General features: G+C 42.4%; 5 protein-coding genes across 11 annotated transcripts; 2 read left to right on the forward strand and 3 right to left on the reverse strand.

Annotated features, from left to right (window-relative positions):
* Positions 1-4,268: 4,268 nt before the first annotated feature.
* LOC118399364 (BCL2/adenovirus E1B 19 kDa protein-interacting protein 2-like) lies at positions 4,269-20,376 on the reverse strand. Of its 2 annotated transcripts, XM_035795392.2 has the most exons (11): positions 19,763-20,376; positions 19,390-19,454; positions 19,092-19,219; positions 18,870-18,943; positions 18,533-18,772; positions 18,001-18,207; positions 17,695-17,797; positions 17,458-17,589; positions 7,068-7,154; positions 6,716-6,814; positions 4,269-6,178 (listed from the first exon to the last, which is right to left on the reverse strand). In XM_035795392.2, exons 3-11 carry the CDS (start codon positions 19,151-19,153, stop codon positions 6,154-6,156), a joined length of 1,029 nt encoding a protein of 342 aa, XP_035651285.1. In that variant the 5' UTR covers positions 19,154-19,219; positions 19,390-19,454; positions 19,763-20,376; the 3' UTR covers positions 4,269-6,153. The 2 variants fall into 2 exon arrangements, with proteins under 2 accessions (XP_035651285.1, XP_035651284.1); XM_035795391.2 differs by lacking the exon at positions 19,390-19,454.
* Positions 7,830-19,536, forward strand: LOC118399365 (guanine nucleotide-binding protein G(s) subunit alpha-like). The gene has a single exon (XM_035795394.2). The coding sequence runs from the start codon at positions 16,270-16,272 to the stop codon at positions 17,113-17,115; it is 846 nt and encodes a 281-aa protein (XP_035651287.1). The 5' UTR covers positions 7,830-16,269; the 3' UTR covers positions 17,116-19,536.
* Positions 20,377-21,982: 1,606 nt separating the features above from the next.
* LOC118399367 (exopolyphosphatase PRUNE1-like) lies at positions 21,983-59,391 on the reverse strand. 3 transcript variants are annotated; one of them, XM_035795399.2, is made up of 8 exons: positions 58,993-59,391; positions 36,864-36,968; positions 34,574-34,779; positions 33,259-33,443; positions 32,866-33,024; positions 28,356-28,450; positions 26,341-26,499; positions 21,983-25,761 (listed from the first exon to the last, which is right to left on the reverse strand). In XM_035795399.2, the coding sequence occupies exons 1-8, from the start codon at positions 59,062-59,064 to the stop codon at positions 25,276-25,278; spliced, it is 1,467 nt and encodes a 488-aa protein (XP_035651292.1). In that variant the 5' UTR covers positions 59,065-59,391; the 3' UTR covers positions 21,983-25,275. The 3 variants fall into 3 exon arrangements, with proteins under 3 accessions (XP_035651292.1, XP_035651293.1, XP_035651291.1); XM_035795400.2 differs by lacking the exon at positions 58,993-59,391 and adding an exon at positions 44,995-45,435 and having other exon boundaries at positions 36,864-36,963; XM_035795398.2 differs by lacking the exon at positions 58,993-59,391 and adding an exon at positions 44,995-45,433.
* On the forward strand, positions 51,412-65,029 carry LOC118399366 (ubiquitin carboxyl-terminal hydrolase MINDY-1-like). 3 transcript variants are annotated; one of them, XM_035795396.2, is made up of 11 exons: positions 51,429-51,590; positions 51,917-52,229; positions 52,329-53,320; positions 53,959-54,016; positions 55,894-55,958; positions 60,432-60,590; positions 60,698-60,800; positions 61,209-61,351; positions 61,573-61,770; positions 62,077-62,232; positions 62,785-65,029. In XM_035795396.2, the coding sequence occupies exons 3-11, from the start codon at positions 52,625-52,627 to the stop codon at positions 62,863-62,865; spliced, it is 1,659 nt and encodes a 552-aa protein (XP_035651289.1). In that variant the 5' UTR covers positions 51,429-51,590; positions 51,917-52,229; positions 52,329-52,624; the 3' UTR covers positions 62,866-65,029. The 3 variants fall into 3 exon arrangements, with proteins under 3 accessions (XP_035651288.1, XP_035651289.1, XP_035651290.1); XM_035795395.2 differs by having other exon boundaries at positions 51,412-51,590; positions 51,917-53,320; XM_035795397.2 differs by lacking the exon at positions 51,917-52,229.
* Positions 65,030-68,564: 3,535 nt separating this feature from the next.
* Positions 68,565-102,217, reverse strand: LOC118399369 (phosphatidylinositol 4-kinase beta). Of its 2 annotated transcripts, XM_035795401.2 has the most exons (12): positions 102,059-102,217; positions 93,229-94,559; positions 75,078-75,305; positions 74,639-74,872; positions 74,405-74,514; positions 72,828-72,932; positions 72,526-72,649; positions 72,295-72,408; positions 71,927-72,078; positions 71,578-71,710; positions 71,222-71,342; positions 68,565-71,083 (listed from the first exon to the last, which is right to left on the reverse strand). In XM_035795401.2, the coding sequence occupies exons 2-12, from the start codon at positions 94,543-94,545 to the stop codon at positions 70,902-70,904; spliced, it is 2,820 nt and encodes a 939-aa protein (XP_035651294.1). In that variant the 5' UTR covers positions 94,546-94,559; positions 102,059-102,217; the 3' UTR covers positions 68,565-70,901. The 2 variants fall into 2 exon arrangements, with proteins under 2 accessions (XP_035651294.1, XP_035651295.1); XM_035795402.1 differs by lacking the exons at positions 93,229-94,559; positions 102,059-102,217 and adding an exon at positions 76,092-76,258.
* Positions 102,218-103,367: the final 1,150 nt, after the last annotated feature.

Consider the following 103,367-nt stretch of genomic DNA (forward strand, 5'->3'; position numbering starts at 1 on the left):
GTGCTGTGTGGAAGGGGAGGAAGCTGGTAGAGGCCAAACACCCTCCCACTGTACCCAACAGAGCTCCTAAAAACAACACATTCACTCCTGTACTGGATAACAAGTCTCAGTGTATAATGGGTTCTATTGAGTGCTAGCTCAAGAATTAAGTTGAACATGAGACATTGGGGTTTATTCATAAATGTGTTGATCACATAGAGTAGTTTCCTACTTCAAGGACAATACAGCAGACGTTTCCAGAATCCGATGTGGTAAATCTTGGTGTTTTAAGAAATCATCATCTAAGTTCCATAGATGTACTTCCAATGGAATTGATGAGGGATTTACAAGCATGTTGTTTTCTCTCGGTAGACAAACATTTGAGAAAGTTACGTTATTAGGACAAAGATTTAAATAAAAGGATGAAATGAAATTACCCCCAGGTGATGCTTCCATCATAGGCAGTCAGCTACAGTGAACAAAAATATAAACGCAGCAAGTTTTGTTCCTATCTTTCATGAGCTGAAATAAAATATCCCAGAAATGTTCCATATTGTCATATGCCAAATTTGTTTACATCCTTATTAGTGAGCATTTCACCTTTGCCAAGATAATCCATCCATCTGACAAGTGTGGTATATCAACAAGCTGATTAAACAGCATGATCATTACATAAGTGCACCTTGTGCAGTGGACAAAAGGCCACTAAAAGGTGCAGTTTTGTCACAGAATACAATGCCACAGATGTCAAGTTTTGAGGGAGTGTGCAATTAGCATGCTGACAGCAGGAATATCCACCAGAGCTTTTGCCAGAGAATTAAATGTTCATTTCTCAACCATAAGCTGCCTCCAACATTGTTTTAGAGAATTTGGCAGTATGTCCAACCGGCCTCACAACCGAAGACCATGTGTAACCATGCCAGCCCAGGACCTCCACATCTGGCTTCTTCACCTGCAGGATCGTCTGAGACCAGCCACCCAGACAGCTGATGAAACTGGTTTTGCACAACTAAAGAATTTCTGCACATACTGTCAAAACCTGTCTCAAAGAAGCTCATCTGTGTGCTCGTCGTCCTCACCAGGATCTTGACCTGACTGGAGTTTACTGGGCAAATGCTCACCTTTGATAGCCACTGTCACGCTGGAGAAGTGTGCTCTTCAAAGATTAACCCTGGTTTCAACTGTACCGGGCAGATGGCTGATGTCAATGTTGTGAACAGTGCCCCATGGTGGTGGTGGGCATAAACTACGGACAATGAACAGAATTACAATTTGGCAATTGGAATGCACAGAGATACCGTGATGAGATCCTGAGGCCCATTGTTGTGCCATTCATCCACCGCCATCAACTCATGTTTCAGCATGATAATGCACAGCCCCATGTTGCAGGGATCTGTACACAATTCCTGGAAGCTGAACATGTCCCAGTTCTTCCTTTCCCTGCATACTCACCAGACATGTCACTATTTGAGCATGTTTGGGGTGCTCTGGGTCGACGTGTACAACTGCGTGTTCCAGTTCCCGCCAATATCCATCAACTTCGCACAGCAATTGTAGAAGATTGGGACAACATTCAACAGCCCACAATTAACAGCCTGATCAACTCTATGCAAAGGAGATTTTGTGCCGCATGAGGCAAATAGTGGTCACCAGATACTGTCTGGTTTTCTGATCCATGTCCCTACTTTCTTTTAAGGTGTCTGTGACCAACAGATGCAGATCTGTATTCCCAGTCATGTGAAAACCATAGATTAGGGCCTAATGAATTTATTATTTCCTTATATAAACTATAACTATAAACTGTAGCTCAGTCAAATCTTTTAAATGGTTGCATGTTGCGTTTATATGTTTGTTCAGTGTAATTTAAGCAATAATAGTTAATGATGATTAATATAAAACCGGTTGCTTCCCAGCTAGCACACTTGGTTCCTTGGAAGTTGTGGGAACGCAAGTCTTTGGTTTCTCATTGGTTCTGGGAACAAATCCATAAGTTTTCTGACCAGTTTTTTTAAACACTTTTTGACTGTACTGGGAGGTTGCAATTAGGTTCTGAGAATGTTTTATTATGGTTCCGTGAAGGTTTTCCTGGGTGGTTTTAACGATCTGAGAATAGAAATTCTAGGTTATTTGCAAGTAATTAAATAACATTCTGAGAATGTTTCAATCATATTTAATAACACAGCTTAGGTTAACTATTTTGAACTCCAATAACAGATTGGATGCTGAAGTACACGGCTATTAATTTGCTTAACCATGCAAACGCATATTTTGTATTGTGGCACGGCATCCGTGAGATTCTGTTCTTTATCCATGGAATTACTCCACTGCACCAGCAGGATGCAGCTAGCATGCCACGTTCATTTTAGTCTGTTCAGACAAACCCTATTTCAAAGGAAACAAGCACTCATGAAGATCAGGTTGGGACAATTTAGTGGGCGCAGTCAACACACCTGAACATACTTAACAATGTACACTGAGCATACCAAACATTAAGGACACCTTCCTAATATTGATTTGCACCCCCTCCCCAATTTGGCCTCAGAACAGCCTCAATTCGTCGGGACATGGACTTTACAAGGTGTCGAAAGCGTTCCACGGGGATGCTGGTCCATGTTGGCTCCAATGCTTCCCACAGTTGTGTCGAGTTGGCTGGATGTGCTTCGGGTGGTGGCCCATTGTTGATACACACAAACTGTTGAGTGTGAAAAACCCAGCAGTGTTGCAGTTCTTGACACAAACCAGCGCGCCTAGCACCTACTACCATACCCCGTTTAAAGGCGCGAAAATATTTTATCTTGCCCATTCACCCTCTGAATGGCACACATACACAATCCATGTCGCAATTGTCTCAAGTGTTAAAAATCCTTCTTTAACCCGTCTCCTCCCCTTCATCTACGCTGATTGAAGTGGATTTAACGAGTGACATCAATAAGGGATCATAGCTGTCACCTGGGTTCACCTGGTCAGTCTATGTCATGGAATGTTTTGTGTACTCAGTGTGTATGTTTTTAAGTAATATTCTTAGAAAGTTCTTTGAACAATACTAACATGTTGTGTTTTTTTATGGAACGTTTTCTTAATATTCTGAGAGCATGACTTTAAATAAAACCACGAGGAAACCTACAGAAAAGGTTGTGCTGAAATACTGAAATTCCCACGGAAGAACGTTGTTTCTTAACGTTCCCTGAGCAATTTGAGAACATGACTTTAAATAGAACCACGAGGAAACCTGTCGGAAAGGTTATGCTGAAGTACTGAAATTCCCACTTAAGAAGCATATGGTTCACAGAACTTGATGTGCTGCTGGGTTATCTATTCATCCCTGATACACCAGCTTTGTAGGCAGTTTGTCTGATACACCCTTTATCTCAGTTAATTTCGTTTTGTTGCAAATGGATGAATCAATAAAGACATCATCAGTCAATGATGTCATCACCTGTTATTTAAACACACACCCTTATCAGCACTGACAGAGCATTACAATAAAATATATTTTAGATAGTGTATTACAATAATGAACTTCATAGTCTAAATGAACAGTCATCTGGATATGGAAGAGGAAAAAAACAAACACAAAGAATTATCCAATAATGTCATATGAGCAGGGGTGCAACTTTCAGTGGGGATATGTCCCCCGAATATTCTGAAATTGTATTTTTGCCCCCCAGTTTTATTATTGGAATGTGATACAAAACAAGGAAACGTTGTTCTTTAGGACCATGCGGAATCCTCTGAGCGTTAAGGTAGGCTGGCCTTCTAGGGAGAGTTGCTGGCCTTCTAGGGAGAGTTGCTGGCCTCCTAGGCAGAGTTGCAAAGAAAAAGGCATATCTCAGACTGGCCAATAAAAATATAAGATTAAGATGGGCAAAAGAACACAGAAACTGGACAGAGGAACTCTGCCTAGAAGGCCAGCAATCCCGGAGTCGCCTCTTCACTGTTGACGTTGAGACTGGTTGTTTTGCGGGTACTATTTAATGAAGCTGCCAGTTGAGGACTTGTGAGGTGTCGGTTTCTCAAACTAGACACTCTAATGTACTTGTCCTCTTGCTCAGTTGTGCACCGGGGTTACTAGTTAGAGCCAGTTTGCTCTGTTCTGTGAAGGGAGTTGTACACAGCATTGTACAAGATCTTCAGTTTCTTGGCAATTTCTCATATGGAATAGCCTTCATTTCTCAGAACAAGAATAGACCGACCAGTTTCAAAAGAAAGTTATTTGTTTCTGGCCATTTTGAGCCTGTAATCAAACCCACAAATGCTGATGCTACAGATACTCAACTACTCTAAAGAAGGACAGTTGTATTGCTTCTTTAATCAGAACAACAGTTTTCAGCTGTGCTAACATAATTGCAAAGGGGTTTTCTAATGATCAATTAGCCTTTTAAAATGATAAACTTGGATTATAGCTAACACAACATGCCATTGGAATACAGGAGTGATGGTTGTTGACAATGGGCCTCAGTACGCCGATGTAGATATTCCATAAAGAAATCTGCTGTTTCCAGCTACAATAGTCATTTACAACATTAACAATGTCTACACTGAATTTTTGATCAATAAAGATGTTATTTTAAAGGACAAAAAAAAAAAGCTTTTCTTTCAAAAACAAGGTAATTTCTAAGTGTCCCCAAACTTTTGAATGGTAGTGTAAGTGAATTTGTCCCAATACTTTGGTCCCCTAATATGGGGGGACTATGTACAGAAAGTGATGTAGTTTCTAAACGGTTCACCCGATATGTATGAAAATGCCCTCAAATTAAAGCTGACAGTCTGCACTTTAATAGTCATTGTATCCATATCAAATCCAAATGCTGGAGTGGAGAGGCAAAACAACAAAACGTGTCACTCGCTAGGTTCCCATCCAACTGGCTACAGATTTTCATGCTAATACTCTAGAATCGGCATATAGAAAATGTGTGCAATTTCCCACCAGTGGTGTGTTTCCACCAAATTGACAGTGCGCGATCACGTAGTGCACACAAAATGTACATATTAAATATGTTTCCAGCGCATTTTCAACTCTGATGATAGTTTTGTCACAAAAACTGTTGCATTTAATAGAAAATGTGCCCACTCTGGTCTTGGTACGTGCTCTCTAGCCAACAGCTTGCAGATACAGTGTGGGTAGGTTGTGCTGGGTCTAAAGGCTCTGCATGGTCAATCCGTCATCTGCAGTGGCAGTACAGCATTTACTGCTATATGGTCTCTGCGGAAGTCAGGACATTCATACTTCTTGCGCTTTGCGGAAATGTTGTGAAGGGAGTTGTCAAGGACGTGAGTTTGTGTTAATACAGGACCCCATCCCGCCCCCATCTACTGTCAACCAATCATGTCTATACGGAGCCCTCTGCACTGTCACAAATTTTGGGAGGCTCACGGCGATGCGGTACGGAGATCGGTTTGGCCTCCACAAGCCTTCAGAGGCTCTGCAATTGCTTCACATCCTCTGTAAGAATCACATATGCAGAGCCAGCATAAATTGGCTTTAAATCTACATGATGAGATTATTATGGATAAGAGGTGAGAATATTTTTATTGGTCAAAAATGGCAGTCAAGCACTGATCATCATGTCACCAGAATAAGACCCTCAATATTTATTGGAAAGGGGCATAAAGATCACATTGCACTTTCACCACCCTGTAAAATCCATCACTTCATCTGTAGCCTAATAATCTGCATGGTTTCCTGAGTTGTAGCGAGAGAACCACGCCCCATTACATCGCGTGACTCCAAGTTACCTTCGATATGGTGGTTATTATATCATGAAGGCGTTTCCACTGCCATTTCTCACATTGTTCATTTTACTGACACAAAAATATCCCGACATGTCGACCGAACAAATGATCTGTCTGCATTTATAACATTGTAGCGAAACTTCCTGTTTCCATCAGCTGTTGTTTTTTAATGTTTTCTATATGGTATGATTTTACTGCATAAAAACTGTGGATGGAAATGTGGTTACAGTCTCGATACCTTTGGAGCTCAGTGTTTCTTCTTGTGGTCCTTCAGTAGATGCTTTGGTTAAAGTTGTCTCATAGGACAACTGACGTGAGATTGAGCAGCCAGGTTCATCCTCCGTGTCAAGTAATTGGTTGACAGATTTGAGCCTTTTTTTAGTCCACTGTTTTGTCTTCATGTCCCTTTGCACTGTGGTCCAGATCAACCTTTTCAGCATATCACCTGTCCATATTCTCGTCAAACCTGTGTGAATATAAATATATTGAACCGGACTGAAAAACAATAAATACATAAACGCAGCCAACACATGTTCACGAATCATCATAATAGAAGGATCTCACTGTTTGTTTTCTTTCTGTTTGAAATTAATACTTTTATTCGCTTGGTAGCCCAAGAGTGATGAAGAAAAACTAGATATTCGTCACACAATAAACATATGAGGTGATGGGCTTTCCCATTTATGGGTTCATTAATGTAGCTTATTGTGAATGTGTGATGGTGCTTTCAAGAGTACTGGGAACTCTGGGGGAAAAAAACAAGGTCAAATAATGACGTCAGTGATCTTAAGGTCGGAAAGTAGGAGCTGTAGAAAGAGACCTTAGTTCCCGACTTGGAATTCTGAGTTGACCACTCAAAAATATTTTTCCCAGTCGGAGCAACGTTTTTTTTTTTTTTTACAAGTTCACAGTTGTCTTAAACGCACTTAGGTCGGAAGTCAGAGTTTTCCGAGTTCCCAAGTGCTTTGAACGTGGCATGAGAGAGTCTGATGGTGTCACTCACTGTCTGACGCAGTCGGGGATCTGCACACGCTCAATAGGGATGTGCTGGGACAGCTCCCGAAGGCTGTCGATAAACTGAAGCTTGCGACTGAATTTGGAGCTGTGAGGAGGAAGGGATCGTAAGCCATTTGTTTTGTGTGACGACACAGAGCCAACATGTAAATAAAATAAATATACAATTAAGATTTGTACTATTACAGCTACAAGATCAGGGCGGCTGCTCAAACAGTGCGGCTGCTCAAGGCCATTGTTCTATAGATGTCCCTTTTGCTTTATGGAGTAACATGACTCAACAACAACAACAGCAACCCTGACCGACTGGACTTGGTGTCTCAGGGGATGGTGGCCCTCACCTGATGAAGGGCTTGATGATGGTGATCAGGGCCTTGATGTACCAGGTTGGGTGTACAATGTACAGACCTTTCAGATTCTTCCTCAACCTATGAGAGAAACAGAATCAAGTTTAAGAGTAAAGGTAACAGTTGTTCATTCAATCTGTCAGTATATCTTCTGTAGATTTACACTACCACTCTCACATCACCATGATTAAAGCTTGCCATAAAACATGTATGTCTACCAAAGGTTACTTTAGTGCCTCCAAAAGGTTATTTGGGGCCCAGTCTGTGTGACTCCCCAGGCAGGCGCAAACTGTTAAGTAAGGGGTCTACCTCACTCACCAGTCAAAAGTTTGGACACAGTTACTCATTCCAGGGTTTTTCTTTATTTGGACTATTTTCGAGATTGTAGAAAAATAGTGAAGACATCAAAACTATGAAATAACACATATAGAATCATGTAGTAACCTGTCACGTTCTGAACTTTATTTCCTTTGTTTTGAATTTATTTAGTATGGTCAGGGCGTGAGTTGGGTGGGCAGTCTATGTTTGTTTTTCTAGGTTTTGGGTATTTCTATGTTTCGGCCTAGTATGGTTCTCAATCAGAGGCAGGTGTCATTAGTTGTCTCTGATTGAGAATCATACTTAGGTAGCCTGGGTTTCACTGTGTGTTTGTGGGTAATTGTTCCTGTCTCTGTGTTTGCACCAGATAGGACTGTTTAGGTTTTTGCACATGTATTGTTTTGTTAGTTATTTCATGTCTAGTTCCTTTATTAAAGAACATGAATAACCACCACGCTGCATTTTGGTCCACTTCTCCTTCACCACAAGAAAACCCCTACATAACCAAAAAAGTGTTAAACATATACAAATATATGTTATACTTTAGATTCTTAAAAATTAGCCACCCTATGCCTTGATGACAGCTTTGCACACTCTTGGCATTCTCAACCAGCTTCATTGGCTACAGAAGATAGCCATATTTGGTAAAAGACCAAGTCCATATTACAGCTTAAATAAGCAAAGATAAACGACAGTCCATCATTACTATAAGACATCAAGGTCAATCAATTCGGGAAATTTCAAGAACTTTTAAAGTTTCTTCAAGTGCAGTCGCAAAAACCATCAAAATCTATGATGAAACTGGCTCTCATGAGGACCGCCACAGGAAAGGAAGACCCAGAGTTACCTCTTCTGCAGAGGATAAGTTCAATGGAGTTAACTGCAACTCAGATAAATGATTCACAGAGTTCAAGTAACAGACACATCTCAACATCAACTGTTCAGAGGAGACTACGTGAATCAGGCCTTAACGGTCGAATTGCTGCAACAACTATTAAAGGACACCAATAAGAAGAGACTTGCTTGGCTTGGGCCAAGAAACTCGAACAATGGACATTAGACCTGTGGAAATCTGTCCTTTGGTCTGATGAGTCCAAAATTGGGATTTTTGGTTCCAACCCTGTGTCTTTGTGAGACGCAGAAGAGGTGAACGGATCTCTGCATGTGTGGTTCTCACCATGAAGCATGGAGGAGGAGGTGTGATGGTGCTTTGCTGGTGATACTGCCAGTGATTTATTTTGAATTCAAGGCACACTTAACCAGCATGGCTAGCACAGCATTCTGAAGCGATACGCAATCCCATCTGGTTTGCGCTTAGTGGGACTATCATTTGTTTTTCAACAGGACAATGACACCAAACACATTCAGGCTGTGTAAGGGCTATTTGACCAAGAAGGAGAGTGATAGAGTTCTGCATCAGAAGACCTGTTCACCACAATTCCCCGACCTCAACCCAATTGAGATGGTTTGGGATGAGTTGGACCGCAGAGTGATGGAAAAGCAGCCAACAAGTGCTCCACATATGTGGGAACTTATTCAAGACTGTTGGAAAAGCATTCCTCATGAAGCTGGTTGAGAGAATGCCAAGAGTGTGCAAAGCTGTCATCAAGGCAAAGGCTGGCTACTTTGAAGAATCTCAAATATAAATATATTTTGATTTGTTTAACACTTTGGGTTACTAAATGATTCCATATGTGTTATTTCATAGTTTTGATGTAGAAAATAGTCAAAATAGTCATTTTCTACAATGTAGAAAATAGTCAAAATAAAGAAAAACCCTGGAATGAGTCGGTGTCCAAACTTTTGGCTGATACTGTACATGGGCCAAGTCAGACAACAGGAAGTGAGAGGGGAAGTTGGCTAGACACGGTCAGGTGTCAAAACACTAGCTCTATTGGAGCAAACATCACAAAGAATAATGCTGGTTTTCCAGACACAGGTGAGCCCTACTCCTGGACTGAAAAGCATGCTCAATGTAGAACTATTGAAAGAGCTTTTTCATCCACAAACACTTAATCTTGTCTGGAAACCCATCCAATCCTCACCACTCATCCCCTACCCAGATGGTCATACGCCATCGCAATCTTTGCTCTCTCTCTCTCCCACTACTATCTCCTCTTCTATCATATAATCTCTCCCTTTGATAAATAGTTCTCTGTCTTCTCTCCTGACTCTGCCTGTTCGACCCTACTATCCTCCCTTTCTGCATCCTATAACTCGAACTGTCCCCGTTTCTCCTGGCCGGCTCGGCCCTCCCCTCCTGCTCTGTGGCTGAGTGACTCATTGCGAGCTTACAGAACAGGCCTGTGTGCAGCTGAGCAAAAATTGAGGAAAACTAAACTTCTGGAGGACCTATCATCCTGTCACTCCCTCCTCTCTACATGCTCTTCCTCTGTATCCATTGCTAAAACCACTTTCTATCACTCTACATTTCAGCTTCTGCCTGTAACCCTAGGAAACTCTTTTCCACCTTCTCCCTCCTTAATCCTCAACCCCCTCCCTCCTCCCCCTCTGCGGACGACTTTGTCAACCACTTTGAAAAGAAGGTTGACAATACTGTATATGCTCCTCCTTCACTCAGGCTAGTGAGTCAACTGGTCCCACTCACACAGAACTACCCTACGCCTTGACAGCCTGCGACTAGTGTCCGGCCGCCCGACAACCTGCCCGCTCGACCACATCCCCTTCTCCCTTCTCCAGATCATCTCTGGCGACCTTCTCCCATTCCTCACTCCCCTCATCAACTCACTGGCTTCCCCCATCAATCCCTCTGACTTCAAATGGCCGGAGTCGCTCCACTCCGCAAGAAACCAACACTCAACCCCTATGACGTCAAAAACTACAGACCTGTATCCCTTCTTCCTTTTCTTTCCAAAACACTTGAGCCCACTGTCTCAGACCAACTCTCTTGCTATCTCTCTCAGAAAGATGTTCTTGACCCTGACCGGTCAGGCTTCAAGACGGGTCACTCAACCGAGACTGATCTTCTCTGTGTCATGGTGGCTCTCCGCACTGCCAAAGCTGACTCTCTCCTCTGTTCTCCTCTTTCTAGATCTATCCACTGCCTTCGACATCATGAACTATCATATCCTCCTCTCCACCCTCTCAGGGCTGGGTGTCTCAGGCTCTGCACACTCTTGGATTGCATCCTACTTGGAAGGTCGCTCCTCAGCTTGGATATCTCAGCTTGGAGGTCGGCCCACCATCTCAAGCTCAACCTCGACAAGACAGAGCTGCTCTTTCTCCAGGTGAAGGCCTGCCTGCTCCATGACCTCTCCATCACGGCTGACAACTCCACAGTGTGACCCTCCCAGAGTGCAAAGAAACTTGGTGTGACCCTGGACAACACCCTGTCGTTCTCTGCAAACATCAAAGCAGTGACCCGGTCCTGCAGGTTCATGCTCTACAACATCTGTAGAGTACGACCCTTTCTCACACAGGAAGCTGCACAGGTCCTAATCTAGGCACTAGGCAGCAAGACGAACTGCCCTTCCTTCCCTACCTTCAGGCTATGCTCAAACCCTAAACCCCAACCCGAGTTCTCCATTCTGCCATCTGTGCTCTTTTTGCCCTCTCACCCCTACGGGAGGGAAGCTCAGTCCAGTCCAAGCTCTTCTCTGTCCTGGCAACCCAATGGTGGAACCAGCTTCCCCCTGATATGTTGTTGTTGTCCCACCTAGCTATCTTAAGATGACTGCACTAACTGTAAGTCCCTCTGAATAAAGGCATCTGCTAAATGACTCAAATGTAAATGTTCAAAGAAAGGGTCCTAAACCATATCACAAAAAAAATGAGTGTCTGAACTATAGGCAACCTCTAGAAATCCCTGCAGGGTTTCTCTTGGATAATTCCTTACACATATTTGTATAAAGGGAAATAGGATATAATAATATAAATATAATAAATAAATAATATAATATAAAGGGAAATCAAGTTGAGACGTTCATTTCAACAACATACAAAGGTCAGTGTGATGGTCTTAGCAGCTTTTTCCTCCTGCAGTTCACTTGAGACCTTTACTGGATCCAAACATTTAGCTCAATTATTAGGATTAGACCCAGGTCAAGGTTTACAGCATCAAAGCTTTCTGGAAATACGAGGGATTATGTTAGTAGCCAAGCTGTTCACAAGCCTTTGGACACTGTTGTAACCATCCGGAAAAAAACAAGACTCTTTCCATTAGGACACTCAATGTACAACGTTTTAAAAACGTTTTCCAACGGGAAATGACAATGCGAGTGTTTTTTATTGGACAAGTCCATGTAGTCCGTTCTAGTTTCAGTCCATTTTCTTCCGTTTTGTGCCTAATGGAAAAAAAACTGGAATCTACTACCTCTTAGCCTGAGAACTGTAGGTTGGCTGTGCGGGAAGTAAGGAGGAAACTCAAAATTATACTTTGGTTTTGATGCCATCCTCTGGCTGAAGAAGGAGTGCCAAAGCAGGCTCTCGTAATCTTACTAAGGATGCTGAGGCCCAATGTTACACTATTATTGCCAGCTACTTGCTGTGGGTTACTTTCTATGCTGTATAAGTACATATGGTTGCTACACTGCACATTCAAACTCTCATACACTATTTTTTTAAGTACGCATGGTATTATTTGGGAATATTTACTGAAGGTTTAAATGTATTTTACTGTCTGCTGTTTTAAGTAATTTATTTATTAAATGTACTGGTACTGGTATAAAAGTAGCCTCCTGGTATAACTTTGATATAGTTAAATAGTAATTACATAGCAATTACCTAATGAGGTGCAGACCTGTATTAGATCAAGACGAGTCACAAACGTGATGGCTTGAGACTTGTCTTGGTAGCTTCTATTCTGTTTCACTACACGAGAGCGCAACGGTGGTGGCTGTCTCATCATTGTGGTGGCACTGTTGTGTCATCAGCAAACTTAATGATGATGTTGGAGTCACATTTTCTTGTTTGCTTATGGCCTTATATAGCTGGTTGAGTGCGGTCTTAGTACCAGCATTGGTTTGTGGTGGTAAATAGATGGCTACGAATAATATAGATGTCACACCCTGATCTATTTCACCTGTCCTTGCGATTGTCTCCACCCCCTCAAGGTGTCATTTATTTTCCCAAGTGTATTTATCCCTGTGTTTCCTGTCTCTCTGTGCCAGTTTGTCTTGTATGTTTGTCAAGTCAACCAGCGTGTTTTTTCCCGTACTCCTTTTTCTCTTCTTTGCTAGTCCTCCCGGTTTTGACCCTTGCCTGTTTTCTGGACTCCATTCCCGCCTGCCCTGACCTCGAGCTTGCCTGCCCTTTCGTACCTAATGGACTCTGAACTGGTTTTGACCTTTTGCCTGCACAATACCATTGTGTCTGCACCTGGGTCTCGCCTTGTGCCCTTATAACAGATGAGAACTCTCTTGGTAGATAGTGTGGTCTACAGCTTATCATAAGGCGTGCAATACCTCAAGACGTCTTTAATATTAGACATCATGCACCAGCTGTTATTGACAAATAGACACACACCCCCAGCCCTCATCTTACCAGACGTAGCTTCTCTGTCCTGCCCATGCATAGAAAATCCCATCAGCTCCTTATTATCCGTGTTGTCGTTCAGCCATCACTCGGTGATGGCTGAAGATATTACAGTTAGATATTACAGTTTTTAATGTCCCGTTGGTAGGATACTCTTGATTGTATAACATCCATTTTGTTTTCCAATGATTGCACGTTGGCCAATAGAATGGAGGGTAGTGGGGGTTTACTCACTTACCTACGAATTCTCAGAAGGCAGCCTGACCTCCTCTCCCTTTTCCTCCATCTTTTCTTCATGCAAATTATGGGATTTGGGCCCATTCCTGAGAAAGCAGTATATTCTTCCCGTCTAAATCATTAAATCATTTTTTTGTCCAGTTCGAGGTGAGTAATCACTGTTCTGATGTCCAGAAGTTATTTTCGGTCATAAGAGACAGTAGCAGCAACATTATGTATTGTAACATTATGAACGCAAAAAAACTAACACAATGTCACGTGTGCTCCCTCTCCGGCCTCTAGGTCACCAGGCTGCTCATTATGGCGCACACCTGTCACCATCTTTAAGCGCATCTGCGCATAATGACACTCACCTGGACTCCATCACCTCCTTGATTATCTGCCCTATATATGTCACTCGCTTCGGTTCCTTCCCCAGGCATCATTGTTTCCTGTCTGTGCGTTGTTCATGTTTCTTGTTTTGTATTATGTTTCGTTCATTCATTAAATTATTCACTCCCTGAACTTGCATCCCAACTCCTAGCGCACACGTTATAGAATGAAGCCTCATCAAAGCGAAGCATCAGGGAGTGTTTTTTGTTGCGTTGGAGGTGATGTTGGGTCTGTCTGTCAGAACCGAAGCTACCTGGGAGGCCTCAGCCGGTTTGTCGGATTCCCATGCCTCGGCGGGTTCAACGGGTTACCCTGCCTCAGCTGGCTCGACGGGTTTCCATACCTCAGCAGGACCAACAAGCTTCCATGCCTCAGCTGGCTCGACAGGTTCCCATGCCTCAGCTGGGTGAACAGGTTCCCGTGCCTCGACAGAGGCAACCGGGGAGGTCTCAGCCGGCTCATCAGGCTCTCACGCCTCAGCCGGTTCCTCAGGGTTCTGGACCTCAGCGGAGGTGACTGGTCCGCTCCTGATCCCTGAGATCGTCCCTGTGGTTGGTGTCCTGCGGCTGCAGTCACACGCCGGGGAGGGGGTACTGTCACGTATGTTCTCTCTCCGACGCTCTTGGTCGCCATGCTCCCGCGCCTCAGCCGGATCAACAGGTTCCCGTGCCATAGCAGAGGTGACCGGTCCGCTCCTGATCCCCGGGATCGCCATTTTGGTCTGCGTCCTACGGCTGGAGCCGTGAGTCGGGAGGGGGTACTGTCATGTGTGCGCCCTCTCCGGCCTCTATGTCACCAGGCTGCTCATAATAGCTCACACCTGTCACCATCATTACGCACATCTGTGCATAATGACACTCACCTGGACTCCATCACCTCTTTGATTATCTGCCCTATATTTGTCACTCCCTATGGTTCCTTCCCCAGGGGTCATTGTTTCTGTTTCAGTTTCCTGTCCGTGTTTCTTGATTTGTATTATGTTTCGTTCATTCATTAAATTATTCACTCCCTGAACTTGCTTCCCGACTCCCAGTGCACACGTTATACACAATAGCACAGTTGATTAGGAGACCGTAAAACGGCAGCCATCCCCTCCGGTGCCATTCTCTCCCTTTGCCTTGATGACAGCTTTGCACACACTTGGTATGCTCTCAACCAGCTTCATGAGGTAGTCACCTGGAATGCATTTCAATTAACAGGTGTGCCTTGTTAAACGTTAATTTGTGGAATTTTTTTCCTTCTTAATGCGTGTTTTTTTAATACATTTTTTTACCCTTTATTCCCGACTCTGAAGTCAGGAGGACTTGAAGAATTAGGCGTTAACCAGACGATTAGCAACTGGGCTGACTTGACTTTGAGTAGGGACGCTACTATATCATTAATAAAAACAAATTGCCTAGCGGAATAAAATAAAACATGATGTTATATAATGATGTTGAAGCACTTTGCCCTGGTGACATGAAGGTCCTCCAATGCCACAGTTGTTGTATATTTTTAATGTTTCTGCCAAAACCTCTGCTATGAGGTCCTGTTTGTTCAGTAAGGCCCACACAGGAAGGGTCCCAAGTGGCGCAGCAGTCTAAGCCCTGCATCTCAGTGCTAGAGGCTTCACCATAGACCCTGGTTCGATCCTGGGCTGTATCACAACCAGCTGTGATCAGGAGTCCCATAATAGGGTGGTGCAGTGCACAATTGCCCAGCATTGTCTGTTTTTTATTTTTTACATAAGGTAAATTGACTGAGAACACGTTCTCATTTACAGCAACAACATGGGGAATAGTTACAGGCCAGAGGAGGGGATGAATGAGCCAATCGTAAACTGGGGATTATTAGGTGACCGTGATGGTTTGAGGGCCAGATTGGGAATTTAGCCAGGACCCCGGGGTTACACCCCTACTCTTATGATAAATTCCATGGGATCTTTAATGACCTCAGAGTTAGTAGGGGGTTTGGCAGGGGAAGGCCATCATTGTAAAATAAGAATTTGTTCTTAACTGACTTGCCTAGTTAAATAAATTGGACCATAGAATACTACAAATCAACAGGTTTTAGGTGGAGTGTTTTCCCTCATTTGTGTACAGCCAGATCTTATCAGAGCAAGATGGACATTAATTAAGCACCACACCCTGGGTCTATTCATATTCAACACAATAATTCTGCTTCTACACAAACTCCTAACACAAACAAGACGTTTCCACAAGCAGAGTCATATTTCAACAGATGCTGCGTAGGGGAAATTACAAGGTTGGGAAATAAAGGATATAAATCTACAATTTGCGCAATGCTGCTACAGCAAGACATTCGAATCAGGGAGGAGCTTCGTGTAATGATCGCATTTTAGTGGAATTGTGTAAATATCGTTTCAGAAGTTTACTTTTTAATGATCTTTCTTCCACTTGCTTTACTATCGTTGTGGTGAAGGGAAGAGCATATAGCCATGGCTGCGCTTTGACAGAACTGCAAAGTTTTGAATTCTGGGCTACTCGTGAAAATCGGTCGGTTCTAGAAAATACCTGCTAAAGTTCAGTGTGGCTCCACAGTACGACATCGTGGGAATCTCGATTCGAAAACTCATTGCCTGCATTTAGACTTACTGCTGAATGTTTACATTTACACTACACTTGAGGACTTCATTGCGGATTCACATTGAAAACGTTCTAGGAATCAACCTTCTGAGAGTGGCAGAGGATACTTTCAGTGTCAGACCCCCACGAGTGACATTTTCTTAAGTTCTGTATTTCTTTCTTAGGCAAGCCTAGGAATCTAGTATTATTGAATGAATATGGGTTGCCTGTGCAGTAAAGATCAACGTATTGAGAAGGCACGTAAAGAATCAAACAAAAGGATTAATAAACAGCTGCAAGAAGACAAGCATAATAACCAAATGACTTGCCCGCGCCAGTTGCTGCTGTTAGGAGCTGATGAATCTGGGCAACGCACGATAGTAAATCAGATGCGCTGTTTACATGTGGAACCCACTGCACAGGAGAAAATGCATTACATACACAACAACAGTAAAAATGCTTCAGGGATGTCCGAGACATTTTTCGAGATGGATGGTATCCATTTTCATGTATCTAATGTTAGAGGTCAGAGGTACGAAAGCAGAAAGTGGATGCGGTGTTTTGCTGACGTGTGGGATGTTATTTTTGTGGTGGACAGCAGCAGCTATGACATGGTGATTCAGGAGGACAGCCAGACCAACGGGCTGCAGGAGGCCCTGAACCTCTTCAAGATCATCTGGAACAACAGGTGGCTAAGGACCCTTCCTGTCTGGGTCTTACTAAACAAACAGGACCTCCTAGCAGAGAAGATTTTGGAGGGGAAATCAAAAATGGAAGAGTATTTCCCAGAATTTGCACACTACACTATGCCGGAATGTTCTACACCAGTACCAGGGGAGGACCTTCGTGTCACCAGGGCAAAGCAATTCATACATGAGGAGTTTCTGAAGATCAGTACAGCAGGCCAGCTAGACGAAAGGGACTGTCATCTGGTTTTCACCTGTGCAGTTGACACGGAAAACATCCGGCTCTTCTTCCGTGTCTTGACAGATAGCCAGCTTGGTAGATTTTCGACACTGAGACACTTATTTTTCACCGACTGTGACAAATTTCAATGATTTGATTACTTGAGACTTAATTACCTTGGCATAAAATAAAAAAAACTTGAGATTTGACTTTGGTAGTGTTCCAGGCCAACTACGTTGCAGTTGCCAGATCTCACAATGCCTGAATAGGTGTTGAACATATCCACTAACCACATCATATAATATAGCACTCTGACTGCAATGTTGATGACTGCAATTTATTCGCCCTGGAACATGGCCTACGACTTGTAGACTCCGCTGACATGAGATACTTTTGAGTTAAAATATTTTTGTGCTGTTTTCTTACTCACTGTGGCATATAGTTTTCTGAAATAGGACCGCAAACCAAAGCCAATTTGAGTAAACAGAACTAACCTTCTGTCAACGGTGGTGTAACACTCTCTGAGCCAGCCAATGGTGGGGAGCTTGTCACGCTGGGCCATGGCACACAGGTACACAATGACGTAGTTCTCCGCAACCATCAGGTCCAACGTTCCCACAACGTACCTGCAATGTTTAGTGGTGCTGTGGTTAGGAATGTCGACCTGAAAAGTGGCCAATTCAGATAGTGTTTTACTAAGACTGTGGCTTCTCATCAATTAGCTCTCAGACCTGAACAGGTTGTCCATGACATGCTGGTAGTTCTCCATGTTGTTTTCAGGGAGATAGCAGGAAGAGAACACAATGATGTCATTAGACCCTTCTCCATAGTAACCTGGAAGGAAAACAACATTTGGATGAGGCAAAAATGAACATGCAAAAAAATAAGTGAAGATGCTCGTTCTGTCATCTGAGTTGATCGCACAACAAACGGTCACATTATCCGAATTCCATGAGCCTGAGGAAAGCTCACATTCTTGCATAATGTCGGTTAGGTAAGTGCGACAGATTAAGTGAGTGCTGGGGTTCTGGACTCACCCCCATGTGACAAGACTGGAAGGAAAGGTTCCAGTACACTCATGTTGACCAGACTCTCCTGAAGCGGATCTCCTGTGCGGAACCGGCGCCACCTAGTGCCCTGGCTGTCCACTTGATCTTGGTCAAGAGAGCCCACTCCCATCTGCTCTGGTACTGACCCACGGGCCTTATGGAAACGGGATGCCACTCCCAGACGAAGCAGGTCATCTGTGAATGGGAATAATGTTTCAAAGGTCAATTTCCCATACCGTACTGTAGATAACAAAATGCATCGATGGAGAGTGGTTGTGTACTGTCTATAATATATTATATCTACGGCGTCAAGATCACCTAATGCAAAGCATATATAAAGGGAATAGCTATATATTATGAATTGCCCAAAATAACCTATTTGTGTCTATCCCATGGGAACAATATAATCAAAGTGAAAGTTGTTCAATAAGTTCATTGGCTGATCTTGGACCTGTGAGTGAAGAAACGGACCAAAGATAAAGGCTGTTAGACTGTCCTGTCCACTGCACCCAGTTCTCACCCTCCAAATCCATGTCGTGCACTGGAAAATGGAGGGACTCGCTGTCCGAGGGCGTTTCCATGGCATCCAAGTCGATGTCCAGCCCCAGATCGTCATCATCAGGGGAGGGAGAGAGGGCAGCTGTGGCATAGTCGTCGGACACCGCCGAGTCACTGCGATCCAGCGTCAGACTTAGGGCGGGAGCCACCAGACGCTTCTTCCTGGGTCGGGGCCCTGTCAGAGCCAGGCTGCTGGGCGGGGCTACCATGACATTTAATCCTCATGATTTGCATTTATATGGAGCTTTATAACAGTGACTGTGATGTTACAACGTTGCCATTTTGAATTGAAGTGTTACCTGGCCTGTCATCAGCAGCTAATGTGGGGTTCCCCGAGACTGCATCTGTGCCATGAGCATTCCTGGGAGGTGACCTACAATGTTTAGAGAGGTCAACAATTACATTTCTATGGAATTCTTATTAGATATAGGTGTTTCATTGTGAAAAAAACACTTGTTTGGATATTTGGTATGTTGATAATATAACAAGAACAATTCAGTCTGATGACCATAACCTCTGACCTGGGAATGTAAATGTCCTCCTCCTCCTTCTCCATTTTTTGCTCTTCCTCTCTTGGCTCCATGTTGTTGCTGTGCAGGTTCTCAGTGCCAAGTTTCCTGATTGGATGTTGTCAAGAGTAACAGCAGACCTTTTGGCCCGGAGAAATGAAAAGTCCAAACCGCTATTACAACTCAGGAGCAACTTTAGCTGTGACTTCATATGTTTATTTGAGGAGAATAAAGAGTGTAAAAAAGAAAATGATGACGAATGTCATGGACATAGGGTAACAAGTAAACAAATAAATACTGTAGCACCTACAGGTTCGTGTCGGATCAGTTCTGCCAAATGATCGTATACTGAGGGATTTGTTCCTGTGCTGGCCTCTAGTGGAAAACGCACAGTGTTCATTTGTATTGAGTGCAATAAAAGTAGTGCGCTATATAAGCCAAGGCTTGTCAACAACCATTGTCTGTCACCATGTTGTACTTTCTTTTTCAAAGCTTGTGTCATAATGAAAAGGTAGAATCACTTGTAGAATGTAAGACCCTTACACCAGTGCGAACACATTCAATTGCACCAATATCACCAAGTTTGTCTTGGTTAGATCCATGTGAATACATGGTGAACAAAACTTGAGACAGGAACACATGTGCACAGACACAATACAAAAGCAACAAATGTGTAACGTTACCTTGTTGGTGGTGTTTGGTTGACAGGCCGACAAAACTTTTCAATGCCTTTGTTAAAAGTACAGCAACTGTACCATGAGTAACCTTTGAGTGAAAGAGGTAAACGTTATGGTTTTGCTGATCTCATGACGAAGCCTCAGATTGCACTGACACAATTGCCACACCTGAGAGTCAAGGTGTGGTGTATTTATTGCCAGTGCAAGCCCATCCCGGTAACCGAGGCAACGGGAATGAACTGCACAAGCTCTGCTTTAGGGTGAAAACATGCACGTACATGCAATGCTTGTTCAGAATTCATGCAGTGTAGGCTACTGGGCTGTATGACATCACAGAGAATCAAACAAAATAATCAGCACTGAAACTTGTGATAGATGATTGAGGATTTTTCTTTCATTGTTATTTATACTATAAAACACACACAGACATCCTAATACCTATTCTGAATCTCAAATGTATGGCCTACTGTAGATTTGAAAGGTCCATGACCTCCGAGATTTTGTACCCAAGTATGTTTTGTGCACCTGGTACTTCCTTGGCTATCTACACATTATTTGCTGGCTCAGCATTGCACCATGAGTACTTATCTTGTAATTTTGAGTAGTTAACATTTTTCATAGTAATCACATCCCTCTTCAACATTTCCTCATTCAGTCACCACAAACTGCCTATGTATCTCAAATATGTTTAGAAACAAGAGAAATTGCCAAGCGTTCATATACTGATAAACATAGGGGTTGACCTTTGGAGTTGACAAAGCCTGTTTGATAGCTTAGGTCTTTGCTTTCCATCTGCAATGTGTGATATAGTGCCTTCAGAAAGTATTCATACCCCTTGACTTATTCAACATTTTGTGTGTTACAGCCTGAATTCAAAATGGATTACATTGATTTGGTTTCTCACCCATTCCCCATAATGGCAAAGTGAAAACATGTTTTTAGACATTTTTGCAAATGTATTGAAAATAAGTATTCACACCTCTGAGTCAACACATTGTAGAGGCACCTTTGGCAGCGATTACAGCTGTGAGTCTTTCTGTGTAAGTCTTTAAGAGCTTTCCACACCTAGATTGTACAACATTTGCCCGTTATTAAAAAATTCTTCAAGCTCTGTCAAATTGGTTGTTGATCATTGCTAGACAACCCTTTTCAGTTCTTGCCATAGATGTTCAAGTAGACTTAAGTCAAAACTGTAACTCAGACACTCAGGAACATACAATGTCTTCTTCGTAAGCAACTCCAGTGTAGATTTGGCCTTGTGTTTAAGGTGAATTCATCTTCCAGTGTCTGGTAGAAATCAGACTGAACCAGGTTTTCCTCTAGGATTTTGCCTGTGCTTAGCTCTATTCCTTTTCTTTTTTATCCTGAGTGGTTGTCCTCATGGTGAAACTCCTGAGTGGTTTCCTTCCTCTCCGACAATGGAGTTAGGAAGGACGCCTGTATTTTTGTAGTGACTGGGTGTATTGATACACCATCCAAAGTGTAATTAATTACTGCACCATGCATAAAGGCATGTTCAGTGTCTACCAATAGGTGCCCTTCTTTGTGAGGCATTGGAAAAACTCTGGTCTTTGTGGTTGAATCCGTGTTTGAAATTCCCTGCTCGATTGGGGGACCTTACAGATAATTGTATGTGTGGGGTACAGAGATGAGGTAGACATCATGCTAAACACTATTCAATGCAACGTATTATGTGACTTGCTAAGCACATTTTTGCTCCTGAACCTATTTAGGCTTGCCATAACAAAGAGGTTGAATACTTATACTAATTTCAGCTTTCAATTTAAAGTACATTTGTAAAAAAAAAGTTTTATTTTAACATAATTCCACTTGACATTATGGGGTATTGTGTGTAGGCCAGTGACAAGAAATCTCCATTTAATCCATTTTAAATTCAGACTTTTAACACAACAAAATGTAGAAGAAGAAAAAAATCAGGTGGTGAGATGAATGCTTTCTGAAGGCACTGTCTATGAACACAATGACATGTTGAGGCATGACCAGGAATGGGTGGATGCACACACACACACACACACACAGCATACGGTGGGGAAATGGTGAGAACACAACCTAAGAGAAATTACACACTGCTGACTGGTGGAGTTCGAGATAGTTAGTGATAGGCACCAAATATTCCAATAGTGCCTTGTAGAAATGTTAGCTTTAGGTTATGATTTTGAATCAGACCAATAACCCAGAATCAGTCAGAAGCCTGAATTAAACCTGACGACAACACAAACTCTTCAAATCCATTTTTTTTTAATAGAAGTGCATAGTTGAACATTTTCTCTTATAATCTAGTCATACATGTGGTTTCGCATTCAGGAACCACATAGCAAACACTTTTTTCACATTGCGTACTTGAATAAAAGAGAAGTTGAATCCCGATTGTCCTGCATAAAATTCACAAAACTACTGAAAGGAACTGCATGTAGAGGGGTTGAGGAGGGCATCTTTGGATTAAAGCCGTGAGAAACTGGAAAAGGGAACCAGTTTGGGTTAAAGAAACAACATTGTCAATTACTTGTCATTCAACCTGTTTAGAAGCTAAACAAGTCCAGCAAGCTAACATTTCCAACCTTAATTAAAGGCCTGGGAAAATTAGAACACCACAGTGACAAGAGTGTTTACTAAAACATGTAATCATGACAAATGGTGTGGGAGAAACAAACTCGTTTTAGTGTTCACATGAAACTGCAGAGTCACTGAGCCATTACACTGTCCACCACATAAGCTACATTTCCCATGAAACATTTCAACAAAAAGTATATTTTGAGATAAAGAAGAAGGACAAAACATAATTAGCACAATGGATCTTTTTTTGGCTCACGCATGTTTAGCTGGCAAAAAAAAAAAAAACACAACCACAAGCCAAGAATTGCCAAATCCTTAATACCTGAGGCTCAATATAATAATCTTTCAGAGTATGTTTAATAGAAAACTCACTATCAATACCATTCTAGCCTAGACACAACATATTCATTTACTATAAACAACGTGACAGAACACACCTTCTCGCTGTGATGTAGAGAATAAATCAATGAAACTAGATGGTTGATTTATATAATCAAGTGGCATAATCAACTATACTATCTACATTTAATATCTTCATTAAATGGTTCAGCACAGGGCTAGTCAACATTCTCAGATGTTTTCTGCTGTCAAAGACATATTAAATCAAATCTGGGATTTCTAACAAAGCTGAAGTTCCAGCTAGACTAGCAGGATTCCAATTTAGTCCATGCCGCCCTCCATAGTTCTCAGAGTTTGAAGTTCCACGATGCAAAAGGACTGGATAGGTATGGTAGAACCTTCACATACCCTATCGAATGAGGTAGGAACCATCATCTTATCACTTACTTAGACCTATCGAATCCTTGTGATCTGGGAACACTGAAATGGTAGAGCTAAAGGAAGAGACTAGTGACTGAAATGGAATCGGGCCACTGTCTAATGTGTTTGTGTCTATGCATTCATCTGTATGTGGGTTTTCCTAGGGGTGTATGCACATCTCTGTGGTACAGTAAGTTCAAACCTACTCCTCAGGCCCAACTACAGACAGCTAATGAAGCAGACATCTGCACTAATGCAGTAATGTTTCCTCAAAAATGTACCGCCACAAGGCTCTCTGGGGTATGCGACACAGATTCCAGATCAGATACCATCATCAGAGCAATTCATCACTAGCCCAGATCTGTTGATGCTGTATAGTCAACTCTGATGATAGGAGTTGGCAAGAGCACAAGCAGATCTGGGAACAGGCAAATGTCTGGTAACTCAAAAATACAAAGGGGAGTATTAATAGAAACGTATCACCATTTTTTGTAATGCAGGAATAACATGCGGAACAAAATTCAGCGCAAAATTGTATGCATGAAGTCAACCTCTGCATCACTTCATTTGTTCTCAAAATGTTATGATTTCATTAGGATGACATAATCAATGGTAATCCCTAAATACATCTAGATGATAAACTAGACGATAAATTCCACATAAGATTTGTGTATATTTGGGCAGCTGAAGTAGCTTTGAGATCTAAATCTCAGAAAAACCTGCGAGAGAGAGAGAGAGAGACAGAGAGTATATTTAGCACAGGTAAACGTTTATTGGGATGAGTCTTGTCCTTGAGGCAAAACTATGTGATTTCCGGTAGATGGGCCAGCCTCACACTCAAAAATGTCTATATTGTACAAATTCATGAAAACAAAAAGGGTTTTCATCTTAATTTAAGTTTAGGGTTTATGCATTAGGGTTAGCAGTGTGATTAGGGTTAAGGTTAGGTATGACTTTGTGGCTGTGCCAGCTAGTGACCACTCTGCAGAGCTGCCTCCAGAACAAGATTCACGACTAAAAAGAAAAAAAAGGAAACCTGCAATTTTCGAGATCTGACTGGGGGCAGGCAGTTCATATGCATGAATGAACAGCAGAGTTGCATCCGGCATCTGGTATGTATCTCTCCACCTCTCTCTCTTCGTTCTTTTCCAGATGGATGCCGACAATGAGGAGAACTATGGACTGAAACAACCCTGATGATAATGTCATCATGACATCACGCTAACCAAGAACTCCAGACACACACACACACACACACACAGACAGACACGCGCTCGCACACACATGCCAGTAGATATCACGTGCTCAATCATCAGCACAATAACTCCCTACTGAAGCTGTACATAGATAAGTTGCACTAAAAAACATCAAACTCTGCAGTTTTCAATGACCAGGACTGCTGAAACACATGCTGCAAAAATTGATAAAGTCATTATCCAGGGCAATATTCTCCTCAAAATAAAGCTTCACTCAAATGCCTGTGACATTGAAATAGGCCTTTCAAAGATTCATTACATTAGTCCATCATGTATTCTCCAAATGTCCAATCTACTCCCCCTACACTTGGAGATGGCACTAACCAATGAGGCAGTCCCATGTACTCAGATGGGATACAGAGAGAAAACACATTTGAACCTTCATTGTTGTCTGGAGTCTTCGAAGGTACATGGCATGCTTTTTTCATTCGGTTTGCCAGTCATTTTTAGAAGGATGTCCTATCCTTTGTAATGGTGTTGTTAGTCCTGACTTGGGTAAAGCATCCATAAGAACTTGGTGATCAGTTTGATGGCTACGGCAGTCCAGGGTTGTGTTCATTTGGGCACACCGTAGCAAAACGTTTTGCAACAGAAAACAAAAACGAGCATTTCTTATTAGATAAATTAAGATGGTACCTCCCTGCTTCACTCCGTTTTGGGCGGTTTTGTTCCTCCTGAACACAACCCTGTTTCTAGTCAATCACCGGAGCTGCTGATAGAAAACCTTGGATTGCTATATAACCAGTGAGTGAGTTACTGTACATGGCCCCTTGGATTGTCATTATAATCCACTATGAGATGTCCCTTATGAAACATACAATTGATTGATATGCTTCTGAGTTTGAACACTCCTTATAGTCTTTTGGTTGGGTTGCAGTGCACGCGGACAGAGAGCCAGGGGCACTAGGATTTAAAGGCATCAACAGAAGGTTATTGATCACCTGGCCAGCTGACATCTTTATTACCCCCTGCTTCCCCTACCATGCAGCTGAACTTCTCCAAAATGGCTTCCGCGCTGATCTGAGGCAGGCCGGCGTCCAGTGGACAGCCCTCCACCAGACTGTTCATGGGTGTGGCCGGCACCTGGAAGTCTTCCTCCATCCCAGAGTCCTCGGCGCCCAACAGGCGGCGACGGTGGTGCCGAGAGGCCGAGAAGCAGTGGGGGCGGGAGTCTCCGTCGATTCCAGGCGACCCCGTGGGGTCAAAGTGGTTGTCCAGCTCCTCAAAGTCCTCCGTCTCCCCGCAATGCACTTGCTTCTTGTCCCACTCCTTCAGGAAGTCCTTGAGGATAGGTAGCACTTTCTTGCGGGAGGCCAGCGCATTGCCTTGGAGATAGGACTTGATGTCGTTGAAGGGGCTGCTCATTGGAGAGATGCACAGAGAGGGGTTCCGGGCCTTTTCTAATGCTTGGCTCACCTACAGCAGAATGTGAAACACACTTAAAAGTGTATTGCTATTTCATAGTTGCCGTTTTAACATGGACTAATAATCTCAAATTGTCATCCCTGCATATGCCTGAGAGGAAAAACACACTAATAAATAACAGAAACATGCAGCATTGAATACTTTGATTTATCTCACTTACAGACATGCTTCATATCACATAATAATACTATGTCTTTTCACACCAAGGAATAGTTTCTGAAGGCCAATATTAAACTAACAAGGTAGGTAGGTAGGTTGGCACACAAAGTAGACCAATTCGTTACGTATATTTAAGCAACAGGGAGGAAAGATTCACACCAATATTCAAATGGCCACTTTACAATACACTGAGCTTATATAAAGTACTTTTCAGGGTCAGGAACAGAAATGTGCCACACAAAATTGGTAAATTCTGCAAAGTCTATTAGAGGGCTAGGTGGAACTATTACCTATTATAAAACCTACCCCTATCAAATCTTTACTATTATATTACTAACCCTATAAATATAAAATCTCACATCGTAGGGGTCTAGGGATCAATATAAGTTGGCATGGCAGTGCAGTTCATACCTCCTCCCTATAGAGGGTGCTGGAGCTGTAGACCGCCAGCTGCCGATGGGGCTCGCTGCGTTCATTGAAAGAGATTGTCATGGCGACCACCGCGCCAAAACGATGTTTGTGACAGAACTCACAAAGCTCCCGTTGTAGGCTCTTCCGCTGTAGGAACATCTGTTGAACGCACGGGACGACGTACCACAGTAAACAACAAAACTATACCATATAGAAAACAAGCATGGGTTCAAATACTATTCAAAGTCTTTCAAATATTTTGAGCGTTTGCTTGGTTCCATTCTAAAAGGCAAGCTCAATCAAGTACATATACAGTATAAATTACTTCAAATAGTATTTGATCCCAGGTCGGTTATGGCATTTTGGGTCATATTTACTTGTCATGCAAATAGCCATGGTTATTGTCATAATTGTCATTTTTGCAACAACAAAAAAATGTGACCTTGTAATGCATCTTTTAAAATAAGCTACGACATACATAATGAATACAACAGCTTTGGTGACACACCTGTCTTAAAAACAAATGGTTTTGACCTCTTGGAACCTTTGCAAATTAAGTTTCTCCTCCTGACCAGTGGTGGCAAAAGTACCCAATTGCCATGAGTAAAAGTAAAGATACCTTAATAGAAAATGACACAAGTAAAAGGGAAAATCACCCAGTAAAATACCACTTGAGAAAAGTAGAAAAGTATTTGGCTTTAAATATATAAATATCTCAAAAGGCAATATAATTGCAAATCATTTACAAATGAAGTATGTGTTTAGTGAGTCTTCCAGATCAGAGGCAATAGGGATGACCAGGGATGTTCTCTTAATAAGTGTGTTAGTTCACGGTTATTATCCATAATTGTCGGTTACACAATTACACAATAACTGTGCCAGCTCTAATAGAAGGCATTTCTAAAAATTCATACATTTGCAGTGGGACGGAGGAACTGCACAGCAGTTAAACAGAGTTACTTATTCTATGTGCACTCACCAGGAGTCAACTGTCTGTATTCCCTACAGTAGACTCCCACTTTCAACTCCTCGTCTTCTGTGAGCAATGACGGCCACCCAAATATCAGGGAGTATTCTTAACTAACAGACATGACTCCTGTCACTATTGTTTAGCCTGGTCTGAAGCAACACTGTGCTACTGATCTCATTTGTTTATGCTAATCAGACGGTACAATATACGCTCTGAGCCATTAGTTGCATATAGCTGTCACTTTCGCTCCCAGATGTCTGCCACTGCATATAGTTGCACCTCTCCGAGGCAAAGGCTCCATTGTCAGAATGAAGAATATGGAAAAAGATAATCTCCCAGGATTAAAAGGCGAGTCTGATAGCTAAACCGGTGACATTGTAGAGTGACTGAAGAGTATGACTGAAAAGGAAAGATTCTAATAGTGGAATAGAATTCTCCCAAAGGAGTAGGAATTATGACTTGGGGAAATCATCTGCAAACCCAAATTTGTCAAAGAGTCGGTTACTCAAAGGCAAAGTCGGCCATTTAAACGCATCGCTGTTAATGGGGAAGAGTAAAGGTTCACACACACACACACACACACACACACACACACACACACACACACACACACACACACACACACACACACACACACACACACACACACACACACACACACACACACACACACACACACACACACACACACACACACACACACACACAATGATGCTGAGAGGGTGATGTTAAAGGTAGACTCAGCAATATTCATTTACCAAGAGGAGCACGGCAACGTCCGACACAAACAAAGACTGCGCGAAGCAAGAGGCTGCAATCGTCAGCATTTGTTGTCACGCAGTTATCACACTGCATTAGAGAGATGCAAACTCCTGTGCAGATGTTTAACAGTGTATGTGTTGGTGCTGACGAGTGCAGCCCCTTGCCTCACACTCTCTGGCTGCACCTGCTCTTATGGTGACCTAATATCGCTGAGTCTCAGTTTAAAGCAAGGTGGTGGAAGAGTGGATTAATTCAAGTATCGGCATGGTTAGACAGTACGTACATCTAGTGTCATGTACACAGAGCTGACTGCCAGTCTCAGGTCGCCTTCGGAGACAGCCTTCATGTCCTTCAGCAGGATCTGCTCTGTAGAAAGACCTGTAACACAAGCCAATGGGACACGCAGTATTACAATGGCAGCATGTAATTGGGTAATGACACTACTGTATGACAAGCACAACAGCAGATCATATACTGTACGTTTGGCCCTGTGTTTTGGTTAATCATGTCACATGCCCTGATTTATAACCTTTATTTGAGGCCTTTAAATCTTTAAAAAAAAATGCAGGTCATGTGACATGATTAACCAAAACACAGGGCCCTACATATACAGTGTGTTCACAAAGGATTCATACCCCTTGACTTACTCCACATTTTGTTGTCTTACTGACGGAATTCAAAATTGATTAAATATTTTTTTTTCTCTCACCCATCTACACACAATACCCCATCACAATGAAAAAGAGAAAACATGTTTTTAGACATTTTTTACAAATTCACTGAAAATGAAACAGTCGTGGCCAAAGGTTGAGAGTGACACAAATATTAATTTTCACAAAGTCTGCTGCCTCAGTTTGTATGATGGCAATTTGCATATTCTCCAGAATGTTATGAAGAGTGTTCAGATGAATTGCAATTAATTGCAAAGTCCCTCTTTTCCATGGAAATGAACTGAATCCCCCAAAAACATTTCCACTGCATTTCAGCCCTGCCACAAAAGGACCAGCTGACATCATGTCAGCGATTCTCTCGTTAACACAAGTGTGAGTGTTGACGAGGACAAGGCAGGAGATCACTCTGTCATGCTGATTGAGTTCGATAAACAGACTGAAACCTTCAAAAGGAGGGTGGTGCCGACATCATCAACACGTGCCGTCATCATTGCTTTGTACAAAAAGGGCTTCACAGGCAAGGATATTGCTGCTAAATCGGATCATCAAGAACTTCAAGGAGAGCGGTTCAATTGTTTTGAAGATGGTTTCAGGGCGCCCAGAAAGTCCAGCAAGTGCCAGAACCGTCTCCTAAAGTTGATTCAGCTGCGGGATTGGGGCACCACCAGTACAGAGCTTGCTCAGGAATGGCAGGAGGCAGGTGTGAGTGCATCTGCACACACAGTGAGGCGAAGACTTTTGGAGGATGGCCTGGTGTCAAAAAGGGCTGCAAAGAAGCCACTTCTCTCCAGGAAAAACAACAGGGACAGACTGATACTGGTACAGTATCAAAAGGTACAGGGATTGGACATCTGAGGACTGGGGTAAAGTCATTTTCTCTGATGAATCCCCTTTCCGATTGTTTGGGGCATCCGTAAAAAAGCTTGTCCGGAAAAGACAAGGTGAGCGCTACCATCAGTCCTGTGTCATGACAACAGTAAAGCATCCTGAGGCCATTCATGTGTGGGGTTGCTTCTCAGCCAAGGGAGTGGGCTCACTCACAATTTTGCCTAAGAACACAGCCATGAATAAAGAATGGTACCAACACATCCTCCGAGAGCAACTTCTCCCAACCATCAAGGAACAGTTTGGTGACGAACAATGCCTTTTCCAGCATAATGGAGCACCTTGCCATCAGGCAAAAGTAATAACTAAGTGGCTCAGGGAACAAAACATTGATATTTTGGGTCCATGGCCAGGAAACTCTCCAGACCTTAATCCCATTGAGAACTTGTGGTCAATCCTCAAGAGGCGGGACAAACAAAAATCCACAAATTCGGACAAATTTCAAGCATTGATTATGCAAGAATGGGCTGCCATCAGTCAGGATGTGGCCCAGAAGTTAACTGACAGCATGCCAGGGCGGATAGCAGAGGTCTTGAAAAAGAAGGGTCAACACTGCAAATATTGACTCTTCGCATCAACTTCATGTAATTGTCAATAAAAGCCTTTGACACTCATAAAATGCTTGTAATTAGACTTCAGTATTCCATAGTAACATCTGACAAAAAATATCTAAAGACACTGAAGCAACACACTTTGTGGAAATTCATATTTGTGTCATTCTCAAAACTTTTGGCCACGACTGTACATAAATACTCTTATTAACATAAGTATTTACACCCCAGAGTCAATACTTTGTAGAAGCACCTTTGGCAGCGATTACAGCTTTGAAACTTTCTGGGAAAGTCTCTAAGAGCTTTCCGCACCTGAAACATTTGCCCATTATTCTTTAAAAAATTCAGCAAACTCCGTCAAATTGGTTGTTGTTCATTGCTAGACAACCATTTCAGGTCTTGACATAGATTGACAAAGCAGACTGAAGCAGGTTTTCCTCTAGGATTTTGCCTGTGCTTAACTCTATTCCCTTTTCTTTTTTATCCTGATGCATATTTTGGAATATTCTGTACAGGTTTCCTTCTTTTCACTCTGTCAATTAGGTTAGTATTGTGGAGTAACTACAATGTTGTTGATCCATTCTCCGTTTTCTCCTATCATCGCCATTCAACTCTGCAACTGTTTTAGTCACCATTGAGGGGTTTCACCTAAGCGGTTTCCTTCCTCTCCGGTAACTGAGTTAGGAAGGATGCTTGTATCTTTGTAGTGACTGGGTATATTGATTTACCATCCAAAGTGTAATTAACAACTGCACCATCCTCAAAGGGATATTCAATGTCTGCTTTTCTTTACCAATCTACCAATAGGTGCCCTTCTTTGCGAGGCATTGGAAACCCTCACTGGTCTTTGTGGTTCAATCTGTGTTTGAAATTCACTGCTAGACTGAGGGACCTTACAGATACTTTTGAGGTAGTTATTAATTATCATGTTAAACACTATTATTGAGTGAGGCCGTGCAACTTATTATGTGACTTGTACTACTGAACTTATTTAGGCTTGCCATAACCAAGACGTTGAATACTTATTGACTTAAGACATTTCAGCTTTTAATTTTTAATGAATTAGTACAAATATTTAAAAAAAACATAATTCCACTTTGACATTATGGGGTATTGCGTGTAGGCCAGTGACAACATCTCAATCTAAATGTAATACATTTTAAATTCTGGCTGTAACACAACAAAATGTGGGGGGAAATGTCCAGGGAGGGGTGTGAATCCTTTCTGAAGGCAAACAGCCCTGAACCCTCCATGGTAGAAGTTAACCAGACACACACACACACACAGAGCCAGGCCTTACGTCAGACTGTGGTACAATTATCAACAACCTCGACTAACCTGCACCCCCTGCACACTGACTCAGTACCGGTACCCCCTGTATACAGCCTCGTTATTCTTATTGTGTTACTTTAAAAAAATTTTTTTAAAAACTTTAGTTTATTTGATAAATATTTTCTTAACTCTTCTTGAACTGCATTGTTGGTTAAGGGCTTGTAAGTAAGCATTTCACGGTAAGGTCTACTTGTATTCGGCACAAGTGACAAATAAAGTTAGATTTGATTTGGTTGTATAAGTGATAAACAACAACACTCTTATTTCTATGGTAAATTACCACAACGCGGGGTGTAAATGTAGTCAAATACAGTCAAGTATTGGATGTGGTCAAGTATTAGATTTTTAAAAATCTCTGACACAATGTATGTAATGGCGTCGAAATAAGGACTCATAAAAAAATAACCCAATACCTCCTTTAAAATATGGTGGTGGATCTTTGATGTTATGGGGCTATTTTGTTTCTACTGGTCCTGGGGCCCTTGTTAAGGTCAACGTCATCATGAACATTACCCAGTACCAGTATAACATAAAAGATAGTAAGATAAACCAGGAATGAGGTCAACACAAGGGAGAATGACTGTCCCCTTTCATTGAAGCCCTGGAAAGTCCAAGGCCGACCGAGGTACTGCAGGAATTGTTGGCAGAAAACAGGATCCCCCAATAAAGGTGAAAAACTGCAGGAATCTTTTGTTGGACAATCAGAAAACAGGATGGCCCCCAATAAAGTGAAGCTTGAAAAATGGCAACTCGGCCTTGTCTCGTCATGGTCAATCTTTGTGTGGGGCCACAGTGTCTCCTGACCCCTCCTGTCTCAAAACATTACTTAGAAGACAATCATGGTACCAATATCACGGTACGCCGGTTGGCCTTCAGCTTGAGAGGGGGCAACGCTGAGCTAGCCTGCAACATCTCTTCTTGGAACAGTAGCTCAAACTGCGCATGTTATGTCTCCATTAGACGCCATCTTAACCGACTTCATTTTGCCTGCATGCGCTATTGAGTCTGCACATAGGAATGAATGGTGTCACGTGATCGATGGCTTTGTCCAGTCATTGGGTCAAGAGAGCAGAGGTTCCTACCTAAAGGGTTTGACGTATTTTGATTTTTTTACTTCTAGATGGACACTCCACAACATTCTTTTGACGTTGTGTAAAATCTCACACTTACTCTACAACAGTCTTTAAAATACGGGTAACACTTTATTTGAATGGTATGTCCTAACAGTGTCATAATACTGACATAATAATGTCATATTGTCATGACAACCTATGTCCCTGAATGTCAAGTGACAAGGCAGTGTCATTTTGTCCACCTGTCAACACTTTTCCCATGGCGGGTTTTTCTTTGTTACCTGAGATGTCAAACTTGGCGCTCTGTAGGGACTGGAAGAGGGCACCCCTGGGTGGCAGGTCTGGGAAGCGCGACTCCAGTAGGCAGGCCAGAAGGCTGTCCTTTGGTGTGACCTTGCCCGCCTCTGGGGCCATGTTGACACAATCCAGCACAATGGCCCCTGTGTGGGCACACTGCCAAGTATAGGTGAACTGAGCTAATGGTTACCGCTGGCATTGACAAACAAGCGCAACTACAATTTTAGTCAAAATTCCTCCTGCCATGTTTCCACTGCCTAGTTCTGAGGTATGCATTGTTTAAAGACCTGGAGACACTGTGACCCTCAAGTACTGGAGTTTGGCACATGTTATACAGAATGCTGGACATGAGAGAATTATTGTTGTGGCAAACTTACCGTATAATAATTGGGCCACCTGTCTGTCTAGCACTTCAGGTGCCTTGTGGTGAATGTACTCTGTCACCAAGGTGGCACAGGAACCCACGGTTTCCATGGTGACCGAACAGGAAGTGGAGGGTGTCCTCTCGAGGTGGTGGTGATCAATGACTTCCACAACTGCCTCCTCCAAGTCAATGTCGGCACTATGGGGAAAAGTTAGAGTTGAGTGAATATTGTGAAATACATTGTCATATATCCTTAACTATGTATTTTCTGCCTCCCGAGTGGCGCAGCCGTCTAAGGCACTGCATCACAAAGCTTGAGGTGTCACTACAGACTCGGGTTCGATCCCAGCCTGTGTTACAGCCGGCTGTGACCAGGAGACCCATGAGGCGGCGCACAATTGGCCCAGCGTCGTCCGGGTTAGGGGAGGGTTTGGCCGGCCGGGATTTCCTTGTCCCCTCGTGCTCTAGTGACTCCTTGTGGTGAGCCGAGTGCCTGCAAGCTGACTCTGATCGACAGCTGGACGGTGTTTCCTCCGACACATTGGAGCGGCTGGCTTCCGGGTTAAGCAAGCAGTGTGTCAAGAAGCAGTGTGGCTTGGCTGGGTCGTGTTTCAAAGGACGCACAGCTCTCAACCTTCGCCTCTCCCGAGTCCATAGGGGAGTTGCAGCGAGGAGACAAGACTGTCATGAAATTGGGGAGAAAAATGGGTAAAAAGTATCACAAAAAAAACAAGTTTTCTTAATCTGGGTCTGGGAAACTGGCCCTCCACATATCAGGCACTTTCCCACAAAGTTCTCCTGTGTTGTCAATTCTATTTGATACTGTAGGTATCATTGGTAGAAAGTCTGAGTGAGAGAAAGGCAGAGATGGCAAGGGAGAGAATGTCAGAAAAGAGAGTGTGTGTAATGATTGACTTCCTCTTCTGATGAGGGATAAAATGGATCGGACCAATGCGCAGCATGGTAAGTGTTCATGTTATATTTATTAGAACAGAAACACTAAACAAAATAACAAAGAGAGTGAAACGAAAATGAAACAGTCCTGTAAGGTGCAGCAACACAAAACAGAAAACAACTACCCACAAATCATAGTGGGAAAACAGGCTGCCTAAGTATGGTTCTCAATCAGAGACAACGATAAACAGCTGCCTCTGATTGGGAACCATACCAGGCCAAACACAAAAATACAAAAACATAGAACAACAAATAGAATGCCCACCCCAACTCACGCCCTGACCAAACTAAAATAGAGACATAAAAAAGGAACTAAGGTCAGGACGTGACAGTGTGAGAAAATAAATAGGAAGAGTCATGTTGCAACCCCTGACCTAGGAAGCACGTTGTGGTCCACTAGGGAGAGAACCAGCCTCTTGGCTCTATGGAGCCCTGCCAGGTCCACCTCGTCACGGAACACCAGAGCCTCTGATGGAACCCCGCTCTCCTTCAGCAGGAACACGTTGTCTAAACGTAGGGGGAACTCGGCCCTCGGGATGTTCAGCACTGGCACCACAGTCTTACACGAGCTGCCAGACGCCTGGGAACAAAGGGGGATAGAAGAAGAGGAAGGGAAAAGGAGGAGAGGAGGAAAGGATGGAAGAGGGAGACCAGTTCAAAACAGACATCTGACACCAACACACCTTCCTGCTGAGATTAGCTGGGATTCCTCTGCAATGTTTTTGTCCACCTTCTCAGACCTTTTGCGTATCTTGAGTATCTGAGGCTGTGTGAATATTTCATGAGTAGCGGGGGCGTATAGGCTAGCGAGCAGCTCTAGCCAGGGGTTAGGGAGGGCAGATGGATCAATGCAGTGACGAAAGATAAGGAGAGACCGGTGGCTGGTGGCCAGGGCACAGACACTGTTTTTATGCTTGAGTATGATCCGAGTGACTCTGAAGGTTGTCTGGTCCTATTTTGGAGAATTCTGGGAATTTTGATTACGCTTGGTCAAGCTATTCATGGACCTCAGACCTAGAAATGAGTCACTCTGAGCCGGGGGTGCTTCAGGACTTGGCCCAGTTCTCTCAACACTATTAACAAGTTAAATTAGGAGATATATGAATTACTGCATAGCAGGACGTATTAATTTACAAATTTGATTTCAAACAACCACAACATAGAGTCTATGGGTCTTCATACTACAAGATTTCCAGAAGGTACACTACATCACCAAAGGTATGTGGACACCCCTTGCAATCTCCATAGACAAACATTTGCAGTGAAATGGCCTTACTGAAGAGCTCCATAACTTTCAACGTGGCACCGTCATAGGATGCCACCTTTCCAACAAGTCAGGTCGTAAAATTTCTGCCCTGCTAGAGCTGCACCGATCAACTGTAAGTGCTCTTATTGTGAAGTGGAAACATCTAAGAGCAATAACACTCACTACCAGGTTCCAAACTGCCTCTGGAAGCAACGTCAGCACAATAACTGTTTGTTGGGAGCTTCATGAAATGGGTTTCCAGAGCAGAGCAGCCACTCACAAGCCTAAGACCAGCATGGCAATGCCAAACATCGACTGGAGTGGTGTAAAGCTCTCAGCAATTGGACTCTAGAGCAGTGGAAACGCATTCTCTGGAGAGATGAATCACACTTCACCATCTGGCAGTCCAACGGATTAATCTAGGTTTGGCGGATGCCAGGAGAACGCTACCTGTCCAAATACATATTGCCAACTGTAAAGTTTGGTGGAGGAGGAATAATGGTTTGATGCTGTTTTTCATGGTTTGGGCAAGGCCCCTTAGTTCCAGTGAAGGGAAATCGTAACGCTACAGTATGCAATGACATTCTAGACGACTCTGTGCTTCCAACTTTGTGGCAACAGTTTGGGGAAGGTCCACGTGCTCAAAGTGAGGTCCATACAGAAATGGTTTGTCGAGATTGGTGTGGAAGAACTTGACTGGCCTGCCAAGAGCCCTGATCTCAACCCCATCGAACACCTTTGGGGTGAATTGGAACACCGACTGCGAGCCAGGCCTAATCGTCCAACATCAGTTCCTGACCTCACTAATGCTCTTTTGGCTGAATGGAAAAAAGTCCCACGCAGCAATGTTCCAACATCTAGTGGAAAGCCTTCCCAGAAGAGTGGAGGCTGTTATAGCAGCAAAGGGGGCACCAACTCCATATTAATTCCCATGATTTTGGAATGAGATGTTTGACGAGCAGACATACTTTTGGCCATGTAGTGAATGTATTTTTGGGTAACAATTTACTAAAAACCCCTGTTATATAAGGGCTACATAACACGGTCATAATCATGGCATAACTGGTGTCAGCTTATGATAACTGACGTTATGTCGTGATTATGAGTGTTATGTAGTCCTTATGACTCAAGTAAAGCAGGGGTGCCGAAACAAAATGAAATCTCAGTAGTGAGACACCCCAAAAATACATGGCTGATAATTGCATAAGATCATTCTGGAAGCCTCTTGCGAGGGCCAAGTTTGACTAGGACCCCACTTCCAGCGACCCTGAAGTAAAGTGTCAATTACTTGTTACCGTATAAAAAACCTAAACATACGAGAAGGGGAATAGATACTTCAGGTATGGTAACTCATTTTCGACCTGGGTTGAGGGATTCACTAATGAGAGGAGGCACAGGCTAGAAGCTAGCTGACTCACTGTGGACAGAAAGTAGGCGAAGGCGAGGGACGACACCATGGAGTCGAGGTCACAGGCCTCGTTGCCAAGGACAACGTGGATCCCAGAGCTGCCCTCCGAACTGCCCTAAGGAAGGAAGGAAGGAAGGAAGGAAGGAAGGAAGAGGAAGGAAGGAAGGAAGGAAGGAAGGAAGGAAGGAAGGAAGGAAGAGGGGGAAGTAAAGAGAGTGGGAAAATTCCTTGTCAGATTTATACATTGTAGATTTCTAAACCGTTTTTTTTTTACACAGCCAAGGCTACACTAGTCAAAATGTAAAAAGCATTGGCATTGGCAAACCATCGCCAGAATGCTAGATACCTGCCTGCAGTCAGTTAATGAATAGCCAAGAATAGCCTAGTGAAACAAATCCCATGTTGACAGACTGGAATGGTAGACCTATATTTAATTCCGGCTCACAGTAGTTAGTTAGCATCTAGTCTATGCTATCATTTTTGGACTGCTGCTTTTAATCTACTTAGGCTATGATAATCAAATAACATCACCTACTTTAAAGTGGCACTTCAGTCCACTTAACAACTTATTTACTTAACAATAGGCACATCTCAATAGGTGGTCCAGATAAGTCGTGACATAGCACAAGACATGCTCCTCTATTGCTCCTCAAGAAGGAGGGCCGATGAGATCACAGATTCCCATCAAACCAACTCTTTGAATGGCCCACTCCTTGAAGTTTGTTGTCGTGTCAAAAAAACACAACTATTTTGCTCAAAACGTATTTATTTACCCTTTAGTGTATGTACTGCATTGTATTTATACCTGGGACATAGCTTTTAAACAGTAAATGTTCAAAAAACGCTGCGGTACGTCTTTAATAACAATGAGTGAATGTGCAGCTACAACTATGACACAGCCTTGTTGGACTCAGCGAGATCATTTTGCCATCGACTGGTAGACCCACTGTGATAAGGAGTGTGATTAGTATCTCTTTATCTGGGACATAATGATAGAAACGATATTATGACTGACACCGGGGAGACGGCCTTGCTGTGACGGGATGATGGCAAAGCTGTGACAGCACTAATTACCCGTGTGTGTGTGACAGTATGGCAGGACACAAAAAGCTAAATCAACCGTCTGCCTTTAGCTAAGTTCTTCTGAAGCACTCATCGATTTTATTTTTTATTTGTTTTATTTCACCTTTATTTAACCAGGTAGGCAAGTTGAGAACAAGTTCTCATTTACAATTGCGACCTGGCCAAGATAAAGCAAAGCAGTTCGACAGATACAACGACACAGAGTTACACATGGAGTAAAACAAACATACAGTCACATACAGTCAATAATACAGTATAAACAAGTCTATATACAATGTGAGCAAATGAGGTGAGAAGGGAGGTAAAGGCAAAAAAGGCCATGGTGGCAAAGTAAATACAATATAGCAAGTAAAACATTGGAATGGTAGTTTTGCAATGGAACAATGTGCAAAGTAGAAATAAAAATAATGTGGTGCAAAGGAGCAAAATAAATAAATAAATTAAATACAGTTGGGAAAGAGGTAGTTGTTTGGGCTAAATTATAGGTGGGCTATGTACAGGTGCAGTAATCTGTGAGCTGCTCTGACAGTTGGTGCTTAAAGCTAGTGAGGGAGATAAGTGTTTCCAGTTAAAGAGATTTTTGTAGTTCGTTCCAGTCATTGGCAGCAGTGATGAACACTTTCATTCGCTAGTTCCGTTAGTTAATGGACCTAACTGCTGGAAACCTGTCATTTAACTGTAAACCAGGAGAATAAGTCCAAACACTAACTATTTGGTAGGGATTTATATGCTAACAACCACTTTGTCCTTTAGGGCCACCTTCCTGTTCGGGTGGCGCTCGGGGGTCGTCGTCACCGGCCTACTAGCTGCCACTGATCCTTTTTTCCCCCTTGTCTGTTTGTTAGATGTGCATCCTATTGACTTCAATGGTAAATCAAGAAATATGTCCAGGTCTGCCTTCTAGACAGTTTTTACTCTCCATCAGTATGGGCTGTAGCTTAGTGTGTGGATGGAGAGAGAGCCATTTCGCCCCATGTTAAGTGCCCAATGTAACGGGAAGCCAGTGTGAGTGTACGACATCATGGCGTCATGGCCGCCCAGCCTCCCCTTCCCTCTTCCCAGTGTGCGTGGCACCTCCCATCAGGCGTAGCAGTGGACAGACCCGAGCAGGCAAACAGGAGCCAAGGGAGGCTATATTTAACAACTGTGTGTGTGTGTGTGTGTGTGTGTGTGTGTGTGTGTGTGTGTGTGTGTGTGTGTGTGTGTGTGTGTGTGTGTGTGTGTGTGTGTGTGTGTGTGTGTGTGTGTGTGTGTGTGTGTGTGCAGAGCTCCTCAACCGTGAATCCACAACAGCCACATGGTAAACAGAACGATTCAGGGCGACGTCTACTACAGCTGTAGTAATCCACTATTGCAGTATCCATTCAAAGACGAGGCTAGAAATATAAACAAGGGTTAGATAAGAGGTGAACAACTTGGTTGGTGGGAAAACGTAGGCCTGACACAAATACGGAGGTGTAGAGGAGGAATGTTATGATAGTACCAGGATTATGACAGGATGCTCTGATTCTGGTCTTCATGCATGTCCTTGTGCACCTGTCTTGTGTGCCATTCGCAGATGGTGTTAATGGGAAACGCGAACTGTTTTGCAATGGGCTTCATATTCAACTCACTCTGATGCTGAGAAATGTCAATTACTGTTACATAATAGGGCAGTGCTGTTTTCTAACAGTTATCCCCATATCCCACGCTAATGTGAATTCGACCACGTTCACAGAGCAATCCATTTAGGCCTGCATTTGAGTGCAGCATTCAAGCCAGGGATCACTTTGAGCCAGGTTGCGAGCTTCATTGGGTTGATATTGATGAGCCAATAGTGTTCCATTACTGCTGAAACACAAATCAAATGCAGTAAGGCACGCTGGCTACTCTACCCGTTCCCCTTTCTGAGAGCCCCATCATAGCTCTCATTCCTTCTGGTTAATGTAAAACCGCACCACACTGAGGCGTTCTCTCTCCAATCCACTTAGCACAGGCCTCAGGGACTCAGAGAGATAAGGCTGAACCGTGGAATTGGTGGATGGAGTAGTAAGTTGTTTGGAGAGAGGGAAGAGAGACAAACCCCTAGTTTTCCTCATTCTATGCTTCTTTTCTCATCCTCATCATCAGTATAACTTTTCAGCTAAATAAATTCCACCTTGATTCCCCTTTTGTTGGGAATAGTGTTATTTTAGGTAGGTAATGGGTATGGTTTAACTTTAGGTAACGGTTATGAACTTGGGCAGGTTGACATTCCTTAGATAGGCAAAACAAAAAACATGTATAAACAAAATGCTAAACAGGGTGGTTCGAGCCCTGAATGCTTATTGGCTGACAGCTGTGGTATATCAGACCGTATACCACAGGTATGACAAAACATTTATTTTTACTGCTCTAATTACGTTGGTAACTAGTTTATAATAGCAATAAGGCACCTCACGGGTTTGTGGTATATGGCCAATATACCATGGCTAAGGGCTGTATCCAGGCACTCCGCGTTACGTTGTGCTTAAGAACAGCCCTTAGCCGTGGTATACTACCCATATACTACACCCCCTCGGGCCTTAATGCTTAAATAGACCATTTTGTTTAATCCGTCTGTCTGCATATTTCAAGACACGGCACATGAGGGTGCAGTGAGATACCCGATGGGTTGGACAATATTTTCTCGTCAATCATCTTTTAAAAAACGTAGACTTAAAAACTGCAAATCAACCAATCGTCTGTCATTAACGCAATGGAAAAGTAAAATGCTTTATTATCTAAAACTGTAAAGTTTGTGGGCCATGCAGAGAGTGCAATTTGAGGCCATGTGGCGGAAAGTGATACAGGCGCTGGAGATGGTGGTGTGTTCTAGTGGGTCTGGGCAGGTGTGATGTAGTTGATGTTTGTATGATGTTGTTGTTTGTATGTGTATGTTTTGTATTGTTTATAAAAGAACAATTAAATCACAACAGCAGAATTATGGCACACACAGTCAAGGAAGGAAATACCTGACAGATATGTACTGTAAAGGTTGACCGATTAATCGGAATGGCCGATAAACTGGGGCCGATATCAAGTTTTCATAACAATCGGTAATCAGCATTTTTGAACACCGATCATGGCCGATTACATTGCACTTCATGAGGAGACTGCGTGGCAGGCTGACCACCTGTTATGCGAGTGCAGCAAGGAGCCAAGGTAAGGTGCTAGCTAGAATTAAACTTATCTTATAAAAAACAATCAATCTAAACATAATCACTCGTTAACTACACATGGTTGATGATATTACTAGTTTATCTAGCTTGTTCTGCGTTGCATATAATCGATGCGGTGCCTGTTATCTTATCATTGAATCACAGCCTACTTCGCCAAATGGGTGATTTAACAAGCGCATTCGTGAAAAAAGCACTGTCGTTGCACCAATGTGTACCTAACCATAAACATCAACGCCTTTCTTAAAATCAATACAAAAGTATATATTTTTAAACCTGCATATTTAGTTAATATTGTCTGCTAACATGAATTTATTTTAACTAGGGAACTTGTGTCACTTCTCTTGCGTTCTGTGCAACAGAGTCAGGGTATATGCAGCAGTTTGGGCCGCCTGGCTCGTTGAGAACTGTCCTCAAAAAGACAGCCAACTTCGCCAAACAAGGGATGATTTAACAAAAGTGCATTTGCGAAAAAAGCACAATCGTTGCACGAATGCACAGGTACCTAACCATAAACATCAATGTCTTTCTTAAAATCAATACACAGAAGTATATATTTTTTAAACCTGCATATTTAGTTAAAAGAAATTGGGTCACTTGCATTTATTGCACGCAGAGTCAGGGTATATACAGTTTGGGCATCCTGGCTCATTGCGAACTACTTTTCCAGAATTTTACGTAATTATGACATAACATTGAATGTTGTGCAATGTAACAGCAATATTTAGACTTATGGATGCCACCCGTTAGATAAAATACAGAACGGTTCCGTATTTCACTGAAAGAACAAATGTTTTGTTTTCGAAATGATAGTTTCCTGAATCGACCATATTAATGACCTAAGGCTCGTATTTCTGTGTATTATTATATTATAATTAAGTCTAAGATTTTATTGAGCAGCCTGACTGAGTGGTGGTAGGCAGCAGCAGGCTCGTAAGCATTCATTCAAACAGCAGCTCTTCGCAATGCTTCAACCATTGCGCTGTTGATGACTTCAAGCTTGTCAACTCCCGAGATGAGGCTGGCAATACTAAAGTACCTATTAGAAAATTCAATAGTCAAAGGTATATGAAATACAAATGGTATAGAGAGAAATAGTCCTATAATAACTACAACCTAAAACTTCTTACCTGGGAATATTGAAGACTCATGTTAAAAGGAACCACCAGCTTTCATACTTTCTCATGCTCTGAGCAAGGAACTTAAACGTTAGCTTTTTTACATGGCACATATTGCACTTTTACTTTCTCCTCCAACTCTTTGTTTTTGCATTATTTAAACCAAATTGAACATGTTTCATTATTTATTTGAGACTAAATTGATTTTATTTATGTATTATATTAAGTTAAAATAAAAGTGTTCATTGTTCATTCAGTATTGTTGTAATTGTCATTATTACAAATATATATATAAAAATCGTCCGATTAATCTGTATCGGCTTTTCTTAGTCCTCCAATAATCGGTATCGAAAAATCCTAATCGGGTGACCTCTAATCTACTGTCTCGGTCTATTGAACACACCGGTAGCCTTGTCCCATCACTGAAAACGAAAGACTGCTGCAACCAATAACATTCAATTGTCTTCAAGTGTTTGATTATGGAAAAGATGAGCGTTAAGCTCCCCAGGTAGAGTAGTCAGGGATAACCCCAGACATAAACATCAACACTTAGTCTCCAGCCATGTGTGGAGGCCATAATGTGAAGTGACAGTGGCTAAACTAAGGCTGCCCAGTGCCCATCAGAACACAGAGACCTTCTGTGTGGCAGTATTCAGATATAACCTGGCCTAAGTGGTTGATGTGGACCAAACAGAAGCATCTGACCAGAGGGCAGGAACATTAAATCTAACAGACAACAAAGAGCCAGGAAGTATGCCACGGAGCTTTGATTACGCCCATTTAAAATGGGAACTGATACTTAGAGAAGGGGGGAGGATGCTGGGAAAGAATAACTTTTAAGTGAATGAATCAAAAGGCCACTACAAACTACAACTAGGCCACTACAAACTACAACTAAGCCACTACAAACTACAACTAGGACACTACAAACTACAACTAGGCCCCTACAAACCACAACTAGGCCCCAACAAACCACAACTAAGCCACTACAAACTACAACTAAGCCACTACATACTACAACTAGGCCACTACGGCGGCAGGGTAGCCTAGTGGTTAGAGCGTTGGACTAGTAACCGAAAGGTTGCAAGTTCAAATCCCTGAGCTGACAAGGTACAAATCTGTCGTTCTGCCCCTGAACAGGCAGTTAACCCACTGTTCCTAGGCCATCAATGAAAATAAGAATTTGTTCTTAACTGAAACTACAAGTAGGCCACTACAAACTACAACTAGGCCACTACAAACTACAACTAGGCCACTACAAACTACAACTAGGCCACTACAAACTCCAACTAGCCCACTACAAACTACAACTAGCCCACTACAAACTACAACTAAGCCTACATTCAGGCTGTATCACAACAGGCCGTGATTGGGAGTCCCATAGGGCGGCTCACAATTGGCCCAACGTCGTCTGGGTTTGGCTGGTGTAGGCTGTCACTGTAAATACGAATTTGTTCTAAACTGACTTGCCTAGTGAAATAAAGGTTAAATAAAAAATGTACAGTGTCTTACGGAGAGGGTTTTAAGAAGGGAATTAAATTCAGCCCATTACATGTTTTGATTAGTCTCACGTTATGTCTCGAATGTGTTCTCTGATTCTCTCTCGGGCCATATGATATCCCACCACAGCTGTTCTCTGACGGAAGGAGAGAAAAAAAACAAAGTAAAGCAGGTTAATGGTGACTCCTCAAGAGTAATCGCCGACCCCTTGAAATTAGACACCTTCTCTTTAAATCTTTGCTGTGCCTGACAGCCATAGACAGCAGCATTCCATACCAAGGCTGCAGGGGAAGGAGGGAGGGGGGATGAGATGTCTGCCATTCAGGCATAGTGACAGAGGTGTCACCTAATATCACTATTAATAATGTCACATGCACAACAGTTAAGCTGTTGGACCACAGGAATTTGGAAGTGAGAGCTTTAGCCCAGACTCCAGCCGGAGAAAGAGAGATGTGTGCGTGTGCCCACATAGCCTATATAAACAAGGGGTACCCACCACACATGGCACCTTTAGTCTTGAATGTACACACAGGCAATACAGTGTGCAGGAGATGCCAGGGTGGGACAAAAAAGGGAATAGCTTAAGAGGGTTTCCCCCACTATGTCAGGTTCTTTGCACTTGACTAAAATGTCATACAAATCATTAACCCTCTCATGGCATTGGTCATCTGACTCTACTGTGGCAACCCCTTGCAAAATATGCTGAAAACATACCAACGATGCAATATGTGACAATGGCTGTTAATGAAGTTTCAGTGGGCAGTATTCTACCTCCTCTTGCTCTCTGACAATTCTAGCTCTTCATCCACACACCACCTCCTTATGAGTCATGGCGCTCTGTGTTTTGTGTGTCAGACCTTTTACAAGAAAAGATTCATCATCTTCAGGAGAAAAATATTTTTGGAATCTTGAACCATACTGCAATTAGTCTCTTTTCAATTCAGCTATGTTGTAACTTGAGAGAATGAATCAGTAAACACTCAATTTTAGTTGACAGGTTGTTAGGATATCCATACATTATGAATAATATAATAGTAATAAAGTAGTAATAGGCTAGCTAATTCAATTGTAAAAGCAGCAAAGTCTTGGAAAAAAGTGACCAGCCTCTGTGACAGTAATTTAGACAAATGGAATATGTAAATTAATTGCATGACAGACAGCAGAGGGCACGCGATGAACAAGGCTAGTCATTAAACAGAGCAAATGAAACATTTGTAAAATATGCAATGCAATGTATAGTAAACGTATTCGTATGTGTGCCTACCTTTAATGCAGCGCTACATCTCTGTAGAAACCCCTCCATTTTCGCCAGCGTTGTGCACTCCCGGGATATTCTGCCAAACAGAATGTTTACAGACCCGTGTCCTCTGCATATACAATTTGACGAATATTCATACACCACGTTTTGAAAAGCAGAAGCTCCTGAAGGGTACAAAGTGTCAGTGATGGGTCGTTCGCGAACGAACGGCTCTTTTTGAACGGCTCTTTTAGGTGAACGTCGGGGAACGAATCGCATCTGTGAAAGAGCCGTTCATTTGGCTCCCTGATTTGAATAATGTTTATACTTCTTTTTGAGTTCCAGACAACGATTATCTGCGGATGATAGGTTATAAACACATGATCTGAAGATTGTAATTCATCACTGCAGAAACAATTGATAATGAGGAGAGAGACTTTTTCTGGCCCACACATTGTTGCATTGCGTTCCTTTTTTTCTTATATTTTTATGCAGGCCTTGTAATAATTTGGAAAGGTAAAAATGTAATTGGTCTCGCATGTCATGGACTGACATAATGGCAGGCAACGTTGTCGGCTTCACATTAGAGATTTTCAGAGGCGGGACCAAGTGACTATTATTTGAGTCACAAGCAAGTCTCAAGTCACAAGGTCCGAGTCTCAATTCGAGTCACAAGAATAACTGGTCAAGACTCAAGTAAAGTCGAATTCGTGCATTCTAAGAGCAAGTCGAGTAGTCATGTTTTCAAGTCAAGCCTCAAGTGAAGTTTGAAAAAAAAAAGACATGTATACATGCAAAGACTTGTTCAACTATAAAATATTTGTGTATTTATTGAGGCTAGCAGACAGCCCTTTTCATTATTTGGTCAACTTTCGACTAGCCTATGTAATTGTAAAATAGGGACCTTGTAGCCAGGTGCGGAGCCGGGGTGGCACTGGACACCCCTGACATCTGATTGGCCACCCCAATATTTAATTCCCTACTGGCAGTTTAATGCTGATTGACATCTCATTTCACCTCTTGTTGAAAGAAGCATTATTTTGACGTTTTTAAATCGAGGAGAATATTAACGTTGGTTGCGAGATACAAAATAATAAGAAGAATAAGAACATACAGAAGAAGAAGAGGGAATATTTCCACAGCTCCACGAGCTCTTTTCGCGATTGACGAAAGCATCATATTTGAAGTACATTTTAAGGTTTAGCATCGGGTTTAGGTTCTCAACAACTTTTACGAAAGTTGAGTCGCTGTGTAAGTTAACGGTAGACCTTTGGTTCCATTAACAGACAGTTAATCAGATAAGAGAGATCGGTTCCCAATTTAACCTAACATTATGTTTACATCTGTGCTAGTAATACACGCATATACAGTGCAGTGTCGTAAGTTACAGTATACAAATGTTTAGCTAATATGGGGTAACTAGTAGGCTACAGCTGTCAGTGTTCAGCAAGTTAGCATTCAGTCATTTGAAATCCATTAACTCAGTTAGATTTCCGTACTTGAACTCAAAACAAACATGTGTTATTGTCAATCTGTTAACGTTACTCAACAAAAGATGACCACAATCATCAGTTTGCTATCGTAAAGGTATAAGAAATTATAGCTAGCTAAGTTACTTACTGCAAAGTAGGGCTAGCCATGAACAAACTAGTAATTTGGGCAGGTGGTTGATTTTAAGGTACAGTTATGATAATGGGGATTTGTAATTAAGATTGAGATTGGACTAAAATGTGGATAATTGGATGCTTATGTAGCCGATGTGAAATGGCTAGCTAGTTAGCGGTGGTGCGCGCTCGTGGCGTTTCAATCGGTGACGTCACTTGCTCTGAGACCTTGAAGTAGTGGTTCCCCTTACTCTGCAAGGGCCGTGGCATTTGTGGGGCGATGGGGTCAATTAAACATGATAAGAAAGGGAGAGATATCAGATTTAAAGAAGCACAAACAGGCAGATCAGGTGCAAACAGACCCCATCCCTTGCATCACCACCAGACACGAGAGCAGCTCCCTACCTGAGGCTAGTCACAGTGGTCAGACTTCACAAGGACCCAGTCTACCACCACCAGGTCAGAGCATCTACCAGGCAGTCAGTCACATGCCCAGTTCAGAATTTATGTTTAGCTTCAGCTTGTAATAGATGATGTTGTCAGATTTAAGCCTCACTTTAAAATTTTGGTTGTTGATTCATGTGTGTTCTTGTTTTGATGGCTGTGACATTTTTATGTTGATTATACACTAATGGTTCTTGTGTTATTTTAATGTAATAGATGTATCAAGGGATGAGACAGAGACCTCTGGCTCTGAGCAGGACAGTGAGCCAGAGCTGTCAGGAGATGTCATCGAGCCCCTCCCAACTGCATCAAGCACCAGGTATACTGTTCCAAAAGGACCCAATGGTAGGCCAGGTCTATACTTTAAACTACACATTTTAGTTAGCAGCTGTTAGTATCTAATCTTGTGGATCCCATAACTATTCATTTCCATAGAGATATGACACATTATTTAATGTGTATTTCAGACATTTCAAGATCCAGAGAAGAGGGTCCTGTACAGCCGTGTTTGAAAACATTTGCCAAAACTCAGCATGGTACTAGGAAAAGGGCTTTCAACAGCTCCTGGTATAAGGACAGTTCATGGCTTGAATATTCTTGGGGCGGCAGGGTAGCCTAGTGGTTAGAGTGTTGGACTAGTAACCGGAAGGTTGCAAGTTCAAACCCCGAGCTGTTGTTGTTCTGCCCCTGAACAGGCCTAGGAACCACTGTTCCTAGGCCATCATTGAAAATAAGAATGAAATGAAAGGGAAGTTTTTAGTGTAATTGCAGATGAATGTCATAAATGAGGACCAGTAAAGAAAGTGGGGAAATCTGTACTTACATTAAAACAATTGCAGAGATTGCAGAGAGGTCACAACAAGGGTAATGTTTTGACAATCTTAGAAGAAATAGCAAAGCATGACCCTCTCATAGAGAAAAGGATGAATGCATGTGGCAATGCTAAGTACACAAGCCACCAAATCCAGAACAAAGTTCTTGAGGGCTTAGCTGAGATGGTACAAAGTGAAATAATAAGAGAAGTAAATGAAAGGGAAGTTTTGTGTAATTGCAGATGAAACCAAAGATTTAAAGAAAGAATAAAGTCTTTATTTGTGAGGTACTATCCATGAAAGCTTTATACATTTTCAGTCAGCTGAAAGCTTAGATGCAGCAGGTCTCACAAAAATTATAATTGATTGCCTTGAAAAACATGGCCTGGACTACAGAAATAATCAGCCCAGGGAATTACAGATGTAAGGTGGGCATGCAGATGTAACAGTATAGACTTTACGTCTGTCCCCTCGAAAAACCCGACCTGGGCGCGAACCATTCTGGTGTGTCTGCACGGATTAAAAACAGTGCGCTCTGCACATGATCTGTAAAATCAGTCACCCTGCAGAAGCTTTATAACTTTGTATCGTTTATCTCAAGTGGCCAGTTCAGAAAGAGCTCCACAGAGCAAGGAGAACCACTACTTCAAGGTCTCAGATGCAAGACTTTAGCGACCTCACGCTCTGCACATGTCAACAGTTGAAACGTTACCCATCGCTAGCAAGGCGCACCACCTCTAACTAGCTAGCAATTTCACATTGGCTACACAGATACATGGAATGCCATAATCTGAAGGACAGGCTTCCAGCAGTTCTGAGAGTGCTACAGGATATCACACTTGAAAATAGTGTTGATAGATCAGTGGAGGCAAGGGGCCTTCTTTCTCAGATAGATTTACTTTTCATAGGGCTTTGGTTACCTTTTGTAAAGTGCTTGGTGATGCCAAATGTCTTTCTGACATGCTCCAATCAAGCTCTCTTGACCTAGCAAGGGCTGTGGATCTAGTAGGTGCCTTTACAGACACATTACAGGACTACAGAAGTGAGGGTTACTATGGATAACTATGGAAAGAGGTTGAAGAGATTGCAGAGCACTGCAAAATAAGTGTACAAACAGTGTGTAAAAGACAGCCTAAAACAAGCTTAAGGTTTCACAACTCACTGATGATGAGCACTGTAGGACAGAAAAATAGAGACCAAAGTGATGGTGAGAGCTTCCAAAGAGCTATCTTTTATCAGGAGCTTGACAGTCTCACAGCTGAGCTGCAGAGGTGTTTTTCAAAGAAGAATTGCGAGATAATGCAAAGACCCAAAGAGTACAACATTCTTGAATGAGAAGCCTCTGTTTGCCTTTGCTCAGACCTTTGAGTCAGATTTAGAGGACCTCAAAACATGAGGTTCATCAAACCAAGCGGCTTCTTGATAGGAGAGAGAAAAGTGGAAGGGACAGACCTTCTACTCTCTATGACTTTGTTGTGTTTCTAAAACCTTATAAAGAGGTCTTCCATGAGCTGTTTCGACTTTGTAAGATTTCTCTTGTTACATCAGTCAGCAGTGCTTCTTGCGAGAGAAGCTTCTCAGCTTTAAAACGGATTAAAACCCACCTTTGGACAACAATGGTTGATGACAGGTTAAGTCACCCCGGAATTCTCAGTGTTGAGTCAAGGAGGACACGCTCACTTAAAATGGATGGAGTTTGTGAAAACTTTTGCCAGTTCTCATCAGAACCTCAGAATTATGCTGTTCTAAATCTACCTAGGATAATTTGGCACTTAGGAGGTCCCTCTGGTCATGATTAAAACCTGGACTGTGTACTAACTAGTACACTGACATTATTAAATGATAAATCCAAAGGGTATCATGTCACACAGATTTAATTTGGTCTTGATTAGGCCAATTCCAAAACGTTTCTTTGCTATTAGTTAACATAATATATATAAGCATACATTTGATACAGTAATTTTGTAATATTGATGGGCACCAAAATTATTTTATATTTTTCAAGTACATTTCTGCTTGATACCTGGTATGTCAAATTGCAGTGTGTTTTTTTGTAAATTATTTTTTGTAAATAAACTATGCAATTTATGTAACACACAAATGCTATCTTATCTCCTTGTTGCTTGAGCTTTATTTTCTGAAAATATTTTGGATGTTCAACACTTATAGACCCAGATTATATATTCATGAAAACAGACACACACACAGAGACTTGAGTCTCTCCTAGGTAGGTGTGTGTGTGTGTCTGTGTGTGTGTGTAAGAAATTGAGCTGCAATTCCGAGGTAGACACACTGACTATTCATAGTATGATATAGAATTCTAATGAAGTGTGGTCCAAAGGGTTACTATCTGCAACATTACATTACTGACAAAAGTTTGTACTTATAAAAAAGATATGTAACCGAGTAAAGGGAGATGTTAAGTAAGAATTGAACGTTCATTCATAGTCATAACATAGGGTTTGCACGTTTACACTTTTAATTTAACATTTACTTTTCATGTTTCATGCTGGCTTTTCTTACGATCCAAACAATTTACGTATAGATTTTCTTACGATCCTAACGCTATGTAAATTCAACCTATTGGCAGCTATCTCGCTCTATACATCAGTCTCAAGTGAAAGTCTAGTCCAGAGTATTGAGGCTCCAATTCAAGTTTCAAGTTATTTTATTTCTATCAATTCTAGTCTCAAGACATCAATTGGTGGCTGGAGTCAGACTCGAGTCCAAGTCATGTGAATCGAGTCTACAACTCTGGAGATTTGCATTTTTTTTAATGGTTTTAGGTATGTTTTTAAGTGCTACTGACGGAAGAGTCGTTTAGGAGCTAAATGAATGGCCCTTTTAGTTGAACTGAGCCAAATGAGCCGGCTCACTGAAAAGACTCGGAATCCACATCACTCGAAAGTGGTTGTGTTTACGCCGGTAAATTCATGACGTCACATGTGTAGTAGTCCCAATGAGCATGTCCCTCCAGGGCTGTGTGCTATACTTTTCACCTCATGACAATATCAACACAACATATTTCCGCAACACAAATCCTACTTTTAGAATCAGAATGATGGTCAAGACAAGACATGGAAGAAATTAAGCTGTGTGGGAATTTAACGATTCTACTATTTTATTTAGTTCCTTCATTAATGAGAGCAGGCGTTCGTCGTCTTTATATATCACAGATGAGTAGATGAGTCACACACAGTGTGTGACATATCATCCATTACACAATAAACACACATTTTAGACTTTCTTCTCTGCAATACTACACCGCAAGGAGATATGACGCTCATGAACACGACCAGTGTATTTACACATGCAGTTCTCTCCTCCAACCACTCGTGTCCCCATGAAGATTACATTCACAATCATTTCATGTAGCTAGTGTTGGATTAATTCGCATATTTGCTGAGTATTTTCTTCTTTTTTTCCCCCGAAATATTTTTGGTTTGCATATTATACTAAATGTATTTTATGTTTGTAGCTTGGTGCATGACATCTACAAAGGAGTTTCCCCCCTGCAGCTCGTGACGTCATTGTTTACAGACTGGTCACAGATATACAAATATTTAGCTGTGGTAGCACAAGAGGAAGTGAAGTGGAGGAAGCGAATTCAAGATAGCGAACGAGGAGACAGTGGAATGTAAATAGTATGGCTGTCAGCCAGCGAAGCTCGTTAAACGTTTTCTGTTGATTGGACCAACAACAGTCTAAATTTCACTACTTTTTTTTGTTGTTGTTGCCATTTACGCTGTCAACTGGCTTCGTGGTAAGTTATTTTATTTTCTGCTGGTCAGCTAACGTTAGCTAGCAAGCAAGCTGCCAACAGCAGCAAGATTCTCATTGCCGGGTAACGTTAGTGATGGGCGTTATCAATTTCTGAGCGTCACCACGAGGCTATAGCCAGCTATAGTCCGGACAGTAGTCAGTTCTGGTGCTAGTTGGCAGATGCAACATTTTCTAGACCGGCTTTATAGTTAGCGTTACCTTCTCAGTATTTGGTCAACCCCCAGGGTCAGTCTTATAACATAGTTAGAATAAAAATTTGTGTTATTAGAGAATAAGTTTTTCCCCTGACTGATATTTTTCTTGCAGGTATGGTACAATTTTTTAAAGAATATGGTTACTCGAATTCACCAGCTGATATTTTCAGACGAAGCTAAGAAGTCAACCATGCCGCATTTGATATCCTAGAAACATACTGAGTCATCCATGTCACGAGGCAAGGGACAAGCTTGACCAGCTCCATCTCCCTTGTAACTTGTCCATCTCTCTGGTGTATTCCATTGTATAGTCAGGAAAAGCAGAACTTTTATAACCAGATAAGTTGTGCCTCCCCCAAAGATAACTTTGCTCTAGTTTGCAGCTGTAGAATGGAAATGGAAAGAGGCAGTGCTGAAAATTATCTGTAAGATAATTGTACTTTTGTTAAGGTTAAATTGAGATATATATATATATATATTGTGGAAATCTTGTACAGTTTTGTGAAATCCACTCTGTCTTACAGTCTGAATGACATAAAACCGACAGAGCGACTGTGGATTCTGCTGTAGCCGTCCATCAACCCTGTTTTGCAAACTAAGGACACTGTTACTCAGGAATACCAGTGAACTGATTGTCGAGTAGATTTCCCTCAAGATTCACCTAGAAGGTCACTGCCAACTTTTAAAGCCTTGAATATTGTTAATGTAAAGGGCTGAGTTTGTTTTTCTATGCTTATACAGCCTAAGCCTGAAGTAGTCTTTACCGACGACTTGGCCTTATTTTCTATTGATTAAGGGCTACATTGAACATTATCCGGCTATGGCAGATTCTGAGATAGTCAGAGGAGATCTCCTGAGCGTTGTCAAAGATGACTGCTCTCTGACAGAGGCCATTTCTGAGGAGGGTGGCCATGCACCAGGGTCCTCTGTAGCTAAAGAAAGCCACAAAGCAGAGCCCTTGGACTGTGAAGATTCCACCGAAGTCCCATCAGTCAAGACCCCAATTATGGAAGCAGAAGGTTCTGGCAAACACAGTGGAACCGCACTCACGCCAGCCGCCACGTGTGCCGTCGTGTCTGAAAACGGCACAACAGAAGACGCTCAATCCACCCCGCAGAGCCAAACTCTGACCGAAGTGAACGGGGAGAGCTCAGAGGCCATGTTTGGAAGGCCGGACGAGAATAGCCAGTCGGCTACAAGCGACTCTCCTTCCTTCTCCATCCGCAGCCTGGAGTTCTTCGAGGGCAACACCGGGAATGACGAGCCATTGTCGTCCTACTCTGCCCTGGGCGACGAGGGCCGCTCCCCCTCTGCTGATGTCCCCGGCCTGGTCGGTGACGTCCTGGCTGCCGCAGCCACGGGAGGGGCCACCGCCGCCCCAGAGCCCATGACGCCGGCCTACTACTTTGTGAAATGGATCACCTGGAAGGAGAAGAAGACACCCATCATCACGCAGAGTGAGAACGGGCCCTGTCCCCTGCTGGCCATCATGAACACCCTGTTTCTGCGCTGGAAGGTATTGTTGGACTGTAGAAACAGCTATATAGGACTAATGGGGTCCATGATTACACCTCTCAGTTGTCTTAAGTGGTTTTAGGCCTACTTCATCTGCACTGATCTCAAAACATATGATAGGGTAAAGCAGTATATTATAGGACTATTGGGGGATTTTGCATTCACTGGTCTATTTATTTTCAGATCAGTGCAGATCAATGGAAAGAGCCCAAAAAAGGAGGCTACTTTAGACTTGAGATGTACGTTGCAAAATCCTCCAATAGTCCTAAAATATACTGCTTTACCCTGTCATATGTTTTGAGATCAGTGCAGATTAAGTACTTAAGACAATTGAGATGTGTAATTGGCCTTAAGGTGACTGAGAATAAGGGTGAGGATGACCTGACACAGGCGTGAGGGAAGTTTCTAGAAACAGGAATTACAGGTTCACGTTAGGGTGTGATGAGCCGTAGTTAAGAGAACACCAAAGCCTTCTGAATCCTATAATCTTGTTTGTACCATCAACATCTTTCAAAATCGACCCAACACAGAATTTACGTTTATAAATGTCAGGATGGCAGCTTCAGAGAGTCTATTGTTTAATGAACATTGGTCAAGAAAAGTGCTTACAAATTATAATCATGTGTGATTTGTCTTCAGGCCAAGCTACCCGCCCAGACAGAAGTAGTCACCACAGAGGACCTGATGGCTCACCTTGGTAAGAAACAAGGAAGTGTATTGACTGTGCTTCTATACAGACTTTGTTACACTGAAGTTATTGCTTTGTAACTTCCAGTAAACAACACATTTTCCTACATTATTCTGAGGTTGTCATGAACACATGAAAATGCAACCAATGCATGAAAATACGAGTAACTAAAGAGACTGCATATTATCAGGCAGTAAATTAAAGATCATCACAGGCCCTATGCTCCAGGAGCCAAGGGCTTAAGTCATTGAAATATCTAGCAAATTGAACAAGCAGTCAACTTTGACCATTTACCATGGAGAAATACAGTGCCTTCAGAAAGTATTCCCGCTCCTTGACTTTTTGTGTTACCGCCTGAATTTGAAGTGGATTAAATTGAGATTTTGTGTCACTGGCCTACACACAATACCCCACCATGTCAAAGTGGAATTGTGTGTTTTTAGAAATGTTTACAACTGAATTAAAGGGGAAAATGCCTTGAGTCAACAAGTATTCAACCCTTTTGTTATGGCAAGCCTAAATAAGTTCAGGAGTAAAAATGTGCTTAACAAGTCACATAAGTTGCATGGACTCACTGTGTGCAGTAATAGTGTTTAACATGATTTTTTTTATGACTACCTCATCTCTGTACCCCACACATACAATTACAGTGCATTCAGAACCCTTTTACTTTTTCTACATTTTGTTACCTTACAGCCTTATTCAAAAATGGATTAAATCACAGATGGTGGGGATTTAATACATTACAGCCTTATTCTAAAATGTCCAAGGGGTCTGAATACTTTCCGAATGCACTGTATTGGTAAGGTTGAAGTGAAGTTCAAACAGATTCATCAATGTAGACCAATGCCGTGCGAAGATGGGCACCTATTGGTAGATGGGTAAAAAAACGCTCAGTCACTACAAAGATACAAGTGTCCCTCAGTTGCCGTAGATGAAGGAAACCACTCAGGGATTTCACCATGAGGCCAATAGTCACTTTAAAACAGTTTAATTGCTGTGATAGGAGAACTGAGGATGGATCAACAACATTGTAGTTACTCCACCATACTAACCTAAATGACAGTGTGAAATGAAGCTTGTACAGAATCAAAATATTACAAAACATGCATCCTGTTTGCAATAAGGCACTAAAGTAAAACTGCAAAAAAAGTCAACTTTATGTCCTGAATACAAACGTTATGTTCAGGGCAAACACAACACATCACTGAGTATAACTCCATATTTTCAAGCATGGTGGTCGCTGCATCATATTATGGCTATGCTTGTCAGCGGCAAAGACGAGGGAGATTTTTGGGATAAACAGAAACGGAATAGAGCTAAGCACCGGCCAAATCCAAGAGGAAAACTGGAAGACAAGTTCACCTTTCAGTTGGCCAGTAACCTAAGACACAAGGCCAAATATACACTGGAGTTGCTTACCAAGATGACATTGAATATTCTTGAGTGGCCTAGTTACAGTTTTGCCTTAAATCGGTTTGAAAATCTATGGCAAGACTTGGCTATCTATCAATGCTCAACAACCAACTTACCCAGAAAGACTGTACAGCTGTAATCACTGCCAAAGGTAAATATAACATTTATTGACTCCGGTGTGAATTGTTATGTAAATGAGATCTTTATTTAATTTAATACATTTGCGAACATTTCTAAAAACATGTTTTCATTTTCTCCTTATGGGGTATTGTGTGTGTAGATGGGTGAGAACCTATAATCAATTTAGAATTCAGGCTGTAACACAACGAAGTGGAATAAGTCGAGGAGTATGAATACTTTCTGAACGCCACTGTATATCATAACACGCATTTCTGTTTGGTCACTCACTGTCTGAGAACCACAGTACCCATTTTGTTTTCATACTCCTGCAATTTGCGTTTCTGCCACAGGAGAGTGCGTATTGTCCATCAAACCCAGGGAGAAGGCTGAGGGAATGGAGCTCAACTTTCAGCAGGTAAACACATCTGTCCACTTGGCTTATTTGTGACACTGTCGGTCTGTGTCTGAATGTTTTTCGGAAGCTGCGCTAGCGTGTGTGTATTTGTGTTTGGACGTGTGCGTCTGCAGTTGCAGCTCTGTCTGTGTTGTCTACCTCACAGGAGGTTGGTGGCACCTTTTTAATTGGGGGGCTCGTGGTAATTGCTGGTGCGGAATAAGTTAAATGGGTTCAAATAAATCAAACAAATGGTTTCCGTGTGTTTGCCTTTCCATTTACTCCGTTTTGGCCTTTATTATGAGCTGTCCTCCCCTCAGCAGCTGCCACTGGTCTATATTTTTGTAGCTGTGTGCACACAATTGTGGGTGTGGTTGGGTGTAAGTTTGACACATTTTTAAGGGGAAGTGGAGTTCACAGCAGAGGCAGAAGCCTGTGTCATCAGTGCTAAGTCACACCAGCTGCCACTAGAGTACCACATTAAGCAGTTTAGGGAACAACAAGGATTCAAAATTACTGTACCAAAAATGTACAGTAAGGTGTAAGCATCAAACAAATTGGTGGCAAGGTAGCACCTCTTTAATTAGCAGCTCTTTAATACAAAGTGACTTCTGAGTCAACCCATCTGTTTGGTATGTGTGGCTCATGCAGGAATCAAACCCATGTTTTTGATGTTGTAAGCACCATGATCCAACCACCTGGCTCTGACACACATGCAGTTCAGAGCTAATCAATCTGGTTCCTTTATGGGTGAACCCAATTATTCGACTGGTCTATAGGCTGTTGTTCGACCATTTATTTTTTTTTGTCGAGCAGTAGTGTGTGTATGTATGTATAGTTGAAGTCGGAAGTTTACATGCACTTTGGTTGGAGTTATTAACTCGTTTTTCAACCACTCCACAAATGTCTTGTTAACAAACTATAGTTTTGGCAAGTCGGTTAGGACATCTACTTTGTGCATGACACAAGTAATTTTTCCAACAATTGTTTACAGACAGATTATTTCACTTGTAATTATAATTCCAGTGGGTCAGAAGTTTACATACACTAAGTTGACTGTGCCTTTAAACGGCTTGGAAAATTCCAGAAAATGTCATGGCTTTAGAAGCTTCTGATAGGCTAATTGACATCATTTGAGTCAATTGGAGGTGTACCTGTGGATGTATTTTAAGGCCTACCTTCAAACCCAGTGCCTCTTTGCTTGACATTATGGGAATATCAAAAGAAATGAACCAAGACCTCAGAAAATAAATTGTAGACCTCCACAAGTCTGGTTCATCCTTGGGAGCAATTTCCAAACGCTTGAAGGTACCACGTTCATCTGTACAAACAATAGTACACAGGTATAAACACCATGGGACCACGCAGCCGTCATACTGCTCAGAAAGGAGACGCGTTCTGTCTCCCAGAGATGTACGTACTTTGGTGCGAAAAGTGCAAATCAATCCCAGAAAACAGCAAAGGACCTTGTGAAGATGCTGGAGGAAACAGTTGCAAAAGTATCTATATCCCCAGTAAAACGAGTCCTATATCGACATAACCTGAAAGGCCACTCGGCAAGGAAGAAGCCACTGCTCCAAAACCGCCATAAAAAAGCCAGACTACGGTTTGCAACTGCACATGTGGACAAAGATCATACTTTTTGGAGAAATGTCCTCTGGTCTGATGAAACAAAAATAGACCATAATGACCATCGTTATGTTTGGAGGAAAAGGGGGAGGCTTGCAAGCCGAAGAACACCATTACAACCTTGAAGCACAGGGCTGGCAGCATCATGTTGTGGGGGTGCTTTGCTGCAGGAGGGACTGGTGCACTTCACAAAATAAATGGCATAATGATGAAGGAAAATTGTGAATATTTTGAAGCAAAATCTCAAGACATCAATCGGGAAGTTAAAGCTTGGTCGCAAATGAGTCTTCGAAATGGACAATGACCCCAAGCATACTTCCAAAGTTGTGGCAAAATGGCTTACGGGCAACAAAGTCAAGGTATTGGAGTGGCCATCGTAAAGCCCTGACCTCAATCCCATAGAAAATTTGTGGGCAGAACTGAAAAAACATGTGCTAGCAAGGAGGCGTACAAACCTGACTCAGTGACACCAGCTCTGTCAGGAGGAATGGGCCAAACTTCTGTGGAAGGCTACCCAAAACATTTGACCCAAGTTAAGCAATTTAAAGGTAATGCTACCAAATACTAATTGAGTGTATGTAAACTTCTGAACCACTGGGAATGTGATGAAAGAAATAAAAGCTGAAATAAATCACTCTACTATTATTCTGCCATTTCACATTCTTAAAATAAAGTGGTGATCCTAACTGACCTAAGACTAGGAATGTTTACTAGGATTAAATGTCAGGAATTGTGAAACTGAGTTTAAATGTATTTGGCTAAGGTGTATGTAAACTTCTGACTTCAACTGGTATGTATGCATACATGCATGCATGCATAAAAGTTATGGCTTAAGGACAACAAAGTCAAGGTATTGGAGTGGCCATCACAAAGCCCTGACCTCAATCCCATAGAAAATTTGTGGGCAGAACTGAAAAAGCATACATACATACATACACACTTATTTATTTTGCACGAGAAACCGGTCTTCTTTGCCCCCATCTCAGTGAACTAGTCCATTGCGGAGGCCGCAGGGATGCCACAGTCCAAAAAGAAAGGGAGTGTGGCTGCACAATGCACAGCTCTCTCCCGCCCATTTGTGCACATTCATTGTTTCATAACTTCATTGTGTGAATTGTTTGCATTTGATTGTTAGTGTCATTTCCCCATTTACATAGGGTATATCTCCTGTAGTTAATTTACCAGTAATTGCTTAAATTTATAATCTACAAGGTTTGTTTGGTTACGTTAATGCATTCAATATATTGTTATTCCAGTATTTTACTGTTCTCATTGTTGGAGTGGACACATAGTTTGCGTAGTTCACAACCTATGCTACACTTGAGAAACAAGCTATGGTTTATTTCATTCCATTTACGAGTTCTGTCAATTTTGTCATTGGCAGGAGCACTCCAAACAAAAGACAATGTTAAATAAGGACACTCACCTGATTACGCATAGAAGTAGGTCTATATGCTACCTGGCCTGCTTGCAAATGTAGGCATATAAATGTGCCCATTTGGTGTTTGTATTTCTGATTGGCTTAATGCACCACCACCTGTGGAGGTTCTCATGTGAATGTTCTCCTCAAACAGCAAGCAAACAAAGTCTATTTTTACATCCATTGAGTGACAATTCCTCAATGTATTTTCAAAATCTTTCCAGCTCTCTCCCTTTCGATAACCACTCGGAGAAAGGGAAAAATGTAATGCTCTGATCCAGTGGAAACGTCTTAAAATAGGCCAAACTGATAACTTCTTATCGCTTGCGCAAATTGCCTACAGCTGTGTCTGTCCGAGCTCACTGGTACACTAAACTCTTAAGGGCCCAGAATGTTTCAAGTTCATTGCAGACAGTCCATGCCTATTTTTGTCAGGATATTTGCTACCTACAGGCTGCAATGTTTTTATTTGTTGGCTTTTATAGGCATTTTTTATTTTTTTTACATAGCCCATTTGGGAGTATAAGTTACTTTTTAGGTTTGGATATAATTTTCATTAACCACATGAATGATTTCGAGATACGAAGACGTTTTTAGTATAAATGAAATGAAAATTAAAACCATAACTGGCACGCAGATCGGTAGAAATGGTAAGATAAATTGGCATTCCACGTGAGAGACTTTCCCGACTCCTCGTGTAGCCTATTACCAGCAACTTCAGGAGAGTAACGGCAGAATCGGAGAAAGACGTAATGGGAGGAGGATTTTCTTTTTTCTGGTTATCTTGATCTCTGTTTCCCTGTTGAGTCTGTGTCATATTTCATCAGTGATCTTGAAGCGACAGACAAGCTAAATACATATAGTTGATCTTATTAAACACAGGGTGTGTATACATATGGAAAAAGACATGTTTTAAAATTGACTAATCGATTGGTCGAAAGAACTGACTTCTTTCGGTTGGCCAATATTTTCTTTAGTAAGGGAAAACCCTAGGTTATTTTTTCATTGCTAAACTCAGAGGATTCTAGTTTGCTGCTCAGTTTCACTCAAACACCATATTATAGGAGTCAACAGTGACAGACATTTTTAGGTATGGTTGAGAGTGCAGGTCTCTTTGAAACATTAACCTGCACATCCACTAAGCTTTATCCTTCAGCATTCTCATACCTTACATGTCAATGGAACTGGGGTGTAAACCATATGAGAAAATGATTTACGAACAGCTGATACTGGACTTCTGTGCAACCAACTCTACATTGTGTGCAAGTACAATTCCATCTCAACACAAAATATGAATTCAAATGACTCTTAGAAAATGGTCTGATCTTCAATTCTAGACGTTAATCTCGAAATCGACTGTAATCGACTCAGTTTCCAATATCTGTAGTTTTCTAAGATGCATGTAGTTTTCTAATATGCATCATGTTCTATCTTTGAATCCGCAGAACATGAGTGATGCCATGGCAGTTCTGCCAAAGCTGTCCACGGGCCTTGACGTCAACGTGCGCTTCACAGGCGTGTCGGACTTTGAGTACACACCAGAGTGTATCGCCTTTGACCTGCTGGATATCCCACTCTACCATGGCTGGCTGGTGGACCCTCAGGTAAGCAAAATTTGAAGAACATGTGAAGGTGAAAGCCCTCTTTTCACAATTAATGCCCCAAATCCCTTTGTTTTGGGCTTCAGTTTCAAAGTATTTTCTTTCTCCAGAGCCCTGAGATGGTGGCAGCAGTGGGAAAGCTAAGCTACAACCAGCTGGTAGAGAAGATCATCGGCTACAAGCATTCAGAAGACAGCAGCCGTGTCAGTGAAGGTACAGGACCTTCTGAATCCTTACTTGACATGAATCCTTACTTGGGGCGGCAGGGTAGCCTAGTGGTTAGAGCTGACAAGGTACAAATCTGTCGTTCTGCCCCTGAACAGGCAGTTAACCCACTGTTCCTAAGCCGTCATTGAAAATAAGAATTTGTTATTAACTGACTTGCCTAGTTAAATAAAGGTAAAAATAAAAATACATTTGAGTTGTCACCAACCCTTGTCCTGGTGAGCTATAGGTGGTGAAGACTTATGTTCAAGCCCAGCTCTAATAAACTGATTTTATTGATGTAGGTCTTGATGGGAAGTTGATCATTTTACCCAATTGCATTCTGTTCACTTGGCTGTTTCCTCTGTAATGCAGCTATTCCCCTTACTCTCTTATGCTGGTACTTCTCCGTCTCAGGTTTGGTGGCAGAGCAGTTTCTGGAGTGCACAGCGACCCAGCTATCGTACCACGGACTTTGTGAGCTCAACACTAAAGTCAAGGAGGGCGAGCTGTCCGTATTCTTCAGAAACAACCACTTTAGCACCATGATAAAGCACAAGGTGCGTGTGTGCGTGCGTGTTGGTAAGGGAATTTACCAATGGCTCAATCTATAGAGTGCAACATATAGAACCTTGCAGATAGAAATGGCATATATAGATAAGACTGTATTCTACATGACAGCGGCATGTAGCACGTTCTGTAACGTTCCCTCAAGCGCCCTGCAGTAGCACAACACCCCCCCAGTGAATGACTTCTAACCGTTGACCTTGTGACCCCACAGGGCCACCTGTACCTGCTGGTGACAGACCAGGGCTTCCTGCAGGAGGAGGGGCTAGTGTGGGAGAGCCTACACAACGTGGAGGGTGACGGCAACTTCTGCAACTCAGACTTCCGCCTGTGCCACCCGCCCCAGAGGAGCGTCCTCGTAACACAGCCCGACAGTCTCACGCCCCAGCAGCAGCAGAGACAGATCGACCAGGTCAGTGACCCCCCCAGCTCCACAACACACCGCCACCATTTTCTTTGAGGATACCTGTTATTTGAGAAGTACCCAGATACAGTGGGCAGTATCCAATACGCCACAGAGACAATCTCCATGTCTTCTGCTGCAGCTAGATAGTTAAGGGTTTTTATGTGTAAAACTTCCATGCTGTCTGTGTCTAACGTGATCCTAACTTGAGATCTGTATGTACTGTAAATCATGCATGGATGTTAAGGATTTCAGCCTCTATGCACATTTCCATGACCACATTCACTCACCCCGTGGTGTATGCTTGGTTGCCAGGACTACCTGGTGGCCATGTCTCTGCAGCAGCAGCAGGGGGTGGCCCCGGGGCCCCTCAGTGACCTGGACCTGGCCAGACGGCTGCAGGAGGAGGAGTACCAGAAGCAGCAGCAGCAGCAGCAGAAACAAGGTCCCTCCCAGGCCCCAGCACAGCAGGTAACCAACCACACTATCAAGACATTTACTAGAAGGAAAGATGGTGCCCTCTCTAGGCTTTACTTCAACAGTATGAAAGATGAACACAATACAACAGTATAGACCTGTGATATTCAAAAGTCGAAGGGGAACTGCAGTTGACTTCCCCATGAATTAAAAAAAAAAAGTTTTAAGTAAATGTATTTTCCTTTAATTTGGATAAGAGATGAATGTTATGAATTTAAGGTTATTTTTAAGATTGTCGTTAGATGTGGGTTTGCAAAAAAAATGAGGTCCCCTAGAAATTCTGGCTGACAAAATGGAGTCCCCGCTGAAAATGTTTGACTACTGGTATAGACAATTGGTAAAGAAAGTGTCCCCTGGTGCTTTTTCCATCACACTACAATTTATTTGAGCAGAAAATGTGGAGGACTCCTTGCATTCTTTCACCACGGTGCAGTGCTGTACTTTTCTGGTACTAGGTTAAAAGGCAACTTTCTGCTATCTTTGATTCACAAACGTCCTACATAGCAGCTTGTCCATTTCCTGTATGAATGTTTGTTTTGCTTCCAGGTGAGACGTCAACTGGCAGCCAAGCCGGGAGGTCAGAGGAGACGGGAGAAAAAGGATGATTCCGACTGTGCCATATTATAGCGACACCTAAACTTCCCCTATTCCCCCATGAGCCTGCACTTCATTGCATTAAGCCAACCCCTAACACATACACACACACAGTTAGGGGATTGTGCCCCTGCCATCTCAATGCCAAACTCACCCTTCACACTAAACCTCGAGGTTGTACCTCCCCATCTCTCACCCTTGTTCTTCTTTGAACATCCAGGCCAGAAGGTGGCAGTACTAGTCCTGCTTTGCTAGACCTCAGAACAGAATCTAAACGTGAATTGAGGCTGCAGAGAGGAAATCCAATGCAGTTGGTTGGTTACAGCAGAGAATCATAACCAAGACACGTCACAACCCAGGTAGAGTCACACATCAGGGGTCGTCTTCTATTCAGCTATCACTGCCCCTCTTGAGAAATATGAGCGAAGTTTGTAACTGTGATCTGGTTTGGTTTCTATGGCAACGAGGCAGACAGTGGTCTGATTTTGTAAGCTAAGTGGACAGAAAGTGAAGGTCTAGATTTAAAGGGAAGTCACTACAGCTCTGACAAACTGATGCATCTTAATGGATGATGCAACTTTTGAAATGGCAAAAAAAAGTTAAATTAAGAGCACAAAGACAACCCCCCCCTTCTCTGCTACCTTCTCGCCCTAGAAAGATCTGTTTTTAAGCAAACTGTAGGGTAGTTGTCATCTGACTCATTTAAGCCGTGATGGAAACTCGAGTACATTCTTGTCCTATACAGAACAATGCACAATTATGCCTGGGTCGAGAAGCGGGCTCTGCAAGCCCGACGAACGAACGAAGAGATGGCCGTTTCCCCCAAAGTCCTATCTGCTAGAGTAAGCATGGGCTTTTCTTTCCCTGTCATATAGTGTACTATGCTGTAGTTCGTAGCAGGGAGGAATTATGCAGAAGTAGAATGGTATGGGCAGTGAAGGGGATCTGCTGGAGCATCTTTTGTGGATGACTTTTGAGATCATTGGAGGGTTAAAGATGACTATATGGGAATAAGAGTCGCATTAAAGGTCCAATGCAGCTGTTTTGATCTAAATTTTAAATAATTGAAAGGTAAGAATTTTAAATGTCGTTTCTCTGCGAGTGGTCTGAGTGGGGAGGGGAAACCTGAAAATTAGCTGAGAGGTTTGGAACGCTTTCTTATTGGTCTATTAACCCATTTCAGGCAGGCCCAAATGTCATCCCAAAACCACAGGCTAACATTTCTGCATTTAACAGTATTATTCCAACATCAGTGTGGATATATATATATATATACTGAACAAAAATATAAAGCAACAATTTCAATCATTTTAAAGAGTTACAGTTCATGTAATGAAATCAGTCAATTGAAAGAAAGAAAAAAATTAGGCCCTAATCTATGTATTTCACATGACAGGGCAGGGGTGCAGCCATGGTTGGACCAGGGAGGGCATAGGCCCAGCCACTTGGGAGCCAGGCCCAGCCAATCAAAATGTTTTTCCCCCCCAACAAACGGGCATTATTACAGATAGAAATTCTCTAAAATGACATTATTGTAGAGAAATTAACATAAAATTCTCTGGAAACAGCTCTGGTGGACATCTCTGCAGTCAGCATGCCACTCAACTTGATACCTCTGCATTGTGTGAAAAAATTCACATTTTAGTGGCCTTTAATTGTCCCCAGCACAAGGTGCACCTGTGTAATGATTATGCTGTTTAATCAGCTTCTTGATATGCCACACCTGTCAGATGGATGGATTATCTTGGCAAAGGAGAAATGCTCACTAACAGGGATGTAAACTAATTTGTGCACAAAATCTGAGAGAAATACGCTTTTTGTGCGAATGCAACATTTCTGGGATCTTTTACTTCAGCTCATGAAACATGGGACCAACACTTTTTACATGTCGCGTTTATATTTTTGCTCAGACAGGTAAATCACGTTTTTGACTGCACTGGGCCTTCAAGCAAATCTGGTGCTTGAACCAACTATGAGAAGTCTGCATTTGATTTACATTACTTAGGAATAAAGTTCTGGCAGTTAATTCAGTTTTGAGACGGTCGGCTATACAGGGCCTTTTGAAGTAGCTTTAGGGGGAGGGGCTTTCAGCAACACTACAGAAATAGGCCACACCTTGACGCCAAGTGTTAATCGTCACCACTTCTTGCTTTGAATTTAATTTGTCATGTCAGTAAAGGAAAATCTAAACAAATGATCATGGTGTTCAATGACTCATTTGTTGTCTGGTAAATATCATTAATTACTTCACATAATCGACTCACAACCAATCCTTCCAAGTCCCTTCTAGGCCGCCTTGAAACACCATATCTTTGGTGCCTCTTTTTGTTCTCCTGCCTCTTGCTTTATTCTGTCTTTTCCATCTTGTTAACTTTTTCTGCTCCATCTTTGAGAGAGCGAGATGCACTGTGTACAAAACATTAAGAACTCTTCATGACAGACTGACCAGGTGAATCCAGTTGAAAGTTGTCACTTGTTAAATCCACTTCAATCAGAGTAGATGAAGGGAAGGAGACAGGCTAAAGAAGGATTTTTAAGCCTTGAGACATGGATTGTGTATCTCAAATCAAAGTCTATTTGTCACGTGTGCTGAACACAATAGGTTTTGCCCTTACAGGGAAATGAATACTTACAGGCTCTAACCAATAGTGCAAAAAAGGTATTAGGTGAACAATAGGTAAGTAAAGAAATAAAAACAACAGTGAAAAATAACAGTAGCGAGGCTACATACAGACACCGGTTAGTCGGCTGATGGAAATAGTATGTACTTGTAGATATGGTATGCATATATGATGAACAGACAGTAGCAGTAGTGTAAAAGAGGGGTTGGGGGAGGCACACAGTGCAAATAGTCCGGGTAACCATTTGATTACCTGTTCAGGAGTCTTATGGCTTGGGGGTAAAAACTGTTGAGAAGCCTTTTTGTCCTAGACTTGGCACTCTGGTACCACTTGCCATGCGGTAGTAGAGCGAACAGTCTGACTGGGGTCTATGACAATTTTTAGGGCCTTCCTCTGACACCGCCTGGTGTAGAGGTCCTGGATTGCAGGCAGTTTAGCCCCAGTGATGTACTGGGCCGTACACACTACACTCTGTAGTGCCTTGCGGTTGGAGGGTGAGCAGTTTCCGTACCAGGCAGTGATGCAACCATGCTCTCGATGTTGCAGCTGTGCCATTTCAGAAGGTGAGTGGGCAAGGCAAAATATTTAGGTTCCTTTGAACGGGGTATGGTAGTAGATGCCAGGTGCACCAGTTTGAGTGTCAAGAACTGCAACTCTGCTGGGTTTTTCACACTCAAATGTGTCTTTCAGGGTTTCTAAGGCAGACATCTGTAAATAGGATGTATATGGAGATGCTGTAAACTCAACAGTAGCTCTTAAACATTGTACAACAAAGAACAATATTTGATTAGCCAGACTGGAAATGTGGGAAAAGGCCTAGAGAAGTTTCTGAGCAGTAAGAGAGCTGCTTGTGGATTTAATACATTGAACTGTATGGATTAGAATGTATTTATAACTTGTTTATAAAGAAGTCTATTACCTCAGAACGGATCTTGCGCCGTGTGGCCTCCGGCTCTCTTTGTTGCTTGTCCCTCTTGAGGAGCCAATCATTAGTGGCACTCCTCATGGAGATCTCTATCTTCCTCGCCATGTCTAATTTCAATTTTTTTTTTGAGTCACAACTCTTCCTTGTTCTGGCTTACAGTCCAACTCATGGGTTAGGTCCAATGTAGAAATTGATAAATCTTGGAGGTCCTTCTGTAGCATTATTTGGGGATTATGCCAGTTCTCCATCTGGTTTTGGACCTCTTTCTTGCTTCTGGCTCTCCAACTCCGATCTCGCTGATTTCAGCTCTGTTTGCAATGTCTTCCTCCATCCTCTCAGAACTTCAGGTGGCAATACATTTCTTCTCCCTCTATCGCCAAGCTCGTTATCTTTGCACACTACATGTCGTTCTCCTTCTCGGCAATCTTCATTGTTGGCACGCTCTCTTCTCCACCCTTCATGTTCTTTCTCTTCATTGCCTCTTTTAGAGCCGTTCTGTCTATCTTCTGCTCTCCCTGAGAAGGGAGTTTGGCCATCGTAGTGAGAGAATCTTACTTTCATCCCTGTTGTTTTGTATCCATCTGAGAGGGATTGTGCCACCATGGAGAATATTTGATGTCTTGACACCTGAAATACACACACACACACACACACATGACCACCCTCATACAAGACCAAGTCATTCGGTAATATAGCCTATTCCTATTATCACACATTTACATGCAGTATTAAAACAGAGTACAGACTCCGTTTGTTTTACCAGGTGGTGCAGCTCTGCGGACAGGTCAAGTGATTTGTCTGTTGTTCAGTTAAAGGCTACTTCCACGTGGCCGTCTGGTCCGAGAACCTTTTTTAAAATGATTTTTATTTATCGGACTTATTTGCCTAGTTAAAGGTTAAGAACAAATTCTTATTTTACGATGACGGCCTACCCCAGCCAAACCCTCCCCTAACCCAGATGACAATGGGCCAATTGTGTGCCACCCTACGGGACACCCGATCACGTCAGGTTGTGATACAGCCCGGGTTCGAACCAGGGTCTGTAATGACACATCAGTGCCTTAGACCACTGCGCCACTCGGGAGCCCTGGTGTGTTCTCACCAATGGCGTTCTGTATAGAGGGACCATTTGAGGAATTTTGTAGGGATATTACAGCAGAATTTTTCCTTACAGTGCGCCTACATGGCTCTCCGCCTGTCTCTTATTTTCATCATGAGTGGAGATCTGGGCCACCGTAGTAACAGAATTGTTTACCCCTCCTGACACTCACATACCTAAAACACACATATGAGCTCCCTCATTTATAGACTCGGGCACATACACACTTGTAATATCCATATATCATCATGTTATAGTAGTTCACCCAGTTAGTGTGTTAACTGTTGTAGCCCTGTGGCCTTCAGGGCTCAGTCTCAGGGTTAGTCTTGCTTTCCACAACCACATTCTGAAAGTCAAAAGCTTTAGATTTACAGGTCTTTCAAAATATATTTGCAGTCGGTCTGTCATTCTCCCTCATCATTTGATGAATGTTGTATATAAATGTGCAGAGTGGAATTTAATTTAAATCTATTCCAGTTTAGATTTTTTACTTACAGTAGGCCTAGATATACACGGCCACCGGCTGCACGATGCTCGTCTCTGATATTGGACTCAAATCAAGAAAAACAGCTCCTAATAATGAAAGACAAAAGCTTCAGGTAGCCAAAAATGTCAAGTCCAATCAAGACTGTGTTTGTTGGAAGAATGCTGAACTTTGACAAAGTAGAACCGTAGAATTAAAGTCATTGGCCGAGTTTACACAGGCATCCAAATTCTGATATTTGTTCACTAATTGGTCATTTGACCAAAGATATTTTCACATCAGATTTGGTTGGTTGAAAGACCAATTAATGAAAGATCAGAATTCGGCTGTGTGTAAAACAGCCATAGTAGCATCAGCACTGCAAATGATTAGAATCACTGTGAAAGAGCTGTAGAGGACAGGTTGTCATTAAATTTGCTACAATTCATATTCAGTTGATTACAATATAGTATATCCTTGATGCAACTGAAAACAGAAATCTATTGCAATACATTACTAGTTTACTGGGTGTATATGTAATCACGTGACTCACATTTTATACAATTATATATCCAAAATTCCCCCTACAATTTATCAACACATGTTAAGAAAACCAAGAAAATATACAAGAAAACAACTTTCCAATTTATTGAAGGAGTCATGCATTTAGGCAACATGATACAAGGTTCGTCTCTGTACCATGTGTATGAAAAGCGAAACATATAATTAGGAAGATTAAAGTGTAAGTGTTCTGATACAAAAGTGGGCAATATTTCTTCCCCTGTACATTCTAAAATGTCTTTAGTATCAAGGACGAAGGACTTGTTAATTTAGTCAAATAAATGCTTTGCTTGGTGTTAGCGGTGGACCAGTTCCGTCTAAAACCACGTCTCTCTGAGGGCACAATGTTCAGAACTTAAAAAAGGGCAAAAAAACTTTCCATGTAGAGCAGACATTTCTGTTCAGAACAATAGTGTGATCTATACATTATCTGGAGCAGTCTGTACCCATGGACAAGCATTTAGCTGGTGTGACACTGGACAAAGACACAATTCTGCTTCTCCATGGTTCAGAATGGGAGAGAACATCAACGGGGGTTTGATAGAACCCACTCCGGTAAAGATTAAAATGCACTTGAGTTATTTACATCATTTTACAGAATGTTAGGGTTGGAATAAATGAAGGGGAAAGGCAATGAAAGTAGTATTTAATGAAGAGTAAGCAGGAAGTGTTTAACTTTTGATCAAATAAACTTCCTGGGTACATGACCTGCACGCCTTTGTCCCAACTGTTGCATTGATAAAAGTATGTCTCAAGGCATTGGTTTGCTCACATGAATGACTCATTTGACTTCTGTCATTTTTGCTATACACAAAAGCCACCCACCGACAACACAGCTTTCAAACATAAGCAGGTAATATAAGTTATAGGCTATCCCAGCATGTAGCTTTTTCAAACAGCTCTCTTCAATACTGAATACATGTTTGTGTTTAAGAGAGCAAAAAACTCAAATCGGTTTAGTAGAGTATCATATTAAAAAAAATTCACATATCAAGGAAGTTGACTTGTGATAATGAGCTCATACTGTTCAAAATAAGGAGAAATAAAAAGACAGAGGAATGAAATCATCACTCCCATTATTTACATTGTCTGCTCAAGGACAACCTCTCTGGATTGGCCCGAGTTAGTCACAGGAATGCATCTGAGAGCCAACGAGAGAGGGACGTGTTGAGCATTCGTTAAATATGCAACCTTAGTTAACATAACATACACATTTAGTTAGAGATGAAAGACAAACATTAGTGGAACATCAATGTTGAGTTTTTTTTTGCATAAATCCATTGCAATTGTTTTATATATGTAACCACAGGTAGCCATTTTGGTTCAACATAACTGTCAAGTGCATGAGGCTCAACATGACACTAGCGTTCCTTCAAGTATGGTGGCTTTAAGAGTGACACTAGCAAAGCAAAGCCCTACATGATGTATGTTGGCATGACACAGTCTGTTGAATATACAGACTGTCATGTGAGAGAACAGTCCTTTTTATTAATGGTATTTCTATCTGTAACAGTAAGTACAGATGTACTTTACTGGATGAGAACCAGTTGTCTGAAACCCAGATTGAAATGAAACTGCTCCTTTTAAGGATGGAAAGAAAAACAACCAGCAGCTTCGCTGCATGCTTGGACCCCTAAGAAGAGACGTGTTGGTCCTAGTTCAAACTTCCAGTTCAAAACAAATCAAACTCTTGGAATAAAGTGTTGTTTTCCTGACAGATAACACTCATACACCCATGGTTTTTAATAGTCCTTCCCTCCCTCTCTTTGGGCTGGCTCATTCTTGATGACCACAGAATTTTCAGAGGAGGGAAATTGTCCATTAGAAAACCTGTCTTGTGCTTTCTTTGTCGTTACATAGTGGCTTCTCAAAGTCCATTTTGCTCTAAGAACAATGGAAAATAAGTACATATTCGATATGTACCTCTGATTTGCTCTTGCAGTTGTCCAATCTGAGAAAACGCTTCTTGGCTCCTCTGAATTTACACCACGCCCTCTCCCACATTGCCCCTCCCCTTTTCAATGAAGTACCTCCAATATTGATACTTAATCGTTTTCGTGTGCGATTTGAACTGTGCGTTATGCCTCTTTTAAACCGTCAATGAGGTAAAAGTCCTATGGACAGGAGGAAGGAGGTGCAGTCTCCCCCTCCACAAGGCCAAAACAAGGAGGGGGGAGGAGGGGGGGCAGAAGTCTAAGACAAAGAACATATCAAGTTTGCAAACAAATCCTGTAGTACTAGTCTATACAAGAGTCCATTTTTGTAGATGTGCTGCTATGGCAAGCACATGTTTGAGTCCATATGCACACGTTCGCCACCATCTGTATGTGTGTGTGTGTACACGATTGCTTGCTCTCCCATGTGGATGTCCTATGTGGTTGTGTCCCGGTGTTGAACTGTTCACATGATGCCGTTGGTGAAGTACTGGAAGCCGTCGTAAAGCTTGGTGGTGATGGAACGCATGGAGCCATCCACCATCTGCTCCACCAGCACCTGTAGCTGCTCCTCCGTCAGACTCATGTGGAAACGTTCCTTCAGGTAGCGGATGGTGCTGGAGCCATGGAAGCAGGGCAGGTGAGAGCCTGGTGGGGGAGGAGAGAGGGGAGACGAGAGTTGTAATAGCAGGACCATAAAAGAAACCAGACACAGGGCAGAAAGATCATGTACATGGAAACGGCGACACACTGACCATGCTCATATACCGTTTTAGCAAACAGTACCTTGCTGCATGATCTCCACTATTTGGACCACCTTCTCCATGTGTTTGCGAGCAGCTATCAGGCCCTGGAGCATCAGCACCTTGTAGTAGTTGAACATGTCTCCATCCAGGCCTCCCATCACCTGAGAGAGAACCGCGGACAACAGAGTGGACTTTTTACACATGCAAAACCGACAGGTTATGCAGATAACCAGCCAACTCAATGTCGCTAATAGCATCTTTTAACACACCAACAAATGTATTTATGTAGTGAACATTGTGAGATTGCTAACTCAATTGTTAGGCAGCTAGCTGTATGAGCAATTCCGGTTTACAGTTTTATGTGACAACGCACATTCACTCATTTATTTGACTCACATCCACAAATTCGCTGGTGAGCTTAAAAGCAGAGGTCTCAAAGCCCAGGTTTCTGGGTGAGCTGGACAGGATGAAACCAAAGTCAATGTGGATGATGTGGCCCTCAGAGTCCAGGAGGATGTTGCCATTGTGTCTGGAGAAAGGAGACGAGAGAAGGGGGAGTGAGTAAAACAGGAATACAGGAGAGGGTGGGATGTGGTAGTTTATCACACCACAAAAGCGGTGTTTACACTGTGTGTAAACGCAGCCAAACATCCTCAACGATGCAGGAAGTGGAGAGGGGAAATAGAACAGGGGAGTAATAGTACTAGTGAAACTAAAGGAGGGATGAGAAGGGAGGGCTGCCCACCTGTCTTTGACCTGCAGTAGGTAGCAGATGAGGCTGTAGCCGGCGCAGCTCTCCACAAAGTTGCGCTGGGCGGTGAGGAAGGCCTCGGTGGTGTAGCTGCCGTGCTCCTGCAGGAAGTAGTCCAGCAGAGACAGCTGGCTCTGCTTCCTCACCTGCAGCAGACACAGCACTCCATTAGAAATGGCAACCAACACGGTATTCTGCACAAAATAGCTATTGATAATAGTGCAGGATCAAACTGTTACTTATATTATCAGAATCTTCATCTCAAGAGGGCAGTCGTACTGCATCACATAGCTAAACAACTTGGGCAGCTTTGTCATGACATTTCAAGTGGAGTCCATTTAATTGATAAAAAATGTGCTCACCTGGTGCAGAGAGACAGCGTTCAGCACGGGCTCAATCATCCCGCTGTCCGATGACATCACCAGGATTTTATAGGGCTTGATCCACAGGGGGACGCGCTCCTGCTCCCAGATGGACTGGAGAAGAAGGGGGAGAAGTGGAGCGCATTAGCCGGGGAATGCTAATAATAATCCATTATTAGTATTATTATAGCATTTCTGTGGAATGGGACTCGACTGTGGAGGGTCACGTACCTGCAGCTGGCTGAGCACCTGGAAGGCCAGTAGCTCCTGCCTCAGGTCGTCCCCACACTTCACGATGACCGACAGCAGCCGCCAGTTTGGCAGGTGACCGTAAGGAGAGCCCTCCCTTATCCGCCTGAGGGATGGAGAGAGAGAGCGGGAGGAAATAGTGAGACACAGAAAATTACTTGACAGTGCCACAATGTGCTGTTCTTCGCTGCACCTAAGTGGGATAGACATGTATCGTCAGGTGGGATTGTGTACGCCCATCCATGTGTGTCCCTTCTATTCATTCTGATCTGCCAATCACACACCTGACTTTCTCCTGCCAGGGCTCCTTGAGCGCCACAGCGGACGGGTCCTCCGGATCTTTCCGGAACGTGGTGGGGGTGTGGGCCAGGTTCTCTGACAGACGTCGCCTAAGAAAGAAACATGCTGTTGTAAAACCTCTATCCAGACCATAGCGATGGACCCAAATACATTAAACTATAACAAGCATTGCTTGGACTTGGGCCGGAGCTGTCCGGAAGCAGCAAATCACACAGAAGCGGCAAAAAAAAACAGTTGATCAAAGTGAAGGATCGGCATTGAATAGTAATGGAGAGTGCCTTCATATCCTGACTCCTCTTTGTTCAAGCTTATTTGACACTAGTCTCTGAATCTGGTGTGTGTGTGCCAGAGTTTGAGAATGTGCCAGCCTGAACACCAGGATGATATGTTCCAAGTTGTCAAATCAGGGTTCTTATGTTCATAAATCATTACATTTACATATCAGCCCTGATCAGAATTATGCCTACCGTTCAGCGCGTATGTGTTCTGCGGATCATCTGTGTGTGTGTGTGTAAGTGGGCCATTGACCAAGGAGAGATCGACATTTAGGCAGCAGTAGGCCTATAAAACAAGGATAGACTAACGGAACAGCCAATTCAAAACATAATTAGCCATGCTACAAGCTATTTCGCATGATCTATATCTAAAAAGTTAGTCGTTGACTCAGCCTTTCCACCAGCAACGTTGAAAAATAGATCTAACACCTTTATTTAAAAGCTGCGATTCCCCCCCTCTATTAAAACAGTAGGCTATGTAATTCCGACGTTGAAAATATTCTAAGAATAGCCTAATTGACAAATTGCTCCCCGGAAACAAACATTTTAGCCTTAAGGTTATAGATAAACATGTGTTAGTTAGCTACCTTGCTTTGAAGTAGCCTACATGATCCATTTTAATGAGGGAATAATTCTAACAAGATAAAACTATCTGGCTGTAACGTTGCAATATTTGATATCAAGGGTGGTCAACCGTCCTCCAAGAGCGCTACTGGGCGTGCAGGCTTTTGTTCAAGCCCTGCTCTAACACACCACATTGTAGCCTAAACATCAGCTGCTCAACAGGACCTTGTTAGGCAGACTCTGGTGTGTTTCAGGGCTGAATCAAAAGCCTGAACAGCCAGTAGCTCTCCAGATGGAGGGTTGATCACATGTGTTTAATACAGGAGCCTTACAGTGCAGTTATTTTACTTTGTGGGGGGGGTTAAGTGCCTTGATCAACAGCACAACGGTAGGAGATAGGTCTACATGGGATCACAGACCAGCAGCCTTCTAGTGTCAATGCCACATTTATGCCGACTTCTTTCCATGTAGGCTACAGCGACGCCACCAGTTATTGGGCATGGAAATTTGGTTAAAAAGGCATGAAATTCCATCAGTCAAAATGCATATGAACTCTTAACAGTGAATAATCAGAGGTCTCTATAACAATGTAATTTGGGGATTTCTGTGAACTAATATAATGGACTGACTTGGGAAAAAAAGGCAGCCCCCCAAGTCAAGCAAGTCTTGAAAGAGAAACTACAAGCTAGCAGAGCAATTCTAGCTAACAGTGACCCCTGTACCTGATGTCGCCAGCGGCGATGAAGATGGGCTCCTTGCTCTCAGTGCTGGTGATGCTGTCCACAGAGAACTGGGAGATGTTGTCGCTGCTACTGGTGTGGCCTTCTGGGAGCTGGAACCATAGAAGGACCCCAGGGTTCTAGTACATTCAAATCTGATTCACTCCTTCACCCTTGTCATCAAAATGTGATGGAAAGTCACACGGTGCCACCATGTGGTTCCCCACGGGTACCTACCTCCACTTGCAGCTCGCCGATGTCGTCCACGGCCCAGGCCTCGTCGTCGTTGTCGTAGTTGGGCACAGTGGAGAAGCTGCCGGCGCGCTGCTCGGCTGTGATGCCAACGCACTCTGGGAGGAGGTTGTCTGCAGAGCGGGCACTGCGGATGCGCGTCTCATGAATGCGCACGGGAATGGTAGACGTCTCGAAACTCCCGCACTCCAGCACCTCCACATAGATGATGTACGGGGCCTGAGAGGAAGGAGAGAATGAAGGAGGTCAGAGATCATACTTAGGGAATGGAATTCGAGAGCTTTTATTTTTTAAAGGTACATTTAACCAGATAGTCCCATGGAAAGAGCATTGGGGCACGTTCCATTTAAAACTCCAGGCACCTCAGAAAATAACTAAATGAGTTAACTTAAAAAGGTTTTAAACTACTAGGCCTTCTGGTCACCTTGTCTTTGGAGTTGAGCACCACGGCCTGTGTGTGGGGCACGCGCACCACGTGATGGTCGAAGGCTGCAGTGGGCAGCCAGACGCGGGCAGGCAGCTTGTGGTTGAGCACTAACAGCTCTGAGGTGAGCTGCTTGGTCTTCTGCTCCTTGGTGGGCAGCGTGGCCAGCCGCTTGCCGATGCCCATCAGAGACTTGATGAACTCCCTCTGTGGCGTCAGGCGCAGCGGCTACAGAGAGAAGGAAAGCTGTTAGAATCTAGATTCTAAGACATGTCTTTTTGTGTTTTGAAGAAAATGTACAGCGAGTTACAGCACATGACAAGTGGCACAACTTTTCCCCAGGTCCTTCCTTCAATGACTACTCAAATGAGAGGCTAAGAAAGGAGGGAGGACAAAGATGGTATGATGAGACATGAAAGAGGGATGTTTCAGGAGCAGAATCAGAAGAAAGAAAACCAAGGGAGTTATAAGACTAAGAATATGGCCACAGGGAGAAGAAACAAGCAGATAATGGAGAATTTGTCAACCTGTTGCAGTACCACATACTGGCACCAGGTGTCAGTATAGCATTGGTTAAAATTAGAGGGTTGAGAGAAACGCATATGCCAAACAAGCTCTGGGGCCTTTGGAATGTTTAGTCACCACTTATGGTGTCCAATATCTTCATATCTCGAGTATGAACAATGTTCAATACCATTACAGTAGGTCAAAGAACAAATCTAGGAAGTCCTTTGTTCTACAGTCCACTATTAAAGTGGAACAAATGCTACAAAACCAATTTTAGAGGTTTTAAAAATAGGTTATATTTGAATCAACATTCCATTATTGTACACTAAGGCATTGTTGGCAGAATAGATGGATTCAATGCATGATAAATATAATTTCACCAAGTAGGTACATTGTTTGGTGCCGCCAGTCGGGATGCAGTTTCAACGACTCAATATTTTGTACAAAAACAGTGGCTCCACACAGATGCAAGTGTCATTTGGTTAGCTAGCAAGAACTAGAACGAACCAGTTAGCCAGAGTGAAGTTGCGAACGCAAGAGATATGCCATCCTCTCCGATTTTGTATGTGTCCCAAAGCGCAGAATAACTGATGAATTTACGAACGCACTACGACCGTGTCAGTAATATTCACGAATGCACTGGATCGGGGTTTCCTGAGGCCCCCCCGGTGCATGTTTAGTTTTTTGCCCTAGCACTACACAGCTGTTTCAAATAACCAACATCATCAAGCTTTGATTATTTGAAACAGCTGTGTAGTGCTAGGGCAAACCCCAAAATGTGCAGCCAGGGGGGGCCCTAGGACAGATGTTGGGAAACCCTGCTCGAGATAACATGTAAACAGTGTCTGGAAGTAGCTATAGTAGAGCTAGCCAACTTTAGCCAGTTAGCTTAGGTGATTGGTTGGGACAAGTACGAATCATAGGCAGACAAGCTACAGAAGGATGAGTAGGCTACAATTCCCCATCTTGCTCTGGCTAGCATTAGTTGATGATCTTGTTGTGCAAACCATCGAGAGAGAGATATTTCCTTTTTAGGACTATTTGATCAATGGGACTGTAAATGTCACAAATGTAAAAGGACTCCCGTGGTATTGACATAGTGGCAGAAATCCAGTCAGGTGTAACGTTATTTTGTGGCTTTTGGGGAATGCGTTTTACTGATCTGAAGTTGCACGGTTGCAACTGCCTGTAAACACACAGTCCAGTTCAAAGTGAATTATGTCAGGCCTGATTGGAAATGCCTTTACATAAAAGGTCTACTGGCGCAACGGTCTGCATATTCTCCCGTCCTGGACAAGACATGTTTTTATTAGGTTTCATTTCCTGCAGTTTCTATTAACTGTCCAAAATGCACAAATTCTATATTGCTATAGCATTTTCATGAATGCCTTACTCTACGTAATTCCCAAACATTCTAAGAATGAATGAAAACATGAAACTGACCATAAGTGCTTGATGTCAGAAAATGTTTTAAAAAGTGGCATTCTTCCTGGGAGGGTGTATATGAACAGATTAAGATTTCATGTTGCTAAAATGCTGTCAGTTCCACTTTAAGGCTACTTTGGAATTAGATAACATCTCAAATCACAAGGTTACCATTTAAAAATGGTTACTTAATTATTAGTTTTATGGAAACAATGAATCAAGCTCAAAATAAGTAGTCTAACATATAGGACAGTTCAATTTTTTGTTAAGATAAGTAACACAAGAAAAAAAAAAAGATAAGCTTAATTTGTCAATTCTTAGTTAAAGGGGCACTCAGCAAAATCATGTTGCCACCAGAGATATTGAGATGCGTGAGAGGCAAGACTTTGCAGATGACACAACAGTTGGCTAATCACCGACAAGACGGTCAGAGACCTGGCCGGGTGGTGCCAGAATAACAACCTATCCCTCAACGTAACCAAGACTAAGGAGATGATTGTGGACTACAGGAAAAGGAGCACCGAGCACATCCCCATCGACAGGGCTGTAGTGGAGCAGGTTCCTAGGTGTCCACATCACCAACAGACTAGAATGGTCCAAACACACCAAGACAGTCGTGAAGAGGGCACGACAAAGCCTATTTCCCCCACAGGAAACTAAAAAGACCTTTTTCCTCAAAAGGTTCTACAGCTGCAACAGAGAGCATCCTGACCGGTTGAATCACTGTCTGGTACGGCAATTGCTCGGCATCCGACCGCAAAGCACTTCAGAGGCCCAGTACATCACTGGGGCTAAGCTGCCTGCCATCCAGGACCTCTACAGCAGGCGGTGTCAGAGGAAGGCCCTAAAAATTGTCAAAGACCACAGCCACCCCAGTCATAGACTGTTCTATCTACTACTGCATGGAAAGCGGTACCGGAGTGCCAAGTCTAGGAGAAAAAGGCGTCAGTTTTTACCCCCAAGCAATAAAAGACTCCCGAACAGGTAACCAAATGGTTACCCGGACTATTTGCATTGTGTGCCTCCCCCCAACCGCAACCCCAACCCCAACCCCTCTTTTACGCTGCTGCTACTCTCTGTTCATCTTATTTGCTTATTCATTTCAACTATACAATCATGTACATACTACCTAAATGGCCAGACCAACCAGTGCTCCCGCACATTGGCTAACCAGGCTATCTGCATTGTCCCACCACCCGCCAACCCCTCTTTTTACACTTCTGCTACTCTGTTCATCATATATGCAGTCACTTTAACGATACCTATATGTTCATACCATCTCAATAAGCCTGACAAACAGGTGTCTGTATATAGCCTTGCTACTCTTTTTTCAAATGTCTTTTTACTGTTTTATTTCTTTACTTACCCACACACACACACTTTTTTTCGCACCATTGGTTAGAGTCTGCAAGTAAGCATTTCACTGTAAGGTCTACACCTGTTGTATTCGGCGCAAGTGACAAATAAACTGATTTGATATCTACCGTAAAATACCAGGTAGGCCTATTTTTGCCACATGAACTACTACCAGATTGGCATGATTGTTGCTTAGAACTACCAAGTAAAATGTGTAATTATGACTGACCTTGCATGTGACACTGGAGCTTTCCACTCAATCTTCCTATACTATCCTCTCATTCAGGATCAGGAGACTTTACATTTAGCAGTGTCTCAAATTTTTTGTTGGGGGAAAACCTGAAGCAAGTTATCCAATTAGAGGGAAAACAACCCAAGGGGTTGAGAGACCGTTGCACTACATTCCAATGTCCATATTAGTATACCACAAAGAAATCATGCCCAATACATACACTCTGTGGTATGCTGGTTGGTGTGGACATTGAAACATAGCCTAGAGGTGACATTGGTTAGGCCCATTCAAAACTACAGATTTTCCAGGATGAGGAACCAGTGTTTCATTGCATTTCCTTAGGTCTTTTTGTGTTGACATGCAAACCAAATAGCTTCCTTTGTGTTCTACTTTTGTAGTCAAATATCAAAACGCCTTTCCTGTGAAGTGTCGTTTTCTGGACCATGACCAAACGTCATGACTTCCTGAACATCACTTCCGGAGTGGACAGGACAGTCTATTGAGGAAGGGTCCCTGAGAGTTACTGGAATCGGATTTCCCCATTTTTTCTTTTTCTAACAGGTTCTGGACCAGTGCTTAACAAGGCGCAATAATGAATTTGTGTTCCAAATAAAGTGTCTGGGCAACAGTTCCCAAAACGTGTCCTGGATTCCTGTTAAGTAGCAGTTAGCGGCTAGCCATCATGAAAACGGAGCAGGCTAACGCTGGCAGTGCTAGCCCACCTGTGTTTTTATCCACGGTTGGGCACAGTTGCATCAGGAGAAATGTTTCACACAATGAAGGTGTGACTGGAAAATGGGCAGGGATTTGTCTGCCTGAAATGCACCATCATCAAGCAGTTTAAGGAAGAGATGTTCTGGCTGTTAGCTTGGCTGCGAGAAAAGGATAACTTGCGTTCTAAGTACACCGACCTTGCCGTAACCCAGGAAAACCCAATGTCAGATCTAAATGCCACCTATAGCAAAACTGTCAATGAGTCGGGCAGCATTGATCTGTCCCAATCCAAGAAACAGATGTTAAGGTCAACTCCTTAACATCTGGCTGGACACTCACAAGGCATAGGCGATAGGGGAGGCAGTCTGGCCACTTCATCTGTCCGAGAAGATCCGCTTCAGCTATCAAACAGCTTAAAACAGCAGTTTTAAAAAAACACCCTCGTTAGCACAGGGAAGAGAATAATTCTCTCTAGCCCCCTCCCGTGCTACTGAAGGGGCTTGAAATGTTTTAGCCGACTCTTTACCCTGAACGAGCACCTGAAGAAATGTTGCAATGACAGAAATGTCTCTTTTTTGTGACAACTTCAATTTGCTGTGGGACCAACCAGCACTTTTTATAAAGAGATGGGATTCACTCTAACCGCAGGGGTTCCGGGATAATTTCCAGCAACATTGCAAACTGTTTTAGAGACTGATGGACAGGGTCTGGTAGTGCTCCAGTTCTCCCTGTCAGAATAAGCAAAATACGACTTGGAAATCTTGTAAACTCCTGTAGAAATGGAACTATGGTTATTGTTAGTAACCTAATTTACAGTATGTTTCTTTAACCTCACTAGGGAAGGGGGCAGCATTCAGAATGTTGGATGAAAAGCATGCCCAAGGTAAAACCGCCTGCTACTCAGGTCCAGAAGCTAGGATATGCATATAAGTGGTAGATTTGGATAGGACTAATTTCTAGAAAACACTACTCTCCAAAACTGTTAAAATAATGTCTGTGAGTATAACAGAACTGATATGGCAGGCAAAAACCTGAGGAAATAGCACTTCCTGGATGGATTTATTTTTTAAATGCCTGTTTTTCCATTGAAAGACTATCCACCATACAAAGACTTATGGGTGCAGTTCACGATCCCTATGGCTTCCACTACATGTGGCCAGTCTTTAGGCATAGTTTCAGGCTTTTACTCTGAAGAATGAGGGAGAAACACCACTTTCAATGAGACGACAGTGGAACTTTCCAGACATGAGTCCTGCGCGTAACCTGGACCGTGCCTTTGTTTTTCCTTTCCTATTGATGAAGCCATTGTCCGGTTGAAATATGATTGATTAGTTATGACAAAAACAAACTAAGGATTGATTATAAACATCGTTTGACATGTTTCTACAAACTTTTATGGTACTTTTTAGATTTTGTGTCTGTTGTGACCGCACTTTGTTCCATGGATTACTGGGGGGAAAATACACCAACAAAACTGAGGTTTTTGAATATAAAGAGGGACATTATCGAACAAAATGAACATTTGTAACATGGAGTCTTGAAGTCTTGTTTGTAATGATTTGTCTGCTGGGCGCTGTTGTCAGATAATCGCATGGTTTGCTTTCGCCGTAAATTATTTTTGAAATCTGACACCGTGGTTGGATTAACAAAGTTAATTTTTAACCCGATGCATGTTTCATGAATTTTTATGAGTATTTCTGTTTTTGAATTTGGCGCTCTACAATTTCACTGGATGTTGGCCAGGAGGGAGGGTAGCATCCCACACCTCCTAGAGGGGTTACCTTCACCTTCTAGTGGGTCTAACGTTAATCATTTGATTCTTATTCCATTGGTTACCTCAAGGCAGATGCCCCAGGGACAGAATAGGAATATGGCACAAAAAAATGTTAAAGCAATCACAAGTAAAACCTCCCTCGTGAATGACCTCATTACTGAGCAAAGTTGATTGCATGTTCTCACTGAAACATGGCTGTAATCATACTGTAGTGCCGCTCTTATTGAAGCCTCCCCCGTATTATCCGGTGAATTCTAATTAAATAATTAAAAATATTTTATTTTTCATGAAATCACAAGTGCAATACACCAAAACACAGATTAACTTGTTAACCTGTTACTCCTACCCCCTACTTTTTCGAACATTCTGTTAAAAATCGCGCAACATTTCAGCGCCCTGCTGCTCATGCCAGGAATATAGTATATGCATATGATTAGTATGTGTGGATAGAAAACACTCAGACGTTTATAAAACTGGTTAAATCACAGCTGTGACTATAACAGAACGTGCGTTTCATCGAAAAGTGCAGGAAAATCTGATCACTGAAAATGGAAAAATATATCCATGCGCGACTTGAACCCATTGATAAAGGTGAACCACATTTAATGGGGCTGAGGTTGCAATACCTACAGCTTCCACACGATGTCTAGAGTCTTGTCATTTGCCTACTATTTGTTTCTTGGTCAAACAGACGCAAGGCAGCACAGTTCTTCCGGTCTCCGACCGGATATTTTGGTTGAGATTTACCCGGACATTATTTCCAGACGGACAGCTAAAGAATATACATCGCCTCGTGATCAATTTGGTCGCTTATTAACGTGTACTAATACCTAAAGTTGCATTACAAAAGTATTTCGAAGTGTTTTGTGAAAGTTTATCGTCAACTTTTTTAATTTTAAAAAATGACGTTACAAGACGCTATTTTTTTCGTTTATCACACAGTCTTCATAGATCGATATCTAGGCTATATATGGACCGATTTAATCGAAAAAAAGACCCAATAGTGATTATGGGACATCTAGGAGTGCCAACAAAGAAGATGGTCAAAGGTAATGAATGTTTTATATTTTATTTGTGCGGTTTGTGTAGCGACGACTATGCTAATTATTTTGTTTACGTCCCCTGCGGGTCTTTTGGGGTGTTACATGCTATCAGATAGCTTCTCATGCTTTCGCCGAAAAGAATTTAAAAAATCTGACTTGTTGCCTGGATTCACAACGAGAGTAGCTTTAATTCAATACCCTGCATGTGTATTTTAACGAACGTTTGAGTTTTAACTAGTACTATTAGCATTTAGCGTAGTGCATTTGCATTTCCAGATGTCTAGATGGGACGCCTGCGTGTCAGGTAGGAGCAAGAGGTTAACCCAACCAGCGTGTCAGATTTCAAAAAGGCTTTACAGTGAATGCACTTCCTGGATGGATTTTCACCTGCCATTCAATTCTGTTAAACTCAGACAATATTTTTGACAATTTTGGAAACTTTAGTGTTTTCTATCCTAATCTGCATTTTCTAGCTTCTGGCCCTGAGAAATAGGCTTTGGGCACGTGTTTCATCCAAACATCAAAATACTGCCCCTTAGCCTAAAGAGGTTTAAACTGAACTTTTGTCTATTGTTCTTGAGAACTATGATAAAATAATTGTGTTGGGCGATTTTAATATTCATGTTGACAAAAGAGACCGACTCCAAGGCCATTAATGAATTCAATCTTTTGAGCTCTATGGACTTTATCCAACATGTTACTGGGCCCACCCATAACCACAGCCATACTCTGGGCCTGGTTAATACCAAGGGCCTTTATATTGACATATCCTTTATTGTTGATGTATCTGATCCCCACTGTGCATTTTTTACTACCTTGTTGCCCATAGCACAGTGTAATACCTAACGCATTATTAAGAAATGCTTCCCTCTCTGAAGTTGCTACAGACTTTGAGTGTATGAACAATACTTCACCGCTTATTCTGCCTTCCTCATGATGATTTAGTTAATCACTTTAATAGCAAATTAAGAGCAACCATTGAGGCCATACCAAACAGAGAGCTCATTGGATGAGCGAGGAAAGTTCACTTCTCTGCAGAAAGGCAGAGCAGAAGAGAAGAAATTCAGGTCCATTATGATATTATGAGAGAGCAACTTGGCATACAGTACAAGTCAAAAGTTTGGACACCTACTCATTCCAGGGTTTTTTTTTTTTTTTTTACTATTTTCTACATTGTAGAATAGTGAAGACATCAAAACACATATATGGAATCATGTAGTAACAAAAACACACAAAAAAAGTTAAACTAATCAAAATATTTTCAAGATTTTCAAGATTCCAAGTTGCCACCCTTTACACACTCTTGGCATTCTCTCATTCTTTTTATTGAATTTTTTTGTGTAGTAAATATTTAAGCTTTTATTTATTTGTATGTAAACACATTGCGTTGCAAGCCATGTCTGAAATGTGCTGTATAAATAAAGCTGGATTTGAAACAAACAGCTGACTGAAGACGAGACAGCCTGATGCATCATGAAACTTTGTTGCTGCTTGCTGAAACAAGCAATATGTTCTAGCAACGCCTCCCTCCCTGCAGCACCAGCACATGCAGTTAAACAAGAAAAATGAACAAAAATTAAATACAAAATTGTTGGCTGACCAAGTAATTTGACCATCCAATAACAGTCATTCAAAAGTCTATGACCTTCACAGTCCTAGTCGTTGTTGTTCTACAGTTGGGGTCAAATATATTGGCACCTATGCACAGAACAAAGAAAGTACTTTTTTTAATGAAATTAAGATTTTTTCACTTCAAATTTGTTTGGAGGCAGGTGATTCTCAGTTAGTGTAACTTCTCACCTGTGGTAAGTTGCAGGTGCCTACACAGTATAAATACTAATTCAATCAGTTTTGAAAAGAGAAACAGAACATTCTGCATCATTGCAAAGTGCAAGGGTGGCAAAATATTTTTACTGTAGTTGCGGACACATTTTAAAGAACTGAAAAAATGTCCCGCTGATAGTTTCAGTGCTTAATGACACAAAAGATAGTTTTTTCTCTACAACGCAATGCATTTCAGGAGTTTAGCCTAAATGAGCAATTAGTCGCAGGATACCTTCTGGAATGTAGTCAGTAACTGCTCACCCAATAGACCTGTAACCAAAGTACACATTGCTGATGACTTGGGGATAGAGTTGACAGGGAGGCTTGGTTACCTGCAGAACACAAGGTGCAGCAGAAATGCATTATCTATATGCATGGACGTCAGCAATAGAGCAGACGTCCTTTGCACCTGTAGTCCAGGTGATTGTTGAACATATGGCCACGTGTTGGAATACCATTGCACAAGGCAGAGCTAACCTGGTGACAACACATAGCTTCTCTGTACTAGTTCATCTTACAAGGAAGTCAGTCTAAAAAATGTACAACTGATTTTACAGCAGTCAAACAAATCAATGTTGAAGCATGTCTGCCACCAAAATGTCTATTTTTAATGCAACCAATCCAACGACAATGAACAAAAATAAAAGCAACACGTAAAGTGTTGGTGCCATATTTCATGAGCTGAAATAAAAAGATCCCAGAAATGTTTCATACACACAAAAAGATACCCTAAAATGTGCATAAACGTGTTCACATCCCTGGGAGCATTTCTCCTTTGCCAATATAATCTATTCACCTGACAGGTGTGGCATACCTTGTGCTGGGGGCAATAAAACGGGAGGTTTTGAGGAAGTGTGCAATTGGTAGCTACTTTGAAGAAACTCAAATATATTTTGATATGTTTAACATTTTTTTGGTTACTACATGATTCCATGTGTTATATCATAGTTTGTCTTCACTATTATTCTACATTGTAGAAAAATAGTAAAATAAAGAAAAACCCTTGAATGAGGTGGTGTCCAAACTTGTACACACACAGCGCATTCGGAAAGTATTCAGACTCCTTGACGCCCCCCCCCCTCCCATTTTGTTACATTACAGCCTTATTCTAAAATTGATTAAATCGTTTATTTCCCCAATGATGGCAAAGCAAAAACAGGTTTGTACAAATGTTTGCACATTTATTTTTAAAAATAAATGAAATATCACATTTACATAAGTAGTCAGACTCTTTACGCAGTACTTTGTTGAAGCACCTTTGGCAGGGATTTCAGCCTAGAGTCTTCTTGGGTAAGACGCTACAAGCTTGGCACACCTGTATTTGGGGAGTTTCTCCCATTTGTCTCTGCAGATCCTCTCAAGCTCTGTCAGGTTAGATGGGGAGTGTCACTGCACAGCTATTTTCAGGTCTCTCCAGAAATGTTCGATCGAGTTCAATTCCGGACTCTGGCTGGGTCACTCAAGAACATTCAGAGACTTGTCCCAAAGCCACTCCTGCATTGTCTTGGCTGTGTGCTTAGGGTCGTTGTCCTGTTGGAAGGTGAACCTTCGCCCTAGTCAGGTCCTGAGTGCTCTGGAGGAGGGTTTCATCAAGGGTCTCTGTACTTTGCTCAGTTCAGCTTTCCCCTCGATCCCATCTAGTCGCCCAGTCCCTGCCGCTGAAACATCCCTACAGCATGATATTGCGACCATGGTTCACCATGGGGATGGTGCCAGGTTTCCTCCAGACGTGAGGCTTGGCATTCAGGCCAAAGAGTTCAATCTTGGTTTCATCAGACCAGAGAATCTTGTTTCTCATGGTCTGCGAGTCTTTAGGTGCCTTTTGGCAAACTCCAAGTGGGCTGTCATGTGCCTTTACTGAGAAGTGGTTTCCATCTGTCCACTCTACCATAAAGGCCTGATTGGTGGAGCGCTGCAGAGATGGTTTTTCTTCTGGAAGGTTCTGCCATCTCCACAGAGGAACTCTGTAGCTCTGTCAGAGTAAATGTATTTTTTTTTAAAAATGTAATATATATTTGCTAGTATTTATAAAAATCTGTATTCGCTCCGTCATTGTGGGGTATTGTGTGTAGATTAATTAACTGTTTTTCCTCAATCAATTTTAGAATAAAGGATGTAACGTAACAAAACGTGGAAAATGTTGAGGGGTCTGAAAACTTTCCGAATGCACTGTATGTACAGTACCAGTCAAAAGTTAGGACACACCTACTCATTAATTTGTATTATTTTCTACATTATTGAATAACAGTGTAGACATCAACACTATGAAATAACAAATATGGAATACTATAGTAACCAAAAAGGTGTTAAACTTATCAAAATCAATTTTATACTCTTCAAAGTAGCCACCCTTTGCCTTGATGACAGCTTTGCACACTCTTGGCATTCTCTCAAACAGCTTCACCTGGAATGCTTTTCCAACAGTCTTGAAGGAGCTCCCGCATATACTGAGCACTTGTTGGCTGCTTTTCCTTCACTCTGCAGTCCAACTCATCTCAATTGGGTTGAGGTTGGGTGATTATTATTATTATTTTTTAAAGAATTGTGGAGGCCAGGCCATCTGTTGCAGCCCTCCATCACTCTCCTTGGTCAAATAGCCATTACACAGCCTGGAGGTGTCATTGTCCTGTTGAAAAACAAATAGTCCCACTAAGTGCAAACCAGATGGGATGGCGTATCGCTGCAGAATTCCTGTTAATTTAAACTCATTCCAGGTGACTACCTCATGAAGCTGGTTGAGAGAATGCTAAGTGTACAAAACTGTCAAGGCAAAGAATGGCTCCTTTAAAGAATCTCAAATATAAAATCTATTTTGAGTACTACATGAGTCCATGTGTGCAATTTCATGGTTTTGATGTCTTCACTATTATTATACATTCTTCTATGTAGTAAAGAGTAAAAATAAAGAACCTGGAATGAGTAGGTGTCCAAACATTTTACTGGTACTTGTATATACAGTGCCTTGCGAAAGTATTCGGCCCCCTTGAACTTTGCGACCTTTTGCCACATTTCAGGCTTCAAACATAAATATATAAAACTATTTTTTTGTGAAGAATCAACAAGTGGGACACAATCATGAAGTGGAACGACATTTATTTGATATTTCAAACTCTTTTAACAAATCAAAAACTGAAAAATTGGGCGTGCAAAATTATTCAGCCCCCTTAAGTTAATACTTGTAGCGCCACCTTTTGCTGCGATTACAGCTGTAAGTCGCTTGGGGTATGTCTGTATCAGTTTTGCACATCGAGAGACTGACATTTTTTCCCATTCCTCCTTGCAAAACAGCTCGAGCTTAGTGAGGTTGGATGGAGAGCATTTGTGAACAGCAGTTTTCAGTTCTTTCCACAGATTCTCGATTGGATTCAGGTCTGGACTGACTTGGCCATTCTAACACCTGGATATGTTTATTTTTGAACCATTCCATTGTAGATTTTACTTTATGTTTTGGATCATTGTCTTGTTGGAAGACAAATCTCCGTCCCAGTCTCAGGTCTTTTGCAGACTCCATCAGATTTTCTTCCAGAATGGTCCTGTATTTGGCTGCATCCATCTTCCCATCAATTTTAACCATCTTCCCTGTCCATGCTGAAGAAAAGCAGGCCCAAACCATGATGCTGCCACCACCATGTTTGACAGTGGGGATGGTGTGTTCAGGGTGATGAGCTGTGTTGCTTTTACGCCAAACATAACGTTTTGCATTGTTGCCAAAAAGCTCAATTTTGGTTTCATCTGACCAGAGCACCTTCTTCCACATGTTTGGTGTGTCTCCCAGGTGGCTTGTGGCAAACTTTAAACAACACTTTTTATGGATATCTTTAAGAAATTGCTTTCTTCTTGCCACTCTTCCATAAAGGCCAGATTTGTGCAATATACGACTGATTGTTGTCCTATGGACAGAGTCTCCCACCTCAGCTGTAGATCTCTGCAGTTCATCCAGAGTGATCATGGGCCTCTTGGCTGCATCTCTGACCAGTCTTCTCCTTGTATGAGCTGAAAATTTAGAGGGACGGCCAGGTCTTGGTAGATTTGCAGTGGTCTGATACTCCTTCCATTTCAATATTATCACTTGCACAGCGCTCCTTGGGATGTTTAAAGCTTGGGAAATCTTTTTGTATCCAAATCCGGCTTTAAACTTCTTCACAACAGTATCTCGGACCTGCCTGGTGTGTTCCTTGTTCTTCATGATGCTCTCTGCGCTTTTAACGGACCTCTAAGACTATCACAGTGCAGGTGCATTTATACGGAGACTTGATTACACACAGGTGGATTGTATTTATCATCATTAGCCATTTAGGTCAACATTGGATCATTCAGAGATCCTCACTGAACTTCTGGAGAGAGTTTGCTGCACTGAAAGTAAAGGGGCTGAATAATTTTGCACGCCCAATTTCAGTTGATTTGTTAAAAAAAGTTTGAAATATCCAATAAATGTCGTTCCACTTCATGATTGTGTCCCACTTGTTGATTCTTCACAAAAAAATACAGTTTTATATCTTTATGTTTGAAGCCTGAAATGTGGCAAAAGGTCGCAAAGTTCACTGTATAAACTACAATCATTTATGTAAAGCGACAGTTGCATCTATAGTTAAAATTCTAATATATTTTCTAATGTATTTTACATTTAATACCACTGAATAAATTTTTAAAAAAGGAGCCATCCTAATCCACCACAGTGCCCTAGCCCAGCAGCTTTGTTGCCAAGACTACGCGGGGGGCAGGAAGAGGGAAGTAGTGAGGCGGAGGGGGCCTGCTGGACACTGACAGCTAAACCCAGACTTTAAACAAAAGCACCTTTATGCAACACCCACCCAAACTGCACTGCGGAGGCGTCCCACTCACATTAAAGCGCGGCTCAAAATGGTGGACATACCCTGAGTGTACAAAACATTAAGAACACCTTCCTAATATTGCGTTGCACCCCCAATTTGTCTTCAGAACAGCCTCAATTCATCTGCAATGCTTGCCGTTTGGGGTTTTATGCTGGGTTTCTGTATAGCACTTTGTGACATCAACTGATGTAAAAAAGGGCTTTATAAATACATTTGATTTGAATTCGTCAGGGCATGGACTCTACAAGGTGTCGAAAAGGGATGCTGGTCCATGTTGACACCAATGCTTCCCAGAGTTGTCAAGTTAGCTTGATGTCCTTTGGGTGGTGGACCATTCCTGATACACATTGGAAACTATTAGAGTGTGGAAAAACCCAACAGTGTTGCAGTTCTTGACACAAACCGGTGTGCCTGGCACCTACTACCATACCCCGTTCAAAGGGACTTAAATCTTGTCTTGCCCATTCACCCTCTGAATGGCACACATAATCTGTCTCAATTGTCTCAGGGCTTAAAAATCCTTCTTTAACCCATCTCCTACCCTTCATCTACACTGATTGAAGTGGATTTAACGAGTGACATCAATAAGGGAATCGTAGCTTTCAACTGGGTTCCCCTGGTCAGTTTGTCATGGAAAGAACAGGTTCATAATGTTTTGTACGCTCAGTGTATTTCACAACATTCGTCTTCCTCCTCACTGTGCTTTGTGTCCTGATGTTTTCCCCTCACTGATGCAATCCAGCCAGAGGCCAAGTAAAAAGAGAAAAACCTAGTTATTCAATTAGGCCTATAACCAGAGCTGTGTTTGAATACCCATACAAACATACTGTATACTACATACTCAATTAGTATACACACTACATATTATTAGTTCATTTTAGCATCCTATAAACAAAAGGTATCCTTTCAGCTACTGTAATGATATGTGGTTTGTAAGGATAGCAAAGCTAACAAATTGTCAGCCAACATAACATGTAACGCAACTTATTTGAAAAGTCATTACCTTATTACATTGCTCAACATTTTCTTAAAAGCAGCCAATGTATCCGCTCTCGTCGTACTTTCACTGTATATTTTCCGCCATTTTCTAATCTGAAATTGTTGTAAAGCCACGCCCATTTCCTGGAGAATTGCATTATGGGCCACTGCTTATATACTTCGAATTTTCACAATTGTAGTACGCCATATCCGGGAACTTTTGGCATACTAACTATATCCATACTATGACCAATAAGCATATTACATACTGATTTTGTCACAAATAGTGCGGTTAGCATGAGTATTTGAACACAGCTCAGGACTAACAAGATGGCGAGTGAAGCCTTATCAATAAGGACTATCAGTACATTATTTATCAAAGCAAAATGGACTGCTTGCATTACATCTCGTGATCAGTTTCTAAACCCAGAGGCGCAACATTGCGAGACTTCCGGGAGCGATTGCGAAGCAGCCCGGGGTTTGGCAAGTCAATGGGAGAAGTTTTTTAAAAATGTATCCTTAATTATTAATTTTCTCAAATGCAAAACATAGTTGAGACAGTCTTAAGTAGCAGAAACTGTCATTACTATAACCTTGTGAAAGGGAGACTGACACGTTTTTATTTTAATCAAAAACTTTATATCGAAGGAGTGCCTTTGACAAGCACGGCCTGCACAAGCACAGTTCAGTTTGATGCAGGTACAACTGGCGAAGGGAGAGGAGGAAAACAGAGTGAGGGACAGTGAAAGAAGGAGAGGATATTAGCCGAGAGAGGGCAGGTTAGGGGATATTTTTTTTAAAAAGGATGACAAAAACGGGAACAAAAAAACAGAATGAAAAAAGGCAGCAGAGCGAGAGAGACTAGAGGTAAAAGAGGGAACATTGGAAGTAGGGAGAAAACGTAACACAGCAAGATGTCTGGGAGAGTCCACTTGCCGAAAAAGTATATAAAAAAACATTTAAAAGAAGGGGTGGAAGTGAGATGAGTAAAATATATAAAACGAGAGGAGAGGGAATGTGACTATCTCTCTGCTCTGGTTCAGGACATTGTTCTGTCTTTCTCATAAAATAACAGATCCCCTGATGAGATGGAAGAAGGCTGCAAGCCAGATTTAAGTTCAGACAGTCAGCGAGACAGAAAGGCCAGAAAGGGGAAGCAGATAAACACTATCCCTGACATTCTTTCCCTGTGCACTCACAAGGAAACCACACTGTTTGAAAGTGTCTCTTCCAACCAAGAGGCATGGCTTTCATGTGGTTTACCACAAGGCCCATATCCCTGGTCAACACTGACAAATCCTGCCTCAACACAAAACCATACTCACAATAGCATCTGGTAAACAATTGAATATCAGCAACAATAGAAAGTGACCCATTTTTACAACAAGCGCTCCAGTCGAGAGGGACTCAAACTCACTCCGACCTCTGACACCAGCTGCAGAGCAATCTGGCTGAGAAGTCCAGCCAAAAAGAAGAGGGAGTAGACTGCACATCCAAAACAATAGGGAGGGAACTCTGGAGATGTGGGACAGATGCTACCTAACCCCACCCCCTTCTTTATTAGTTAGTCTAGCCAGACTAGCCTCAGTCTATAGAAAGAGCTGGAATAGTGCTCCTGAAGATCCTAAAATGTGTAATCCTGTGCTCCCAAAGAATGTTCCATTTTGACAGAACAGTTTTTCCACAAGTAATATTATTGTGAGACAATGCCGTAAGTCGCAAGCATTCACTGCACCTGCGAAGAAAAGTCTTGCTGACCTGCCACGATCCAGTGTAGTTGAAAATTTAACTTGCTGAATCCCAGTGTTATGCAAGACACGCATTTACTACTGACACACAAATAGAGAAAAACTTGGTAATCAGAGTAGGGGCTCAGATTCCTCAACTAAAATCCACACAGGGTTTACTCTGTTCGATCATCTACAGTGACTATTAACAAAGAGAACATGTATGCAACAGGCCTATTGAAGACATGATTAAAATAACTTCTTCCATACTCTACAACTCAGATAACACTTGCCCCTCTTTCTGTATGACATAAGATGTTAACTTCTTGGGGGGGGGGGGCAGTATTTTCACGTCTGGATGAAAAGCGTGCCCAGAGTGAACTGCCTGCTACTCAGGCTCAGATGCAAGGATATGCATATTATTAGTTGATTTGGATAGAAAACACTGAAGTTTCTAAAACTGTTTGAATGATGTCTGTGAGTATAACAGAACTCATTTGGGAGGCAAAAACCTGAGAAAAAAAATCCAACCCAGAAGTGGGAAATCTGAGGTTTGTAAGTTTAAGTCTTAGCCTATCCAATAAACAGTGTCTGTGGGGTCATATTGCACTTCCTAAGGCTTCCACTAGATGTCAACAGTCTTTAGAACCTTGTTTCAGGCTTCTACTGTGAAGTGAGAGAGAATGAGAGCCGATTGAGTCATGGGTCTGCCAGAAGGCCATGTGCTCAGTCAGGCTGGCGCCCGTGAGCGTTAGCTCCGTTCCCTTTCATTTCTAAAGACAAAGAAATTCTCAGGTTGAAACATTGAAGATTTATGATAAAAAACATCCTAAAGATTGATTATATACTTTGTATGACATGTTTTGACGAACTTTAATATAACTATTTTGACTTTGTCTGGACCTATTGCCTGCGTATTTGTATTACTGTACTAAATGCGCAAACAAAAAGGAGGTATTTGGAAATAAAGTCCATAATTTATCGAACAAAACATTTATTGTGGAACTGGGATTCCTGGGAGTGCATTCTGATGAAGATCAAAGGTAAGTGAATATTTATAATGCTATTTCTGACTTTTGTTGACTCCATAACATGGCGGGTATTGCTTGTTTTGGTCTCCGAGTGCTGTACTCAGATTATTCCATGGTGTGCTTTTTCCTAAAGCTTTTTTGAAATCTGACACAGCGGTTGCATTACGGAGAAGTATATCTTTAATTCCATGCATAAGTTGTATTTTCATCAACATTTATGATTATTTCTGTAAATTGACGTGGCTCTCTGCACTTTTTATGTTTTATAGGCAAAATATAACGTGCCAATGTAAACAGAGATTTTTGGATATAAATATGAACTTTATCAAACAAAACATACATGTACTGTGTAACATGGAGTCCTATGAGTGCCATCTGATGAAGATCAAAGGTTAGTGATTCATTTCCTCTCTATTTCTGCTTTTTGTGACTCCACTCTTTGGCTTGAAAAATGGCTGTGTTTTTTTGTGACTAGGTACTGACCTAACAATCGCATGGTATGCTTTTGTCGTAAAGCCTTTTTGAAATTGGACACTGTGGTGGGATTAACAACAAGTTTATCTGTAAAAATGGTGTATAATACATGTATGTTTGAGGAATTTTAATTATGAGATTTGTTGTTTGAATTTGGCGCCCTGCACTTTCACTGGATGTTGGTCAGGTGGGACGTTAACCTCTCTAGGGTACGTGGGATGCTAAGGCACTCACCTCATCGTAGCCCCTTTCCACCTTGGGGTTGCTGGCTGTTCTCTTGAGGCTAGTCGCCAGGCTCGTGCAATGCGTGGCGTCCGACTTGGACCGCTGGTGTGTCCGCTTGGAAGGCGAGAGGTAGGCATCGGCAGGGATGATCTGGCTGTCGGGAGCCGGGGACAGCTCCACGGCGTGCCGCTGGTGAATCCGAGCACCATCCCGCAGCCCAGGGCTGGTGGCTGCAGCACCAGCTGGATCTCCACCTTTAGAAGCCGAGTGGGGCTTTAGTTCGTCGGAGAGGATTAGCTTGCGCAGCTTGGTCCCGCGCGAGTGGCGCTGGGTAGAGATGTGCATGTCGGAGGAGTAGGCGCCGAGCAGCCATGCCGTCTGCAGGGAGAAGGCAATGCTCTGGCGGCAGCGGTGCACCACGTAGGGCCGGATAGCGTCGCCCATATCCTCGTCCATGTGGACGTACATGTTGAGCAGCTGGGGTAGGTGGAAGTCCACGTCGTCGTCCGAGAAGCTGAAGAGGCGGTTGCCAATGTAGGCCTGGACGCCAGGCTCTTTGGACTTGTACAGGTAGGAGATGGCCATGGAGACGTCGAAGAGCTTAGACTCAAATAACCGTAAAAGCAAGGACTGCTTGGCTGCTGCGGAGGACTGGTCGCCATTCTGTTGTTGCGACTGAGGGCATGTGGGAGTAATTTGTCGGGGAGGATCACGCTTTTCTTCCTCCTCTTCATCCTCCTCTTTAATCGAACCGGTGTCACAAGGAATATGTCGAAGCGCATCACTTTCTTCCTCTTTAATGGAACCTGTGTCACAAGGCTGTTGTGACAGAGGGCATGGTAGTGTTATTTGTTGTAGAGGATCATGCCGTTCTTCCTCCTCTTTAATCGAACCCGTGTCAAAAGGCTCCAAGTATACTGTTCCATTGGGCAGCCGCCTTTGCGGGCTGCACTTTTCCAACAACTCTGGTTCTTCCTCAACCTTCAGAAGTTTGACATTCTGCAGGACCTCCTGGCAAGCCTTCAGGGCCACTTCAGGGTCGATGACCAGGTCCAGCTCCATAGCGTCCTCAGATATGATGTCCAAAGGAGGGCTGCAGCCCCGCATGCCATCGCTGCCGCTGCTGCAGCCACTGGGGCTGGAGCTTCTGGGACTGGAGGAGGACTGGTGCTGGTTGGGGCAGTCCGAGGAGCAGTCCGAGCAGGATGAGGAAGAAGAGGATCCAGGTGAGGAAGGGCAGGAAAATGTAGAGGTGGAGGACAGCGAGGGGCTGAGATGAAGTGTCTCGATCTGGGCAGGAGAGATAGCCACTTCCATTTCAGCCATGGTGGCAGTTGAACCTGGGAGAAGGAGAGATGAGTCAGTGAAGCATAAGAGACCAGTGTACAGACAGGGGAAAAGTAGCATGTATTCATAACATCAGATTGATTCTTCAAGGGTTAGCCTAAAGCATATATTGATTTTTCTTTTTTATTAAATATTTAACTGAATGGCTCAATTAACATTTACCAAAAGAGCAAACTACCATCTGGAATATATACTGAACAAAAATATAAAAAACAACATTTACAAAAATGTTACTGTTACAATTAATATAAAAGGAATTCAGTAACCTATGGATTTCACATGACTGAAAATGGGCACAGTCATAAGTGGGCCTGGGAGGGAATAGGCCCACCCACTGGGGAGCCAGGCCCAGCCAATCAGAATTAATTTTTCACCACAAAAGGGCTTTATTAACAACTCCTCAGCACTCCCCCCACCCCTTCCCTCAGACGATCCCACAGGTGAAGAAGTCGGATGTGGAGGTCCTGGGTTGTCATTTTTACATGTGGTCTGCGGTTGTGAGGCCGGTCGGACGTACTGCCAAATTCTCTAAAAACATTGGAAGCGGCTTATAGTAGAGATATGAACATAATTTTATCTGGCAACATCTCTGGTGGACATTCCTGCAGTCAGCATGCCAATTGCACGCTCCCTCAACTTGAGGCATCTGTGGCATTGTGTTGACAACTGCACATTTTAGTTGCCTTTTGTTCCCAGCACAAGGTGTGTGTAATGATCATGCCAATTAATCCGTTTTTTTAATTATTTTTTAAATTTTACCTTTATTTAACCAGGCAAGTCAGTTAAGAACACATTCTTATTTTCAATGACGGCCTGGGAACAGTGGGTTAACTGCCTGTTCAGGGGCAGAACGACAGATTTGTACCTTGTCAGCTCGGGGGTTTGAACTCGCAACCTTCCGGTTACTAGTCCAACGCTCTAGCCACTAGGCTATGCTGCCGCCCCGTGTAGTTTCTTGATAAACCACACCTGTCAGGTGGATGGATTATCTTGGCAAAGGAGAAATGCTCACTAACAGTGATGTAAACAAATTTGTGCACAAAATGAGAGAAATACGGGTTTTTTTGCATATGGAAAAATACTAGGATCTTTTATTTCAGCTCATGAAGCTTTACATGTTACGTTTATATTTTTGTTCAGTATGACCAAGTATTAAACATTTTAATCTATTCCAGTACCTTTACCAAAATCAGTTCACAAAGCATGCATTTCCAATCAGCATTAGATCTACTGGGTCACAAGGTCGGTTCTCCAGACATCCATGATCACACTCCTGCCATAACCAAGTCCAAAGATGTGACAAACGCAGTACTCCACGCAGCTGCACTCCCAAGATTTCCTAGAACGAGTCTGAGCCAATGACACAAGCCTCACAGATGTGCTTGAGGCCCTTTCCAATTCCCTCCGGGACCGAAAGGATTAGAGCGTTACATAACCAGGCAGATTCCCCTCATTGCTTGAAGGGGGCGAGATTAATGCTTTATTGCACTGATGTGATGCTGTCGTGGACACTATTTCCATTCAAAATGTCTGGAAAAGTATTTGATAGCTCAAGATTTCACATTCATTGTGTGTCCATCATTCATGTATAGAAATGTCGTGGCAAAATGCTGGTCATTTCCAGCAAACAGAGAGAGATTGGCACTTTTCATAGAAGTTACCTACTAAAACTAAGGTTTCGCCTTTAAAAACTAGCTAATAGGCAAGTATTTTGGGGATTCATGAGGGGGGCTATTAAAGCATGAGAACCACTTGAGGGACCAAAGTAAACATATTTCCAGAAAGAAACCATCAGGCTAAAACTAGGCCTTTTAGACAGATTTCGGTAATGAGAACTTGGGGTGAAGTGTCCAAAATTCAGGCGAAAATGTCAAATGCGTTTGCCTTGTTTTAAAGTGCCATAAATTAAGCATCTTGGTCTCCAAAATTACAGTGGATTGTTACAGATATATCATGGTTTTCTAACTGAATTTGCTACTGCCATGGTTAAAACTGGTTTCATGAGAATCTATCACATGAGTGTCATTCAACAGGTTTCAGCATGCAGTCAGCGACAGGGCTTTAAATTACATGTGCGCAATAGTCCCCTATGAATACCACAGGCTTGAGCAACAACAGTGAAACAGAAGATATAGCCCTGCATGTTTGCCTTTATCAGTACCTTTAAGGTTTCGCAAATGTTCACGTCACCAACTGAAAGTGAACCTCTCACTTCCACAATCACCCAAACCTCTGGAGTAGATCTTCGGTTGGATTAAAGGTTTGATCAAGTAGCCTTGAAGCACGTTTCACTTTCTAGAATAAAAATGGAGCCTATTTTCAAAAGGCATTTGGAGTCCTCTACCTCCCGAGTCCCTTTAGAATGCATGTTGCGTAGCTTAGCTGGCTCTTTCAGCTGAACAATCCTCCTTAAAAGCATGTAGCCCTGACTACGTGTATTGCGCTCTATAAAATTTTTTTTTTATTTTTTTTAAAGGCAGTCACTGAAGACCTAGGCTTACCAATACAAACAGCATATGGCTCAGGTTCCTACACCTATTAAAATGAGCATATGCTGTAGCTCTCATAGGTTTCATTGGGTTGTGGACCTATTAAGATTGTACCTGAGAGAGAGCAAGGCCACATGCTCAGTTCACTTTGTAAGACATCCTGATCCTCTGACTGTGTCAGAATCGGGCACTGATACTGAACAGTTTGTAGAATACACATTGCCATTCCAGCCTCGACTTTGAGAGAACAAAACACTCAAGTAATCTACTTCCCTCTCGGTGTGTGTTTAGCCTACACATTAAAACACAGACCACGATACAATATTCTGATCTGCTGCTTCTGACACCCATTCCAGGCCCCAAAAGCACATTGTGCTATTACACTAAGCCTATAGGTATTTCCACAGCTTTAGAGTCAAAGGTATAGTCTAGGCCAAGACTAATTAATTAACTCCACAAATGTTGTTTTAGAAGCTGATCTGAGATTAGCACACAATGGAGATTGACTTTCCCTTGTATAAAGGCCTAGAGTATCAATTAACGGTGACACGTGCCCAAAGCACTGATATGATATCACTGGAGGTCAGTGTGTACCCACAAATGTTATTATAGCAAGGAAAGCTCTTAAGATGTTTTAAATGGCTAAGAGACATGATAGGCCTACCGAATATGTATTCAGATAAATGTTTAACCGACTTTACAAGCTGTAACCTAGAACATGACTCATTCTTGTGGGATGTGCTTGATGTTCCGATTTCATTACCGATACGACAGTTGACACCATCAGAAATTCTTTAGGTGGAATTTCAGGAAGTAAATGTTTCCAGCAATTGGAGAAAAAAAAATATTAGCACTTTGACAAGGCTCTGTGTGGTTGTAATGATTGCAAACTCAGCCAACTGTAAAACACAACCCAGATGAGACACGGGCATGATTAATAAAACACAGGTGACTGACGTAATGGAGCCTGTGCCGGCTCCTCCAGGCCCACCGGGGCCCTGTCAGGCAGGGGTGGGACGATGGCTTCCAGGTGTGGGGTTTGAGGCTGTAGGGGTGGGCGCCTGCCACCTCTCTTCCTCCACACAGCTGCTGCTCCACAGAGCGAGTCATACAGCACAGACACGAACAGAGTCAACAACTTCTCCCTTTATGGCATCAAGTCTGTGTGTGTGACATAGTTAATTAAGGCAGTGAAGGTTATTTACCAGACCAAGGGTTTGAGGCAAATGTGCACTTGATAATTGAGTATTCGTGCTGGCATCTCCATATCTTTTAAGGAAAATATGACAACTGCCAACTGGGCTTGAGATATTTGCAGGACAGACCATGGCAGTACAGCCTGGCCTTCAAGCTTATTTAATGTGGCCCCTTAGCGTGGTTGTGCACAAATAGTCACTGTGTGCCGGCCTGAATGGCCTTTATCATTGTTGTGTTTGGATGGTAAAGTCTGGAGTGAAATGCGGGATGTTCCCTAAAATGTTTGCATGTCACTGTTACCAATTAGATCAATGGTGAAAAATCTCACTCCAAACACTAACGACATCTGACCTAATTGGACTGACCAACCAGCGATGTAGCAACAGGAGTCCATTTGCCGTCCTTGCCTCCTGAACTCCGACCCTCGGTTAACAGAAATCTAGAGCTGTACACGGAATTATCACCCCTTAAACAAACAGCATATAAAAACTTGCTGGTAAATGACCCTTCCACTGTCCACATAACATATGTACGTATATACTCTAAAATGTCATTACCACAAGTGAAGGCATGTTCAGCAGGTGTGACAAGAGATATCAGCCTGCATTTCCATCTTTAATTTGTTTCCCTATTTAATTTCTATAGAGTGGCTACTGGACAGTGAAAACAACAGGAAGGGCAGTCAGTGTGTCAGTGGGGTGGAATATCAAGCGCACAAAGCCCTACCTCTCCCATCTCCCGATGTATTATTTAATGGGATAGTGGCACAATGAGCTACTCAGGCGGAATAACACTGATTGGCGTCTCGCTCGCTCTCCGAAACTGTGACGAGCAGGATCAGTTGCACACTTCAGTCTTTCCATCACAGCACAGACGGTAAAGTTTCTCTGCTATAGCGGGGGAGTGAGTAATCTGGTACTGGTTCAAATCACGATCTCTCACACATTATGACTTCACCAAGAACATCCCCCAGCTTTTAGAATACGTACATTGAATAAACAATGATACATCATGCTCTTTTATAGTTGGAATGTGTGGTTGTCTCATCAAATCAACAAAGACCCTCCAACACACATCTTCAGAAGGCAGCTTGTCCATGTACAGTGCATTCAAAAGTATTCCGACCCCTTGACTTTTTCCACATTGTTACATTACAGTCTTATTCTGAAATGGATTCAATTGTTTGTCCTTACCAATCTAAACACAATACACCACAATGACAAAGTGAAAACGGGTTTAGAAATGTTAACAAATGTATTAAAAAAATAAAACAGACCCTTTGCTATGAGACAAAAAAATTGCACATCCTGTTTCCATTGATCATCCTTGAGTTGTTTCTAAAACTTGACTGGAGTCCACCTGTGGTAAATTCAATTGATTGGACATGACTTGGAAAGGCACACTTGTTTATATAAAGTCCCACAGTTGACAGTGCAAGTCAGAGCAAAAACCAAGTCATGAGGTTGAAGGAATTGTCCATAGAGCTCCGAGACAGGATTGTGTCGAGGAACAGATATGGGGAATGGTACCAAAAAATGTCTGCAGCATTGAAGGTCCCCAACAACACAGTGGCCTCCATCATTCTTAAATGGACATTTGGAACCAACAAGACTATTCCTAGAGCTGGCAGCCCAGCCAAACAGCAATCGGGAAGAAGGGCCTTGGTCAGCTGGGTGACCAAGAACCCGATGGTCCCTCAGAGAGCTCGAGAGTTCCTCTGTGAAGATGGGAGAACCTTCCAGAAGGACAACCATCTTTGCAGCACTCCACAAATCAGGCCTTTATGGTAGAGTGGCCAGACAGAAGCCACTCCTCATGACAGCCCGCTTGGAATTTGCCAAAGGCACCTAAAGGACTCTCAGACCATTGGTCTGATGAAACCAATATTTAACTCTTTGGCCTGAATACCAAGCATCAAGTACAGAGAGATCCTTGAGGAAAACCTGCTTCACAGCACCTCAGACTGAGGCAAAGGTTTACGTTCCAACAGGACAACGACCATAACGCAGGAGTGGCTTCGGGACAAGTCTCTGAATATCCTTGAGTGGCTCAGCCAGAGCCCGGATTTGAACCCGATCTAACATCTCTGGAGAGACCTGAAAATAGCTGTGCAGCGACTCTCTCCATCCAACCTGACAGAGCTTGAGAGGACTTGCACAGAATTGGAGAAACTCCCCAAATACAGAAGTGCCAAGCTGGCAGCGTCATACCCAAGAAGACTTGAGGCTGTAATCGCTGGAAAGGGAACTTCAACAAAGTACTGAGTAAAGGGTCTGAATACTTATGTAAATGTGATGTTTTTTTATATAAATTTGCAAAAATGTTGAAACCTGTTTTTGCTTTGTCACCATGGGGTATTGTGTGTGGACTGAGGGGGGACGATAATTTAATACATTTTAGAATAAGGCTGTAATGTAACAAAATGTAGATAAAGTCAAGGGGTCTGAATACTTTCCAAATACACTGTAGGTCTAGCCCAGTAAGAATTTATTCAAGAGAAAAAAAGCAACTGAACAGGAAGAGAACTGGATGGCTTATTCTTTTAAATGACGGTAAATATCCATACTGAAGACTGACTTGCTATGGTCTTGCCGGTATACAGCACTTCCTTATACTTACCTCTGGAAGAGATCTTGAAATTCAATGTCAGGTTGAACAGATGGGCAGGTCTACAATGCCTGAACTAAATGTTACAGTATCACCATATATTCGACTAATACAAGTAATGTCTGCAGTGAACTTGAGGTTTCCGAGTTCAGATGTTTTGAACGCGACAAGTCAATTCTCGAGCGTTAATGATAAACATCGGTGTGACGTTTCAACTTGTACAAAGTGTCAAGAGGCACGTGCAGTTCAAAACAGTCCGCAAAGGTAACCATCAGTCATGTGACTCAACTGGCATTATCTCGTCCGGAACCCCCCGGCAAACCCACTCGTTTCATTCTCAACGACTCGAACGTGGGTAACCCTAGAGTAACGTTAAGCGGTATCATGCACACTTTTCCTCACCACTTGAATCCTATCGTGGTTTGTCATGATGCTGGTTAGGAGCACTTCCCAAACGGCATGCCTAACTACTTCGCACATAGTTGTTTTTGAAGTACATACACAAACGATATGGCTTTTTAACTAAAGTCAGTTGGCTATAGCCATGGGGGAATAGGCGAAACCAATAAACAAATATTTACTATGGCTAACTACTGTAGCTAGTATACCAGAACCTATTGGCTTTCAAGGAGTGCCAACACTCCATCGTTACAGTCAAAACGCTTAGTTAGCAATCACCCCCAAAAAAAAATTTAAAAAAAAAAAAACACTGCCCAGTGCCCACCTGAGAATGACTAGCATCCTAGCCTTATTTAATACTCCGTCACAATCGTGCTTTACATTTTTTTAGCTAATGCTTTAATAGACAACCAGAAACTGGGTCACGTGAGTTATTGTTTGCCATCTACTTAGCTAACAGCGCGAGCCAGGCTAGCTCGCCGCCTAGCCCAGCAGCTAGTAAACTAACACTTGAAGATCCTAAATGCTACAAGCGTTAGACATAATTCTTCACATCACTGGCTTCAACCTCCAATCGTTAAAGAGGACAAATACATTCCTACTGCTAAACTCAATAAATAAAGCATAGCTCCTGACTGATTTTCTCACTAACTAGTAGCTAGTATTGTTAGATAGCTACTGCGTCGATTGGAAGAGGAAGCATTCCTTAAAACGACTAGCCACAGCTGGGACCGGGAGCAACACATATCAATTGAACCCTGTAACGTTAGGTAAATTAGTTATATAAATAAACAACTTACCCTCTTGACAATATTTTTTTATTTTAGGGTCTCAATCTATCCATTGGATTTGTAATTCCATTTGGAAAGACTCTAGCACCCCAGCTCAAATCTCATTCTGATGCTGCGCAAATCCAAAACCTCTAGCCAACGGATCCGCCTCAAAATATTTAAAAGGACCGATGACGCCAGCATTATACCATAGTGAATCTGATGCCGCGTTGAAAACAACTGGGAACTTGGAAAACGAGGTCAAATAATGACGTCAGTGATCTTCAGAATTCTGAGTTGGATGACCGTTTAAAACTATTTTTTCCAGTCGGAGCATATTTTTCCTTTGTTCCCAGTTGTCGTGAACGCGGCATAAATGAACAAATCCCTTTCCACCAAGATAAGGTACAGTGTGATGCGTTCTATCTGTTCATTACCAAAACCAACCATATATACACCCAAATTATGGTTTATGGTCTGTACTTTATATTGTGTGATTTGAAAAGAGGAAGCTCAGAATAACCAATGTTGGAAATATATTACATTGGAATATTAACTTGATATGTCCCATTTCTCGTAGATCATGAGTCTTTGGATTCTTCCTAACTGAGTTGACTTCTCGGTGTGTTTTTGTAAGATTTTATATTTGCCTTGTGCACTCACTGCATTGATTTGCATAAACTAAATGTATGTCTGTGGATAGTATGCCACCCGGTGGCCAATGTGGGAAAATACACCAGTCCCTGAATCCTGGGTCTATTTAATTAGGGAAACGGTCTACTATTTAAGAACGAAACGGAAGCAAACAGAATGAAACGGAGAGGGCAATGGTCAAAGTACAAACTCAACGAGTGTAGGTAGACCTTACAGTGAAATGCTTACTTACAAGACCTTAACTAACAATGCAGTTAAGAAAAATATGTGTTCAGAAAGTAATTACTAAAATAAACTGAAGTAAAAAAATATATATAAATAATACAAATTAAAAATAAGAAAATTGAAAAATAACAAATAATCAAAGAGCAACAATGAAATAACAATAACAAAGCTATATACAACGAGCACCGGTACAGAGTCAATGTGCGGGAGCACAAGTTAGTTTGAGGTAATATGTAGGTACAGGTAAAGTGACTATGCATAGATAATAAACAGAGCGTAGCATCAGTGTAAAAATGCGGGGGGCAATGCAAATAGTCCGGGAAGCCATTTGATTAGCTGTTAAGGAGTCTTATGGCTTGGGGGTAGAAGCTGTTAAGAATCCTTTTGGGCAAAGACTTGACACCTCAGTACCGCTTACCGTGCGGTAGCAGAGAGAACATTCTATGACTAGGGTGGCTGG

Source organism: Oncorhynchus keta, chromosome 20, assembly GCF_023373465.1.
Source record: "Oncorhynchus keta strain PuntledgeMale-10-30-2019 chromosome 20, Oket_V2, whole genome shotgun sequence".
Classification (NCBI taxonomy): domain Eukaryota; kingdom Metazoa; phylum Chordata; class Actinopteri; order Salmoniformes; family Salmonidae; genus Oncorhynchus; species Oncorhynchus keta.

Excerpts from the sequence above, each read along its gene's own strand:
- LOC118399367 (XM_035795398.2), bottom strand. The coding sequence starts at position 45,246 with ATGCGATTCGTTCCCCGACGTTCACCTAAAAGAGCCGTTCAAAAAGAG. Across the intron at positions 33,444-34,573 it reads GACCACAACGTGCTTCCTAG|TGCCGACATTGACTTGGAGG; the intron begins GTCAGGGGTTGC and ends TTTTCCCCATAG. Across the intron at positions 33,025-33,258 it reads GGTGGCCCAATTATTATACG|GGGCCATTGTGCTGGATTGT; the intron begins GTAAGTTTGCCA and ends GTGCCCACACAG.
- LOC118399366 (XM_035795395.2), top strand. The coding sequence starts at position 52,625 with ATGGCAGATTCTGAGATAGTCAGAGGAGATCTCCTGAGCGTTGTCAAA. Across the intron at positions 55,959-60,431 it reads TGGAGCTCAACTTTCAGCAG|AACATGAGTGATGCCATGGC; the intron begins GTAAACACATCT and ends TTGAATCCGCAG. Across the intron at positions 62,233-62,784 it reads CCCAGGCCCCAGCACAGCAG|GTGAGACGTCAACTGGCAGC; the intron begins GTAACCAACCAC and ends TTTTGCTTCCAG.
- LOC118399369 (XM_035795401.2), bottom strand. The coding sequence starts at position 94,545 with ATGGCTGAAATGGAAGTGGCTATCTCTCCTGCCCAGATCGAGACACTT. Across the intron at positions 75,306-93,228 it reads TGGAAAGGGGCTACGATGAG|CCGCTGCGCCTGACGCCACA; the intron begins GTGAGTGCCTTA and ends TTCTCTCTGTAG. Across the intron at positions 72,650-72,827 it reads CCCTGGCAGGAGAAAGTCAG|GCGGATAAGGGAGGGCTCTC; the intron begins GTGTGTGATTGG and ends TCCATCCCTCAG.
- LOC118399364 (XM_035795391.2), bottom strand. The coding sequence starts at position 19,153 with ATGGAGCCAAGAGAGGAAGAGCAAAAAATGGAGAAGGAGGAGGAGGAC. Across the intron at positions 18,208-18,532 it reads GCACGACATGGATTTGGAGG|ATGACCTGCTTCGTCTGGGA; the intron begins GTGAGAACTGGG and ends TCCCATTCACAG. Across the intron at positions 17,590-17,694 it reads GTCATGGACAACCTGTTCAG|GTACGTTGTGGGAACGTTGG; the intron begins GTCTGAGAGCTA and ends TAAACATTGCAG.
- LOC118399365 (XM_035795394.2), top strand. The coding sequence starts at position 16,270 with ATGAATATGGGTTGCCTGTGCAGTAAAGATCAACGTATTGAGAAGGCA.